Genomic DNA, 144,179 nt, shown 5'->3' on the forward strand with positions numbered 1-144,179 from the left:
AGGTATTATCCCTCCCTAAACCATTATATAACATATATTTATAATCTATAATACATAAAGCTATAAATACACTATATATACACATATATCTTTCCCAGATATTGAATATCTTTCATGTATTATTGACTATTTCCCCACCCATCTTGTATATGTAGAGCAATGCTTTAAAAATATAAAAAAATTAACTTTTATTTTTCTAAAAAATAAAATTTCCTATTTACTATCAGACTAGCAATATATATATATTTTTTAAGATACAGAGTTTCACTCTGTCACCCAGGCTGGAGTGCAGTGGCACAATCATAGCTCACTGCAGCCTCAACCTCCTAAGATCAAGCAATCCTCCTGCCTCAGCCTCCTGAGTAGCTGGGACTATGGTGTATACCACCACACCCAGATAATTTTTGTATTTTTTTGTAGAGACAGGGTCTTGTTATGTTGTTCAGACTTATCTTCAACTGGTCTCAAGTGATCCTCCCACCTCGGCTTCACAAAGCACTGAGATCACAGGTGTAAGCCAGCATGCCCAACCTGATCCTTAATTTTAAAAGCTTTTTGTGGATGTGTACTTCGCACTGAGCTTGCACTGATGATGAACGACAACCAAAGGGGTTGGCTCCTATATAGAGCAAGGAAATGCCTCCTATATAGAGCAAGGAAACTGTAAATAAAGCATCTCCCTTTCCACCTCTTTGCCATTTACTTGATGTAATTAAGAAAGATGGCATTAGATGCTTGTATACTATCTGGAGTAAGGCAGCCAGACACTGAATATTAGGAGGAAAGTTATTTCAAGGAGTAAGGAGATTCACTTGAAACCATGTTTGGCTACGGAAGTGAGAGTACGAAGAGAGGGGATGAACAGTTCTAATTCTGACTCTGTTTTCAAATAACTGGAACCAGGGCCCACTGTACACTGTGTGGATGAAATAGTGCAATATGAAAACACTGGGCCTTTTTTTCAAGAATTACTAACATTTCCAAGACTGTGGCAGCAGAGCATTAAACCAAGTGTCGGGCCCTGGTAAGCCTAGGAACCTGCATAACGAAACAGGTCACATACTGTGTCCAAAGACCTGGATTCACAATTTATTTGTGAATTCAGGAACTGATTTGCTAAGTTAGCTTGTCTCCATGGTCCCATCCAGAATTTAGAATTCCACATCATGACAGTATAACATCTTATGTTTCTTATATGGAAAAGGTTATAACCTTCACTTGCTGTAACAGAATTTGATGATGTTTTTCTCTAAAAGTGAATTACTCACCAAAATATCTTCCAGTATTTATAGCATCCTTGCCTTAAAGAAAAAAAAACAATAATCTCATAAATGAAATTTTTGATTTCTATCACATATTTCTAAAGAAACACGAAGTAATCTTGTCTGTTAGAATTTGCATAAGTCCTTCTAGAAGGAAAAAAAATGCAGCTATTGCATATTTTGAATCTTAAAATTTAAAGTTTAGAAGCAGATGTTATAGTTCTTTGGTTGTATTTAAGCCTTCATTAAAGGATACAAATTATGACATCAAGCCACTTTGAGTTTTTTATGTTTTTGTAATATGATAATTAAATTAAAGGGTTTTCTCTCCAGGAAAGTATTGATTTTAGCACAATTCTCTCTCTCTTGAAATATTAGAATCTGAATTCCTTTAAAGGGGGATGTGTTACATTATGACAGAAATATACAGGAGCATGAAATACCAAGAGAAAGAATGATTATAAGAAATGAATAAAGGGGAAAGAGGAATGGAGAAAGGAAGGGGAAAAGGTAAGTTACTGTGATGCTATTCTAAGGAGTGTTTATATTTTATATTAAAGAATATTCAAAAGTAAAATTATGAGACTGCAATGATGATTCAGAAGAAATAGTGGGGAAAGAATCTATAAGACCTTTGAGAGGAGCTCTGGGCAATCATGAAGTTTGGGATCAGGCTTGCAGACATTTCCTAAGACTCAGTCTTCAGGTCGGCAATTCACTGCAGCAGACTGACAGCAGTGAGAAATGGGATTTCTGTACTGTCCACCGCAGGTTGTGATGTATTACAGATACTGCTGGTTATCCACCCTATACCTAGACTTCCATTTTACCCTAGTAATGGAGCTCTAATTTTATTCTGTGGAAGCTGTGTGTAAAAATAAATACTAAATTATCCAGTATCCCTTAAAGGTAGGTGTGCTATGTGACTGGCCATTGAATTTGTGGTGAAATCTGGCCACTGAATTATAAACAAAACTATTCATTATAGTTAGCATGTAATTCCTAATTGCTTAGTTCAGTAGGTCCATTTCCTATAAGTTCTCTTTGGAGCAATTCACTTTATTTTTTTATGTATCCTGAAACTCTGTCCTTCCTTAGCTTTCAAAATAAAATTCTGATTTTTTTCCTCTAATGTTTTAGCCACTCTTTTCAAATATCTATTACCACAAGTTTGGTTAAGATCACAGTAATCTCTAATGGGGACTACAGCAATAAATTCTAAATTATTTCCATCTCAGCCTTTGGTTCAAATATAGCTCTTCGGTTTATTATGCACTGAACATTTTCATATTTTTCTCTAATGGCATAGAACTAGTACAGTTTGCAGCTGAGAATATGACACAGAGAATTAGAGAAAAATTATTATTCCTGTGACTGTATTATTCCCAGAATGATCTAAGCAGGTAGACTTCAAGAACAGTGGCACATGTTACAATAAATAAACGTAGCTATAAAGTGCCACAGGAGGATGCAGGGAAGAGTGATTCTTGGAGATAATAGGAAAATTCATCAACGACTGGATGATATTAAGGTGGGTCTTAAATGAGTAGGAGTTTGAAAGGCAGGAAGGAAGAACTCATCAATACAAGGAAAAACATGAGCACAATTACAGAAAAATGAAAGTGCAACTGTGTTTGGCGAATGCTAAGTCAGTCTACGTGACTGGACTTTAGAGGAGGTGAAGAGAAAAGTATGGAAGGTCATTCAGACCAGTAGTCTTCAAACTAGCCTGGGGCTACAGAAGAAAATTTCCAGAAAGTACTCTGGTATGGGTAGTGTTTTTGGTTATCAGTTTCTAGATACTAAATTCCTAAATCTACTCTTTTCTAAAACTGTCCACTTGAGAATATTCCTCCTTTCTAGAAGTCATACCTAATTTTCTTTCTTTCCGTTTTACAGTAGATGCTCTCTCACTTTAAAAAAGAGAGGCATAGCTCTTACACATCTGGAATTTTACTATGGCTAATTGCCTAAGAGTGCAAATCCACTAGTCGCTAAACAAGGAGAAAATTAAAATGTTTCTCATATATATATATATGGGTGTGTGTGTGTGTGTGTGCTGTGTAATTACAAATGCTGCATTCTTGTCAATGTTCCAATGTTCAGAATAATTTTGGGTGAGGTAGGGTTTATTTAATTTTCATTTAGTGACCTCAATCTCATCTGCCTCTGGAAGATCATCAAAGAATGCTTTGCTCCAGTGACTGTGTCTCATGAGAGCAAAGCAATGAGTCTACTAAGAAATGCAGAAAGTTGTGATGCTTTATTTTATGCAAATGACAAGCTAGTAGCAAGGGTGAACTATCTATTTACCTATCTGTGCACCCATCCTCCCAGCTATCACCTATCTGTCCATGTAATGATCTTAAAATTCAGAAGGGAGATGATTCTCATGAAAATATGAATTTGTATGTTTATTTAAACTGAAATATAATGACTGACTTCACAATGAGGGCTGGCTTGATCAATTAGGTTATATGGCTGACATTTTCTAAAAATTTCATTAGCTAAGTCTGTAACTCCAAAGTTTTGACAAAAAAACTTACAATACGTAAGAATAAAGCACTTTATCAAAAATTGTTGTCATAGCAAAGGTTTATTAAAATTAGCAATATTTAAATTTCCCTAACCTTTTCTATTAAACAAGGTGCCTCTAAAGTGAAAGAGTAAAAGATGAGTCATTGTCATTCAATAAGTTTTGGTAAAATCTGTGCTATTTTCCAGAAACTAAAAAGAGAAGAAAAACTCTGTGTGACAGTCACTTAGACAGCAGCTAAGTCTGTAGCTTAGCTCTTCTTCCAGGAGAGACCCTGTCATGAGAAGTGTAGTTAGCAGGCAGCCGCTGACTGCCACATCTTCAGATCCACTGCGATTTCCATGCAAACATCCTACTTTCCCCCAGACTGCTCTCAGCCAGTGACAGCCTGGCAGAGGTACCAGAGCTGGGGGTCACTTCTGCCAGGCCAGGATCCATAACAGATAAGTTTTGCCCTGGGAATCTCTTTGGCCTAAGACTTTTTGAGAATTGTGCTGTATTCTGAGGCCCTCTGAACCCACTTTCTTCTCCTTTCACCTCTCCCCTCATAGATCCAGACCTGCATGGCAGTCTGAAGCCTTTCTCTGGCCCTCTCTTCTTTATCTCTTATACCCATAGTTTCTATCAATCTTTGACATTTCTAATTTTGTCTTGGGGTCTGCCTCCCAATCTGAGACACTCTAATACCAGGGCATCAAATCCTTTTCTGATTATTTACTTTCAACAAAACTGAGAGAGAATCTAAGCAAAAGATCCTTTGCTAAATAGTAATTTTAAAAACTGGTAATACATCCAGGAGTAGGTTAAATAGAGTAAAAGTAATCTCATTCCCCTAGTTTGGAATTAGCTTAGAAACTCAGGCCTAGGCCAACTGTGTGACAAAATAGTCACAGGGATTTGTTCAGGATAGGCATAAATTTCAATTTGGAGAAATGAGACACAAGGAGAATGTTGGGTATTCTGGAAAAGAGTTTTCCTATTCTTAAAAAAGTAACCATTGGAAAAGATAACTTCCTGCTTCCTTTCTATACCAGGTATGTGGATACAAAATTAAAAGCTACCAAGTCACTTTCATACTGTAAGGAAAGGAAGCCAATAAGCAACATGCTCACAGACCAGGGAACTGCACAGAAACAGGGGTGGAGCAATCAGATCAAGCTGATCTTAAAGCCCACTCTACTCAGTGACTTCCTAGTTAAATGAGGATACATTTTCTCTCCATTTAAACCTGCTAGAGTCAGTTCCCTATCACAGCCAAATGCATCCCACTTATTTGAGAGTGTTAGCCTTCCATGCCTCCACTTACATTGGAACCTGCCTGGAATCCACCTTGCCCCAGCTCCCTCCCATGTGCAGTGGATCCTGTCCTTTATGTCTCAGCTGCTTTCCTGGAATGGGCATGCAGTTGTTTATGTGGACGTTGCGCTTTGCCTCTGCCTCAGCCTCCCAATTCTTATATTTTCTCTGTGGAAAGGGACCAATTTGGACATCAATACCAGCCTGAATCAAAGTCTACCTGGTCGTTTATTGGATTTTCTGCTTGTTTACCCAGCTACATTTCTGTCTCTAGCCCCTAAAACTACCCTGTCAGTTAACGCTTTTGCGTCTCCGTGGATCGTTAAGATTTCAGAGACTATGGGCATATAAAGACAGACATATAAAATAATTAACTTTTAAGCTTATTCTGCTAATTTTCACTAATACATGCAAGTGTGCAAACATATTTGCATATACATTTTTGCACACATGCACATGTATATGGACATAGAGACATATCTATATATAGAGAAAAATGCCTTTCTATACATTTATGTCTGAATATCACATTTGAAAGTTCTTATTATGATATATCCAGTGTATCAAGGGTGAACTAATCTAAAGAACTAATCCGAATAAAGAGCTAATGCAGGTGTCTCCTAGGCCCCTACTGTCTCATGAGACGTTTTCATTTCTGAAACTTGGGGACAATCTGTCTGGGGACATTTCTAGAACACGAGTCAGTGGGGTGATTGGAGGCCTATGCCAGCAGCTATTTAGCAATTATTATCAAAGTATTTAAATGATTTGCTTTTCCTACTGGCATATGTCTCTGGATAGCATCAAATAGTTTAATAACAAGTACGGCTGTACTAGTACAAACCTCCCTGAATATGAACACTACTTATGACAATTTGAAGCCTGGTATCTTGAATTTCTATTAGTTCTACTGACGTTCTTATTTATGCTTTAGGTTTCCTAATTCTTCTGCTGTTCCTAGCTTCGTATGTTCTCCAATATCCCCACCTTTGTCACTCACTATAAAGGAGGTAATAAAAACCATATTGACTGAGTCCCTTAGAAGTTCACGCTATCCCCAACCAAGTTCTGGTAATCGCTCACAATTCCTAAAAAAAAAAACAAAAAAAATAAACCAACAACAACAAATTCCGATAAGTTTCAACAACTCATCTTGGAACTTCTTCTTTCTTGCTCACTACAGCCCAGACACCCTGGTTTTCTTTCACTTCCTCCTATGCATTAAGCTTTTTCCCATCTCTGGGCCCTTGCATGCATTGTTTCACTCAGCCACAATCTACTCCCCTTTGCCTGATTTGTTCTTATTTTCTGGGTCTTAAGTCGTGCTTCACTGTCTACTCAATTTAAAATAGATGCTCCATATTATTCCCTCTCTTACATCACAGCACTTCACACAATATGCAATTATGCATTGTTATGGGTTGAATTGTGTCTCCTTTCCAAAAAAAATATGTTGAAGTCCTAACCCTCAATACCTCAGAATGTGACCTTATTTCACTATGGGGTCTTTATAGAGGCAATCAAGTTAAAATGATGTCATTAAGGTGGGCCCTAATCCAGTAAGACGTGTCCTTGTGCCAAAGGGAAATTTGGACACAGGGACACAGAGGGAAGACAATGTGAGGACACACAGGGAGAAGATGTCCATGCAATTGGAGTGATGCCTCTACAAGCCGAGGAATGCTGAGGATTGCTCGCAAACACCAGAAGCTAGAAGAGGCAAAGAAGGATTCACCCCTAGAACCATCAGGGAGAGCACAGTCCTGCAGACACATTGATTTCCCACTTTTAGCCTTGAGAACTGTGAGACAAGTGTCTATTGTTGTAAGCCACCCAGTTCTTGATACTTTTATAAGGCATCCCTAGGAAATAATACATGCATTAATCGAGATTTATTTATTATTTATTGTATGATATCTGTCTCATTAGACTTTTAGCTTTATGAGAGTAGGGTATGTTTACTTACCATAATTATCTACAGCAACACAGAGGATGGTGTCTGGCACCTATTAGTAGTGGAGTATTTGTGAAATTAGTGAATTACTGAATAAGTGGATGCATGGATAATATTTTAATGCAAGGTCCTTCAAAAGAATTTAGAATCTCAGATTGTTCAAACAAACCACTTAAAAGCAACACTACTTTAATCTTAAAATCAGTAGTCATAATGCTTCAAGTAGGAAAAGAAAATTTCTGATGCCTAATTATCAAACACTTCATTTAACCAGCTCTGATTCGTTATTAAATTGCATGTTGTGGGATGATTCCCCTTAAAATGGGAAAGCATTGTTCTTCTGATCTTACCAAAAGATTACCCTGTCATGTTTTAAGATAAAAAGCACAAACAATCTCTTCAATCTTCACGATTTACATTAAGAGAAATATAAACAGGAATTGCAGAAGTACAAATTTTCCCTTTTGAACGTATGTAATTATAGCCTTAAAGAATTACACAAGCAAAAGTGACAGCAAACACATTTAAATAGCTGTCCCATTTTAAGGGATCTCATTGCACAATAACCTTATGAACAGGCACATAAATACATAATCAAACCTAGGTGAACTGTAACACATGAAGACTGGGAGATAAGTAACAGCAGCCATGCAGTTGGCTTCCTGCTCCATTGATTTTTATTCCCGTCTTTCCACTGATCACTATATACATTCACACACCACACATGTATACAAACACGCCACATAACACATGTATATCATGTATATAAATATGAGCTTAAATATGTATCTATATCTATTTCTATTGACACATATGCATGACATTCTGAACATATCTTACTATGACATGCCTTGGTAAATATGACTATTGTTTGCTTTATCTCAGGATTCACCTATGAAGGGATTTGGAGTTTCAAAGATTTAATAGGTAACAAGGGGAAGCTGAGGCAGAACTTAACTTTTTTAATTCAAAGTAAGTAGTCAAAGTCAGCTGTTTCTAATTTATTCTTACACTTTCCAGCAATGTAGATCTGGCAGATTAATTCCCCCTTTCCACAGATGGGAAATTGGGGCCTAGAATAGTTAACTCACAAGCTCAGAATTTTAAATGCTAAAATGACTGTTTTTTTTTTTTACAGTATGTTCAGAATTTAATTCTAGTTCTAACAACTCATGTGTTTCAATGGAATCTTAATTCAGTATTTCCACATAAGAATACTTCTTACATATTAAACTCCTTATTCAATCAATTCTAACGTAAAGGTTGATTTTTTAATACAGATGAATGCACTAACAACTCTAATTTCACAGTCTTGTGCTGTTTTTTAGCTAACACAATTATGATTGACTTCCTATGTAATTATATGTGCTGGACTAATGGTTTATTCACACTTGTAATCTTGAATAGATATTCTTTGAAGAGCTATTTTTACGAGTCCTAGCTTGTTGAAGAATTTTAGGCGTAAGAAGTGTTAATTATATAAATATATAGAACTAATATAATTTTAGATAGACAAAAATGTATGTTCATTTAAAATTATCGTGTGGACATGTATTACTCTATCTTCCCCAGTACTCTTCTTTATTCTGGATAAAGCAGCCCCTTCCTTTAGATGGTGAACACATAAGGTGGTTGAATGAAAACTGCCATCTCCCTTTGGTCATAACTTCTCTGCCTGCTGTAATTTGTGTAAAAAAGTAGGAACTGACCTTGGCTATGATAATAATAGCACACTGGCTCCTAGCCACAAAGACTGACCTCAGACCTGGGGGTGGGGATAAGAAGGGGTTTGGCTGTATCCCAAGCCAGTTCTTCTCTCAAGAGTTTTAACTGAATTGAAGGTGGAAGGGAATAGCTGTCTCCTTCCTAGTAGCAAAGCTGGGCACTTGAGAGCCAGGAGCTACTAGCAGACATTAATCTAGCCCAGGATTTCTCAGCCTCAGCAATGACATTTGGGGTTAAAAATTTATTTGTAGTGGGAAGCTCTACTGTGCATTCTTACCTCTATCCACTAGATATCAGTAGCACCCTCCTCCCCAAGTGTGACAACAAAAAATAGCTCTAGGCTCTGCTAATTGTCACTTGGGGATCACATTGCGCCAGCTGAGAACCACAGAATTAGCTTCACGTAAAGGCAGCAATAGAAGAAAGTGAGGCCAACCATTCAAGAGAAGTAGGGAATAGACAGAAAGAAAAAGATATCTGTTTAGGACCAGTCATGCCCAAATATATCCTTTTCTTTTTGATTATGTAAACTAGTCAATTCCATATATATATATATATATTTTTTTTTTAAAGTAGTTTGATTTGTTCTTTTGTCAAGTGCAATAATAAGAATCCTGAAACAAAGCATGGTCTCTTAACAAGTAATGCAGGGACAACTGGATACCTACATGCAAAAGAAAAAAATTGGGCTTTTTCTTCGCACCATATACAAACTTTAAATCAAAATGGACTAAAGCCCTAAAACTCTCAGAAGAAAACAGGAATTAATCTTCATAACCTCATACTTGGCAATGAATATGACACCAAAAGCATGAGCAACATAAGAAAAAATAGATACTTTGGACTTCATCAAAATGAAAAACTTCTGTGCTTTAAATGGCATAATCAAGAAAATGAAATTCATAATTCGAGAGATTTGTACATTAAATACATAAAGAACTCTTACAACTCAATAATAAAAGCACACAAAACCTGAATTTAAAAGTGGGAAAAATATGTGAATAGACACTTGTCCAAAGATATGTATATAAATGGCCATTAAGCACATGAAAAGATGCATCAGGGAAATACAAATAAAAAACAATGAGATGCCACTTCATACCCACTAGGGCAGTTATAATAAAAAAAATGAGATAGTAACAAGTATTGGTGAGGACGTGGAGAAATTAGGACCTTTATCCACTGCTGGAGGGAATGTAAAATGGTGCAGCCACTTTGGAAAACAATCTGGCAGCTCCTCAAATGGCTAAACAGAGTTATAATATAACCCAGCAATCCCGCTTTCAGGTATAGGCCAGAGAAAAATGAAAACATATGTCCCCCCATAATCCTGTATATCAATATTCATAGCAGCATTATTCATAATAGCCAAAGTTGGAAACAACCTAAATGTCCACCAGTGAAAGGATAAACATAGTAGATGAACAAAATGTGGTATAACCACATAATGGAGCATTTTTAGCCATAAAAATAACGAAGTATTGACAAATACTACAACATTGATGAACCTAAGTGAAGGAAGCCAGTCACAAAAGATCACATATGATTATATTAATATGAAATATCCAGAATAGGCAAATCTATAGAGACAGAAAGAAGATTCCTTAGGCCTTGGGAGATGGGGGTTGAGGACTAAGACAGTGACAGTTAAAAGGGATGGGGATTCTTTTTGCAGTGATGAAAAAGTGAAAGCAAAGTAAATAATTATAAACAAGAAAATGGCTGCATAAATTGCTGTAGATTCATTTCATGATATACTGTGCAGTCATGTAAAGAGTAGAGCTATTTTTGACTTTGAAGGCTTTCCAGAAGATATTGTTAAGTGAGGAAAGAGGCAAAATACCATGTATAGTATGATGTCATTTTTAGATCAAAGATAAAAGCTATGTGTGTATAAGTATGTACAGTATATTATGAGAATGGAAAAGTGTAAGGAAGGGTACATGCTAGTTAACATGGGTTACCTGTGCGGCTCTGCATGGTATGTATTTGGGATAGCAGTCACATGGATGGAAAAGGAGGAGAGGGATGAGGAAAGGCATACAGTGCACTAAAGAGGGGGGGAAAAGGTATTGCACTTAAAAACAAAGCACATTTCATTTATCCCATTGAATCATTTAATGATCTGATTAACTATCATTTCTCTGCCAGGTTTTCTAAGTTTACTGTATCATTTAACAACCTGTGGGTTAGAGATTATTATCTCCATTACCTCCAGATGGGGAAACTGAAGTTCAGAAGGCTTAAAGAGCTTGCAAAACAATATTGTTGGGGCAATTTTGATATACAGGAAGGACTCCCACCTAAAATTTGTTTTGGATGTCAAGACTCATGATGCCACAAACACACCAAGAGGATATGACAAGGTTTATCGTTTACATCATGAGGCTTTCTGGGGAGAGCAAGGCTGGCCTCTTGGACTGATTCAAAAATGGTTTGAGACATTTGGAAAAGCAGACCAGCTAAGGTTTTTATGGTGGTTAGCAGGTAGATTCCCATCTGTCGGGAGGGGCTTGCACGGTTTGAACTTTATTCCAGTCAGTGCCAAAGGAGGGAGCACTTGGGCTCTCCAAGCAGCTTGCCCAGAAGACGTGGGGCAGAAGAGGAAGACAGAGGCGTGGGACTTATAAGCTGTCAGCAGCCAAAGGTCAAAAAATGGAGGAAGATTTTTTTATTACAAATGGTTTAAAAATCATATTTGCCAATATTTAAGAAAAGTGTTTCATTTTATATTTATAGCTGTGTGTGTATAAGTGAATCTCGTGTCTTAGTTAAAACAATTTAAATGTCTAGTTTTGTGACACTTAATTGATAATACCCAAAATATGAAGTCATATGTGTAAGACAGCAAGCATGACCAAACTCCTCAAATTTCACAGTCCTGAGAAATATCTACTTCTGAAAATCAGCAAAAATTAAATAATCAACACATTTAGCTTTTTTATATGGTTAAAAAATTAATAGAAAAAATCTGTATGATCAGTATTACTAGAATGTAAGCTCTGAAAGTATCTTTTTCATCACTACAGAACATAAGCACCTACAACTGTGCCTTGCATGGAGTAGACAATAAATGAATGGGAAAATAAACTTGATAAACACTGTATATCTTAACAAATAAAAGCTAGGTATGAATTGTAAAGAATATGCACAAATTTTACAAAGCCCAAATATATCTACTAGTGGGAATATAATTATATAAGGATTTCTAACTAATAACTCAAATAACAATTTAAATCTTGGAAACTTTTTAATTGTGGAAAACAATTACTTAACTTTTAACAAATTAATTTTTGAAGTTATCAATTTTAATAATGTCAATTTTTAGATATTACTTTGAGTTCCTAATATTAAACTGAATAGTATTTCAGAGGAAATGATAATGAAATAAAAATGAATACGCAGTATACTTGTTAACACATGCTGAACTCATTTTAGAATGTTTAAGAGGCTTGAGCTACTAGGAGGAAAAGAATACACTGCAGCCAACCACTTCATACTAAACTTTTTATTAAAACAGTCCTTATAACATATTTAAAATGGCATGTTCCACAGTCAAATATTTAAGAAAAAAAATCTATATGCAATTATTGGCACACAAATTTAAGAACATAATTAAAACCAAGCCAGATCTCTCTCTGTATTTATATATCTATATACATATAGATATATACCCATACAGATAGATATATCTTCAAATTCATGTCAGTGACCTGGAATACCTGAGATTTCAAGTTGTTGGTTTTCCAGATGGGTACAAAACATTTTTCATCCACTTTATAAGGACACGGCAGATCCAGAAAGAATAACTTTGGTTAATAAATGCTGTCTCCCAAAGATCAAACAGAAGTCCTCAATGGGATTAAGGTTTATCTTCAGAGGCTTCTTCCAAGTGAAGGTTGGTCTGTGATGTAAGGAATGATTCCCACGTAGCAAGGCACTGAATAATGGAAACACACCATGAGGCGATCAACAATAGTTTACTTTCAGTGTTAAAGGATTAATAAATTCTAACACATCTGTTCCTACTGCAATCTGCTCTATTCTTCTCTCCCATCAGCTTGTCAGAATCCTCGTCATTTTCTACATATTTTAATTCTTAATGAGGGATGCTACTGCTAAGTAAGGGGAAAACATATTAAAGGTTAAAAAGATTAGCAAGGATTAGTTTGCTGAAATAATCTACTATTACCCCATATTAAGAGAAAAATAAGAGCTCCACGTTATAGAGGAAAAGATGGACCCAGCTGGAGCTGAGGAGGAGTGATGATACAAACATACTTCAGTTCGATTTGAATCCCATTACGTCAATTGTGAGTTTGAGAAAGTTGATTAACCTTTATTAGAGTTTCTTCAGCTATAAATTAGGTTAATGATAGTACTTACCACTAGCACAACTGTGAGAATTAAATGTATATAATCTGTATAAGTCTCTATGCAGAATGCCTAGCATAAAGTGAATGCTCCAAAAGTTAGCAACTGTTATGATGGTCTGTTGGGACTGGGTGGAAAGACTTAGTTATTAATGTGCCACAGGAAATGAAACAGGATTGTAAGGGTCTGAAGGCGTTGGGAACACATAAACATAAATGTGGCCTATTTGATTTTGCCTGGGGATGATCCTCCTAATAGACTAGTCTCAAGCATCTGTATGAAGTTTATCTACAGCATAATTTTAATAGTCTGTACACATTTAGGATTCTTGTAAATCATAACTACTCTAATGTATATTCAGCCTGAGCTATAACGAATTTGGAAAGAAATTATGTTTTTTTTTCTTCAAATGTGGATAGACTGCCATAGACATGTATGTTTCTACATAAACACTCCAAAGCTGGACTGATTAACACTGGTCCACCTGGCTCAACTACCTCCATGTCACTTCTTCTGCCTCTAATCCTTTCACAGCTTTAAAGTGTCCATATCGGACAACCAGCACTAATAACAGACTGGAGATTTCTCAAACACTGTAAAAACTCAAACGTTTAAAGCTCTCAAATTATAAGTGTGTTGCATTTCAAAAAGTATGTATGTATATACTTATGTGTGTGTGTGTGTGTGCATGCACAAACAAACATTTTTTTCAAACTGAAGATTTAGAATATGGGAAATACTATGTCAAATCTGATTTTCATAAAGATTACATACTGTGATTTAATTCTGAGATAGGTTCTAATAACTTAGGAAGCTAATAATAAAGCTAAAAGATTCGTATAATAACATGAGAACAGTAAAACACTGAAAGACCTAATTGTCAAATAAAAAGATACTGGGTAAAATTTACCCAATAAATTACTGGGTTAAATAGTGGGTATTTATTTTGTCATATATTTTGAAGGCCAGGCTTGGGGTAATGTAGGCCTCATTAGAATAATCAAGTTTATCAAGACTTTAAGGGATACTTTTTGCTTTAAATAGCTTTTATAAGGTACTGAAAGCCAAGTACAATCCAAGAAGCACAGTCACTGTAATGAATTGATTCTGGGATTTGCTTTTATCCTCCAGTAAGTTACTAACTTTATGATATTGTAGCTCCTCAGATATATAATAATAATAGCCTCTCTCATAGGGATGGAGAAATAACAAAACAAAATAGGAAGAGGAGGGGAGGGGAGTAGAGGAGTCAGGGTCAGGCAGTTACTACAGGAGCCAACTAGTAAGAATGGCCTCCTCTTAGATGGTACAGGAGAAGAATTTAGATATCTTTAAGTGTATCCAAATGTCTATATTCATGAAAAGGCATAAAAGATGAATACTTCACATTTAGTATATTTTTCAAATTTTGGACTGTAATTTGTAATTGTCCAAACTATGCATGATTTGGGGGGCATGGAGGGTAGACATACAAAAATCTCTTCACTCAACAAATATTTTGGAGTTCTTACTATATACCAGGCACTGTGATGATGCTAGCACACAGCCCACAGACTAATAGAAATTATGATTTAGCATGAAACCTAAGTAAGCAAATATAATCAAGTATAGGGTCTGTGATGTTACAGGATATGATAGGAGTAACAGTAATAGGATCTAAGTCAGATTGGAGTGTCCTAATGTTTCCTAGTGGAAGTAATCACTGAATGCAGACTAAAAGATGAGCAAAAGGTAGATCCCATAAATCTCTGCATGTTTGTGAAAGGTCAATGTGAGGAAGTATAGTGTAGTTATCAAGAACTCAGGCTCAGGACTTCTGTTGCTGACCCAGATGGTGTAACAGGGACTGGAAAGGCTCTTTTGCCTCAATCAATCAATCAATCAATCAATCAATCAGGTAGATACTATATATATAAAGCAATGGTTTTCAACACCCTGGAAATCAGGCAACAAAGGATAGTGGTCCCTGGGGTGGGGCGGGGGAAGAGTAAGCTCCATGATTACCCCAGTGTTATGGACTGAAGCTCTAATTCTAGTACCTCAGAAAGTGACTATATTTGCAGATAAGGCCTTTAAAGAGGTAATTAAGGTAAAATAAGGTCATGTGGGTGAGCCCTAATCCAATATGACTGGTGTCCTTATAAGAAGAGGAAATCTGGCCACAGAGAGGAAACCAGAAATGTGAGCAAGGAGGAAAAATCATCTGAGGACACAGCAGGAAGGTGGGGATCTGCAAGCCAAGGAGAGGGACCTTAGAAGAAAGCAGCCTGCTGACACCTTGATCTTAGACTTCTAGCCTCTAGAATTGTGAGGAAACAAATTTCTGTTGTTTAAGCCACCTAGTCTTTGGAATTTTGTTATGGCATCTGTATTGGGCTGTTCTTGCATTGCTATAAAGAAATACCTGAGACTGGGTAATTTATAAAGAAAAGAGGTTTAATTGCCTCACAGTTCTGCAGGCTGTATAGGAAGCTGGTGCCAGCATCTTCTCAGATTCTGGGGAGGCCTCAGGAAGTTTACAATCATGGCGGAAGGTGAGGTGGGAGCAGGCATGCTGCATGGCGTATGCAGGAGTGGTGGAGGTGGTGCTACACACTTCTAAACAACCAGATCTCCTGTGAACTCAGAGCAAGGGCTCACTTATCACCAAGGGGATGGTCCAAGACATACATAAGGGATCCACCACTATGATCCAAATACCTTCCACCAGCCCCAACTCCAACACTGTGGATGACATTTCAACATGAGACTTGGGTGGGGACGAATATCTAAACTATATTAGCATCCCTCTAATATGCCAGCTTATTGCCTTAACAGAATTTTGAGGCCATGGTGAAGGGAGACATTACCTGGCTGACTCACTGAGTTAAAAGGATAGAGCTAAGAGTTAGAGAAAATGCAGCTAGAGTTCATAGACCAGAGTATCAGAGAAGAGAGTGGTGCATGGAAAGCTCTGGAGATATGCAGAGGGTGCCCCACACCAAGCAGAGTACTGACTGGCACATGCATGTGAGAAGATTACCAGAGACAGGGGAAAAAGCCATTGGGAAGGATTAAACAGTATCCAGCATTCTCATAGGGCCTACAATAGTACAGAATCCCATCAGGCAGACTGGAAAATCACTTAATTCATTATCTGCAAAATTTATCACCAGCAGAACACACTACAAGAAATATTTCAAAAAAAAAAAAAAAAAAAAAAGCTCATCTGGCGGAAAAAAAGAGACCAGATAGAAATATGGATCTATAAACAAATGACATAGTAACTATATGAGTACATATGATACATACTTTTCCTATTATTTAAATGTATTTAAAATCTAATGAATTAAAAATAGCAAAATCTTACAGGGCTTATAATACATGTATAGGTAAAATGTATGACAAAAACAGCATAAAAGCCAGATGAAAGGGAATGAAAAAACACATTTGTAGGTTCTTATATATGGAGTATAATACTACCTGAAGGTAGACTATGATAAATTTAAGACACATACAGTAACCTAAAAATAACCACTAAAATAATAAAAGTTATACCTAATACAAAAGAGTTATATCTAATACACCACAAAGAGATGTAAAATGAAATCATGTAAAATTGTCTATCAATTCAAAAGAAGGCAAAAGAAGAAAACAGGAACAATGTACAGACAGGACAAATAAAACACAGCAAGATAAAAGGCTCAAATATATCAATAATCCTACTCAAATATCTACATGCTAAACACACCATTAAAAGATGCAGATTGCCAACTGAATAAAAAAACAAGACCTACCTATACTTTGTTTAAATTTCTTATAAATATTTTAAATATAAGGACAAATATAGTTAAAATTAAAAGGATTAAAAAATATATATATGGGCAGGCACGGTGGCTCATGCCTGTAATCCCAGCAGTTTGGGTGGTCGAGGTGGGAGGATCGCTTGAGCCCAGGAGTTTGAGATAAGCCTGGGCAACACAGTGAGAACCTGGGTTTATTTTTTTACTTAAAAAAAATATATATATCTTTTATTGTAACATACGTCAAAAGAAAAGCTAGCATGGCTACATTAGTATTAGAAATGTAGATCTCAGAGCAAAGATCATTATCAGAGATAAAGAATATCATTTCATAATGATAAAAGGGCCAATTCATCTAGAGGACATAATTTAAAATGTTTACACACATAAAAGAGTTTCATAAAAACTGACAGAAATACAAGGAGAAAGACAAATCTACAATTATAATTGATTTTGATACCCCTCTCAAGAACTGACAGAATGTGTGGACAGAAAATCAGCACTCATATATAAGATCTGAACCACACTATCAATCAAGTTTGCCTAACTGAGATCTACAGGACAAAAGCAGAATACATATTTTCTTTCACATGCCCATAAAACATTTACCAATATAGATCACATTCTGGGCCATACAATAAGTCTTGATAAATTTTAAAAGATTCAAGTCATATAAAGTATGTTCTCTGAACATAATGGAATTAAATTATAAATCAGTAACAGAAAGATATCTTTAAAATCACCAAATATTTGAAATCTAAACAGGACAATTATAAAAAGCCTCCAGTGTCAAAGGACAAATCAATGGAGAAATCAGAAAGAGTTTTGAACTGAATGAATATGAAAACACAACACATCAAAAATTTTGGTATGCCATTAAAGTAGAACATAGAGATTTTTTAGCACTAAATGCCTACACATGAAAAGAGGAAAGATTTCAAATCAATGCCTTTAGTCTTTACCTTGAAAACCAAAAAAAGAACAATTAAATGCAGAAGAAAAAAAACCAAAAAACAGAAAAGAGCAAAGTGGGACTCAATGAAAGAAAAAACAAAAACAATAAAGAAAAATAAATGAAACTGATGTTAGATCCTTGAGAAAATTAATAAAATTATTAAACTTTTAGCCATGTTATCACAAAAAAAGAGATGACATAAATTGCCAAGGGTCAGGAATGAGAGAGTTAATGTTAGTTCGGATTCCACTAAAGGAAAAAAGAAAATTATGAAGATCTTTATGCCTATACATTTGACAGTGTAGATGAAATGGACCAATTCCTTGAAAGACATAAACTACCAAAATTCACCACAGAAGAAACCAATAACCCAAATGAATTTGAATTTGTAGTTAAATATCTTCATACACATACACAAATTTGTAGGCCCAGAGTTCTTCACTAGAGAATTATAGCAAACATTTAAGGAAGAAATCATACTAATTCCATATAATCTCTTCCAGAAAATTGAAGACATGGGGATGCTGTCCAAAATACCAGAGCCAAAGATATTCCAAGAAAAGAAAACTACAGACCATTATTCCTCCTAAACATAGATGCAAAACTTCTAAATAAAATTTTGGTAAATCAAAGGCAGTAATTTCTATAAAGAATTATGCATCATAACCAAATGGAGTTTATCCCACGAATGCAAGATTGGATTAACATTCAAGTATTTATCAAATGATGATATTAAATGCAATATTATCTCAATAGACAAAAAATTTATCAAATTCCAATGTCCATTGCTTATTAAAAAAAATTTCTCAGCAAATTAGGAATAAAGGAGAAGTTCCACAACCCGAGGAACATCTACAAAAAGCTACAATTAACATCATATGCAGATATTCAGTAAATATTAGCTGTTATTAGTATTTTATTGATTTTTCAATACCAAGAAAAAAAAGAAATTAAAACTCAGTTTCATAAACCACTCACAAATCTCCTTCACCAAATGTCAAGTATAAAAAAGAAGGAAATACAAAAATGCCAAAGTATATCTTTAAAAAATCTACCCACAATGTTTATAAAACAGAAAACTATTAACTGGGTTGAAAGGGCTGACAGGAACAGCACCACACTTTACATTTAGAGAAAAGCCCTCAGCTTCCTTTGCAAACCATCTTTCTACTAGAGCGCTCTGGTTTGCTCTCTGCAAACCCATACACAATCTTGTATCTGGTACCCCTACAGGGCAGCCCCAAAGCAATTACTACTTTCAGAAGATATTATATATTTTTAATAACTGCAAAACTATCATTTAAATAAACTTCTGAACATTCTCCAGGTAAAATTCAAAATGAAATTCTAAGCAGTCTGCTCTATTTAGAATTCCTGTCAAATAAGTGATTCAAATTGCACCAAAGATGGCATTAGTCCTCAAGTGAACAAACTCCTATCATTTTCATATTCTGTATTAACGATGCTAGTTTAATAAAGATCTAAGATATTCAGTAGTTGTCCATGCTAATTAGTGATGTGAATTAACATTTTCCTTTCTAAATTAAGTACTAAAAGGGACAGTAAAACATGGTAAGACAGACAAATTAGCTACTTCACGATTTCCTTATCTTCCATACCAGAGGCAGAAAAAGTATGTGTTTTGAAATACAGAACATTATAGAACAACTGACATAGGATAGCAACAGAAATAACATTAACAACTGCCATATACTGATATGAATACTCGGTCAGGCATTATAATGATTGCTTTATGTATCACCTTCTTTAAGCCTCACAATGATTACTGTGAATCCTATTTTACAGGTGAGAAAGCTGAGGCTCAAATGGTCTAAGTGTGTTTATATGATAAATCTCATAAATTGTATGCCAGTATTTATCCATTAACAAATGGATAGTCAATGTCCCGAACCATCACCAGGGTACATTTAATAAGTCACTGGGCCAAGAGAATGAGATGCCTTTCTTTCACATAGTAGAAGGATGATTTTGGAAGGAGAAGTAGGTAAGAAACCCTGACTGCAGGGGCATCAGGCTGATCACATTAGGAAAGAGTATTTACAAAAGGTGAGGGTATGGAAATTAATTCCCTTTATATATCTTGGAAATTCTGCATATATTTCTAGGAACAGATCTATACTTTGAAGAAGACTGAATTAATACATGCCAGGAATATGGTAAGTGCTCAGTAAATGCAGATGACTCTATAGAGAAGGAATATATTGAACAACTGATGCTAAGATGCTGGCCATCAGAAAACTGCACTCTTCTATTTGAACACTAACCAACTGATATCTTGGTTTCTATTGCTCTCCAAACATGTAAATATTAAGTTTTGCCCTAAGAGCCCGATCCCCATTCATGTTGCTGACCAATATGGTTTTTTTCTAGGCCTGTAAAGCTGAGAATCTGACCTTGAACTATGCAGCTCCTGATGCTACCAGATCACTTTGGGATTCTTGATAGCCGATTTTTAATTAAATAAATGTAATTGCCTGTTTCCACCAATGTTTAATATTCACCTGTGTTACCTGATATCCTGCACATATATCAAATTAATGTACACAAATCTTTATAAACAACAAAAAGATGATCTCTAAGGCTCCTTAAATTTCTTTGCTCTTGAGTATGAAACCTAAGGAAAAACTCAAGAAATATATTGTTTATACCATATAGTTAGGTAATTTATTACAGTGAGTATTTACTGTCCTCAGGATCATAATTGGAGGATATAAAGAATCATTAATACAGCCAAAAAAAATCTCAAAACCTAGTGTGAGACTTGCTTATAAGTTAGTATTTTTAAAACATGTTTCTATTTGTTATTTGGCTTTGCATTGTCATCAATTTTTTTCCATTTTTAAATCATTACAGTGAGTGAAAAAAGTTGGTATCTGTCAAAATCAGAATAGTAATAAAAAATATCCAGCATCACTGCTGGCCTGACATTTAATAGTTCTGGTTAGCTCATTCTAGCTGTGGATTCTCATACTATCATGGGAGAACCAAGAACAACAGGAGTTCCACTTCCATTTGAATAAGATGTCATCATTTTCCATACATACTGTTTTATTTCATGCAATAATCTTCTGATGAAATCAGGTAATTTCATTTTACAGTTAAGAAAACTGACTCTCATAGTGCAGTGCTGTGTTTTTTCCAGTGCTCTACATGAAACCATGGTGAACAGCTCCTTCTCACTGCAGAAAAAATAAGTTGATAAATACACTATACATGCAATTAGCCAGGATGTGGGTTGACCAGAAAAAAAGCTTATCACAAATCCTTGTTAATTGAGAATCCAGTACACATTTCCCCCAGGTGGCTGCAGTTGTAGCCAAAGTCAAGTGCAATTTCTCTTTGAGGAGAGAACTCAGAGAAAGAGAGCCACCACAGGAAGGTGAGCCAGAGGTGGGGAAAATAGACCCAACAGGTAAACAAAGCCTTTTTGTTTCTACACACAGGCTGAAAACCTTCTTAAATGCAGTACACACAGATGGAATACGTAGAAAATTAAGTTTTAATTCCAAAACTGACTTTCAGTTTTGAAAATAAATCTCTTGCTACTTCAGTAAAGGTGGTGACATTTTGCATTAGAAGAGGTAAATGTCTCTTCGGCTCTCATAAGTGGGTAGTAATCCCACAAGCAGATGTGATCAAGTTTTCTAAAGAGTAAATGGTGACAATAATGGTATTTCTACAGATACGATACAGCTTTCAATGGAAGCTTCCACATTTGAGAATCACTATTTTCTCAAGCTTGTGGGATATGAAGATGTTCTGTCCTACAGTTTGACTTCAGGCAAATTTCTTTATTGCTCTCGGCCTGTTTACCTATTCATAGTAAGGGGTTTGAACTAAGTGTGTCCATTAAGCTTCATCCCAGAACTAAAACTGAAGATTTCCAGAGGCTAACTGTGGCTGACAAGAAGTTGGCAAATGAAATCATATGTAATGTATAAATAGCCTCGCTCTGCTTTGCTTGACCCAGTGTGGAATACAGCAAACATAAAATTTTACTTCTCCTCCTAGCATTTGGTATTTATAAGATAACTGTCATTATAATTTCCAAAGATAAGATTCATAAATATATGAGAAATATTTTCAGTACCACTACAGCTGCTAGTACTACTAGTAGCCAACATTTACTGAATCCTTGTTAGACACTGAGTTAACTGCTTTTCTTTCATTCATTCATTCATTCATTCATTCATTCATTCGTTTAGCAGCTTTAAAACCTATTTTCTATGGTGGTAATTTTGGGCTCAAGTAAAATTAGTGGCTTAAGGCATATGCTGGTTAAGACTCCTGGAAATACCTGATGAGCATAAAATCTTACAAACTATTTTTAGTGACTCACTGGGAATGTTAAACTTTGCTTCTAAGACTTTTCTTTCATCTTTACATATTCCTTTCCATAAATACATATATGTATATGCATGTACATTTATATTTTAACACCCAAACAAATCTATGGCATTTTCATCACTTCATCAATGAGGATACTGAGGCTCACTAAAATAAAAGAAGTCCTCAAGGTCACTCAGTTAAAAGTCAGAAGTCATGCCTGTCCAAAGCCCTTAGCCACCATGTGAAGCCTACATAACAAGTTGATATCTCCATAAGAAATGACACCACACTGTTGATAGAAACAGCTAATAGAAAATTTACTTTCATTCAAATTATTATATAAGTCAAAATAAAATATAATTATGTATTTCTGTGGTAATAAAGTAAAATAACTAGACATTTACCTAATAATAATAATGATACTTATTATTATAGAATATGTAAAAGCCACACCTTCCCATATATTTATTTTAAAACTGGAAATTCCCATATTAAGCCATATAAAGCTGTTGTGCTTCTACTTTTCACCTCTAATCAAAAAGCAACTTTTAGAGAGAGTACCATGATAATTACATCTTTCTCAGTAAGCTACCAATTGGAAATATGACTGAGTTTCTTCTAAGTATTTTAATGTTGTCTCAAATGATCCTGGACACAGATGATATCACCTACATTTGAGAAAACGTTGAAGCCCAAATTCGCAATCATTTCTATACTAGGCCAATAGCATCACGAAATTATTTATCATCTATAAAAATTATTAGGTTATGCCTAAAATGAGGGCAATAGGGTGTGTAACATTTTAGTAAACTTTTTAAATCTCCTAAACCTAAAATTGAAACAGTAATTAAAACTTTCAGGAGCTACATATTTTCAAATTCTGAAATGTAATCAATCTGGAAATTAGAGTTGATATTGCCAGAGAAAAACAACTTCTATTATTTTGCAATAGCTCAAAATTATTCATTATATTTCATTTTTGGAAAAGTCTAAATTCAGCTTCTGAGAATCATCTGCCAACTTATAATTTTAGAAATACCAATAACTTAAAAGTAACAGGATTTGAATATTATTTTTCTAAAAATTACTTTTACATATCTCTCAAGAATGTAAGTGATAAGTGTACACTTGTAATTATTGCAAATATTTAAATGACTGCAACACAGATAGTTAATGCAAAAGGACTCATTAGCTACAAACGCCATCTTGTGGTCCATTTTTTTATTATTCTGTAGCATTATTCTGTAGATGTCTAACTCAAGATTGATAAAGACAGATGGAGCCCTAGATAAAATTTATTCCATTTCTCTCATTTTTATACATGGGGAAATTGGGGCTCTGAAAGGACTAATATATTGGAAATCTTTATAGGAGAAATTAACATAAGAGCCAAAATTTAAATTCATATCCTTACAAACTCATACTTTTTCTATACCACATCATTGTTGTTTACTTACAGCTAAGCCAATTACATGAAGTTTATCCAGTTTAATGCTAGACACTTCAGACATCAAGCTTATCTGTTTTCGTGTTAGCATACGCTGAAAGTACAACAAACTGTACAGATAAGCACATTTACCTTTGGATTATCAGAAAATTATTAAGGTGCAACTATGATGTTTAAGCACATTATTTTATAGCATGTTATATATATGTTCCAGTTTTATTCTCCTAAAGACTTGTAAGGGCTGTATGTGAATGGTATGTGGGGTGGGGGAAGGGAGGAATACCTCTATTTGGCAGTTTAGCAAACTGGGTATATAGAGAAGACATGATTAGGACTTTATAATTAGCTAATGCAGGCATCATGGTACCCAACTTTAATTTTTTCCATTAGAAGATCCACCTTTCTTATTTCTGATAAAATGCAGTGTGTGTGTGTATGTATGTGTGTGTTTAAATCATTTCTTCCTTTTCTATACAGAAACTATTATACTGGCCCATAGTATGTAGTCTGTCATTTACAAAGCACAATAAGCAGAATGTCCTTGATTCAGAAACTAGACATTTTTAGAAATTATTTCATTATTATGTGTAATCTCCTTCTATGCAAATCCCTGATTAACTACATAAAAACTTATGTAGCCCAAAGGATGGGAAGAAGCACAGACTATGCCATGATATAACTGTCTATTTCATACCTAAGCTCACTTTATTTGCATAGATAATTGAGAACAAATTACATTACAGAATATAGGGGACTGATGAGAATAGTTTTCAATTGAAGTTTTTAAGACTGCAGAAACCCGGCTGGGTGCAGTGGCTCACACCTATAATACCAGCACTCTGGGAGGCCAAGGCAGGCAGATCACTTGAGGTCACGAGTTTGAGACCAGCCTGGCCAACATGGTGAAGCCTCGTCTCCACTAAAAATATAAAAAATTAGCCAGGCATGGTGGCAGGTGCCTGTAATCCCAGCTACTTGGGTACTTAGGAGGCTGAGGCAGGAGAATCGCTTGAACCTGGGAGGCAGAGGTTGCAGTGAGCTGAGACTGGAACACTGCACTCCAGCCTGGGCGACACAGCAAGACTCCATCTCAAAAAAAAAAAAAAAAAGTAAAAACCTGTAAAACAAAAATATTTAAGACTTACATGACACATAATAAAAGGTTCAAAACTAGATGGAAACATGAGCTATAGCTATGGATTTTGAAAATTTAATTCAGAGCAGAAACCACACTTAATCAAACAACAAAATAAGTACATAATACTTAAGAATTCTAAAAATGACAACTAGTTGATTCTAAAGTTTCCTTAGAAATAAATAAAAATAAAATCCTGCTGCATTTAAACTTAATTCTACCATTGACTGTGTTTTATATGCTTTATATGATGCTTCAATATTAAATCGACTATAAACTTTTAAATGAGAAAGGACACTATATTACGTGTAAGAGATCAACAGACTTGTAAAAACCAGAAGGAACTTCAGGCAATGCTTCTTAAACTATCTGTGGTGAAGAATAATTGTTTTGTTTTTTCTTCTTTCAGTCATCTAAGGACCATTAAATGGTCTTACTGGACATGACTAGTCTGTAATTCATGCCACATGCAAATCACCACAAAAGCTGGACAATATTTGAATTGTTCCATAGAATTCAACAAGTCAAACCTCCTAATCACCTACTTGGTTGTCTTGGCAATGTCTAATTGCTATAGAAGATTCCAACTGATTACTTTCAACTTCTAAATTGAATCTGTAATAACTTATGGAATGAATATCAGTCCACACTTAAAGTAGCATTAGAGATCAACATTGTTACCCAAGATTTCCCAAACTATGTTCTGTAGAACACTCATTCTGCAAGAAGAAACACTGATCTAGTCAAGAAAATTATTATGTCTTCAGATTCACAACCATACAAGCACATAAAGTACTCTGAGAACTTCTTTAGTAAATAAACCTGCTTAACTACTTAATAATTACTTTTTTCTTAAGTCAGAAGTGTCTTCTAATACAACAGGACCTTAATATCACTCTCATAAAACTTAACTTTTGAAGAAAATTAAGTTTTTTTCAAAATTAATTAAGAGGTCACCAAAACAAATACCCAGAAAATTAAATAAATTGACCTCTAAAAAGCATATTATCATTCTCCATGCTAAAGATTATCTTATTCAAACTAACTTTGGCTTGAATATAAAGATTCCTGCAGAAAGAAACTAGTTAGATTTTAGATTTACCTCCCGGAATGTGAAAGCAGGACCTTATCAATAACATAGAAGATAATATTTACCTTCTTATTCGCTATGGTAGGGGAATATTCATCTATACATCAGTGAAAAGTTGCATCAAATTATGCAAACATAAGTTCAAAGGCAGTTGGCTATAACAGAGCAGTGTTTTAAGCCATGTTGAATTAAAATCTACTCTGTCAAGACCTCATGGTTACCTAAGCTCGTTCAAGTGGTGTTAAAATGAACACTCTAATGAGCATTAGAAATCTTATATCTCTATCATGTGTTTTCTCTCTGTTTTCTAGAGAACATTTCAGACAATTACTCCATAAATGGCTTCTGTGAGCAAACAAATTCGGTATGTGAGAGGATAAAGAAAGGTGAGTAGGTTTCTTTCCTAAGAATTTCTTAGAAACTTAAAACAGGCTAAGATGCATTGCCAACCTTCTCCAACAAAATGAAACAGTATAACCTAAATGGGAGTAATCTGGCTATCAAGTTGCCATCCTCTATCAGTGGAATTAAAGGATTGTAGGATCATGTATACCACAAATATACAATAATTCGAGACCCAAAGAACTATGCCCAGGGACTTCCTCTGATATTTATAATAGTCAATTTTTAAAAAGTTATTTGTGAAATGTCTTAAATGTAGATTTCCCTGAGTTCAGCTTACAATTCTTGCTTCTTCACTTATCCAAATTTCCTGGTAATAATGTGTCAAACTGAGAAGGCAGTTTCTCGGAGTCTATGGTGGCTTGCCTCCAAAGATGTTCTAGAATCACAGAAGGCTATTCCATTTCTGTATCTTTTGCTCTGATCATTTCTATGTGCCTTCAGATTCTATTTGAAAAAAGAACTGATTGCTCAACAAAAAAGTGATATATTTGGTTAAAAGGACAAGGTTAATCATTAAATAATCAATAACAATGTTGGTCTCTTGAAACACAAGAAGAAAACTCTATTCAATGTGTTGCCATTTAATGGCATTAAAAAGATGAAAAGTTGTTGTTTTCCTTTTGATGATCATCCCTAAATAAATTAGATGATCCACAGAAAAGTAGCAATGATGTAACCTGAATTTCTTAATGCATTCAGGCTTCCAGTGAGTACTTCCCAATGAATAAGACGGTAGGATAATGCAGGTACAAGGATGTAACGAATTGGAAAAGTTAACTGGTATAAAAATGGCTAGACTGAGTAAACTTCTAAGCTTCTTATCCTCTCAAGCTGGTGTGCTTGCTTTGCCAGAAATATAGTCTACATGTAAGTGGAATCTATTCAATTTTAGGGTGTATAATGTAGTTCTGAGATATTCTGCACATAGTTCCAAAGACATAGACTGCTCTTTTCTGAAGGCCTATTTTAGCACCATCAGGGCGTCTGTCTCCTGAGGTCTAGGGTTTAGGTCAGGCTTCAGTAACTATTAGGAGGCATGACTGTAAAAAGAAATGCACCTTGTTATGGATTCAAAATTCCCTGTCCTGGATAACTCTGGATTATTCCAGCTGTAGTCAACTTCTTTGTTTCATAATAAGGAAAGAGAATTTAACTTTAAAGAATGTGCCTCTTGACAGAGATTCAGCCTAGGAGCCTTTTTTATGGCCAACATAAAAAAATGATTCAATACAGACCATCTATTACACCTCTGTTCCAACAATTTAAAAGAAAACTCAAACACTACCTGCCATTTCTTAGGCTCAAAACTATGCTGAACAACTCTATCTGGGTAACTCTCCTACCATATCCATCCTTCTCTCTCTAAGACAGGCTATTGACAAAGGGTTGAGCAAGTATTAGGTGACTGTGCATGGTGTGTATCAGAAATTACAGAGGAGGTTACTTTGGAAACATTGTTCCAGTATTGTTGAAAACCTTCTCTGGGGGTAATTTTAGGATTCACCTAGGAAAGTAACATGGCCTGCATTTCTTCTGGGTAAGTAAAGGTCTGTCAATCTTCCTTCTATGAGTAAATTTAGAATTAAGAGCTTCAACTGGGGCTTTGTAAGTACTGCTTTCAGGTTGGTAAAGGGTGGGCTTTTGCACCACTCACTGAAAAACAGAAGACACCCAGCCATCTCTTTTTTGCAGCAATGGATAGTTTTTGTTTTATTACCTCTTCAAATGTATTGGATTTTAGTTAACTTTTATTTGTATTTGCCTAATCCTTTCATCTTATACTTTCATTCTCCTTCATGGAGAAAACAGCAGTGAAATAGAAATGAGTTAGTTATGTTTTTTTAGTTTCCATTACACAGTTTCCACTAGGAATTCATTTTTATTAATATTTTTGGTAACATATTAATTCCTAATTTTCTTGCTTCCAAAGATGCTCCTCATACCTACTCTCATTTGACTCTGGTGCTGTTTGGAAGCTCTTCACATTTTTTCCCCCAAAACTCTCTTCTTCCTGACATATGCTTTCACTGACATTGCCTGTTTTTTTCTGTATTCCTTCTTGACTGTATCCTCCTCTATCATCTTTGTTTCCATGATCCATGGTCCACAGGTATAATTGTGTCAGATTCTTCACCTGCTTCATTCTTTTCACTTTTTAGAATTGTCCACTCCTCTCAAGTCATATTCTCATTTAGAGTGTATGATTTTGAGAAAGTATAACTAACTTTTCTCTAATTTTTTAAGCTACTTTACTAAATTCTAGGAAATATGACTGAGAATGGCCAAGTTTTCCTTCCTTTGCTTTCACCTCCCAGATTCTGGAAATAGTACTGTCTCCTGATGGAACTGTCATGTTAAGATAACAGTTCTTTACTAATCAGAATTAAGTCTAGGGAGACTATTCCCCTCATTGCTCCTTTCAACTCACAGATGAGCACAAATCAATACTTTTTCTGATTTTCAGCTTTGAATAGAATGAAATTTCTGACAGGAATCTAAATGCCATCCATCCAAATCTTGCTTAGGTAGCAGTTTTAACATCATTATCAATATAGTTTAATCTCTTAAGGTCAGAATACTTGGAAATTGTCCTAATTTGGACCAGGATGTTTTCAAGTAAATACTTACAAAATCTACAAAATGTTCCGAAGTATGTAGTGTAGTATTAAGTTTAAAACAAACAACCATGTCACTAGAACTTATTTCACCATTTTCCCAACACAACAAGAAATAAATCCCTAAATAAGTAAAACTACACTTGAAGAACCTTCTGGACACTCAGTGCTTATTCATAGTTAGTTTTTAGAGGACTGCTGTGAGATCTATTTTTACAAAATTTCTGTAATTTTTAAATGAGCCACAAATAACTAGACTTGGATTTTAAGAAAACAGTAGTAGTACTGTTCATCTGGCTAGACAGATACCCTTGTAACGATTTTTTTTTTCTTTTCCTCAAAATCTTCCAGAAATTTTCCTTTGCTAGAATTGTTTTTCTTCTTGCTAGATGTCCATATAAATATATTTGTGTTATCTGCTAAGAATAGAACCTTTTATTCAGTCTATCCATTACAATCAAGCAAAAAAAACTAATTTAAATACTTCACCATTAGAAAAAAATAACTTTAGGGCTGTATTAATCAAATAAATGAATAAATATTTTTATATATTGTTTTTCCCTAATCAACTTTAGCCTCCTAACAGCAAGACTTCAGTGTGAATTTGGATCACCTCTCCCCATGCCACGCCACCCCCGTGTTTAGCACAGGGCTTTGATGATAACAGAATCTCACATAAATGAGTTTACATGAGGGAACTGACATTCCTAAATAAGACTGATAGAATAAGAAATGCAGTAATCATAGACCTGCTTATTTCTTGAAATTCTTACCAAGTTTTCAAAAAGCTAATGTTTATTTTTAATAACATTAAATTTATTTAAAAATAAATTTTTAAATAAATTATTTAAAAACATTAAATAATTACTATTATTTTTAATAGTAATGATAGAAGAAAAGAAAAAAACAAATGTTTAACTATTATTATCTAAGCTAATAAATATACATCAGTATGATGTGTCATAAGAAAATTATGACACTATGTGGAAACATATGTAAAATAAATGAAAAATATGGAACTCAAAATACTATTCATTTTAATCATTGTGACACAAAATAAGTAAACATATGTTTTTATGCTGTCACGTTCCAAAGACCCATGCAGAAAATCTAACAATAATCTTAAAATAGCAAATTATTTTCTATAATTATATTTAAATGAACCACTCCCTAGGAGAAAGGAGTATATGGGTATTCTTTATCCTCGTCATACATTTGTGTACTGAGCTTTTGTTGCTGTAATTGTTTTCGGTGAGCCTGTATTAATTTTATAACCAGAAAAATAAGATAATAAAACAAGCATTTCCATATATTTACTAATAATTTTAAAATAAACTATTCAAAGGAATGAACTATATTATAAAATAAGCTATGCAAAGGAATAAACTACATTCCTTTATCATATTCACTTAAAGACAAACTGCGTAATTTGGCAAAAATTAACATTAGTAGAAACTTGGGCCAGCAAGACTGCAGAGAGGAGAGCGCTATCTCCAAGAGTTACAGAGAAGGTCATGTGAGATGCCACATGTGAGATATAGAGCAGGGCCGGATCATAGCAGGTACTCAGAAATGGTAATTTAGCAGGCACACATTAAGAATCTGCTATGTGCCATAGACACCTTTGAACATAGCTCCCTTTACTAGCCCTACCCTTATAATTGGGAATATTTGTGAATTCCCTACCCTTTCTTACTATCCACCTTGTCCCTGATGTGTTAGAGACAAAGAAAACAAAGACATTAAATGACCAAAAGGACATCAGAGCTGTCTGTCACCTCCTTAATAACAAAGGTGATTTCACTGGACTGGGTAAATGGTTCCCCATTTTTTGTGCTCATACTGACAAAAGGTAATTGTTCTATTTTATATTAATAGTTGTTGCCAAGTCCAGAGCTATTCTAAAGCAGTTCCTAAATAGCTGCACTTTCCTGCCAGAATTTCCAAATAAGCCCTCAAAGTCTAATCGTAAGAGGACATTGGATAGCCAAGTGAATTCAATGATATTAAAATAAAGCTTTGAGAAGAATGTGCTCTTCCAGTTCATAAGATCAGCCAGGAATCACTTGCTCTCAAGCCTTCATCATTAGCATCATCAGCATTGACAGCAACAAAGCAGATATTCTTTTGCACCTTCAAGAAAAAAGTTAGGAAATATCCATGCCCTGTATCCAGGGCATGGATGTTTTACTGTTTTAGAATCCCTTCACGTTAGCAGGAAGTCATTTTCTTTCATTATTTGGGTATCAATATACTTTGAAATCATTCACCCTGCTCAAATGGATTTTTAATTTTATTGTTTTGTTATTCATTTGTTTAAAAAGACTCAACACATTTATCCTTAATTATTGGTCATACAGAACAAAATGGGAACAACATCATTTTACCTAGTAAAAGTTTCGTTTGAGACACCTGTTCTGGATTTAGAATCAACTCTCTCCCAATAAATTCATACATCTAAGTACAACATGACACTGATTATTACATGTTCTTAGATGTAATAGATGCCTCTAAATATAACATGACACAATTATTGCACAATATGATAATAACTGGAGTTGGATACAGACCCATACCATGTATTTATAATATAATTTCCCTCTGCCATTTTGATATTTAACTTTTAATTTCTAAACAATCTGTGACCAGAACTCAATACAGGTAAATCCAAAGGCAAATGTATATATACCCTGTTTCATCCATCACACTAGGAACAGACCGTTTTGGGAATACTGATGAAAAAAGAAGTATTTCCATTAGAATGTGATGAAATTAAACAGGAAATGAATGACCTCTGGAACATTTCACTTCCCTGTATATCTGAGATTTTCTGATGTTAATAGTTAGTGACAGATTGTTGCTGTTTAGGCCTTAATCTTTCTGCTAAGAATCCCTGATCATTTAAGGGCTCTGACTTCTTGATTTTGTTTTACTGGACTGATGTGCCAAATCTGTTAAAAGTTTTCCACTCAGGAAAAAATTCAACAAACAATTGGAGCTATAAGGATCTCTGGAAGTTATACAAAAGAGAAACAATGATCCCTCCAAATTTATACATTTAAGATGGAGGACACGATATAATTTTGTAACATTTAGAAATGTAGTACACTTGGGGAAAGAGTTAAAAACATCACACACTGATAGAAACTGCTGTGAAAAACAAAATTTGCAATATGGCACAGCGATGCTCATTTAGCTGTTTCTAAGAAAGGAACATTTTGTATAAACTGAATTCAATCAATGAGACTGAAAAAAATACATTTTTATGCGAGAAGTACGGTCAAAACCCAAACATTTTAGTTGAAACTGTGGAACTGTTATGAACACTTTTAAAAAAATCCAAATTTAGAAAAATTGGCAGATCTTAACATTTAAAGGAAAATAATATTAAGTGCATTTGTCATGTGATTTTTATACCCTAATATACTTAGGTTTTGTAATCATTTATAGAAAACTGCATGTTTTAATTTAAGGCATTTTCTTATAAATTATCTCAATTAAAATTTTGGTTTTATTGTTTTGTTATTCATCACAAGTTGACTTTCTTAACAATTGTGTAATGTAAGTGTAGACAAGTTCTACTATAAAGGAGAGGTAAGGTTAGTTCTGTGGATTTAAACAGTTAAATGGTAATAAAGCCTTATGTTGATAAATGTGCTTTATTAAAAAGAAATACTTTATATCATTCAAAATCTGAGATTTATGGGAAATTCATTTTAGATACTTGAATTTACTTACGGTTGTTACCAGAATAAAAAATTATGGAGAGATAGAAAATGATCTTTCCAGTTCTACCTAGTTAAAAAACAAAACAAAACAAAACAAAACCATGGATCTGTTCCATAATCTCTAGCCCACTAACATGAAACTCCTAGGTCAGTTCACATCTCTGCCTTTCCTGCCTCCTAACTAGTCTCATCATGTCCAGTGTTGCCTAACTCCGACCCATGTACAGTCAGAGCAATCTTTCCAAAAGGCAAGTCTGATCCAGTCAGTTTCCTCCTGAAAACTACTCAATGGCTCCCATTTCCCTTAAAGGTAAAAGACTAAATTTATAATGCACTCTTCAGCCTAATCTTTCAATTCAAAACTACCTTCACTCCTTCTTCCTCCAAAATAGAACCTCAGTTATCTGAACATGTTCTCTCTCCCTTCTACGCTTTTGTGCATGTGTTTTCTCTGCTCCAACTCCATTTCTCACACTCTTATCTGGCAACTCCTTATTCATCATTCAGGTCTCTGCATAAACATATCCTTATTTTTTCTAGATTAGGTTATATGCCCCTGCAATGTCTTTCTATACCGAACCTTATACCATTTTATCATGCTCTCTTTGTGATTGTTTCCTTCATTGGCTGTAACTACATGAGAAATGGATTGCGTTTGTCTTGCATACTGTGGTCTCTCCAGGGCCAGGCACAATGTCTGGTGATAGGAGGGGCTTAATTAACTCTTGGTGAATAAAAACATCAATATCAGTTAATCTTTCAAGATATATAATATTTCAGTTTAAAGTTCTTTTAAACTGATAAGCACTATATACTATAAATTACAGGGTTCCTCAACCCCTGGGCCACGGACTGGTACTGGTCATTGGCCTGTTAGGAACCCAGCCGCACAGCAGGAGGTGAGTGGCGGGTGAGCATTACTGCCTGAGCTCTACTCCCTATCAGATCAGAGGCAGCATTAGATTCTCACAGGAGTGCGAACACTATTGTGAACTGCGCATGTAAGGGATCTAAGTTGCGTGCTCCTTATGACAATTTAACTAATGGCTGATGATCTGAGGTAGAGCAGTTTCATCCTGAAACTAACCCCGCCCCCCACCTAGGAAAACTTGTCTTCCATGAAACCTGTCCCTGGTACGAAAAAAGTTGGGGACCACTGCTGTAAGACATAATTTTGTTAATGTAATAATTTCATATATTCATTAATTCAGCCAGAGATGAGGTTAAAGATGTTATTTTAAAATATACTTTCTAGAAAAAGTATGCTTACAATAAAAAAAAACTTCTCTGAGAAAAGTCAGTTGTAAAAAAATTGAAATACAATCATCTGAAAAATAAAATGAACTTAAAAAAAGATGTTGTTACTCTTTTGCTGATGGAATGGTGTGCTCCTTTGTTGATGGTTTCAGAATAGCTACAGAAGACAGGGATAGCAAGGACATAGAGAACAGGCCCTGAAATGATTTTCTGCTCATTCAAGTCTCTGCTCCTTTCCTTCCTTTGCAAACTCTTCATAAACGGAGAAGGGAGAGGAAAGAGGAGTAGTTAGGACAATCATTAGAAAGCATTATCAAATGCTTTTGAAGAATCCAAATCCAAAACAACAAACTGAGGATAAACAAAACCAAATGGTAACTGACAACTTCATCGAAACCAAGCTACCAGAGAGGCATTAGAATGTGACACTTGTTCTTTAATATACTCTTTCAACATTGGACGGACCAAAAGTAAATGAGAATATAACTTTAAAATGAAGCAATATCAAATAACACTAATTACCTGTTCATAATAATGGATATTCTCCTCAGCCATATCTGTAAATGCTAACTTGATATCATTTTGCATATTTTGTTTCCATCTCTCCCAATCTGCTTTCAGGGCATTATTAGCGCATTCCACTTTATCTTCAAGTTTTCCAATCTCCTCTGGAAGCTGAATTAAGTCACAAAGAGAGATAAATTGATCTATGAATTCTTTCCATCAGGTGAATTCATCAAATTTAAGTTGAACAAAATACCAAAACAGCCTAAATATAACTCTTTTTTGTTTTTAATCACCAGTATTTACTCTGTGTACTAATTAAAGTAAAAAGAACAGGGGTTCAGTCAGGTTGAGTCAGGGTTGTAGAGTACAGTTCTACGGTTGGCCACCAATTAGCACCTGACCTTGGCTAAGTCTCTCAAATCCTGGGCTTCAGTTTCACTATTTATAAAACAAAGGCACCTGAACCAAAAATTAACTCCAAAGTCTTTTGTATTAAGACTCTCCTTACAACTACCATTTCTGGTGATAATATTTATATTAAAAGATATGGTGTCTTTCACTTCAGATTCCCCATTCTGGTCCTCATTTTTTAATGGTTTTTAGCTGAAGCCTCAACTAACTGAGAGGTTATAACATCCATACTCTGTAGTCCCACCTGGAGGCCCAGGGGATTAACCTGCAAACTCTACTCAGATAGCTAGTAACAGAGGCAAGTTTATAACTCAAGATGCCCAAATCCTAGACCATGAGCCACTGGACAGGCTTAGTGTAATATTTACCCTCTTCCCCACCTTATCAACTTTTGAGCATGTAATCCACTGATTTATTCTTTTATATTTGGCATATTCATATATATGTATTTTTATATTTATAGCTATTCATATATTCAGTATATATTTACTAAGTGTCTTGTCTGTAGCAGGCATTCGTCTAAGACCTGGAGATTCAGTAGTGAAGAAAATACACACAAATCCCTGTTTTTACCACAGCTTATACTGTACTGGGGAGAGACAAACTACAAGCAAGGTAAATAAAAAATGCGAACTGTCAGCTGGTAATAAATGCTAAAGACAAAAATGAAGCAGAATGGTAGACAGGGAATGTTAGGGTGCTGCAATTTTAGATAAGGTGGCCAGAGAAAGCCTAAATAAGTATGACTTGAATAAATATCTGAAGTAGATGTGAGAATGAACCATGGGACTCTCAGTGGAAACACATTCCCAGCAGAGGAAACACCAAGGGCAATGACCTGGAGGTAGAAGCATACCTAGGTGATTTAAGAACGGAAAGACCAGCATGGTTGCAACAAAAAGAGAAAAAAAAAAAGAGGGGGGAAAAGTCCTGGGAAATGAGGTTAGAGAAGCAGTGAGTGGCCAGATCATACTGAGCCATGTAGTCTACGGTAAGGTTCTTGGATTTTATGGAGATTCAAAGCCAGGAAGATTTGAGCAAAAATGACATCATCTCTCTTATGTTTTAAAAGGGGCCTTATATGTTACTACCATTTCATGACAAAGCATTTGTAAGAGGCCATCTTTTAAAAAGAATTCCCATTTCAAGATGCTAAAATGTAAAAATGTCTTAGAACCAATAAAATGTATTATTTCTGATGCTTGAATTAGCTCCTTTTTAAATATGAAATTTCACTTCTGTTCTTATTTCACAGCAGCCATGTGTGCTTTCATTTCTGAAATATCAGATATTTGGTATTACATAAATCTCGCATGACCAATGTAAGATGTATTTCAGTAGAAAGGCTGACTTTCATGTTTGTGTCTGTGTTTTATTTTTTCACTCTCTTGTTTAGTTTGTAGGGTCAAACTATATCAGTGAGAATACTGTATGGGAATCTGTAGTCTTCTGGGTATTTTGCTGAGTCTTAAAGAACATGTCTAATGGGATGGTACTGAATAACTAATAATGATAGGCTGTGGGTGTTTGGAAATAGGCACCCACAGCCATAATAAAATTGTCAAAAGGCCAAAGTCAAACAGGATCTGGGTCTGCTAGGAGACCTCAGGGACGTTAGAGAGCCTCCTCTGGATTGTTGGATGGAATCCTGCCATTTGCAGAGCCAGGTGGGGATTATTAACAGAATGCCTCCATCTAGGATCAAGGGGTACGTACATCAATTGTAACCACACTGTTAACTCTCCTCTGCTTAGGCTTTGCAGTTTAAATTGCCATGCAATGGCATGGAATGCCAACAGAGTGGTTCTACTGATATCGGCTTTCAGGAAACATAGTGTCTAAATCACATAGTCTATCTTCCTCTTCTACCTAATGGAGCTTATAATGGTGTCACTGCCATAAAGGATTTACTGCAGAGAGTTTTTTCATGTCAATCTGTAAATCCCCCTCATTAAAGCCTTTGAAGTGGTGGTCTGGTTAGTTGGTGGCTCTGCTCTAACCAACAGGTACTGTGTTCCTAGAGAAGAACTTAAGAACTCACTCTCAGAACTTTTCCCTCACTGTCACCTGCAGAAAGAAGGACTGTAGCCTTATCAGTACAGCATTGGGATTAAGAGGACTGACAGTAGGTTAGCCTGGTCTCAGTTTAAGTCCCACTTCTGTCTTTTACAAGTTATGTGACATTGGGTAAGACTATCTGTTGAAGCCCTAGTATTTTTATCTGTAAAATAAAGGTAAAATAATAACATGCATTTCATAGGGATTCTTATAAAAACTGCAGCATGAAACAATGACCATTAATTGACTTACACAGGGCCTGAAAATTTGCCTACTAAATGTTCTCACCACCATCATCACCATCATCATCAGTTGGTGAAAATGACATTAATTCACTGTCTTCTTCCAGTATTTTAGTCTCTGGTAATATGTCATTCTTCTACTAGTGTCTAGGTATTAAGTCAATTTCTAGTGCTATTTCCTCAATCTATTTTCACCAGTGCAGAAAATGACACATATGCCTTAATTATGTATGATCAATTCTTGTCATTTTTTGGTGACTATATCAGAGTTTTCTTCTTTCTTTGATGAGTTATTCATAAGTTTAGTTGGAAAAAAGGAAGGTAAAAAAATTAGGTATTTCCTCACAGTGAATCATCTTTCCATAATTTCAATTCTAAGAAACACTAACATAATAAGCACAAAACACCTAATTCGAATTAAGAATAATCTGCACTATATCTTTCCTAACAACTTACAAAAGCATAATATAATTAGATGTCCTTCCCCTTAGTTGACTTCAATTTTACGACGTTCTTTGGTACAAAGACTATGCATTCTGACTGTGCTGTCCATCCAAGTTCTAATAGAACAAATATACTCAACAAAAGTTAATCTGAGGGGGAGAATAGCCCACTGGCAGGCTAAAGTCCTTCTGGTATTTTATTGTTCCCTCCAACACCATATGTCGGGTTTCAATAACTCTAACCATAGGAAATTCAATCCATATACTGCAAAATAGCATGGAAAAGACTGGGCTAGATAGGATTTAAGGCTTGGTATTATTCTTCTTTTCACAAGTACTGACAGCAGTTTAGCCCTCTGTTATTGGAAAAATTGAAGAAGCAAGCAACCCTTGTTGCCAGCAAAATGTTGTAATGCCAAAATAAGTACTAATAAAAGACTGTAAGATGTGAAAAAACGCTTTATATTTAATGGTAAGACTAATGGGTAATTTCTAGCTTCAGTTATATTCAGCTAGAAATTAGCCACACAAAGTCATTAATTCTAAAAGCTCAAACAAAACAATATGTTTCTACGATGGTGACTACATATCTATAATAACAGTAACAGCAGTAATCATGACTATTTTTTGCATTCTGTCATTGGCTATATGCTTTCCATACATTATTCCACTTAATCTGCAAAAGCATGTTACAAATTTGGTATTATCATCTTCCTATTACAAGCTGGGAAACTAGAAGAAAGAAGAGGCAGAGATTATATAGCTATTTGTGGCATATTAGGGATTCAAACCAATGTCTGCCAGTCAAGACACATGCTCTATTCATACGGACTGAATAGCAACAGCCATTGATTGGACAAGCTTGTCTGTGGCTTTCAAGCTTAAACTGATATAGCTGTTATCTCAAGGATAATCTATTAGGTACAGATACACAAAAGTAAAGCAAAAAACCAAAGGTTATAATAAAAAGTAGAATGGGATACATACCATAATGGAAGGAAAAACGTAGAAGTGGTATTTACAGATACAGAATGGAAGACTGATTCTGATTGTGGGGTAGGGGACATTTTGACTTTTAATTCACTAGGCAGTGACTGGGACAATGAAACACCTATCTGAGGGTATGATATGAACACAACCACAGAAATAGTATGCTGCAGAGTGTGACAGAAGAATGGACAAGAGGCTGGTCTGGAGTTGGCAAGGAGAAGCATGGGAAATACAGCTGCAAATGCATATTAGAGACTGACCAGTAAATGCTGGAAATGATATTGAGCATGAAAAGGATTTTGCAAGAGATGATAATCCACTGAAGGTTTTGATCAGGGCAGAGCTGTACTTCAGACAGACTGAGTCAGAGGTATGTGGAAACTGTTAAGAGAGAAACAAAGGAGGAGAAGAAAGGAAACCAGTTCATCTGAAATGGGACTAAGGAATCAACCATAAAAGGCAATAGGGAGGATCTGGTTGGTTCTCACTCATTCACCCAGCAGCTTCCACTCAGCATCCATCTAGTCTGCGTTAGGAACAAAAATGGAGGGGGAAGAAATGGACCTTGCCCTCACAGACTCATGCTAATGGGGAGAAATAAATAAGTAATCAGGAAAAGGAAACTTGAAAGGCATTCATGCAAAGCAAACTGCAGACGTTAGTTCACAGAAGCATGTTTACCTTGGAGTTTCTGAAGAACTACAGATAGTTCTTTAAGGTTGATACCTAGAGTACGAGTAGGTGAAGAGCTAAGGAAAAGGACACAGAGGCAGGCAATGCCAGGTCCTAAAGGGATTTCTCCTGCAGGTTGTTCGTCTTTTCACAGAAAACAAGTGGAGGCGCTGAAGGAGTTTAAGAAAGAGGACTAGAGACTAGTGGTAAAGATCAGACTCCTGATGCCACAGAAACTGAAAAGCAGCAACTGAAATGCTAGGAGGCAGAGTTAGGAGGGTCTAGCCCTGATCTAGATGGTGGGCACTGAGAGAAAAGTCTGCATTGCTGATAAGGTTAACTGGAAGAACAAATACCATAGGGTGTGATAGGAGATGATGGCCTGAAGGCTAACAGTGGTAATACATTCACTGTGCCAAATAGTATTGCAAAGTGAGGGACACTGTTATATAAACATTCAAAACCACTCAGTTGCATACAGAGCAAAGAATTTTTGGAGGCTAGCAGGAATCAAGATTAAAGTTAAGCTTTGAAGCTTCCAATAACACTTTGCTACACTAATTTGGGTGGTTTGGGCAAGCTGGGAGGTAATATGGATACACCGATTGACATACCAATTGCACCGAAGCAGACCTGACATTTTAAATAAAAAGCTACAGGAATATGTCTAAGGAAATAAGTAAAACTGATGTGCAGCTCTGCTCTTTTGGGAGAGACCTCTCTCCATTATCAAGGTTTTTTATTTGATGTTTCAGTGATGCTTAAACTGATTTGGAATCTGTTCATCTGGAAACTGTTAAAACATTTTGTCCTCTAAAATGATAATCCTCCTCAAACACATAAATATATAAATCTGTTTTTATTTATTGACCCTGACATCTTTGATACCTCTTTGGATACAATCAATTATGGATGCTCTTGACTTACCTATGTGAAAGAAAACAAAAACTCCAATCTGAACCCCAATTCACTATGCTAAAGGAAAAAAATTAAGCTGAAAGCTGAGTCATGCAAGAAGCTGCCTTTCCTTTTGTTCCTAAGCAGATACCTATAGATAAAAAGATTAAATTTTCTCTACAGGTCGCTACTCTATGTTCACCTTATCTTATGTAAAGTGCCCACCACTGAGAGGGAGAGGAATACATAACTGACTACTCCCCTACCTGCTCCTTTTCTCTTGCAACAAGTGGATAACAGTACCCTCCCTATTTCCCCTCCAGCCCACTTTTCCCCTATAAATACTGAAGCCTTCAAAATCATCTTTGGAGAAAGTTACAGGCCATAGACTGTTTCTGTGATTCCATGTTTATTTCCTCCACGCATGTCCCTAACCTTGGCAAAATAAACTAAATGGATTAAGACACATCTCAGATACTTTTTGGGCTACACCTACCTCCCAATAAACCCACTGTTAGTTGAAAATATTGTAAGCCAAAAACGTATTTAATGCTGGCAACACGGCAGACGGTCTCCAAATTAAAATCATTCAACTTAGGATTGTTTGACTTTAGGATAGTGAGAAAGCCAACCACATTCAATAGAAACGGTAACCCCATCTTAAAGTTGAATAATCCTAAATGGAACCATCAGAATTCAGGGACCATCTGCATTTTGAAGTGCTAAGCTTTCAGGGCTATCTGAAAACTTATATTTAATTACATAAAAGCTTTAAGTTTGGTGTACCCATAGTAGAATCAAGTTAGTAAGAAACGCAAACAAATTCAGGAAACTTTGTAGAGTCATGTGCCACATAACAACATTTCAGTCAATGACAATCTGCATATATGACAGTGATTCCATAAGATAATCATATGCTATTTTTACTGTACTTTTTCTATGTCTAGATATACAAATATTTACCACTGTGTTTCAATGGACTAAAATAACATGCTATACAGGTTTTTAACTCAGGAACAACAGGCTACACCACAGAGCCTTGGTGTGCAGCAGAGTATGACATCTCAAGGCTGTGTAAGTATACTCTACAATAGTCACACAATGATGAGAAAGCCTAAAAACAAATTTTTTCAGAACATATCCCAATCATTTAATAACATATGACTGTATAGTAATTGAGTTATGGAAAGTTTGACATGAAAAATAGCTGAAAATTTTTCTTCTGAAGTCCAAAGACAAAGAGGGCAACATGAGGGAATTCTGAAGCAGCTCAAGCTCACCAAGACAACTACTTTGTGAGAATTACGAACTAAAACTATGAAGTTCATTCACTTAGTTAATAAATATTCTTCCTGTCTACTATGGGCCAGTCACATGGTAGATGTTATGAGAGATACAATCCAATAAGCACATAGTTCCTTGAGGCACTTGAAGCTAAATAAAACAGCATTCTTATACTTTTTAAAAAATTTTTATTCTTATAAAAAACAGTATTCTTATACTTCGGAGTTTTCTTTTGTTCGTTCTAAAAAAAAAAAAAAAGGCAGGAATACATTCTGAATTGTTTTTTAGTTAAAACTATTTTTCCTGAGAGGGGAATATGTTACACAGGTAAACGTGTGCATTGGTGGTTTGCTGTACCTATCAACCCATCACCCAGGTATTAAGCCTAGTATGCATTAGCTAGTTTTCCTGATGTTCTCTTTCCCCACCTCCCCCGCCCTGTGTCCACGTGTTCTCACTGTTCAGCTCCCATTTATAAGTGGGAACATGTGGTGTTTGGTTTTCTGTTCCTGTGTTAGTTTGCTGAGGATAATGGCTTCCAGCTCAATTTAATGGGAATAGCATTGAATCCATAAATTACTTTGGGTAGTATGGACATTTTCACAATACTGATTCTTTCTACCTATGAGTATGGAATGTTTTTTGCATTTGTTTGTGTCCTCTGATTTCCTTGAGCAATGGTTTGTCATTCTCCTTAAAGAGGTCCTTCACTTCTTTTGTTAGCTGTATTCCTAGGTATTTTATTCTTTTTGTGAAATTGTGAACGGGAATTCATTCATGATTTGTCTCTCTGCTTGTCTACTGTTGGTGAATAGGAATGCTTGTGATTTCCGCACATTTATTTGTATCCTGAGACTTTGCTGAAGTTGTTTATCAGCTTAAGAAGCTTTTCAGCTGAGACAATGAGGTTTTCTAGATATAGGCTCGTGTCATCTGGAAACAGACAGTTTGATTTCCTCTCTTCCTATCTGAATATTCTTTATTTCCTTCTCTTGCCTGACTGCCCCGGCCAGAACTTCCAATAGTAAGCTGAATAGGAGTGGTGACAGACAGCATCCTTGTCTTGTGCTGGTTTTCAAGGGGACTGTTTCCAGATTTTGCCCACTCAGTATGATATGGCTGTGGGTTTGTCATAAACGGCTCCTATTATTTTGAGTTATGTTCCATTCATATCTAGTTTATTGAGAGTTTTTAACATGAAGGGATGTTGAATTTTATTGAAGGCCTTTTCTGCATCTATTGAGATAATCATGTGGTTTTTGTCTTTGGTTCTGTTTACGTGATGGATTACATTTATTGATTTGCATATGTTGAACCAGCCTTGCATCCCAGGGATGAAGCCTACTTGATCATGCTGGATAAGCTTTTTGATGTGCTGCTGGATTTGGTTTGCCAGTACGTTACTGAGGATTTTCACACTGATGTTCATCAGGGATACTGGTCTGAAGTTTTCTTTTTTTATTGTATTTCTGCCAGGTTTTGGTATCAGGGTGATGTTAGCCTCATAAAATGAGTTAGGGAGGCATCCCTCCTTTTCAGTTTAGAATAGTTTCAGTAAAAATGGTAACAGCCTCTCTTTGTTCCCCTTGTAGAATTCAGCTGTAAATCTGTCTGATCCTGGGCTTTTTGGTTGGTAGGCTATTTATTACTCCCTCAATTTCAGAACTTATTATTGGTCTATTCAAGGACTCAACTTCTTCCTGGTTCAGTCTTTAAAGTGTCTAGGTATCCAGGAATTTATCAGTTTCTTCTAGATTTCTTAGTTTATTTGCATAGAGGTGTTTATAGTATTCTCTGATGGTTGTTTATGTTTCTGTGGGGTCAGTGATGATATCCCCTTCATCATTTTTTATTGTGTCTATTTGATTCTTCTCTCTTTTCTTCATTACTAATATTAATTTTTCAAAAAAAAAAAACAGCTCCTTGATTCACTGATTTTTCGAAGGGTTTTTTGTGTCTCTATCTCCTTTAGTTCCACTCTGATCTTGGCTATTTCTTGTTTTCTGCTACCTCTGGAGTTTGCTCTTTGTTCTCTGGTTCTTTTAGTTGAGATGTTAGGTTTTTGACTTGAGGTCTTTCTAGCTTTATGAAGTGGGCATTTAGTGCTATAAACTTCCCTCTTAACACTGCTTTAGCTATGTCCTAGAGATTCTGGTATGTTGTTTCTCTGTTCAAAGAACTTCTTGATTTCTGACTTAATTTCATTATTTATCCAGGAGTCATTCAGAAGCAGGTTGTTCAGTTTCCATATAGTTGTGTGGTTTTGAGTGAGCTTCTTAGTCTTGAGTTCTAATTTGATTGTGCTGTGGTCTGACAGACTGTTATGATTTCAGTTCTTTTGTATTTGTTGAGGAATGTTTTACTTCCAATTATGTGATCGATTTTAGAGTAAGTGCCATGTGGCACTGAGAAGAATGCATATTCTGTCGTTTTGGGGTGGGGGATTCTGCATACATCTATCAGATCCACTTGATCCCTAGCTGAGTTTAAGTACTGAATATCTTTGTTAATTTTCAGTATTGATGATCTGTGTAATATTGAAAGTGGTATGTTAAAGTATCCTACTATTATTATGTGGGAATCTAAGCCTTTTTGTAGGTCCCTAAGATCTTGTTTTATGAGTCTGGATGCTCCTGTATTGGGTGCATATGTATCTAGATTAGTTAGCTCTTCTTGCTGAATTGAACCCTTTACCATTATGTAATACCCTTCTTTGTCTTTTTTGATCTTTGTTGGTTTAAAGTCTGTTTGTCAGAAACTAGGATTGCAACCCCTGCTTGTTCCTGCTTTCCACTTGCTTGGTAGATTTTCCTCCATACCTTTATTTTAAGCCTATGTGTGTCTCTGCCTGTGAGATGGGTCTCTTGAATACAACACACTAATGGATCTTGACTCTTTATCCAGCTTGACATTCTGTGTCTTTTAATTGGAGCATTTAGCCCATTTACATTTAAGGTCAATGTTGCTATGTGTGAATTTGATGCTGTAATCATGATGCTAGCTGGTTATTTTATGGACTTTAGTGCTTCCTTCAGTAGCTCTTGCAAGGCAGGCCTGGTGGTGATGAATTCCCTCAGCATTTGCTTGTCTGAAAAGGGTTTTATTTCTCCTTCACTTATGAAGCTTAGTTTGGCCAGCTATGAGATTCTGGGTTGGAAATTATTTTCTTTAAGAATGTTGAATATTGGCCACCAAACACTTCTGGCTTGCAGGGTTTCTGCTAAGAGGTCCATTGTTATTCTGATGGGCTTCCTTTGTAGGTGACCTGGCCTTTCTCTCTGGCTGCTCTTAACATTTTTTCCTTCATTTTGACCTTGGAGAATCTGAAGATTATGTGTCTTGGGATTGATCTTCTCATGGAATATCTTACTGGGATTCTCTGGATTTCCTGAATTTGAATGTTGGCCAGTCCTGCTAGGTTAGAGAAGTTCTCCTGGATGATATTCTGAAGTTTCTTTTCCAACATGATTCCATTCTCCCCATCTTTTCCAGGTACCACAAACAGTCATAGGTTTAGTCTTTTTATATAATCTCATAGTTCTCAGAGGTTTTGTTCATTCTTTTTCATTCTTTTTGCTCTAATATTGTCTGCCTGTCTTATTTCAGCAAGATAGTCTTCAATCTCTGGAATTCTTTCCTCTGCTTGGTCTATTCGGTTATTGATACTATGGTTGCATTGTGAAATTCTCATGTGGCACTTTTCAGCTACATCAGGTCATTTATGTTCCTCTCTAAACTGGTTACTCTGTTTAACAGCTCCTGTAATGCCTGTAATGTTTCATCATGGTTCTTAGCTTCTTTGTAATGGGTTAGAACATGCTCCTTTAGCTCAGCTGAGTTCATTATTACCCACCTTCTGAAACTTCTACTTCCGTCAGTTCATCCGTCTCAGCCTCAGCCCAGTTCTGTGCCCTTGCTGGAGAGGTGCTGTGATCATTTGGAGGAGAAGAGGCACACTGGCTTTTTTAGTTTTCAGCGGGTTTTTTTTGGTTGATTCTTTCTCATCTTCCTGAGTTTATCTACCTTTAATCTTTGAGGTTGCTGAGCTTTGGAAGGGTTTTTGTGGGGACACTTATTGATGCTGTTGTTGCTGCTGTTTGTTTTTCTTTTAACAGTCAGGCCTCTCTTCTACAGGGCTGCTGTGGTTTGCAAAATAAATTTGGTAGAAAAGTAAACAATCATTTTTTAAAAACTTTATTTATTTGAGACAGAGTCTCGCTGTGTCACCTAGGCTGGAGTACAGTGGCGCAATCTCAGCTTGCTGCACGCTCCACCTCCCGGGTTCACACCATTCTCCTGCCTTGGCTTGCCAAGTAGCTGGGACTACAGGTGCCCGCCACCATGCCCAGCTAATTTTTTGTATTTTTAGTAGAGACGGGGTTTCACCGTGTTAGCCAGGATGGTCTTGATCTTCTGACCTCATGATCCACCCGCCTCAGCCTCCCAAAGTGCTGGGATTACAGGCATGAGCCACTGCACCCGGCCAAAAAAACTTTATTTTTAAGTGCCTATTATGTGCCAGGCATTGGCCTAGACACAGGACCAAGGGCACAGGATGAATATGAGAGGGAAGGTCCTGCCTCTGGGAGCTTACACTCTAGCAGGGACTTAAGATTCACATTGCACTGGGCATTCCCTGGCATTCTACCTTAACAGTTGCCTTAGAGTTTCTCAATGAGTTTTCTTTTTAAAATAAAATAAGTACCCTCCAAACTAAATCTTCAGAAATCCAGACAATCTAGATCCAAAAAAATCCCCTTAAAAAGGAAATATATCTCCATATTCAATGGATATTCCTTACTGGACTAAATATTCACTTGATGAAATTAAGGTACATACTAATATAGATAAGTAAATAATCAGACATAATCAAGCTCAGTTGAATGACATCTTTATTTCCAGGACATTTTTACATGTCCAGTGCTCTGCTACATGTGGGGAGAAAGACATGTACCTGTTACAAAGAGGATGCAACACCTGCCTCAACGATAAGTTTCCTGTCTCCTAATAACAAATGCTTCTGGCTTTAGGTCAAGACTCAGATTATACTGGCCACTCAGGCAGCTCCACTTTGAAGAAATAACATTTCATCTTTCTCAGTTGCCTTAGGGTATTAACAATTTGGTGTTACCTGCTTCTCTTGCTCCTTTCTTACTAAACTTTAAAAATTTACAATCACACACATTTATCAGTCAGTGATCTAAAGTCTGGGCTCTGAAGTCCTGTGGGTTCGAGTCCTAACTGTGTGAATGCAGACAAGGTCATTTCCTTCAGAGGGTGCAGTTTCCCCCTCTGTAAAATGCGGCACCCTGGTGTGATTATGAGAAGATTTTTCTTAAGGTATCAGAATTGTCCTAAATGAATCTGCCCTCTCACTTATCCTGTGTTAAGGAATTGAGGACCTGTAAGAAAAGAAAACCACAGGAGAAACAAAGAGCTATGTTATTAATAACTCAGTAAGCTCCTCAATAGCCCTGACAAAGCCTGAGAGTGTTGGTGGGTGAACTGAACAATGAAATGTTTCAGGCCAAAAAGTCTTCTATTATAGTAAGACCCTTCTCCAAATCAGATAGTTGAAGCCAAAAAGCCCAGAAATTACCTCTATTTTAGAAACTTAGGTTGCCACGCTACCTCAATAAATTATTCCTCTCAAATCCAAGAAATTTTAGTGTCTTGCAAATTATGGAATGTAAATACCCTAAGACAAAAATATGCAAATGGATGTTTTCCCCCTGAATCTGAAAGCACTTTAGAATATACTTCCTGGTAACTAAAAAAAGCTGTCTAGCAATCTAAGAAGAATAAAAGCCAAGACCATCCCTTTCGACTTCCAAACATCTTTTTAGGCCTTTAGTTTTTTATTAGAGATCAGTTTTTTTAAAGTATATTAACTCAGCCAACAACTATTTCTTCAGCACTTACTTCATGCCAAGTACCATACCAGGCACAGTGCCCCCTTGTGAAATGTTTTTCTTCCTTTCTCATTCGTTTTTGGAACACTTCTTTCATAGAGGCAAATCTTTGCCTAATATCACAAAGTCCTTCCAATCCGGATATAGTCTCACAATGAGACCACTAAGGAATGCTTTAACATGTTTTTCTCAAATTGGGATTCCTATATCTACATCAACACTCAGCAATGGCCTAAGGATCGCCAAAGTCATGAATAAACATGGAATATTTTCATAGATATTTTACAGAGATTAAACCATTTTTAAATTAACAAATATAAATATATCATGGAGTAGTGATATTCACACAAGATTTAAAACAGGAGAGCTTAAAGAAATTTTGAGTTTGCATTGCCCATGAGGGGGTACCTCTCAGACTTACTGGAGCATATATTCCAACTTTTCTATACCATAGAAAGTAAACTCTTTTGGTAAAAATGTTTGAACCATACACCATATTAAAATATGTGTTAAAAGAAACTCTGCTTGACTGCTAAACTATACATTTAATAAATAATTAATATACTTTAGCATGATGATTCTAGAGGAGTTAATTTTCATAATCACTAACAGTTTTATCAAAGTATCAATTATAAAAATTATGGATTGAGAAATCAGCTTCCCTACAGTCTGTTTCTCTAGGAATAGCTGCCAGAATGGCAGAAAATATCCAGTCAAAACCTTTTTTAAATCACTGCAATTTATTATTGCTAAAAAGCAATCTAGGGAGAAATTTCAGTTCTCTCTCTAAGAAAGAGCCACCCATGTTGACTATTTAATTAATAATCTTCCATCACTTATCCCTGATTTTGTAATCTAGAACTAGAGCAAATAAGCATCCTTTATCCTTATCCCGTGATTGTCTCTATACATACAATAGTAAGGTCATATGTTAGCACAATTAAAATTTAGAGTCTTTCCAATATTATTACTAAGCCCCTAAAGTCTAAACATCTTATGAGGTCTGCTCCTAATACATTATGAAAAGAGTTTTTTCTTCATTAACAAATAATAGCATTCTCATACAAATTAATCTAGTATGTAAAAATTTATGAGGCTAGCATAACTTTGATACAAAAAGCAGCATTTCTGGCAGAAGCAACTATAATTACAAATCATTCTTATTCAGAAATGTGGATACAAAAGTCCTAAAAAAGAAAGTGAGCAAGCCAAACCCAGCAATGGCCAGAGTGGCTTTACCCAGGGCCCCAAGAATGGTTAACATGAGAAAATCTCTAGTGTAAGTTGCCACAAGAAAATAATAAGAAATGTACAATTATCTGAGTAGACACAGAAAATCATTCTGAAAGTTTGACATTAATTTATGAATCAACTCTCATCAAATAGGAGTAAGAACTGCCCCAGCCTGATTAAAAATATATAGGATAAAAAACTATAGCAAACATTATTACTTATGACAAAAATCTTAGAAGCATTTACTTTACAATCAGGAAAAATACAAGAATGTTTTATCACTAAGAACATTACAATTTTTTTTGCCAGCTAACAATGAAGAAGGAAATATGAAGTCTAATTATTGAATAAATAAGACAAAACTGCCAATATTCACCCGTAATAGAATTTTCTTTCTTTTTTTTTTGAGTCAAAGTCTTGCTGCATCGCCCAGGCTGGAGTGCAGTCGTGCGATCTCAGTTCAGCGCAACCTCTGCCTCCTGGGATCAATCAAGCAATTCTCCTGCCCCAGCCTCCCGAGCAGCTGGGACTACGGGCATGCACCACTGCACCCAGCTACTTTTTTTTTGTATTTTTAGTAGGGATGGGGTTTTGCCATGTTGGCCAGGCTGCTATTGAACTCCTGACCTCAGGTGATCCGCCCACCTCAGCCTCCCAAAACGGGTGTGAGCCACTGCGCCCGACCTAGAATTTTCTATGTAGAAAACCCGTCTATAAATTATTAAAATTAAAAATAACTTAAATCATTAAATATAGAATAGGTATGCAAAAGTGAATTACTTTTCTCTAATTCTGGCCAAAAAAAGGCCATAAAATGTTTTAAAATACAAAATTTATGATAAATACAAGCCAAAAAAATAAGGTACTTAGTAATAAATTTAACAAAAAGTATACACAGCCTTTTTGGGGAAAAAAAACGTTTAAAACTTTATTGAGAGATACTGAAGGAGTTTCAAAGAGTGAAGTATCTAAAAAAAATCATCTATTTTAAGTCTTTGCTGGTTTTCTTTCATCTCAGCTTAAATAATAGTTCCCAGATAATGCTTCCCAAAACATTTATGTACAAAGCAGGGTTGTTGTTCTTTTTGTTTTTTGTCTTTGTTTTTTGCTATTTCCTATCTCAGTCCATTCATTTCCTTAGCATTCATTCGATCTTGCAATTATTTTATTTATTTGTCTTGTACTTTTCTGTTGGGATGTAAGGTCTACCATGAGGGGCCTGGGGTCTATTCACCTTTTCACTGTTATCCCCAGTGTTTACACTAGGTGGGAATCTGGTAAATATGTGTAGATTGAATGGGTGATTTTAGGAAAGTGAAAGGTTAGTAATTAATCCAGGCTTATTTCTCCTACTGGCTTTATGAGTATTATTTCTTTACATAGATGTGTATCTACGTAAAGATATATCACCAACATTTTTGAGCAAAATAATAAAATTTGAGGATGATAGTTATTCTTAAAAATATCGTTTTCCTTTTTAAATGGAAGCTATATCACCAACATTTTTGAGCAAAATAATAAAATTTGAGGATGATATTCTTACTTAAAAATATCATCATTGTTTTCCTTTTTAAATAGCTTATCTATTATTTCCTTTTATGGAAAAAAAAATCAACCATTCAATCTATTTATTCAAATGCTAAAAATTTCTCTTCATAATCAGAAAAGCTGGGAAATTATCATTTTGAAAAGTTCTTGAAAATAATATATCTAAATAAAAGGATTAAGATTGCCACTCCATCAGAAGACAATAGAAAATTCTGAAATTCATTTCTAATCTGACAGCTACCTCTTCTTAACAAGTATTAATTAAATTGCAGGGGAAAGATAAGAGGGCTCTTAACAATAAAACTGTATTATTTTCTGATTCGTGAGAGAGGTGAGATGTGTCTAAAGAAATTAGATGCTTGATTATACAATGCTGCTTAAGCATACATGTGATTACTAAGTAGTACCTTTTCTACATACTTTACAATACATACTTTTCTTAAAAAGTGGAAACCTCTCTCTCTGAAACCCACTGCAGATTTTGTTATCCAAACATAACTTGTTCAGTAGAACACAATGCATTTTCTAAAAATGACAAATTGAGTCATAAAACACCCACAAATGTAGTTAACGCATCACGTTTCAAGCCAGCACCTTCAACACCATTAACATCCCTCAAATCATGATTATAATTTTTTGTGACATTGCAGGAAACAGAAAACCAATTATTTAAAGGGCCACATTTTAGGACAGGTAGAGATCTCCTCAGAACCTTCTATACAACAAAAGCCACTAAATATACATCAGAATATAAAAGATTCACTTCTTTCTAGGTGCTTCCATCAGTCATTAATATATTTCTATTAAAAAGAAATGATGCGGCTCCTTAAAAATAAAACAAAAAAATTCACAGTCCTTTACCTCTTCAGATGTAATTCCCTGTACTTTTCTGCAAAATATAACCTAAGCCTAGAAAAGCAGTATGTTCAATTACCATTAGGCTTTCCAAAGTTAAAAATTATTTCAAAGCCAAAAATCAAAATTTATTTATTTCACAGAAATTCACAGGCCAATTTTCTGTTATTAAATATTTTTATTTTACTCACTACTTAACTAAACAATATCTCATATATTATCTCATTTAGTTCTCAATATACCCTGTAAGGTAAATATTATTTTTCGCAGTTTACTTACAAGAAAAAATAAGGCTTATTGAAGTATAGAAGTGACTTATTTTGAAACTTTGATCTAGAACCTAGGTTCTCTATAGCTTGTGATGCAAACCTTAACATACTACAAAACTCCAAAATTGGGTAGATGAGGTTTAAGGCATATACAAGACAGCTCACAATACTACATAAAGGAACTTCCATTTATATTTAACTGCTATGCATTGTCTTTAATGTCTACTTACATGCACAGTTTATAACACAAGTGAAACATGAGTATAGTACAGATTAAGTATCCCTTATCCAAAATACTTAGGATCAGAACTGTTTCAGATTTTGGAATATCTGCACTACACCTACTGGTTCAGCATTCCTAATCTGAAAATCCAAAATCCATAATGCTCCGAAGAGCATTCCTGTGAGCGTCATGTCAGTACTCAAAAAGTACCAGATTTTGGAGCATTTTGGGTTTTGGAGAAATGCGTTGGGAACACTCAACTTGAGGTGCAAGTAAATAATCTGTAAATTAAAAATGAACATCTATTGGGAGGTGTGCTTAAAAAATATTTATTTGATGGAGTATGTGATCAAAAGAGTCTGATGACTACCATATTATTTTTGCTCTAGTACTGTGTACACTGTAGTTTTAATCAGGTGAATTCCCCTGATGTTTCTTTCAGACATTCATCTCTTTTCTGTCTGAATCCCTACCAAAGCTAAAACTTCCATGAGAAATGATCTTCCTTCTTTGATTCGATCAACCAAACTACCATATATAAAAAACAGCTCCTAATGCTGCAACATACTGTAAAACAAATCCAGCCAAATAGAACATTCTGTGATGATAGAAATATTCCATTCTGGACCGTCCAAAATGGTACCAGTAGCCACATGTGACCACTGAAATTCAGCTAATGTGACTGAGAAACTGAATTTTTAGTTGTGTTTAATTTTAATTAATTCAAATGTGAGAGTAAATAGCACATGTGGCCAGTGGGTACCATAATGTATAGCATGGCTCTAGAAAGTTGTGATCATGTAACTGGAATAGTGTCATATGTATAGCTCAAGTATAAAAAATAGGGGTTCACTCAAAAAAGTATCCTTTAATAAGGATAAAATTGCTTTCATGTGTTTTCCTAGAAATACTCTAATATTACTGAATATTTTCTCAATCACTTCATTTTGAAAAATGAGGTAATATTTTATAAGAAATATTAGCCTGAGGCAAATTCAATTAATGGTAGTTTTAGATATACATAGTAGTCTACTAACAGAGTTATTTTTTAAAGAAAGGAGACAAAGATTAACAACAGTTATTTCTAGGAAATCTCTCATGATTCAGGTATTTGATTATTATTATAAATATTTTATAGTTTACTTTTAAAAGCTCTGTAAATAGACAAGCAAGAGGAACAAAGAGTGGGGGTAGACAAGTCCTGCCATTTATCAAACATATTACAAAACCTCCATTATTGACACAGTATGGTCTTGGAGCATTAACAGACCAAGAAAACATACAGAAAGTCTTATCATCGTTGCATATGAAAACGAATTAACTATATTTCGAAGGCAGCATCAAATCACTAGGGAAAACATGATTATTCAATAGATAACGGGTACGACTGGGACAGTTATTAAAATATATACAGTTGAATAATATATATAATATACATAGTTGAAATATATATAATATATAGTTGATATATACCATTAAAAATATATATTATATATAGTTGACTCAAAAACCTCATATTTATAAGAATCAATTTCAAATGGCTCAAAGATTCTATTGTAAAAAAGGAAACTCAAAAATTAATGGAAGAAACCACGAGGCATTTTTTTTCTGTCACCTGAAGTAGAACACTCTCTAACTCATCCTTAAAGGTAAAATCTTTAAGAAAAAGATAGATAAACCTGACTTCATAAAAACTAGAAACTTCTGCTAGTAAAAATCAGTACAAAAAAATTACAATATAAATAAAAAATAAAGACTAATTTCCCGAATAAGAAGTTCCTATAAATCAGAAAGACAGAGATCAAGAATTAATAGAGAAAATATAATGAACAAAGACCAGACACTGACAGATAAAAGCAATACAAATTTTACTTAAATATATAAAGCAATGCTTAACACCACTCATCAGATGAGAAATGCCAAATTAAACCTACAAGGGGATACCATTTTTCACTTTTGAGGTGGCAACAATTCAACGGTTTGATATCTCCCCTTAACAAGACTGGGGGTGGAGGGTACAGGAATAAGCCAGCTGGTGAGAATGTAAATAGCTTTTCTGTGGACAGCAGCTGGGTGGTAACAAGAACAGCAGCAGCAGAAGAGCTAATTCTTTTATCCCTTCCTACGGGCCACGCAATATTCTAAGCATCCTACATGGGTTAACACATTTAGCACTATGAGCTAGGTACTATTATTATCTCTAATCCACGAAGTAATAAACTGAGGCATGGAGAAGTTAGCTAATTTGCTCAAGATCACTCATCTAGTAAAGGGCTATCAAAATTAAATACCCTCCGATTTAGCAATTTCACTTCTAAGTATTCTAAAGATCTACTGGTATACTTACAAATAACGTGTACAAAATTCTTCAGTAAAGCATTATTTATAGTCACAAAATATCAGAAATAAATATTTACCAGCAGGGGTCAGGTTAAATAAATTCTGCACAGCCATACAACGGGATATCATGTAGCCGTAAAACACCAATAAATGGAATGATCTCCAAGATATCTTATTACATTAAAAAAGCAAAGTGCAGAAATCTTTAGAGTGTATTACCACACGAATTAAAGTCAGAATGTATACTGGTATTTATTGCATATGCATAAAGAAAGTGGAAGGCTACAGAAGTAACTAACAATAGGATGTGCTTACACTAATAACATGGGTAGTGGGACTTGGGAGAATAGGATATTGGGATGGGCACACTTTTCACTGGGTGTGTTTTCTAAATTTATGAATTTTGAGCCATGTGAACATATTATCTTTTCAAATAAATCATAATTTGGGGTTATTTTTATAAGCAATGCACTAATTAGTTATGTTAGCGATCAAGACTATATATCTTATGGGATGAATGAAATGTTGAAGTACCTAATGTTATATAAATTAGTGGTTGTTGGGAAGTAATATTTGTAGGGACACATTACATCTGGATTCAGAAAATAAGGCATAAAAATGGAGACTCTGAATTCCTTTTTCCTGATGTGTGTATATATTTCCTCTTCCAATAAAAGTGTTAGATGATAAAAGAAGTATTGAAAATGCATGTGAAAGTGGAAAAGGTGTTATTTCTATATTAATGTATTATTTAATATATACTAAAAACCACACATTCATGTGTGATCTTGACCTAAAGTTAATTTAAATATTGTAACTAAAAATTTGACATTGGACAAAAACTATGTTTTTTGGTGAGGGACCTTCTTCAGGAAGTGTGTTAGGGAAGCCTTACATTTGCACTTCTATGTGCAATAAGTAATTCGCACATCTGGCACTTCTCTCGCCATCTGACCTATGTGCATGCCCCTTTCATTTCCTCATTTATGGAGTGCCCATTATATGTCTTGCATTTTCCTGGTACAAGGGTCTGCAACAGCTCTTTAAATGCATTAAGGTTTATTTTGAATGCATTTCACGGGTATCTGTCTTTTTTCTTACTAAGTTTACATTAAAAGCTTCCAAATAAGAAGGTCTCAGAAGCAACAGAATCTGCCTCCTGGGAAGGACACTATCTTTGTAATTTTGTGTATTTTGAAAATGCCTCTTACCCTCTCCCTACCCACACTGCTTATGAGAACCACTGACATACATTAAGGAAAGAAACTGTACCTCCTTATCTCATTTCATACCCTCTTTGTGACTGAGAGATAAACAAGGCAGGTCAATTTAACCTAAAATAAACACTATTAAGACTGCCAGTTCACTGTAATAAAATATTTCAAGTCACCAATGATGTTCTGGCAAAGAGAATTTATCACGTGCAAATTCTGATTGGTATTAATTATTTGAAGCATGTTGTTAAGTATTTTCTGAGGATTGTTCTGGGATTAGATATAGCGGTTTCTGCAACAGGTAAAGCAGTACTAGGCTATTTACAAGTATTGTCTTGGAATATAGTTTTCAAGTCCTGGAATATATTTAATAGCACAATTTCTGAAGTTCTGCTTCAAAAATTCCTGCATGTGCAATGTTGTTCAAGTAATTCTATTTCTCTGTTCCTCAACTGGGACATTTACAAAACATATAAAACTTATAAAATGAGGAAAATAATAGTACCTACACCCCATTGTATTGTGAGACTGAAGTGAAACAATACACATAGAACATTTAGGACTCTGCCTGGCACATCGTGTGTGCTCAAGAAATGTTAGCTATTATTATTATTATCATCAATTAGTTTTAGTATGACTTGTTGATCTACTTAACACATAATTCTATATAATAATTCCTTGAAAGAAAAAAAGACTTTCAACTCTCTGAGATAATTATAACTCTATGTATTTCAAAGCATTTCCTAGTGGCAATTTACAATTTATTATGAAATCCAAGTATTTTTTTAAAGAAGATAAAAGAAGAAAACACCAAACTTTTATTCCTTTTTGCTTTGATTTTAGTAGTAGATAATTGTTACTTGCCTTAAAATTTTCTCATCTCCCTATGTATTTCAAAGCATTTCCAAGTTGCAATTTATAATTTATTATGAAATCTAAGTATATTTTTTAAAGAAGATAAAAGAAGAAAACACCAAACTTTTATTCCTTTTTGCTTTGATTTTAGTAGTAGATAATTGTTACTTGCCTTAAAATTTTCTCATCTCCCTATGTATTTCAAAGCATTTCCAAGTTGCAATTTATAATTTATTATGAAATCTAAGTATATTTTTTAAGGAAGATAAAAGAAGAAAACACCAAACTTTTATTCCTTTTTGCTTTGATTTTAGTAGCAGATAATTGTTACTTGCCTTAAAATTTTCTCATCTCCATGGACTTCAGACCCACCCATTGGGAAAAAAAAATTGTATTTATGATACATCAGGGAGTACAGAGTTAGGTTACAACTCTGGCTCTTCTATTTAACTAGCTGTATAACTGTGAGCAAATCACTTAACTTTCTTATCAAAATCTCCACTACTACCTTCTTTTTTTATGCCATCATCACCCCCTACTCATGGTATTGGATTCAACACAGCTTTGTTTTCCCATGCAGGAAACATAATGAGCATTTGAGAGCAACTGTAAACTCTTCCTTTCTCTTTTCCCTTCATGAACAACTCAGCTCTAAAGGTTAATCACTGCAGGTAGAACAAGACTAATGTCCACACTGGTGGAGAAAAGGAAGCAAAGTCATGGTGGCCTAGCACAGACTGTCAAAGCAGCGAGATGAGGAGGTAATTCCTGCAAACAGTGGCCTAGAGTAGGGAGTAACTGCCCAAGTAGGATGAAGAGGGCACCATATGGGGATAGGAGGCAAACCTACCATGGGGAAACAGAAGTGTGGTAAAGAGGAGGTATGGCCCTTGCAGGGTGTGAAAGCCCAAGTGGAGTGGAAAGTGCCACCAACTTAGGAAAGATGACTTGGGCTATACAGGATTGGTTATATACAGGGGGATTAATCAAATAAGTAGATATAAAAAAGATGAGAGCCTGTCTCTCGCTGTCAGAAAGGGAACTACAAACACGGAAAATAAAAGATATCAAGAATGAATCCCTATAACTAGATTAAAATTGGAGGCACTGGTGTAAATTCATTGTTTTTATATATATGTAAATACAGAAATACATCATAGATATAAAAACGTGTGTGTATGTGTGTGAATATGATTAAACAGACATACTCCCTAGCTCTGCTCATACAGAAGGTCTTGGATAGTGATACCTCGATAGCAATGAACACATCTAATGCCAAGATATTGTATTCTAAACATAACTTTTTCTACCAAAAGGAACCAGGGCTCATTAGAGAAATAACTGATTCCAGGGCTGAGCCAGGTAAAGCATACGAGAGTCAGAACGTTTTGTTGTATCAGAAGCAAAGAGGTGATCAAAATGATGTGAACATATCAAAAGGGCATAGAAGCCAGCTTGAAGATGGTCCCACTCATCAAATTTGGGTAACTCGTGCATCAAAACAAGTAATGATAATAAAACCCACGTCTTAAAATAAAAACAAATTCATACATGAATAAATTGAAAGTTAAAGTACGATAAGGCATGGGATCATCAGTCTCAAAGACGCTCCCCACAAAACACTTACTAATTACATTGGAAAAAGAGTGATTTTTATAGTGGAGAAGCTGGACGGACATTGCCTTAATCAGTGATCAAAGGGCGCAGAATCATTAATGGGACAAATAAACATCATATACTACCTAAAAGGAATCAATGAAAGGATCATAGTAACACTTAAGTGACATTCCCGTCAAAGACTGATAATATAAATCTAAGCTTAAGGAAATATGAAACAAGTTAAAATAGGAGGCATTCTACAAAATAATCTTCAAATGTAGAATGGCCATGAAAGTTAAGGGAAGATGAAAGACTGTTCCAGACTGAAGGAGACATCTAACTAAATACTGTCAAAAAAACATTAGAGAACTGGTGAAACTTGAATGGGTCTGAGCATTTGATAATATAAATATATCAATAATTTATTGATATTGATGGTTGTACTATAGTTATATAGGAAAATATTCTTGTTTGTAAGAAACACACTATTCAAAGGTTATTAGATTTACAACTTATTCTCCAATGGTTCAAAAGAAATGCAGGTCTTTGAAGCGTACTTGCAAATTTTCTGTAAGTTTGTCCCTTTGAAATAAATTTAAAAACATGTAACATATCAAATCACAACTCTTCCCCACTTGAAACCCTTCAGGGGCTCTCCATTGCAAACAGAAGAAAACTCAAGGCCTACACATTCTTCGTCCGCTCGCTTTCAGTCCTCATGCCATAGTGCTGCGCCTCTGTCCTTCATATTCTAGCTACTTGCAACCTAACAAACTTCCTGGAACATGTGAATTCATTCTCATTTCAGAGGATCATGGCTTTTCCTCCTTCTTCCAACAATGGTGCTCCAGAATTTGGATCAATGGCCCCTTATGATGATTCAGCTCTCTTCTCAAGGTCATCTCCTCAGAAAGGCCTTCTCTGATTACTCTAGATACTTCCCCTCCTGGTATTCTTTATCATATTACCCTGTTTTATTCTCTTTATAGCACTAATCACAGTCTAAAATTATCATATTAATTTTTTTACTTATTTTCAGCATCCTTCCACTAGAGAATAAGCTCCTAGGGAGACGGGCTTTTTCAGTCTTCTTAAGGAGCTAAGAACTATTTGCTGATTGACTCTCTAGGACTCAATTTTCCCATCCACAAAAATGGGAACAAATTACTACCTATCTCACAGGATTAGACATTGGCTGATATATGTGAATGCTTAGCATAGTGCCTGGCATACAACATGTACTAAACAGGTATTAAATATGCTTATAAAATGAAAACACTAGTTTGGGTCTAGAAATTCTCTGAAAGTTGAATGGCCATGTGATTGGGGCATTGACACGCCTCTAAATTGACTACTGACTAAGATTCACCAGAGAGAAAAGGCTTACTCTCCAAAGTCTACTAATTATACAACTATACCTCATTTTATTGTACTGTGCTTTTCTGTGCTTTGCAGATATTCCATTTTTTTTTCCTAACAAATTGAAGCTTTGTGACAACCCTGCACTGAGTAAGCCTACCAGCATCATTTTTCCAACATGTGCTTACTTCACGTGTCTGTGTCACATTTTGGTAATTCTTACAACACTTCAAACTTTTTCATTATTATCATATCTGTGATGGTGATCTGTGATAAGCAGTCTTTGATGTTACCACTGTAATTTGGAAGGGGGGCGGGAATTGTGTCCATATAAAGTAGTGAATCTAATCCATAAATGTGTATGTTCTGACTGTATCACTGACCATTCTCCTGTCTCTGTTCCTCTCCTTCGTATTCCCTGAGACAATAATATTGAAATATGACCAATTAATAACCCTACAATGGCTTTTACGTGTTCAAGTGAAAGAAAGAATTGAGCATCTCTTACTTTAAATCAAAAGCTACAAATGATTAAACTTAGTGAGGAAGGCATTTCAAAAGCTGAGACTGGCTGCAAGCTAGGCCTCTTGCACAGAACAGTTAGACAAGTTCTGAATGCAAAGAAAAAGTTCTTGGAAGAAATAAAAATGCTATTCCAATAAACACATGAATTATAAGAAAGCAAAAAAAAAAAGCCTTATTGCTGATATGGAGAAAGTTTTAGTGGTCTGAATAGAAGCTCAAACCAGCCATAACATTCCCTTAAGCCAACGCCTAATCCAAAGCAATGCCCTAACTCTTCAATTTTATGAAGGCTGGGAGAAGTGAGGAAGCTGGAGAGGAAATGTTTGAAGCTAGCAGAGATTGGTTCACTAGGTTTAAGGAAAGAAGCTGTCTTCGTGAGATAAAAATGCCAGATGAAGCAACAAATGCTGATGTACAAGTTATAACAAGTTATCCAGAAGATCTAACTATGATCATTGATAAGGATGGCTACACTACAAACAACAGATTTTCAACATAGACAAGTTTTTTTTTTTTTTTTCCTGAGACAGAGTTTCTCTCTTGTTGCCCAGGCTGGAGTGCAATGGCACGATCTCGGCTCACTACAACCTCTGCCTCCTAGGTTAAGCAATTCTCCTGCCTTAGCCTCCCGGGTAGCTGGCATTACAGGCATGTGCCACTATGTCTGGCTAATTTTGTATTTTTAGTAGAGACAGGGTTCTCCATTTCGAACTCCCAACCTCAGGTGATGTGCCCGCCTCAGCCTCCCAAAGTGCTGGGATTACAGGTGTGAGCCACTGTGCCCAGCTGACAAAAGTTTTATATTGGAGGAAGATGCTATCTAAGACTTTCATAGCTAGAGAGGAAAAGTCAATGCCTAGCTTCAAAGGACAGCCTGACTCTCTTGTTAGGAGCTAATGTAGTTGGTGATTTTAAGTTGAAGCCAATGTCCATTTACCATTCTGATAATCCTAGTGCCCTAAAGAATTACTCTAAATCTACTCTGCCTGTGCTCTATACCTGAAATAACAAAGCCTGGATGACAGAGTTATCTGTTTATAGTATGGTTTACTGAATATTTTAAGCCCACTCTTGAGATCTACTGCTCAGGAAAAAAGATTCCTTTCAAAATATTACTGTTTATTGACAATGTACTTGGTCACTGAAAAACTCTGACGGAAATGTACAAGGGAATTAATACTGCCTTCATGCCAGCTAATGTAACTTCCATAGTCCATGAGTCAATGAGTCATTTAGACTTTTGAGTCTTATTATTTAAGAAATACATTTTGTAAGGCTGTAGCTGCCATAGATTGTGATTCCCTTGACGGAACTGAGTAAACTGAAAATCTTCTGGAAAGAATACACCATTCTAGATTCCATGAAAAATATATGGGATTCATGGGAACAGACCAAAATATTAACATTTATAGGAATTTGGAAGAAGTTGATTCTAACTCTTATAGATGACTTTGAGCAAAGGGTTCAAGACTTCAGTGGAGGAAGTAACTGCAGGTGTGGCAGAAATAGTAGAGAATTATAATTAGAAGTAGAGCCTGAAGAGATAACTGAATTGCTATAATCTCATGATAGAATTTGAACAGATGAGAAGTTGCTTCTTATGGATGAGCAAAGAAAGTGATTTCTTGAGGCGGGATCTACTCCTGGTGAAGATGCTGTGAGTATTCTTAAAATGACAACAAAGAACTCAGAATATTATGAAAACTTAGTTGATACAGCAGTGGCAAGTTTTGAAAGGATTGGCTCCAATTTCAAAAGCAGTTCTGTGGGTAAAATGCTATCAAACGACACTGCATGCTACGGGGAATTCACTGGTGAAAGGAAAATCAATCTCTGCAGCAAACTTCCTTGTTCTCATATTTTAAGAAATTGCCATAGCTACCCCAATCTTCACCAACCACCACGTGATCAGTCAGCAGCCATCAACATAAAGGAAAGACACTCTACCAGCAAAAAGATTACAGCTCTCTGAAGGCTCATATGATCATTAGCATTTTTAACAATGACATCTTTTTTAACTAAATTATGTACATTTTTTACACATAATGCTATTGCATATTTAATAGACTACAGTATAGTGCAAACATAACTTTTATATCCACTGGGAAGCCAAAAATTTCTTGTGACTTGCTTTATTGTGGCAGTCTGAAACTGAACACAGTATATCCAAGGTATGCCTGTAATAAATCAAAATGCATTTAATTTAATATATCAAATGTACTAGAGGAAAACTACTGGTTCTCTATTTGGTGGGAATACAATTTTTGATTTTTAGTACTAAACTATTTATACTTCAGGCCAGTCCTGTAATCCCAGCACTTTGGGAGGTCAAGGCAGGCGGATCACTTGAGGTCAGGAGTTCGAGATCCAGCCCGGCCAACATGGCGAAACCCTGTCTCTACTAAAAATACAAAAATTAGCTGGGCGTGGTGGCATGTACCTGTAATCCCCACTACTTGGGAGGCTGAGGCAGGAGAATCACTTGAACCCGGGAGACAGAGGTTGCAGTGAGCCAAGATCGCGCCATTGCCCTCCACCCTGGGTGACAGAGCTAGATTCTGTCTCAAAATAATAACTATTTATACTTTAAATAATGTTTTATAACACCATGATGAATTATCTAACATTTTACATATTCATACTATAACTTACCAAAATTTTTACTAACACAAGTCCTAGATTTATAAACGTTAATTCATCTTCAAAAAAAATTCTTTAAGCATAATTTCTGCATGTTAATGGATAAAGAATAATTAATGTCTGATTAAGGTCACAAGTTAAACAAAAGTGAATCAAAGCCTTCTCCTGGCTTCTAATTCCTAGTGTGTTACTGCTCTAAGCATTATGAAATATTTATTAAGTGCCCAGGCAGGGCCAGGAGTGAAAGAGATATGTAAGACAGATCCTTAGGACATATTTCTTATTAACAAAAAGTCTAAATTAAAAAGAAATTGAATCTGGTTTGAGTTTCTATGTACGAAAGCTATTTAAACTTTCTATCTACGGCAGGCAAACCCCATAAAACACACCACAAATCCAAAGGACACCGTAAGCAGAATTTCTTAAAACCCTGAGAAGAAATGACTGGAATTTTAAACTACCCCTTTTACTTGTCCATCTGTTACTTTTTCGGTTGCAGTTAAGGCAACAGAAAAAAAAAATCTTCCTAGAGAAAGACACAGAGCTTAGTCTTTCTTTAGAAATTATCTGCAACATTGTTACACTGCCTCTCTTTTTCCACAGTCTTTGTCTTCTTCCTTCTTCTCCCCTTTCACCCTCACCCACCACAAACATACACAGGCCTTATTCATCAAGACTGTACATTTTTATGTTCTACTTTCAAATTAGCAAACCTTAATATGTAGTTACTTCTCTAAGCAAATTTCATTGGTAAAATTTTGAAAATAGTACGGTATTTTTCACCTCACCCTCTAATATCTCTTGACAAGTTTTCTGGGTAATGGTTACATGAGTCATTCTGTGTTCAGGTTTGTGTTCATAACAGACATGCTGCGGTTTATGAATTTCAAAAGAAATGACTAAAAACACACTTGGGCAGGGTGGGTCACAATATGTTGTAAGAAATGTGTGGTCTTTAAAATGATTTGGAATACTTTACCTCTAGTTCTTATTAATTTGTTTCTAATTTATTCCTTATTAGATTCCATATTCCATATAAGAGAGCTTCCACAATTGTACTCTACAAGTTTAAAGACAGAAAGTAAAGACATTAGTGCAATGAGAACATGAGAGTAAGGAAAAAAACAAGGTAAAGCCAAGCGTGAGTTTGACACAAAAAAGACACACTTGCTAGACAGAAGTGGATCAGAATTGGGAATCTCAATAGTCTAGTAACTACTGTAAAAAGTGAGATAAATGGGATAAGATCAGGTATAAAACCCAAGATGTGTATAAGCTGAAAATACACTAGCTACTCAGGAGAAATGAAACCATATTGCTGGTGCTGAGATGTAAATGAAAGCTTTCTCATGAGGTCTCATAAAAGAAAAATATAAAATAGTGCTGTTGATGTTTATCATAAATAGATTTATAGTTCTCCTTAAAATGTCCTTCTGATGCATCAATGGTACAACATCGAGTGAGTTGAGTTAAAATAATTCCGTAGGAGTCCAAAGCACAACCTCTGAATAGTCTGCATAAATTCAGATACAATTTAAAGTATCTATGCAACTGCCTAGAGCGACCAGGTAGGGCAAATGGGAGTGGTCACTACACAGCTAAAGCTAATTGCTGCCTTGCTTTTTCTTTTTTCTTATTTTAACACTGTGGAGGTCTCAGAAGCAGGACTGCAGTTAACACTTTCCAAACTTTGATCTAGAAGAATGAAACTAATATATACTTCAAAGAAAGTTCCTTTAACATTGTTTATAGAAATATTTACAATCTAATCCTGGTTAGGCACTGGGCTAAGGTTTCAATATGCTCATTTAACAACACTCTACGGAAGGCATTACCCACATCTCTCACAGTTGAGTAAACTAAAGTATGGAGAATGTTAAGGAACTTGGCCCAGAACTACGAAGGCAGTAAATGGCCTCTGCCACAAAATGATGTGCTTTAAATTACACACAACTCTGCAACTGGGATTAAGACCTTATATTAAATACTTTACAGAGACTGCTCTGTTGGGAATTGGCCAGGGGCACAAAAATAAATGACAGAGAGAAAAATCCAATATGGTAAAATTCCAACCAGAGATCTCAGGCTCAACAGACTCCTATTCATAAGGTAGATATGGTGATTTTTGGAATTTAATCAAATATTCATTATTATCCTTTACAAGTTTATATAAATAGGAGAACACAGTTTTGCTTTTGTACCTACCACTCAAGCCAATGAAGCCTTGAATGAGACAGGGCTGCCCGAGAAGACAGAAAGGGAGAGGAATTCTAGGCACTCCCTGGTACTTTCTTCTGGGAGGAGCTGGCTGCTGAGGGCCTTCTTGATTACAGCATCACTCATGCACCATTCCAAATTCCCCGCCAGCTGTGTGTGTGCAAATCCACTACCCTGCTGCACTGTCTGTGACCAGCATTTATTAGTGTTTTACCCAGAATCCATCCTCTACTCTCCACATTACGTTCTGCAAAGGCCCCAGTTTTTTCAGGTACCTGTAACTGGGTGTATATTGTAGCTGATAAGTAAATTCTGATGGCCACATTCCCACTCCATGTGACTGGTTTGATCCTGACTTTTCACAATTCTGACCAATAAGGTTTGAGGAAATGTCAGCCAGGTGCCTTTTAGGATAAACTGATAAAAGGAAATATGCAAGAAAAAAAGCCTCTTTTCATCCCACTGGACACTGTCATGTTCTTTACTGCTGTGTATGTGTGTATATGTATACATGTGTGGATGGATATGTATCTGTGCGTGAGAGACAGACACATAGCTGTAAACAGACAAAAAGAAGCAGAGTAGAAAATAGATTATATTAGGAAATGAGGCATATAGAAAGGAATAATTTGTAAAAAGTTCAGGAGAGAAGTGAGCCAGAAAATATTTAAGAAAAGGAAGAAGCAACCTTCACCTCTGATCACAAGCAAGGCTCGCTATGTCAAAATTATTTCTTTAAAGCTTCCTAGAATTAGAGAGAAGGCAGTCTTGCTCTGTGCACCATTTATACACTACCAAGATCATCTGAAAATTAATAACCTCTATTTAAGGATGAGAGTAAAACACCAGCCAAAAATAGCATGTCATACTGAATAAGGACCAGCTTGAATAATCTGGTATCTGTTTGTATCTACTGAATGTGGCTGTGCAAAATTCCAGACTATGATGATCTTATGAAAATGCATTTCTTTGCTCACATAGATATACTGCTAAACAGCTATGGCATTATATCTAGATCCAACTTTCCAATTCTATGCACATATTGCTAAATGTCAAATGTATTCATATTCATTTATATTTGAATGCTGCTTTGAGTGGAAAACTATAAATCATCCATTCAGAAATAAAAATAAAATAGATATGCAGTATTATTTAGCACCACAGATGAACCTTATTTATTTTACAGTTAAGCAGTGAAGTGAATAAGCATTTCCAAACAGAAGCTCTGACTCTGAAAACTTATAACAAAATGGCAAAACCCACAAGTTTCTCCAAATATCTGAGTTTCCTCATAATCTCAGTTATTATTATACCTTTATCATCCCAGTCAAAAATTATGACTTTCATAGGATGGTATCTATTACATTAAATATCTTCTTTACTGGTACACATAATGCAACTCAATTACTCTTGAAATATTTTAATTATCATATATCAAATTGTTTTTTGAAATGCTTCATAAATGGAGAAATGGTTTAAAAAGTTGGATGACCCTAATCAGATCTGTTTAGTTAATCTTACTGGTGCAATGATCTATCACCAGACAAAGCTACATCAAATTCTTTTCCTTCTCCTCATCAGCCAAAACTTCTGATTCTTCCATTATCATTCATCTCTTAATGTTGAAATATGCCAAGGCTCTGACAGGATAAAGTAAAGGCTCATACTTTAATGACCTTGACAAATCTTATAGCTTTAAATACCATCTATTTGCTAATAATTTCCAAATACATATCTTCAGCTGAACCTATGAATTTTTACATGTAACTCCCTACTCAATAGCTCCATTAGGTGACTAATAGGCAAATCAAACTTTACCTTTCCAAATCTGAGAAAATTATCTTCCCCATTAAACCTGTTGTTTCCAAAGTCTCCTCATCTCAATTAATGCCAACTACTACCTTCCAGTTGCTCTGTCTAAAACCTCAGAATCATCCTTGCCTCTCCTTATTGGCTCACGATCCACAGCCCATCAAACAGCAAACAGCTCTTCCTGTGAAATATACTCAGCTTCTGACCCCTTAACATCACTTCTGCTCTGGTCCAAGCTATTATGTCTCACTGGAAATACTTTAAGAGCTACTCTCCAGCTCTGGCTTTCCTCCATCCCATGCACATACCACATGCACATCATCTTGTGCTTTCTCTAAGCACAATAATCATCTTGTAACTTAAATATGATTATGTTACTCCTCTGTTCAACTATTTTCCTATCTCACTGAGACCAAAACCTTATAAAGCTCTATATGGTCTAACCCCTGGTTAGACCTGACTTCATTTCCCACAACTATTCTACTTGCTCACTTCATTTCTGCAACACTGGTCTTCTTGCTTCTTCTGGAATGTACAAGCATACTTTCATTGTGCATGTACTGTCCCCTCTGCCTGAAAGGCTCTTCCCCCAGGTACACATATTACTAAAACATTACCTCCTTGGTGAATATTTTACTGACCCCTAATCCTAAATTGCACTGCTCCTCAACACTCTGTCTCCTCCACGCTTATCACTATATGATAATATATTATAAATTTTAATTATTTACTCTTTTTTTAACCCACTAAAACATAAGCCTCATGAGGACCTGGTTTCTTTCCCCAGTGCTGGGAACAGTGACGTTCATATGGTAAATAGTCAATTAACTTTGCTGAAACGTTTTTGTTGAATACCTCTACCTTAAATATCATCTTATCATTATGTAAAGCTGCACACCTCCAAATTTCTTCTTCACTTTTTATCCTGTAGCTCAGTGTAGAGAGCCACGATCTGCCCTGCTGCAAGTTAGAAATGTTAGTTATTAACAACTTGAAACATTGGCTGCCCTTCATTCTTTAAGTGATGTGGATTCTACCCTCTGCCTACGTCTTTCTCATATTAACTCTACTCTGCAACTCCACTGCCACCTCTTCAGTTCAGGTTCCCACTGGATCCATACTGAGCAAAGGATAAAGTACATATTTCTCAACCTGACAGATAAGGCCTCCTTCCCACCTGACTATGGTCCATCTTTAAGTCACATCCCCTCTTCCTTACTGTACCCTCCCCTCCACAAACCAATCTGGTTTAATCAATTTAGCATGCTTTTTGAGCTTCTAAAGCTTTTCATAATACCCATTCTATCTGAAATATTCCTTGTGCTTTGCAATGAATAATTCCATAGTCATTTTATAGGACCAATCTCAAACATTACCTCTATACTGTTATCAAAATGACAACAGCTAAAAGCTACTGAGTGCTTACCACGATCCAAGCAATTTATTTGCATTACATAATTTAATCCTTAAACAAGCCTATTAGAAAGGTACTAATAATTTCCTCAACTTATACATGATAAAATGAGGCTGAAAGAAGTTAGAAAACTTGTCCTGGGTCACAAAATTCATAAACAGGTAAGCTAGGATTTGATCTTTGATTTATCAAGTTCCAAAGCTTAGATGACAAAACTCTACACGAACAGCTGAACTGACCTTCAAATGAATATTCCGAATGTCTTTACTGACTTAGGTAATTTTGAAACCATTAATTTTATTGCTGTGAGATAAGAACTACAAACCACAAACTCTAAGAAGGAGCCACTTTGCAACTAACCATGTAATGTATCAGGGACTCACTGTCAGATATTATTTTAGTTTGCAGAAAAACACATACCTTTTGTGGGTATATCTGTGTGATAAGAAAAAGTAACTGTAATGCCATTATTGTTCAAATGCAGGATTATAGGCAAGGTAAAAAGACCAGAGCCCTTGTATTTGCATGCCACAAAACCCACACAAAGGTCACCTGACATAGTCAAATGTCCTCTGGAATGTTACGTAACTGCTGTCTTTCTATCCAATAACTATAACTCCTCTAATCTTTGCTTTTCTTACTAGAGCTTCATTTCACTGACCTTTTCATTATCAGTTGCTTTGCTGGGTTTGCACGTAGCATCCCACCCAAAGGTGACTTCGATGGAGTCTCTGAAGCCTGCCCCAATGTCTCCATAGAAATGGCCCCTGGGTTGTCTCCAAAATGGCCCTGTCTGAGTTGCCATGGTAAACAACCAGGCAGACAGCTATATTCAGTTCTCTGCCAGGGTCGCCATGGTGACTGCAAAGGATGGCTCCTTAGAAGGACCTCACAAGGGCACGTTGCCATGGTGACCCTATCCTGCATATTTCTAAGCAACTTCCTTTCAGTCTTTCTGTGACCAATCAAGGCTGGTTCATTTTTAGAGTAACTCTGGTAGATTTCTCCCAAAGATACCATCATAAGGCACAGGGATTTTAAAAGTGAGAAGGCCTATAAACAAATTAATTATTTGAAAATATAAACAGTTCCATTCACAAATCATTAACTCAGTCTCCATAAACTTTAGGAAAAATTTGTTTTGATGATAAACAAAAAAATACCTGCAATGTCTCTGTTAAATGTGTCTGTTTTGAAACTTAATCAACCAAAAGTATCTTACAGAATATAATGCAGATAATTAAAGTTTCAAATTTTTCCAGTCTTACAATGTAGCAGCTACATGGGTATTAAACACTTTAGAGTAGACATGACACACACACCCAAGTGAAATCATAAATATATACTGATTAAGTTATAACAAAATATCAAAAAAATTTTTATACAGCAGAAGACAAAATATTTGCAAGCCCAGTGGAAAAATAATGTGGTTTTTTTTTAACTGAGTTGGGAAATCCCAGCCATATTTGGACCCTGGCTATTTTTTTCCTTGTGCTTTTGTGTTTGGAACAATCCCGATTAATCTTCTTTTCGTTTTAAAACATGAATACAGGCCATTCTTAACATATGCTTGGTTTTTCAGCCATGCTATTATTCTCCTGAAACTTTAAAATATTCTACTGTTTCTAGTATTTCATCAAGAGCAAAATTTTGTCTAACCACTAACTTCGATATCCTTAGTTACTTAACACCTAAAAACAAATTCTAAAATTCAAAAGATGCGATTACAATTTCTATACACATGTGCAGCCTTTCACAGTCAATTCTAATTGACTCTTAACTCTCTCTATATATAGTTAAGAACTATATGTATATACGTATATGTGTATATATACACATATGTGCACATATGTGTATATATACACATATGTGCATATATGTGTATATATACACATATGTGCATATATGTTTCTTAACTATATATATTGAGAGTGTTAGGAGTCAATTGTTTCTTATTAAATAGAAAAGGTTAATCTGGGGTTCTCGCTAAATAATAAAGATGAGTTTTCCCTTGAGCACTAGTTCCTCTAGTTCTACATTTTCTGTTATTCTCTCTCACAGATTCCTTTCTCCTATTCTGTCTACAGCAGCCCACCACACCCCACTCACATTCCACTGGAGAGAACAGAATTTCAGTTAATATACATAGTCAAAAAACGTGAGAATAATTCATAGTATAATAATTCTAAGTTGCATAGAGCCATGCAAGTTAGACTTCGTAGACACAAGGACTCTTTGTATTTGTACTCATCTTTTCTGGTTTTCACAATATTAATTAAATAATGAAATAATTGCACAGTCTGATTTTGTAGAGACTTCATGCTTCAAGCCTTCACTATGCTTGCACAAATCAGAGTAGTCACTGTGGCTTCCACTCATTCCTTCACTACATATTTATTGAGTGACTACCATGTGCCAGGCAGTGCACAAGGGCCTGGGAACACTCCAGTGAACAAATAAAAAAAATCTGCCCTTAAGGAGTTTCAATTATGGAGAGGGAAAGAGAGAGAAAAATATACAAAGAAAACTAATTAGGAAGTCATATGTTAGGAAGTGATTAAAGTTAGGGAGAAAATTAAAGCAGGGAGGGGGGATGCAGAATCCTTGGCCAGGTCAGGGCTGAGGAGGCTGCAATACTACAGATTTACAGGGAAGTTTCAAGGACTCCCCCACTCACCTGATGTAAGTGCACTCAATACTGTATTCAATAACAACTTAAATCCTTAAATTTAAAGCAAAATTTAAAAAATATTTCATAATGCACTCAGTAGAAGTTCGTTAGATTAAAAGTCCACTTTTCCCACTTCTATACCTGCTTTCTGATAGGCAGGCACTGTCTGAGGCAGGCAAGAGACATCATCACCTCCAATCCTATTCTGCATTTCAAGACCTATATATAAACTTAGGCAAATTACTCTACCTTTCAAGTGTCTTCTCACTTTTAAAATGAGAATAATTATTCCAACCTGATAGTATTACTCTGAAAATGCAAAGATACTAAAATATAAATATAAAAATACCATGGGTAAAATAATCTATATCTAGAATTTGCTTTAGAATACTTCAGTAAAAATTTAAAAATGAGGAGAGACAATAAAAAAAGTTGAGCCAAACGGTGAGAATTAATGAAGCCCAGTTACAAGTATATGAGAGCTCATTGTATTATTAGATCTCATTTTGTTTGAAAATTTCCATAATAAAATATCTTAAGGGAAAGATTAAACTTGCAAACACAAAGATATTCCCTTTCATAAAGATTTTAACAACACTTAGAAAAAGTATACAGGAACATTAATGTATATAAATATCTCAAAAAACTATAAAAAAGTAGATTTACTTACAGAGTACTTACTAGCCTGGAATAATGCTAGCATTGCCTTTCATACTTTCTTCCAACACATTATCTCCTTTTTACAAAATTATACTTTCTTAATAGTATGAGACATAAGTCAGAAAGGCAGAAAACCATCATTGTTAAGCTTGTAGACTCACATGGTATCCAATGTATAACAGATTTTAGGAAGAAATTTTACTATAATTTGTTGAATGCTTAGAAACAATCATATAAGAAACAATCATGTAAGGACAATCATGTAAGGACAATCATGTAAGGACATTGCTAATAAAAATTTTAGACAATGAATTCTATATGATTGTATCAAGAAACTTAAAAACTTACCAGATCAGTATCTGCCTTTTTATAGGTCAAAGCTTCAACTTTGGAATCCAGTTCTGCTTGTATTTGGTCTCTTCTTTTCATAACACCCTTTACATTAAAACACACAGATAAAATAGGCTGTACTTAGTTTTAATAATCTTTCCTATAGCAAAAATATATATTTCAGAATATAAATAGCATCTCTTCCCCAAGCCATCAGTCATTTGGGGATATAATACATTTAAAAAGTTGTGTTGTTTTTTTTTTGTTACTCTCTAAAAACTAAATTGAAAGCAAGTATTTAAGAGGGTTTTTTTCCTATAAATGTTTTATTAGTTTTCCTAATGCACATTTTACCCATTTAAGCATTGTACATATGTACTACATTTGGTGGAATACGCATGTACAATTCTTCAAAAATAGTAAAGAGCAAAACAAACAAAAAATAGTAGAAGCACTGGAGAAATACGCTATGGCATAAACTAGTTACGGGTGGGATGTCACATGGACCATATCTACACTCTGTGGCAACCTTCTTACCTGACTCCAAAGGATCAGATAATCAAACAGGAAATTATGGTAGGAAATCAGAAAATTGAAGTATGCATTCATATACTAAGCATTTTATTTTAGCTCAAAATATAAAATATTCATCAGTTAGCCAAGCTTTGGATGAGAGATCATAGCCTCCTCTTTGATAGGAGTTTCATCTTGTTTTCTTGATTTCATGTTTCAGAGTTTTTAAACTTAAAGCACCCATGTGAAGAAATTTGAGTGCAGAATTCAACTACATCTTTCATTTTTGCCGAACTTTTACAATGTCTTTAAGTGATTCACATTTCTTCCAAGACATGTAACTTAGACTTTATGGATACAAGGATTCTTTTTATTTGTACTCATCTTTTACTGGTTTTCACAATATTAAATAATGAAATTCTAATAAGAAGCACAAATGGCCTGAACAGGTTAAGGAAAAAAAGAAAACTAAGTTTGGACAAGCAAACAATTCAACCAGCTAGAGAAGTACAGGACATAAAAGAGAAAGGCCTTCTGGTGTTTTAAAGAAGGAGGAAAGAAACTAGACACAAATCAGTTACATGGAGGTCAAACAAGATGGTGCTACACTATTTAAATGATAACCAAAAAGCATTAAGGATTGAGAATCACTTAGTACAGTTTTGCACCTGGTGGAATGACTCTTAAGACATTCAAAGCAGGCCAGGCACAGTAGTTCACACCTATATCACATCTCAGCACTTTGGAAGAAAGAGGTGGGAGGACCACTTGAGCCCAGGAGTTCGAGGCTGTAGTGAGCTATGATTATGCCTCTACACTCCAGCCTGTGCAACAGAGTGAGACTATGTCTCTTTAAAAAAAAAAAAAAAAAAAAAATCAAAGGAAGCTAACATTTTTCCTAGTTGCAAAGAAGTCCATAGAAAATTCAACTAATATCTCATATTCCTTTATATTTACCTCAACGTTTAAATGCCATCAATGTCAAGAAAGCCCTTCCTTTCTTTGACCAAAATGACTCACTCTCTAATTCAGTCCTATTTATTTAAGGTTTGTTTCAAAAAAGATGAAGCACTGGTTTTCATATGCACAAATACATTTTAAGTAAAAGGTTGCTTCAGAGGACAACTGGTGAAAATTACATGAAATTAATCATTTTTATGGAAGGATTATTTTTCATTACTTTAGCTGAAATTGAAGAGAATGTTCCAATATCAAACAGAATAACAAATGCAATATAAGTACTACTTATTATACCCTAGGCATCTAAAAATCAATTCAATCAAACGAGGACCTATAAAATAATTCTAATTTTTCCATACCCTTAATAATGTAATACTTCAATTACATAATTTCCATCTTGATATAATATAGGAGAAAACACTAATTAATGGAACAGAACACACAAATCTGATCTTCTTGAAGATTGACACAAGGGGGTGACCCCAATAATGAAGTGAAACCAAAGGATGTAGCCAAGGAAATGGATAGAGAGAGGAAAGAGAATCACCAACAGTGAAACATCGAAGGCTTTTGGGAAGCAAGAAGCTTTGTTTACAGGAGGACTCCAATAAAGTTAAGTACAGCCGAAGCCTGAAATGTCTGTGCAATATTTAATGACTCTGTCAAAGGAAACCTAAACATGATCAACAAGAGAGAGGCAGATCTCATGCTGAAACACAAAGTGAGCTTTTCAGCCCAAAACAAGCAAAAGTTTTTAAAAAAGAAAAAAATTCAAAGAAATCCCTAGAAATCAAGGGTACATGTCCAAAGAAACCATGGTTCCAATTATAAAGAACGGAAAAAAGGAGCTGTATCTGAATGCAAGCTGACTCCTTTCCTCATCACCACCCTAAAACACTGAGGGTGCCAATTTGCCTGTTCAAAGTATTGTAGGCACAGAAAAATACTGGATGCAAAATATTAGCTTTGCAGATAGCATTGCTAAATTCCAAATATCTGGAAACCTTAACTTGAACTGAGGAAGTAAAATGCAAAACTTTGATATAAGAGGAATAAAAGCCTTTTCAAGTAGTGAAAGAAAAACATTTTAACTTGAAAGATTTCTTTTAAAAGCAACCAGAAGGCAGAACATCAAGATCCAACTCAAGTACTTTCTACATAATGGTACTAAATATATTGCTAAATCAAATGTACCTAGAAACAGGAGAGCAGTTCTTTCATGAAAAGAAATCCCCAAAGCACTAAAAAATTTTAAAGTAAAATTTCACAAGGTTTGGAAAAACGAATCATATTCCCTATGTAAATTTTGATTGAGGATGCTTCAAGTCTATGTATAATCTGATAAATTGTTGGTGTTGCTATTGAGTATTCCTGCTTTTTAACAACGGATTCTTTCCTTCATCTATTTAGGCACACAGTGAATAAATATTTATTGAACATCTACATGCAAAACAACCTGCTAGGACAAAAAGTGGTTTTAAAGAAAAGAAATACAGTTGCCTTTATAGAGCTTATAATCAGGTAAGGGACTGAGGTAAAATTAGAATTAGGTGTTCTTACCATTAACATTTCACTATAAAGCACGTACTCATGTACAACAGGAAGCAGGGCCTCTGAGAGTCCAGACATCCGCTTTTCAGTGGCCTTACAGCATCTGTCAACGCAGCTGGCAACATCCTTTAGAGTATCAACCAGATCCTCTTCTGACGCTGACCACAGAATATGAATTGGGCCATATTCTTTCATTTCATCAAAATATTCTAAAAAAAAAAAAGACTTAATAAGCTCTTCAATAAACAAAAGTTTTCAAAATACCTGTATCCTAGAGAGTAAGAAAGGGCCTTATTTCTCTCACAGTGCACATGTTCTTACACAAGAACATAAGAAAACGGATATCATCCTTCATTAAATCAACCAGCCATCACAGTTTGCCCCAGTTCAGTCTTTGAATGACTACTGCCCAAGTGTAATCAATAATAACATACCTTTTCAGTGTCAAAAATGTCTTGGCTTGAAAAATAAATTATATGACCATCATATCTATTTAGACTTCTGCCTACCACACAACTATATCTGAGTGCCTCATAGGCAACATGCCCTGAAAAAAACTTAGCATCTTCTTTCTCCCCTTCTTCTGACTATATATTCTACTTAGTGGTAATTACTATCCATAAATCTAAGTAAAAAATTGGGAGGTTATCCTAGAATCATACTTACACAGAGCCAGTAAATCACCAATTCCAAAACTTCGAGATCTTAAACTATCCATCTACCTATGTACTTATCTTCACTTCCACCACCATCAGCATCTCTAATCTGTACTGCTTCAAGGGTCTCCTAACTATTCTCCCTCTATTTTTATCACAGTATAGAAACATTGACTCTTTGTAGCTAAATTAGAATCAGTTAAATTAAATTAGTTAAATTAGTCCTCACCGTCTGCTTCTCCAGGTCCAATGTGAAATTCTCTGCCAAAGATTTTAACTCAAGCCAAATTGCTTGTTCATTCATGAATAACCCATGATTTCTCTTTACAAAAACATTTGCACATGTCCCTCTGCCTTGTCCTCCATTTCTATCACCTGACAAACTACTTCTAATCCTTTAAATTCCAGTTCAAATAAATCTCCTCTGATTCTGTTCCAAAGGATTCATAGATGCTTTGGCCCTCAATGAGCTTACCATAATTTTATACTTCTATTAAAGCATTATCCCACTGTATTATAAATGTCTTATAACTCAAATGCTCTTGGCCACATACTCCTTAAAACAGGGACTGAGTCTTATTATTTTTCTATCTCAAACCCTTATATGTAATGAGTTCAATAAATATTTTCATATCAATGAAAGAATGCATACATGAGTAACCAAAGACCATTCAGTGTTTGATACGCTATGTATTCAAAAATTTTTGGATTTCATTTTAAAATGTGACTGTCTTTACAATTTTACATTCTTACTTTCACACTTAATTTTCAATGATGTATAGCTTTTTGTGGTGGAAAATTTATAAGCAGTGACCGTTTTTTGTTCACTATCCATATAAATACAATTAAATTATCTATATTTAACCATCTTACAACTCACTAGGATTTGCTGATATCTGTCATATTTCTCTAAACTACTAAAACTTTAAAAGTCTGTATTAAATAAAAAGTTTAAAAATATGAAATTTAAAAACAATGGAGATACTAGTTGTTACGTAATGAACATTTAATCACCTTTGTAGTCCTTCCAAACTCCACCTTCCTGATCTTAGGCCTGTCTTTATGTTAAATAATGACCATACTGAACTAATTTCTAGAAAAGAAAATTTTCCACTTTCTTTTCTCAATTGAGTCAATTGAGAAATCTCAAATTTCTCATTTTCTCAATATATGTCAATGTCAGTCATTAAACCTGAACAATATTTATGTTTATATGCAAAGCTGCCCTAAAATTCTAAACTGTGCTTACATACCACTCAAATCAATCTGTATGCAAACATTTAGTTAGCTGCACTGTAATTTATCTGTTAATATACATATTTCCCAACTAGACTGTGAGCTTAACAGGTACCATCTTAATTACTCTTGATACTCATTGATAGTTTATAAAGCTCTTAACTACCAATAGTTTCCAGACATCTCTTTGAATTGCCATACCACCTAACTATGCATCCAGAATCTACTTAATAGAACTGGAATCACAGAACCTAGTTAAAATAATTCACTTATTCAGGTTAAAAAAAAAAAGACAAATAATAAATGTAAGGGCAAACCAAGGAGGTTTAAAATAAATTATTATACTACATTCAGTCACTACAGTAATCTCATCAGGGGTCAATGCATGAAAAAAAGGTAGAAAAGGGGCAAAGTACATGCAGTTATAATTTTTTTCTATATCTCTTTTTAAAACCAATCAATTCTTAATAAAGCACATTTTCCTACACCATTCCAAATCTTATGTTCATTCGTGGTTTTTTTTCAATCACTGAACAAATTTTAATTAAGTACTTATTATGTTTAAACACTGCCCGGATACTAGAAATAAAATATTTCCCAGCTTATCCTGACCGGCAGTACAGTTAAGTAGAGGTCAATTAACAAATAAGCCATCAACTTAGGAACTTTTGTTTGTCTTTATGTAGTTCCTCATCTCTAATAACAAATTATATTAGGAAATTATTTGCTGACTCAGTTATCTATTTTTTAATGTAAGTAAATGCGATTAGAAAATTAGGGGAAAAAATCATCACGTGATTAGAATTAGAAAAAAATTCACCAACAATTCTGATGTATAAACTAAAAAAAAAAAAAGAAAATAGGAAAAGAGGCAGCTTTTCCAATATGAAATCTCTCTGCCATACTTCGACAGGTTTAATACAGAGTATCTGTTCCCTCCAGAAAAAAATAATTACCAGAAAATATGAAAACCCTACTTCCTGAAACATCACTTCTTTGATTCTGAGCTCTGTTCCATGTTGAATACAAACAACCACATCCACAGTCTTTAACTCGGGCTTACTTTACCACTATTATCTATGAATGGGAAGTAGAGCAGCTAGTGATTGATAAAAGTGAAAATGGAGACTGGCCATAACTACCTTCGAAATCATTTAGGAATCAGAAATGTCCATAAGATGGCTAGGAATAAGCCACACTTTGAAGCTGACATTCTAACTGAATGTTGCTATATTACACCAACAAATGTGAAGATTCATCAGAAACTGAACAACTTTGAAATCACATTTCAGTAATTCTACTTACCCCTTTCTTCCTTATAAATTCTCTGAGATATTTTATCTATCAAATTTATTTTCTGGCTAAATAGTTCAATAAAGTTATTCATTTCCATGAACTCCTCTGGGCGGTTTTTAACTCCTCTCATTGAGGACGCAACAGCTCTGACGGTTTGCCCCATCCTGCTTAGCAAGCCAGGACCTTGCTTCTTGTGAGAAGAGAGTTCCTAGAAACAAAAAACCAAGTATTTCTAGTGAAACAAGTCTCAATATTCCGAGACTCAATACAAAAATAAACCTAATTAGGAGAATAAAATTAAGATAAAATGGTTTCATAGGCATCAATCTTTTTTAATGTTAGCTTGAAGCAGATGAGCTTTATTAAGGTACAGTGTTTCCTCTAAGTGGCAGCCTCAATAATATTCCCTTTCACAGCACTCATGTAAAACAGGTATATAGTCTTTCCTCAGACCGTAAATCTTTAAAAGAACAGGGTTTAACAGACAGAATAGTGCTCAATGAGATACTAGAGGAGATAAGGATAATTTTGACATACCATCTATATTTTATAACAGGAATTTAATGGAAAATGATTGAGAGAAGATTTCTCAGGGCCTAAGTTATACTCCAAAAAATAAAATTGGAAAACTTCATTAATTCTTTAGATGTAATAGTAGCTAACATTTATTTAGAGCTTAATACATTCTGGGCACTATACTGACATTTTAATACACGTAATTCACCATAAACCTATGAGGTAGGTTTTATTATTTTCCTCATTTTACAGAAGAAAATAGAGGCACAGGAAAGTTAACTAACTTGCTCAAGATCCCAGAGCAGGCCGGGTGCAGTGGCTCACGTCCGTAATCCCAGTACTTTGGGAGGCCGAGGCCGGCGGATCACGAGGTCAGGAGATCGAGACTACCCTGGCTAACACGGTGAAACTCCGTCTCTACTAAAAATACAAAAAAATTAGCCTGGCGTGGTGGCAGGTGCCTGTAGTCCCAGCTACTTGGGAGGCTGAGGCAGGAGAATGGCATGAACCCAGGAGGCAGAGCTTGCAGTGAGCCGAGATCATGCCACTGCACTCCAGCCTGAGCCACAGAGCGAGACTCCGTCTCAAAAAAAAAAAAAAAATCCCAGAGCAATTAAGTGGTAGAGCAAGAACTGGAATCCTGGAAGTCTGATTCCAGAGGCTTCATTATTAAGCACCAACTTGCTCTGCCCACTTAAAGTCATTAGGATGGTTTGTAAATAAACACTACCTGAACATAGCACTTCAACCAAATGAAGTGGGTAAACTGTGACACCACCTTCACCAACTGGCTGTCTACAGAGAAAACTTTTTTTTTTTTTTTTTTTTTTTTTTTTTTGAGACGGAGTCTCGCTCTTTCGCCCGGGCCGGACTGCAGTGGCACAATCCTGGCTCACTGCAAGCTCTGCCTCCCGGGTTCATGCCATTCTCCTGCCTCAGCCTCCTGAGTAGCTGGGATTACAGGCGCCCGCCACCGCGCCCGGCTAATTTTTTGTATTTTTAGTAGAGACGGGGTTTCACCGTGTTAGCCAAGATGGTCTCGATCTCCTGACCTCGTGGTCCGCCCGCCTCAGTCTCCCAAAGTGCTGGGATTACAGGCGTGAGCCACCGCGCCCAGTTGAGAAAACTTGTAATAAGATACGAAACTAGTTATTTCATACTTAACCTAGGAGGGACGACTATAGACTTGCAAAATAGAAAACATCCTATAAAAGAATATACTACACAGAAACATATCCCTTGAGAAGTATGGCATAAGTTAAAAGAACAAATACAAACAAAAAAGGACAAGGGATTTTAATAATCATTGTGGCCCTTGTTGAAACACAAGCTTGGGATCAAATAAAATATGTGATCAAATAAAATACTGCTGACTACCTAATTTACAGATAAAAATATTATATATTATTTACCCAAATATTAAACAACACATTGTCTATCTTCCTTCAGGTTTTCATTCCTGAATATCTTGCAGAAAATAATACATACAAAGTAAACTTGTTTATTTCCAATTCTGTGTGATTTCTTTTGTGCCAATAATAACAGATGCCATCCTTGACCAGGCAACACATCCATTCAAGAGTGCTACAGCCTCATTTGATAGAGTAAACATTATCAGAGACAGCTCACGTCACAACTGGCAAGCTGTTACTGAAACTGTTGACTGTAGAGAATATTTCTAACAGCTTCTAAGGTTCTGAAGTCAGGCCACATATTCATTTCACATAAGTCACAAAGGGCTTCCATAGAGGACTATCTGTCAAGATTGAAATGAACCACTTTTTAGCTTCTACCACTGGCAACAACTGAGAGATATAAAACTCAACATTTGCCAGTAACTGTTTAATATTGACCCTTTGTCCTGTCTGGTATCTTTCTTGCAGAGTTATAGCTTTATAGAAAAAAAGAAAAAACAAGTAGAATGGATAAGGTTTCTGTATTAGAAATTAGACACTCCCCCACTTAGATAATTAAAAGAAAAGTAAGGAGATTATATTATCTATCTGTCCGTCCATCCATCCATCCATCCATCTCCATTCATCCATCTACCCATTTAATAAGGACTTTTATCCTAACTTAAAAAGCCCTGATCCATTATTACTCAAAATAAAGTAGACCCTTAAACAACACAGGTGTGAGCTAAGCAGGTCCACACATGTGGACTTTTTTCAATAAATATACTGGAAAAATTTTTGGAGATTTGCGACAATTAAAAAAAACTCACAAACCACATAGTCCAGAAATGTAGAAAAAACTGAGAGAAAGGTATGTCATGAATCCACAAAATATATGTGGATACTAGTCTATCATTTACTACCCTAAAATGTGTACAAATCTATTATAAAAAGTTAAAATTTATCAAAACGTATGCACATATTTTGACTCACATGCCACCATATGCAATTGAGAGAAATGTAACCAAACATAAAGATGCAGTATTAAATCAAAACTGCTTAAAATTAACTACACTACACACTGTACTATTGCACTATTTTTGTAACCCTCCTGTTGCTATTTGTGGTGAGCTCAAGTGTTGTGAATATCTGCTTAAAACGCCATGTGATGCTGATCATCTCCATGTGAGTAGTTCATCTCTCCATTAAATTGGGTGTAGCAGTAAAAAGTGATCTCTTGTGGTTCCCATGTATTTTCTTTATTGTGTTTAGTGCAATACTATAAACCTGAAATAATACCATGGGACCCATATGAAGTGCCACTAGTGATGCTGGAAATGTTCCCAAGAAGCAGAGAAAAGTCATGTCATTACAAAAAAAGTTGAATTGCTTGCTAAGTACCATAGACTGAGGTCTGCCACTGTCATTGCCCTCCATTTCAGACTGACAATTCATCTTGTAAACAGACAACATAAACTTGGTATCAATAAATACAGTAGAATACTGTTAGTATATTTTGTCTTCCTTAGGATTTTCTTAAATAACATTTTCTTTTCTCTAGGTTACTTTATTGCAAAAAATACAGTATATAATACACAAAAGGTATACATATGTGTTAACCAACTGTTTATGTTACAGTTAAGGCTTCCAATCAACAGGAGGCTACTAGTAGTTAAGTTTCTGAGAAATTAAAAGTTACACATGGATTTTCAATTCCATAAGGGGTCGGCTTCCCTAACCACCATGTTGTTCAAGGGTCAACTATAGTGTCAATGAAAGAAATATATTTATACCTGTTCAGTATTTGCTATTTATGCAAGAAGCACCCTGACATAAAAACATTAGAGAGAGAGAGAGAGAGAGAGTGTGTGTGTGTGTGTGTGTGTGTGTGTGTATATATATATATATATATATATGGAGAAGATACAAGATTTCTGTAATATTTATATGTAGATTTGACACAGGGTTATATCTGAAGGATAACTCTCCAGTGTTTCTGAAAAATTCCATCTCAATTCAAGTACACCACTGCGTGATTTGTAACGGTAAACAAGAGGAACAATACAATCTACTATAGATACAGACACCCAAAGATTATATGAGTATAAATAAAAATCATTTACCCAAGCTTGTGCAGTGAGAAAAATTTTGAAGTCTTCATTAAATGTTAAAGTTGGATGATCAGCAATTCGGTTCAAAAATTTATGTAAAGCCTTCCTGCGTGTCTCAATGAAGTCATCGTTAAAGCGTTCCACCATTCCTTTTACTATAAACTTTTCTGGCAATGGCTAAGGCAAAAAAAATTAAAAAGGTATTCAAGTATTATTAGCCATAGGTTTATAAGCAATTCTACGCTTTCCCTTTTTGGAAGACTAGTTGAACATCTGATCATTTCTTATAAAAATAATTTTTAAAAATTCACAATGTTAGAACCAAAAATGAGAAATCATAACACATTATGAAGTTTTTTTTAAAAAAAATGTACATTGATTGAAACATTTAGAAATCAATATTATTCCTAAGATAAATGAATTACAGTGAACTTAAGGTCTGAAATTAGGTTTTAGGCATTCAAAAAGACTCACTAGAAAACTGGTAGCTATTCTATGAAAAAAAAAATTTTGCAAACTTACTGGAATAATCAGAGTGGGGTGTGCTTCTTCCAGTTTTCCCTTCAACCAAAGGAAATCTTGATATCGTCTCCTAACTTCAAATTCACTGGAGTCAAATTCCCCACGAGATGTCTGAAGAAAGTAAGAGAAAATAACAGCACATGCAATATAAGATAGAAGATATTTGCCTAATGTTATTTTAGACATTGTGAAATAAATGGGTCTCTAAGAAAAATTAACACATCCTAATTATTCAGTGTTTGTCAGCCTGTAATTTTTTTCTTTTTTGTCATCTATTCATGTAGCAGATGAAATAAAGCAAACTTTCTGGTATTTCCAGAAAGAAAGCAAATATCATACTTAAATTTAAAATCCAAACTGAAAAATCTGTCTTACAACAACCATCTGCCTTCCACAAGATTTTAACTACTATTATCTTTGGCATGACTTTCTTGCTAACAAGCAAGTGTGTTCTGAATTTAGGTTTCAAATATATTTCTTTTCTCAAGATGATTAGAATTCAGAATTTGAGGAAAGTCCTATTTTTGCAATTTGGAAAATAACCTGAACGTAACTGAGAAAAATGTTTTCTTGGAATTTGCTCAAATGAATTGCTGTGCTAGGATTTGCTTTTAGTATATGAAAATTCTAACATTTTAGAGTGATTTTACCACTGTTTAAAAAGAAGTAATTAATAGACATTTGATGTGAAAAGAAAATCTTCCTGTCATTTCTCAAAGAATTTTATTTTGGGTTATATGCCTAAACTCCTAAAAATTAAGCAAATACATTAAAATATCTGTTCTCAACAAACCAAAAATCCATGCCAACACATATGACAAGAAGAACATGGGTACAATATCAACCTCATTTCTATTGCCTGGGTCCCAAGCCAAAGATAAAAATATGAGTTATCTAATGTACACTCACCTCTCACGGGAAAACAGTCACTCACACCAATACCTTATTTGATTTTTGCGTATTAAAAATTACATGCAGTAATATTTAGGTTGAAATTTTCCTGCAGAAGTAAACATGGAATAACACATTGCATATATATTTCACACTCACCAGAAATATCAATCACCCACACAGATGTACATAATTGTAAATTAAACAGTCCAAGTCATAAGATGCAATCTTCATTGTCATAAAATAAGGTCCATGAAAGCTATACTTTCCAAAGTTTATTCTCTTAAAATGAATGTTCAGAATATCATACAATGTATCTTTGTACAACATTCCCTTTATAATGGGAAAAAGTGGGAGCGAATGAAATGCAGAAATCTAAGAAACTACATGTTCACAAAACACTACAAAATCTTAACTATTATGCAACATGGCATATGATATGGAAATGGTAAAAACAGGAAAACTAAATCAAATACCAGCACAGTTTAATAATATAGACTGGTCAGTGTATGTCCATATGCAAATAGATGCATGCACACATACATATGCACCCAAAACATGGTTTAGAGTAACTCATTAAAAAATATTACTGAGCATCTCCTTGTACCGGGTACATACGTACAGGTCCACTACCAATTTCTAAGAATATAAATTGCCATAACGAACAATGAAGCACTCAAAAGAAAAAAAACAGCAGTTAAAATAAGATTGAGCTGTATATGTCCTTAAGAATATCCAACATTTTAAGTAAGCATAAAACAATCTAGTATAAATTCCAGTAAGAAGATATAAAATCAAGTCAAATAATTGGTTCAGTCTATCCTCATCACTCTGTCACTGACTCAAAAGAATTCTCTAATGTAGTGCAACAGAAGAAGAAAACAGAGGATAAGTGCAAGCAACGAGAAGAATATGTTATTTCTTCCTACTGTAAGATTTCATTCTTCTCTTGAAAGGTTGTAAGAGACACATATGTAGGAATATGATAAGGAAAACAGTCATTAACAGCAGGGTTTGGAACAAGACTAATTTCCCTACAGCAAGGATTAGAATCATTGTCCCTTCTAAAGTGGACAAATTTGATCATTGTAAGATGTCGCAGTGGCTCACGCCTGTAATCCCAGCATTTTGGGAGGCCGAGGCAGGCAGATCACGAGGTCAGGAGTTCGAGACAAGCCTGACCAACATGGTGAAACCCCGTCTTTACTAAAAATACAAAAATTAGCCAGACGTAGTGGCACGCACCTGTAATCTCAGCTACTCAGGAGGCTGAGGCAGGAGAATCGCTTGAACCTAGGAGGCAGAGGTTGCAGTGAGCTAAGATCACGCCACTGTACTCTCCCCTGGGTGACAGAGCGAGACTCTGTCTCGAAAAAAGAAAAAAAGAAAAACAATGCACAAAAGCTTCCAAACAAAAGCTTCCAAACTGTAGAAATAACTGGGTTTGATAACATATATCCAACTTAGAAATATCATGTATTTCATAAAGTGCATTTGGAGTACAAATAATGCTTCTAACATAGAATACAGTTTTCTGTGGAAGCAACATTGAAAATGCTGGCCAATTTTTCATGTTTGACCATAAAAGCTTGGGTACTTGAAGTTTAGTACTAATGAACTTGTGTGATCTCTACCCCCAAATGCATTTATTCCAAAAATACCAACCTTCAGTCAAGTGTGAACAGTTATTCTAAACTCATTATTTAGAAAACTTTTTTTGAGGGAAAATGAAACCTAATAGTGAGTTCAGCCAATCAAGAATATAGCTTAACTCCTAACTATACAATGACAGGCATTTATAGGTTTGTTTTCACAAAGAGGAAGTGGAAAGAAAGTACCTTGTTAAATCTCTTCATTCTTACTCTTATACGTACTAAGAGAACATACATCTTTAGATCTCCAAAAGAGAAAATACTTCTCTATAACAGTCACTTAAAATATGCTAACCTAGACAACAAAGGGTAATTTCCCATAAAAAGAACAGATGCCACAAATGTGGTCTTCCCGATACAATCATTTACAGTTGGATCATTCTTAAGTATTCCTAAATAAGTGACTGTCCATGTACGTATGTGTATATTCATTTACCCTTACAATCCTTAGTACCCATGAATATAAATATTTACAAAACTAAGATTTTCCCAGGAAAGCCATCTTTCAACCTCCAAATTAGATGGTGTATCCCATGCTCATAATATCCAATATTTTTCCTTCAAAATATTTATAACTATAAAGAAATAACTTAGTATATGATATGGTTTGGCTGTGTCCCCATCCAAATCTCATCTTGAATTGTAATAATCCCCATGTGTCAAGGGCGGGGCCAGATGAAGATAATTGAATCATAGGGGCAGTTCCCCCATACTGTTTTCATGGTAGTGAATAAGGCTCATGATATCTGATGGTTTTATAAATGGGGGTTTCCCTGCACAAGCTCTCTCTTGCCTGCTTCCATGTAAGATGTGTCTTGCTTCCCCCTTGCTTTCCGCCATGATTGTGAGCCCCCTACTCCAGCCATGTGGAACTGTGAGTCAATTAAATGTCCCTCCTTTATAAATTACCCAGTACCGGGTATGTCTTTATTACCAACATGAGAACAAACTAACACAGTATAAAATTAATTATTTAATATCATCATATGCAAACACCCCTTCTTCAGAGTGAAAACACCAGGAAAGCAGAAAGTTCCTTTTGTCAGACCTATCTTGATCACTGATATATTCTTAATATATAAGCACAATACTTGGGACAAAAGGGGTACTCAATAAAACTTGTGGAATAAGTAAGTAAATGATAATAAGAAAAGACTATTTGATAACATGATCTACCTGTACTATTTATATATTTGTATCTGTAATATATATTTCTGTATGTATAGATATGGTCTATATACTATGAAATAGTAAAAGTAATTAGAACAATGGAAGTCATTTATAATAGTTAAACTGAAAGTTTACCACATCCATACCTAAATGCACAAAAATATAATAGAAAAAATGTATACTATGAAAGTAAACTGTTTGGATTTAAATCTCAGCTCAGCTAATTACAATGTTGTGTAACCTTTAACAAGCTACTAAGTTTCAGTGTCCTCATGCATGAAATGGGGGTAAATCATAATATCTATGTTTGAGGATTACTGTGAGCCTAAATGAGTTAACATGTAGAAACTGGTTAGAATATTACCTGGCACAAAGCAGTCCCACAGTAAATGTTTGCTAGTTTATACATTTTCATATTATTATTACTACTACTATTACTACTTCTATAAGACCAGTCCATTTAAAGTATGTGTAAATAGGAAAACTCAGAAGAACAGTATGTCTATGATCAGAATGAAACTCACAAGGTGGCTTTAGAAAGAGTGTCTTTCTGAGAGACGCAAATGATGGAAAAATAATTCAGTTTCACAAATTATTTGCTAGAATGGATAATGACAATAGATAATTATGACAGTAGTAATAGAAGAAATTTGGCTCTACTCTAGCAGTATGCCTGTATTAACATATTCAATCTTCATAAAGACCTTATGAGGTTAGTACTGTTATCCTATTTACAAACAAGAAAACTAATGTAGACAGGTTAATTAAATTGTCCAAGTCACATAGCAAGGAAGGAGAGAAATCAAGATTCAACTCCATGTTGTCTTGCTCTACCACATCTTGATATAGCTAAGATAATTCCTTCACTCATTCATCAACAAAATAAATAGTTTACTTATTATGTCCTAAGATTTGTGTTTGGAATTATGGATAACTTAAAACATAGTTACCTTCCTTGAGAAACTCACAAACTCACTGAGAATAAATACAAATAAACATCTATTCACATACAGGTAGATGGCAATTACTGAACACTTATCGTGTGTTAGGCACTTTACTAAGTGGGGTGTGCATTGATTACTTATTCTACTGCAACCCTACAGAAGTGAGTTCTATTATCTCAGTTTCATTGATTTAAAAAAACAGCTTAGTTGGATTAAATATATGCTTTTGATATTTTGCTGTATTGACTCTTATGTTTTACATTCCTTAAGAGTTCAATAGAACAGTATGAGAAAACAGAGGAAGAATAACTATTTCAGCCAGGGGACAGTAACAACTAGAGAAGCTTTCACAGGCATCTAACATTTTGAGTTGTATATTGAAAACTAAGCATGACTTCTTCTGTCTAAGAAGGGGATGGACACAGCAAACAGAAGGAAAACTATATGCAGTTTTGAGAGCAAGAGATCCCCTAAATATTCAGAAAACAGAAGCAGCTCTACATGAGTGGAGAGCAAGGTACTGAATGTGAGGTGTAACAAATAAGTCTTATATGGTAAGTGGGCACCAGACTGAGAAGCCTCTTTATATGTCATACAAGAAAGTCTGCACTTTGCTCTGCCTGAAATAAGGGACCAAGAAAGGATTTTAAGAATTCAAGTGAAGAAATAAGATATATATATATCTCTTCAGGAAACATAACTAATAGCAGTGTGGCAGTTTCACTGGAAGAAGTGATTATAGGAACATAGTTCAGAACTTTTTCAGCTAAAAAAAGAGATGTACTTTTTACATTTATGAAATATAAAAGTCTAGGGTGACACTTCATAAACAAAATATTATAAAGAGAATTATTTTTAAATGCTATTAAATAAAGGACTTAAAATACAGATTATACTAGGTGGTTGCTTAATTGTGTCTGAGGTAAACTGTCTTTGTAGCACTTTGCCCTACGATTAAAGAGATCTGTGTTCTAGATCTACTTTCCTCTTGAATTATTGCACACATAACAGTATCTCATACATGAGACAAAGTGGCCACCTGCCCCACTTTGAAAAACAAATTGTACCATATTTTATAATCTTCCAAAGAAATCTGAATACATAATATTGCGAACTGTTTAAGCATTTTCTTTTTTTATTAACAACTTGAGGCCCATCTTTTCCAAAGGTATTTCTTAATACTTTTTTAAACTAAAAACCTAGATATTCTTATTCTAAGAAGTATAGCTGCTATAAAATGAGTGACTATTTCTCAAGTCAAGTTGAATTTCACTGACTTAATACAGAACAAGTGAAGGGCAGATAAGAAGCAATGTGTTAGCCAAAAGGTTTGAAAAAGTAAAAGTCAATTCAGCTAAGATCCTGGAATGTTCAGAATTATAATGAACAAGAGGTACTTACTTCCAAAGCTTCAAAAAAAGCAGCTATATTCTAGAAAATATTCATCCAATGTTTACCTTAGTAATAATCCTATATGTAATGAAAGTTTCTATTGTAGTAACATGACTTTCAGGTTCATCAACTGTGATGAAGAGATCCTTTAAATCTGGTTCATCCTCAAACTTGATTTGGTTTATCATTGATAAAGGGGATGTTGGCATCATAGGGCTGAAGGAGTTCATGTCCATCAATGAGGCATCCTAAGAAATAAAACATTCAAAAATTAGTATCAATAGAAAAATTAAACTCTTCTATTTCTAGATGTTATCAATATTAATGAAATATATCAAGAACAAAAGGGATTATTGGACTTTTAGTTAAATGTGGTATACTGAACATGTATTTTTATCTGTTTCCTCTTGAAAATCCCACCCAAAAGATGACAGTAAAGAAAGAAAGAAACAAATGAAAAGTATAAACCCTCAAGGATTGCTATGGTTTGAATGTTTCTGTTCCCTCCAAATGTCATGTTGAAACTTAATCCCCAATGCAATAGTATTAAGAGGTGGAGCCTTTAAAGGTGAGTAAGTCATAAGGGTAGAGCCCTCATGAATGGTACTAACCACCTTGTAAGAGGGCTGTAGGGAACGACCTAGTGCCTCTCCTGCCCTTTCACCATCTGCCATGTGGGGACACAACAAAAAGACACATACCGTCTTGGAAGCTGAGAGCATCCCTTGCCAGATGCCAAAACTGCCAGCATATTGATCTTGAACTTCCCAGCCTCCAGAACTGTGAGAAATCAATTTCTATTATTTATAAATTACCCAGTCTCAGATATTTTGTCACAGTAGTACTAACGGACTCAGGCAAGAATAAGAAGAAAAAAACTATAGTAAACGAAATGTGCCAACTGCTTTTTGGAAACTGGAGATCTGATCGTCAAGTGGTAACTAAAATAGCAGTGCAGAGAAAACTGAAAAGTAATCTAGAAGAGAACAGTAAACTAGGAAGAAGCAAGGATATTTATGACGTAGAATGCCAGAAAGGTTCAAGAATTGGAGGCACCAAGAACCTGTGGACATAAAGGTTGTGGCAGAGCAGAAACCAGATGATTGGTTATTAAGAAGATCTAATAAAACAAGAGTTAGAACCTCAGATTCCCTCACCTACCCTAGGCAATCAGGTAACTTTCCCACCCCAATTTGGTAGAACAGGGGAAGTCTACTTTCTGAAAGGTCTGAACTCGAGGGCATCCAGTAGGATAGGGAAGAAGTCCTATGAAAATACAGATATCAGATGAAAGTCCTGCATACCAGACCAAAAGACATGCAAACCTGTTCATCTGGTCCCAAGAACGTTGGCAGGAAGGTGCAACCACCACCCCATCATAGTCCATTCAGGCTGTTATTAAAGAAAACTACAATAAACTAGGTAGCTTACAAACAACAGAAATTTATTTCTCACAGTTCTAAACTAGGAAGTCCAAGATCAAGATGTCAGCAGATTCAGCGTCTGGTGAGGGCCCACTTTACAGAACAGCTTCCTTTCACTATAATCTCACATGGTAAAAGGGGGGAGGGTCTCTCTGGGGTCCTTTATAAGGGCACCAATCCTAATCATGAGAGCTCCACGCTCATGACCTAATCACCTCCCAAAGGCTCCACCTCCTACTATCATCAGCTTGGCAGTAGCATTTCTATGTATGAATTCTGGGTGGAAACAAATATTCATACCACAGCACCCACCATAGTTGGAAGTTTCCTCTCTTAGCTGATCTTGGAGAAAAACTGACAGTTGTAGTCCCCTAATGAATTAGCCAGGTCTCTGCATAACCACCCTACATCAAAGCCCCTACCATGCATGCAGAATGTCTACTCTGCTTTTTATTATTTGGTGTAGGATCTACCAAACATCCAAACGTGAGGAAAGGCTCTGACGTGAAATAAAGTCACAAACAAACCAAAACAGAAGATTAGAGGAAGCAGATAGAACAGAGCATAAACACTTTTTAAAAAACCATGAAATCACCAGAAAGATAAGAGAAAATATTAAATCCATGAATGAAAGCATGCTCTTTTTAAAAAGAAAATTCAGAGAACAGCAACAACACCAACCAAAAAAGAGACTCATGATAATTAAAATATGATGGCAATATAAAAACGCAACAGAAAGTCTGAAAATCAGATCTCAAGAACTGTCCTACTATGCGAACCAAAAGAACAAGAGATGGAAAATGAGAAGATTTTTTAAAATGAAAGGATACAGGCAGGCCGTGCCTGAATAAAAGGAATTCCAGAAAATGAGAAAGAAAAATATCCTTGACATAAAGTTGATAGGGCCTGTGAGGTCTCCCCAAAATGAACAGGACACTTGTTGGGTAGGTAGTACTCCTACAAGCATCCATCACCATTACATTTCATAATACTAGAGATTTTTAAATTCCTGAAAGATTTAAGAAACAATATAAGTAAAATAAAGGAGGAATCTCGGGAATCAGAATGGCATCAGAGTTCTTAAATGGTGATGCTGGAAACTACATGATAATAAACTAATGTCTTCAAAATTTTGAGAGAAAAGTACTTTCAACCTAGAATTATACATATCCAGGCAATTGTCATTCAAATATACAGGTAGAATAAAGCCATTTCAGACATAGAAGATTTCAAAAACTTACTTCCCATGTACCTATTCTTTGGAAGCTTCTTTACTTCTCCAAAATAAGAGAATATGCCAAGAAAGAAAAAACAGAATCTAAAAACAAGAGATACAACAGAAGATCAAAGTAAAGGGAATTCCCTGGAAAATAATGTTCTACGTTGACAGTTTTGCAGCAGACCTAGAGAACAGCCCATATACACTGGACCAGGAAAATAAATATCCAGGGTATCAAGGAGATGACAAGGAGAAAGAATAAAGGAAGCGAGGGACGAAGGAAAAGGGAATGGTGGAAAACAGAATAAGAAAGGGGAGTAAGCAAAGGAGGAAAGGAAAAAGAGAAGGTGAGAGAGAAAAACAAGGAAGAAAGGGAATTAAAAAAAGGAAGTGAAAGAAGGACAAAAAAAGGAAGAAAAGAAAACTGATAGAATAATGACATAAATGTGATAGGAAGCATGCCTATGTTAGATCTGTAGATAAATTATAATTGGTATAAGAAAATTAAGGAGAGAGAAAGCAAAAGAGAGAAAAGGAGGGATGAGAAAACTTTTACTTGAGAGTAAGCTAGAAACATGTTGCCCCATTATTCCTAAATAGGTCTGTGTGTATTTTCAGAAAACAAGAATATTCTCCTACCTAACCATAGTACCGATACAGGTATTTGAATCGGGAAATTAGCACTGACGCAATACAACAGTCTAATCCACAGACCCTTTTGAATTTCTCTGTCCCAAAAATATCCTAAAAAGAAAATGTTCTTCCCCTCTAGTACAGAACTAAATCCAGGTTCATCTGTTACATTTAACTGTTATATCTCTGGTCCCCTTCAATCTGGAACCATTTCTCACCTTTCACTTTCTATTATGGTATAGACCTATTCGAAGCTACTTTATAGGCAATGTTTCCTTTCTCTCAAATATATACATACGTTTTTCTCTTTCCCATCATCTTAATTTATCACCATTTTAAGGTACACAGAGGTTTAAGAAAAAAATTATTTTTATTCACAGCCAAGCCATATAGTAAATTATGATTACATTTTCATTCTTCTACTGCTTTAAAAAATATCTTATAGTGATAAGGTCTTGCTATGTTGCCCTGGCTGGTCTCAAACTCCTGGCTTCAAACAATCCTCCTGCCTTGGCCTGTGACAAGGTTTGGTTGTGTCCCCACCCAAATCTTATCTTGAATTGTAACTCCCACGATTCCCATGTGTCATGGGAGGAAACTGGTGGGAGATAATTGAATCATGGGGGCGGGTCTTTCCCGTGCTGTTCTCCTGATAGTGAGTAAGTCTCATGAGATCTGATGGTTTCAAAAATGGGAGTTTCCCTTCACAAGTTCTTTTGGCCTGCTGCCATCCATGTAAGATGTGACTTACTCCTCCTTGCTTTTCACCATGATTGTGATGCTTCCCCAGCCACGTGGAATTGTAAGTCATTAAACCCTTTTCCTATACAAATTGCCCCAGTCTCAGGTATGTCTTTATCAGCAGCATGAAAATGGACTAACACAGTAAATTGGTACTAAGAGTGGGGCACTGCTGAAAAGATACCTGAAAATGTGGAAGCAACTTTGGAATTGGACAACAGGTAGAGGCTGGAACAGTTTGGAGGGCTCAGATGAAGACAGGAAAATGTGGGAGAGTTTGGAACTTCCTAGAGACTTGTTCAATGACTTTGACTAAAATGCTGATAATGACATGGACAATGAAACCCAGGCTGAGGTGATCACAGATGGAGATGAGGAACTTGTTGGGAACTGGAGCAAAGGTGACTCTTGCTATGTTTTAGCAAAGAGACTGGTGGCATTTTGCCCCTGCCCTAGAGATTTGTGGAACTTTAAACTTGAGAGAGATGATTTAGGGTATCTAGTGGATGAAATTTCTGAGCAGCAAAGCATTCAAGAGGTGACTTGGGTGCTGTTTAAGGCGTTTAGTTTTACAAGGGAAGCGGAGCATAAAAGTCCAGAACATTTGCAGCCTGATAATGTGATAGAAAAGAAAATCCCATTTTCTGAGGAGAAATTCAAGCCAGCTGCAGAAATTTGCATAAGTAACAAGGAACTGAATGTTAATCCCGAAGACAGCGGGGAAAATCTCTCCAGGGCATGCCAGAAGTCTTCATGGCAGCCCCTCTCAGCATAGGCCCACAGGCCTAGGAGGAAAAAGTGGTTTTGTGGGCTGGGCTCAGGGTCCCCATACTGTGTGCCGCCTAGGGACTTGGTGTCCTGTGTCCCAGCCACTCCAGCTGCTTCAGCTATGGCTGAAAGGGGCCAACATAGAGCTCAGGTCATGGTTCCAGAGGGTGCAAGCCTCAAGCCTTGGCAGCTTCCACACAGTGTTGGGACAGACAATGCACCAAAGTCAAGAATTAGGGTTTAGGAACCTCCACCTAGATTTCAGAGGATGTATGGAAATGCCTGTATGTCCAGTCAGAAATTTGCTATAGGGATGGAGCTCTCATGGAGAACCTCTGCTAGGGCAGTACAAAAGGGAAATGTGGGGTTGGAGCCCCCACACAGAGTCCCTACTGGGGCACCACCTAGTGGAGCTGTGAGAAGAGGGCCATCATCCTCCAGGCCCCAGAATGGTAGATCCACTGACAGCTCGCACTGTGCCTCTGGAAAAGCCACAGACAGACACGCAATGCCAGCCCATGAAAGCAGACAGATGGGAGGCTATACCCTGCAAAGCCACAGGGTCAGAGCTGCCCAAGACCATGGGAACCCACCTCTTGCATCAGCGTGACCTGTATGTGAGACACGGAGTCAAAGGAGATCATTTTGGAGTTTTGACTACCCCACTGGATTTCAGACTTGCATGAGCCTGTAGCCCCTTTGTTTTGGCCAATTTCTCCCATTTGGAATGGGTATATTTACCCAATGTCTGTACCCCCATTGTATCTAGGAAGTGACTAACCTTTTGATATTAGAAGCTCATAGGTGGAACGGACTTGCCTTGTCTCACGTGAGACTTTGGACTGCAGACTTTTGAGTTAATGCTGAAATGAGATGAGACTTTGGGGACTGTTGGGAGGGCATGATTGTTTTTGATATGTGAGGACATGAGATTTGGGAGGCGCCAGGGGTGGAGTGATATGGTTTGGCTGTGTCCCCACTCAAATCTCATCTTGAATTGTAACTCCCACAATTCTCATGTGTTGTGGGATGAACCTGGTGGAAGGTAATTGAATCATGGAGGCAGGTCTTCACATGCTGTTCTCATGACAATGAATACGTTTCACGAGATTTGATGGTTTTAAAAATGGGAGTTTCCCTGCACAAGCTCTTTTGCCCTGCTGCCATCCATGTAAGATGAGACTTGCTCCTCCTTGCCTTCCACCATGATTGAGGATCCCCCAGCCATGCAGAATTGTAAGTCCATTAAACCCTTTTTCCTATATAAATTGCCCAGTCTCGGTTATATCTTTATCAGCAGTGTGAAAACACATTAATAGTGTGAAAACAGATTAATACATCCTGCCAGAATGCTGGAATTGCAGGTGTGAGCCACTGTGCCAGCCCAGTTTTTGTTTTCCTGAGTGTTCATTATTCATTTATTCATTCCCTCTCACTCCAAACTATATCAGTGTATATATGTATACTGCTATTTTTTATTTTTCAATGTTGATATCATCAATAGGTTTTCCACTAAGGAGACTGAAGAGTATAATATTTTGTTTAAATTAATTATATGACTATAGACTCAAATTAATTATATGACTACAGATTCACAGATTCCTATTTTATTCAGTGGATATAATTCATTAACATCATAATTTATTTTGATGTCTAAACAGTCCCAAGTTTGACAAGTGGGAGCCCCTTAAAGCTGCACCAGTATGTTTTTGCTATGTCTTCATTATTCTTTGAGCACTTTACTTTTTAGAACAAGATGTTCCAAGTTTATAATATTTTGTTATTTCCCTGCCCAAGCTCTGGAATGAGACATTTCTCCGAGGAGCTCTGGTTCCTTTTAGAGAAGACTGGTATTTACAAAACCAAGATATTAGTGCTAGGAAATAAATATATGAGACATACACATACATATATACACTGATATAGTTTGGATGTTTGCCCTCTCCAAATCTCATGTTGAAATGTGACCCCCAATGTTGGCAGTGAGGCCTAGTGGAAGGTGTCCGGATCATTAGGGTGAATCCCTCATGAATGGCTTGGAGCCATCCTCATGTTAATGAGTAAGTTCTCAGTCTATGAGTTCAGGCAATATCTGATTTATTAAAAGACCCTGGATCTTCCTCTTTCTCTTGCTCCCTCTCTGGCCACATGACATGCTGGCCGTCCTTCACCTTTCGCTACAATCGTAAGCTGCCTAAAGCCCTCACTACAGGTAGATGCCAGCACCATGCTTCCTGTACAGCATGCAGAACCATGAGCCAAAATGAACCTCTTTTCTTTATAAATGACCCAGCCTCAGGTATTTCTTTATAGCAATGCAAGAACAGACTAACACACACACACACACACACACACACACACACACACACACACACACACACACATGCACATACACACAGACTCATACAGCTCTAGATCTATGGCTAGATACAGATATAAAATACCAAGAGTTCACAAATTAGAATTATATACCTCTATTTCTTTTTTTTTTTTTTTTGAGACAGCGTCTAGCTCTGTCACCCAGGCTGGAGTGCAGTGGTGCGATCTGGGCTCACTGCAACCTCCACCTCCCGGGTTCAAGCAATTCTCCTGCGTCAGACTCCCGAGTAGCTGGGATTACAGGTGCCTGCCACCACGCCTGGCTAATTTTTGTATTTTTAGTAGAGACGGGGTTTCACCATCTTGGCCAGGCTGGTCTTGAACTCCTGACCTCGTGATCCACCCACCTCGGCCTACCAAAGTGCTGGCATTACAGGCATGAGTCACTGCCCCTGGCCTATATACCTCTATTTCTAATTTGACATGTCATGGCTTGTCTAGCCTTTCCCTTTTCCATATTTATAACTCTTTTCGTCAGCAGTGAGAAGCCTAGCTCCTATTATCCCAAATATGTTTACTTATTGGCTCAATTCCCCTGTATGTAACCAGTCTCCCAACCACACCGGCTTCCTACTCTGCTCTGACCACATAGGCCAAGGCAGCCTTATTCTCAACCCCAACCATGCAGGATGCCTCCTCAGCTTCAATTTCAATTGGCAACACTGGTCATCTGCTCAGTCACCTTCAATAGTTTTGTCTAAATAAAAGAAAGAAAAAGATGGGAAAGGAAGGGCTACATGTTATTCTTTATAAATAAAATTAATTGAAACATAAGGATAATTACAGTAAACTTTAAATTCAAATAATGGTTCTTTCACATGCAAAGATAAAACTAACACTCTCAATAGAATATTTGAGTTATCTCTGCAGTGGTAGTGAGAACTTGTTCTCCAACTCTATACTTTTTCTTTTAGATACATTTGTTCCCCTAAAGTAGTGATACAGATGTTGGAGTCAAAAGTTTTGTCTGTTGTTATGTGTAAGATTATAAAGTTAACTGATGTATTTGAATATTAAATCTGCAACAAAGCCCATTTTAGCTTAGCAACAAAGTTGGCCAGTACTGAGTAAAAAAAAAAATCATAAAGGAGGCCAAAAATGGCTTCTGGTCCTGTCTCTGCCATTGACTAAGCAGGCACTGAACCACTAATTCAGCCTTTCTATGTTAAATTACAAAGTTGGACCTGATGATTTCCAAAATATCTCAGATCCAAATGCATTAATATAGTACAATGTAATAAATTCTGATGTTTTAGGAAGAGATACTTTTTTGTGAAACTATGAATAGGAAAAAAAGATGAAATCATAATATGGACTTGTTTTCTCTTCAAACCAAATCAATAAAAATGCTTTTGAAGCATCGATAATACTCAGAGCACTGCTCTAAAGGCTCTACCCATAAAAAGTTTAGCTCTGTGAACCACAATGCAACATTTAGGTCATCCTTCAATGTAATAATAGAAGAGATATTATCACAGGATATGCTAACTGAAGAAAGAAGAATAACAATAGTCATAAAGATTACGAAGGTTCAGCCTATTATCACAAAAAGATTTGTGATCATTTAAGCATTAAACAAGGAGTAGAAGACAAATTTCAGTTGGATTAATCAGACACAGAAAATTTAGAAGCAATAAATGTCTTGCAAAAAAAAATTCAGTGAAATAAATCATTTTATATCTCTATGGGAGGATATAATGAATTCTATCCATATGATAGAATACAACATAGTGACTTAAAGATGATTTAGAAGAACATACAATAACTTGGAAAAAGTTTCACAGTATGTTATTCAGAAAAAAATGGCAAAATATAAAATTTGTGTAAAACCTGATTCCAATGTGTGTGTATGTGTATGACTGGGGGGATGGGCAGGGAGGGAGAGAGGGAATTTAGCAGCTATTAAAAAAAAAAGTTAACAGGAATTACTCCAGATGTTGGGATTGCTGTTGGGTTTAATATTTTTCTATGTGATTTTCTTTATTTTCCAAATATTCTAAAACATATGTTATATTTTGTAACCAGAAAAAACGTTAAAATTGTTAGAGTCAACATTGTACATGATGTGCTAAGAGACAGTAAGAACCGTAGTGATAAAACAGTTGCCTAGGGCTGTTTTGGCAGAATACCTCGGATTATATTTGATTTTTTTCTTAACAAGGTTGCATAGATAAATAATAAGTTATGGGATGCTAACACAATGAAATACTAAGCAGCCATTAAAACCAGAATTTAGAGCTTCCAAATAAATGTGTAATCAGCATGTACAAAAATCTCTCTCAAAAACCACTGCATATAAATAGCAACTTTGTAAGCTGACAAATTTTAATTTGGTGGGCAAACGTACTTTGTATTTTACTGACATTACGTACAAACGTGCTTTGGCATTCTTTTTGCTCATCCTCCCAACTCACCACAGCCTACTTCTTTTACCTACTACATAATTTAGCATTCTATTTCTTACGCTTGAAATGCATCCTTTTGTAGAGTGGGAAAAATCTGCATGAATTTACAAAAGGCTCACAATTCCAATGAGTACAGTGTGGTGTCATAAAAATATGCTTCGATATCTAGCAAAGGCAGAAAATTACAGGCTGAAATTTAGCAACATCCAAGATTTCAGTAGAAGGATTTAAATTACTATGAATCACTCAAAAGCATTCTTAAAACCTCAATAACACTGACTATCTAAAGTGTTTTATATTCACTTCAAAAAAAGGAAAGAAAATATACTGACAATACTTAAAAGACTTAACATTTGGACATGAATAACTGAGGAAAATAAGTGTTTGGGAAGATCCAAAGAAGCAATTAACCAAAAAGAACTCCATTTAACCTTTTGCGGTTGATGCGTTTCAGGAGAAATGGATCAATAAAATTTGTTCTTTCCAAACAAAGGTCTCACCTCCACAATAAGGGATGTGTGTCTCTCTGTCTCTATTTGGATATAAGACCATTATCTTAGGGTCATTTAAATAGTGAAAATATATCTTTTTATTTTTTCCTTCAACAGATTACAGCATAATAAAAATTATCTGTGTGACAAACCTCTACTTCTTAAATAACGTTTACTCTTGTAGCCAGAACGGTGAAAATGCACACACACAAGAAAATCCTGGGATGGTTTCAGGCTGAGATTTGAGTGTGTTTCATAGAGAAGAAAGCCTGTGTTGCAAGAATTCATGGTCTTTTATCCTTACTCCAAAACAATACATCCACTGTCAGAAAAATCACTTAACTTAACTGAAATAAATGGATTAGATTGGTGTTAGCATGATAATAGAATTTATTGCAAAAATCACAAATTAAGTGTAAGTTTTTCTGTTGTTACTCGGGGCTTATTATAAGCATTTGTTATGGGTCAAATTGTTCCCTCACCCAAATTTATATGCTGAAGCCCAAATCCCCAGTACCATGGAGTGTGACCTTATTTGGACATGGGGTCCCTACAGATCTGATGAAGTTAAAATGAGGTCATTAGGATAGGCCCTAATCCAATTATGACTGCTATCTTTCTATAAGAAGGGTAAATGTGGACACAGAAACATGGACGGAGGGAAGAGGATGTGTGGAGACACTGGGAGAACACGGATCTATAAGCCACGTTGGGAAGTCTGGAACAGATCCCTCTCTCACGGCCCTCAGAAGGAACCAACTCTGCTGACTTCTTGATATCAGACTTCTGGCCTCCAGAACTGTGAGTCAATACATTTCTGTTATTTGAGACACTGTCTGTGGTACTTTGTTAGAGCAGCCCTGGCAAACTCGCACAGCATTTCTGCACTTAAAATGGTACACAATAAAAATCTGAGGATGGAGGCAAAGCTAAAAGGAAGAAATCATGATTAAAATATTTCAACTTTGCTCCATTCTTTTTAACAGGTTAGTAGTCAACTCCAGGAATTTCTGGGAATGTTTTTTTCCACCCTCCTTTAATGCAATTAGATGATTCCAACATTCTACCACTGAAATAAATAAAACAGATAGCTGAAATTTAAAATAAATGATGGTTTGTCAATATTTGAGTGCTCAGGTGATAAACACCAATAGAAACAGCTTAAAGGTGAGATATGACCTCTTTAAGAGGTGTCCTTCCTTAATGTCCCTCGCTGAATGCTACTCAGGAATGTCTCATAAATATAACGTGAATTACTCTGATAATACTAAATCACACCCACCATCTGTGCACAAACAGCTATTTTCTTTTTTACAAGTCACAGGGAAAAAAATCCATGTGAGAAGTGTAATAAATCAGAATACTGGCATGAAAAGGCCATGCAAATAAAATTGCTGATGCACAAGAAACACGCACACCCAAGAGACATCTGGTAAAAAAAAGCAACTTAAGGTGGAAGGAGTTTGAGAAACCATGTTGTTAAGAAGGACACTCATCTTGATAGGCCTAAATTTAGACTTGCCAGCTGTGTTTTGGTTTACAAATCCTTCCAATCTGCCTGCTTATAATAATAATAAAAATGAGAAAGGCTTTCTGTGGAACACTGTTGAAAATGTGACTGGGGGAAAAGTCAGCCTCTGTCATATTCTATAAAGGGGCATACAACACTCTAATCTTGTTTGACATGATTTCCATCACTACATAGTATATACACCCTTGCATACATATATCACAATTTATTTATCCATTCTTCTGTCTCTAGTTTTTCTACTTTCTAATGGTGCTGGCTTGAATATGCTTGTACTTCCTCAAGTTTTATATACCACAGAGCTATAGACTGACCTTAGAAATTTTTCACATAATTTTATTTAACATAATTTTCCCTTCTGGCAGAAAAAAAAGAGTGGTATAATAAAAGAAAAAGTCTCTGTACATAGGCAGTGCTAAAGTTAATCCAAGTTTACACATGTACCAGCTCAGTGAACTTGGTCAAGTAACTTTTCTGAGGTTCAGTTTTCTTTTCCTTGCAACTTCTTAGAGAGGTCATAGCTCACCTTAGATCACAGAGGACTAAGAGGACAAAAAGAGATAATAAATGTGTGGTACACAATGTCTGCTTCAAGGGTTTATATGAATTATCTTATGTAAACCTTACCACACTCCTGCAGAGCATATTTTTCCCCTTGTTAGAAAGACAGAAATACTATTGGTAAGTGCTCTTTCCCCTCTTATTTTCAGATTAAATTACTTGTTCAAACAGTAACTGCTATTAAGTGAAAGAATCAGGATTTGAGCTAATGGCCAATAAGCTCAAGTATGACAGGGGTCAAAATCTTACATCAAAATATGACAGGGGTCCCTGGGACTCATAACTGAATTCAGCTTTTTTCAGTTTCCCATGAAGTTAAATAGAAATCTAAAGCAAAAATAAATAAATGTACGTGGTCAGTATACAGCTCTGTAGCATACAGAACCTGAGGAAGTACAAGTGTATTCAAGGAAGCATTGTTGGAAATTAGAATACTAGAAACAGAAAAATGAATAAATAGTGAAATATGCATATAAGGGTGTGCATACTACAGAGCTATGAAAATAAACTACAACTTCATACAGCAATATGGCCAATTCTCATAAATTATTAGGAGAAAAAAAGCAAATTATAGGAGAATTTGCACAGGATGGTATCATTTTTGGAAGTCCTAAAACATTCAAGGCCCCAAAATCAGTAAATCTTTAAAATATATTACTTCAAGATACCTATATAAACTTCCATAAAAACCAAACAAATGACAAACATAAAATTCAGATTATTAGTTTCTTTTTCATAGGAGAAGGATAATCTATGGAGGGGAACACAGGGATGTCAAAATTTTTGAATGTTTTATTTCTTAAGCTGAGGAGTGGGACATGGATACAAATTTTATCATTCTATTACCAAGAATCTGCAAAAATTTTCTGTAAAGGGCCAGATGGTAAATATTTCGGGCTTTATATGCCATCTGGTTTCTGTCACAACTTCTCATCTTGGCCACTGTAGTGTAAAAGCTGCCACAGACAATACATAAATAATTAGGTATGACTGTGTCCCAATAAAACTTTATTTATAAAAGGTCAACCAGATTTGGCCCACAGCTGTTGCTTGTTCCTACTTTACACTATAGATATTATATAGACAGCTATATAATATAGACAGATGTTTTATAAACATGTATAGTGTTTCATATGTATGAAAAAATTACATAATAAAAATCATTTTGAAAGTTTTCAAAAGGTATGTTTGAGTAGGTTAAGTATATAGTGTCTTTCCACAGTTTTGTTCTGATTTTTGTTTTTTTTTTTTAGAGACAGGGTCTTGCTCTTTTGTCCAAGCTAGAGTGCAGTGGCGCAGTCACATTTGAGGTTACTGTAACCTCAAATTTCTGGGCTCAAGAGATCCTCCTTCTTCAGCCTTCCAATTACCTAGGACTATAGGCAGAAGCCACCATACCTGACTATTTCTTTAAATTTTTTTTTGTAGAGACAGGTCTCACCATGTTGTCCAGGCTTGTCTCAAACTCCTGGCGTCAAGTAGTGCTCCTACCTCAGCCTCCCAAAGTGCTGGGATTATAGGAGTCGGCCACCACACCCAGCCTCTTTTCAGTTTTCTAATGAAACTTAGAAATAAAAATAAAGTCCTCTTGACAAGTGGTAGGTAGGCAGAGGTAAGTTCCAGATTTGTAGCATTTCCCTTTCTGCTAGGGACATTTTTTACACTCAGACAGATACCCTCACAAATCAATGTTTTTAATCACCACAATAAAGACAACTCCATATATAAGCAAGAACAAGTCAACAACAACTAAAATACTAAGACTGAAAGGTAGGCAAGGCTCCCTCCCCAACTAAGCGCATCCTCCAGCACACTGGTGCAGTTCGCATGTGTGCCTCAGCGATATGTCATATCATTGCATGTCAAAAATATTTTAAAGCCATGAAAGCTAAATCTACAAACGATAAAACGTCAACTGAAATTGCCTTAAAACAAGTTTGGGGTAATGGATACGCACTTAAAACACAGTATCAGCCAACTACCCAACTGTGTTTCAATGATGACTAGCTGGAAGCAAAGCAAGCCAGGGAAAATAATTTCTCTAACCAGAACTTATGAAGAGGTTTAATATATGTTCTACAGACAGATAACGCTGCAGACCCAACTCAGGAATGTAATCAGAAGTGGTTTTAAGGAGCACAACCAGCTGACTGTGCCCTTAACAGGCATGGCTAAAATGGATCCTGTCTTATCGTAAACTACAACTATTCCCCTAAACCAAAGTGTTGTCTTTATAGATATTCTCCAGAGAAAGGGCCTAGATATCTAACTCCACCAACAAATTGACAGAGCATTTCTCAAGAGACAATATATGCTTATACATATATCGGGAAAACCAGTCGGTGATTAAAACAGATTCACCAAACATTCTAATCTCCCAGGAATTCTAAATTGCCTGGCAGATATTACATGAAAGGACTCACTCAAAGAGGGAATTATGCACATACTGTATCACTTAAGAAACAATACTGTTGAAAGTGATGCCAAAATTCTGGTAATTTAAAAACATGTGCTCTAATTATTTCGAATTAAAAGTACCCTACCCTCCTATGTTTTATCTCCATGGAGCCTTTATATCCACAGAAAACTTTTCCAAACTTTCCATACTTAACTAAGTAGATGTACATATAGCCCTATCTAGATTATCAATTTATTGCCACAATATTTTCCCTTAAATAAGTATAGGTTCCTCAAAGATAAAAACCGGTATATTTTTGTGATCCTCTGAAGATCTCACTACAAATTCAAAGTGGCTGCTTACACAAGTCAAAAACAAAATATTAATCTTATATACCATAATAGCAAATACTGAGAGTTTTCTAAGTGCCAGAGACTATGTGCCTTAGCAACACATACATGCATTATTTCATTTAATCCTCTCCACAATCTGATGGACGTATAATTATCATTGTCCATATTTTACAGTTGAATAAATTTGTGGTATAGGGATGATAATCATTCTCCCCAAATCACTTATCTCTTAATTGATAGCAAGACTCAACCACCCTCACCATCCATGTGCACACGAAAAGCGCTCAGTATAGTATTTTGATTTCATTTAACAAATGTTCACTGCAGGTCACCCAGGTGTCAGGCACTGGGCTGGGGATACGATAGTGGCCAAGACTGTAGAGTTCCTGCTCTCATGAAGCTTATACTTTAGTTGAGAGGGAAGGGGAGGGTACATATAATGAGCAAATAAATATATAGATAAGTAAGATAATTTCAGATAAGAAGAATAAGTGTTAGGAAAAAATGGAGCAGGTTGCTGAATAAAGGGGCTGCAGGGAGCAGGAAGAATGCTTTCCATAGAGCTGTCAGGGAAAGCTTCTTTGAGGAGGTAACGTGAGAAGGAGTCAGCTATACAAAACACTTGGAGAGCAGGATTCCAGTCGGACCAACCAATGAGGCCCAAGGCAGGAAGAATATTTGAGGAACAGAAAGAAGACATATGGCTGGAACATAGACTATGATGAAGGAATGACCAGCAAAGCTCATTTTCACATTTGCTGTATCAGAATTCAAGTATTCATACATTTTATCTAACAGTCTTTTAAAAAGGGAGGAGCACTCTGTGATAAATGAATGTTACACCTGAAAATCCCAAAGTAAAACACTTGTTGCACAGCTAGAGATTGTTAAGCATCTGTATGGTCTTATTCAGACTCTTCATGAGCATTAGCCAATTGGAGGTGATTAATCATATCAAATGCAGCTCCATTTATCTTGATTACACTTGAATAATTTCTTACTTAGTAGAAAATTTTACCTCTTGTATTTAATACTCTATTCTAAAAATTTGGTTTTATTCATTCAGAAAGGTCCAAGATGCCAATTGCCTATAACTTTGCCACAAAACCATTGTTACAAGTGGTCTGATTGTTCCTAATGATCCCTCTTCTTTCTTCCTGTGAGTGGATTACATCTCCTGGCCAGCTGCCAGGTGATTTTCAGTGCCTCCCAATTGGTTTGACCAGTTACTTGCTTTGGACAATGGCAGTATCTGGGTAGAAGATCTGGGAGCCATTGTCTATTTCCACCAGTGCTCATATTATTTTCCCTCTGTCACAGGAGTGGCATGTCCCAGTTAGGGGTTACTGCTTCAGTCTTGATCCCAAAATGAAGAAGATATGTGGAACAGAGAGCAGAATCACAGTTTAGCCACAGGTGACAGATAAACGAGCAAGAAAGAAAACTTAATTGTAAGCAAGCCACTGAAATCTCGAGGTTGTACTGCAGCATAACCTAGTGAAAGCTGATGAAGATAGCATTCAGTGTTCAATTAGATTACAAAATACACATGCACATTTTTCTCAGAACAAATTAGGGATTCATTTTTTCTAATTTTCAAGATTCATATAACAAGAATTTGTCATTTGTTTCTGGTTACACATAAGGCTTTAATTTTCATTCTAAACAGACTTTTTTTCTTAATATTTCAATTTAAATGATTCAGCTTGTTTATCTTAAAACAAAAACTTATCTAAAAATAAAACTATGATATAAAATCATTTTTGTAACAGAAATAAACCTAAAAATATGACAAATGAAAGAATCTCAAAATTGTGATAAAGCATATATGATATGATTCTATTTATTTGAAATTACCTAAAAAGGCAAATTTATATAAACAGAAAATTTAGATGAGTGGTTTTTGTCTATGACAGAGAGAAAACAAGAGATTAACTGTAAGCAGGCATAATGGATCATATTGGGGAGATGAAAATGTTCTAAAACTGGTTTATAGTGATAGTTGTACAATCTGGTTAATTATCTTAAAAAAATCATTCACCCAAAATGGGTGAATTTTATGGTATGTAAATTATACTCAATAAAATTGAATTTAAAAAGAAAAAAAGAGCATGTCATATAAAAGCATTTCTCAAAGTCAAAAATAATAAAATTTTTCCATTTCAATGTTAAAACTGTTGGTTTAACCCTATGTTTTAACACAAGAAGATTTTTATGTCAGTATTTGCTAATAATTTTAATTCTTTTTTTATTAATACTAGAGGTAACACACTATTATCCAGCTTGATTGATATATGCAATCTGAAGTTAATCAAATATTCTGTTTAAAATGAGCAAAATCTTTTAAGCATATAACTCTTTACCTGTTTATTGAGAAAACTGTATATACTTAAGGTGACTCCAATGAAAATGTTTAACTTTTAGTCTCATATCTTGTTTGGAAAGTGTGGGACACAAATAAATAAACATGAATAAAATAAATTTTGAACACTGTAACCACATAGCTATTGAATCTGTGTTTCTTTTTGATCACACTAGCTACTTGTAAAACTACAGCAGGCTATGAGGACCCTCAAGGATACAAACATAAAACTTTATCTTTAAAACTCACGGAAATAAAGTATTCTTTTTAGAGTACACTAAGTTTAAATCTGGAGCCTTTTAACATCATTTTCTCAAAATATTTGTAATAACTTTCCTCATTGCTCCTGACCAATAAATAAACAAATAAATAAAACTCACTGTCTCTACATAAAAGAGCTGTAGCTCTCTTTCCTACAGGTCCTCATAATTTTTTTTCTTTGTTTATACAACATCCAATCCCCTTTCCAAATACAGGCATGTGTCATTTAACGATGGGGACAGGTTCTGAGAAATGCATCCTTAGGAAATTTTGTCATTGTGTGAACATCATAGAGTTCACTTACACAAACCTAGATGGTATACCCTACTTCACACATAGGCTAGATGGTATAGCCTACTGATCCTAGGCTACAAACCTGTACATGTTACTGTTCTGAAAACTGTAGGCAGCTGTAACACATGATTAGAAAAGGTACAGTAAAACACAGTATTACAATCTTAGGCAGTCCATCATTGACCAAAACGTTCTTACACAGCACATGACTATATACGATTGGCTATAGTTTCTGCTAGCGCCTGTCCCTTTCTGCAGCTGCATTTCCAGCCTTTACATCTACTCTGTGAGCAATCTAATATTCAAGATTGCACTTCTTTCCTGCCAGAGTTGGCTTCCACTACTTGTAATCAAGCTCCCTGAGGCAGGTGCTATTATAGTATTAACAGCTTAATATGGTTTTTTTTCAAGTAAAAGAACGTTTCTAAATTATTATTTTGGATTGTTTATGCTTTGTGTTTATTTCTTCTAATATAATCTAAATGGGAGATTTTGTTCAGGATTGAGGCTCAACACAGCTCTCTGTATCATCAAACAATAACATTACTCACCATTAATTAAGACTAATTTAATTCTATGTAGTTTAGTATCCTGACAGGAAAGACCAGTATGATACAAACTGAATTCACTAAAAACAGATCACCAGCAAATTGCTGTAATAACTGTCTCTATAAATATGAAAAAAGTCAGAGGCTATGTCATTCATTTATGTATTTATTCTGTAAATAGAGTTCCTACTCTCCTACCTTCGAGGAGCTTAATCTATTGAAAATAGACAAGCAATCAAGATTTTGGAAAAGAGAAATAATATCTATTTATAAGGCAGAATGTATTAAGCATTAGATGATTCAAAACACTAGTATGGAGAGCACAGACTGGAAAAAATTAATTCCAGCTGAGGATTGAAGAAGGTTCTTAGGGATGATGAGTAACAGAAAAGGTTTTGTTTCACTGCCCTAACAATAACTACACAAAAGTAGAAAAATACACAGTAAGTTCACATAGTGGCAAGTGGACCAACCTAGATCAGTGCTTCTCAAATTGTACGGTGGAAACAAATTACCACAAATCCTGTTTAAATCAGATTCCAATTCACTGGGTCTGAGACTGCATTTGTAACCAGCTCCCAGGTGATGTAACAGTCATGGAACTGAATAGTGAGGCTCTCCAGGAAAGAGAGTGGTGGTGAAGGAGAAGGCTGACAGCCTAAACATCAACAGCTGTGAATGGCAAATGGTGACAATATGATCAGAGCTGTGTGCTCTGGAAACACTGATTTGCTGGGAACAGATAGAATGGGGGCAGAATATTAGGAGAATGAAGACCTTATGAGGCTATTTTAATAGTTCTCAGAGGTAACTACCCAACCACTCCAAACATAGGAGAGGAAACTGAAAGGAGGCACTAATTCCAGAGATATCAAAAAGGTAAAAATGATGGGGACATTCAGATATATGAACAGACATGGAGAGTGCATGAGAGGGATGATTAGAAGGTAAACACTGAGGATTTTATTCTGGACACCTAAGGAATTATTACATCACTAGGAGAAAATTAAATGGAAAAGACAACGGGTTGGGGAAGAGAAATTAAGAATTGGAGAATGGCAGAACACAGTCCAGTTGGAAATAAACTGAAGGGATGAATAGGCCCATCTAATTAAGACTTTCCACTGCTCTTACAGTTAAATTTAGTAAGTTAAAATTCCATTGGAACAGCCTTAGTAAAAAAGGACAGTTCAACTGTCACACCCTCCTCTCCTCTGGGACAGTTAGTCATCCAGCTTGTACCAGAACATTTTTAGTGACAGAATTCACGATCCTGTTGGGTAATCCCTTTCATTTTGGAAACTTTAATTAGAAATCTATTTTCTGAATTAACCTGAAACTTTCTCTATTTTTTGACCCAGTGGTCCTAGTTTTGCCCTTCAAAACTGTAAACATTTAATCCACCTAGATCATAGTAAGTCTTCATAAGGAGTTATTAAAAGAATTAACCCATCTCTTCCAAGCTAAATCACTTTTTGTTCTTCACCAGACTTTCTTCACAGGCCATGGTTAACAGAACATATCATCAGTGAAATCCCTCAGTGGATTCTCTTTCATGGATAGCAAATACGTGTGACAAAACTGTTGCTACTTCCTGTGCCAAAGGAAGACAGTGTTAATGGATCTAAGCCCTCTTTCTAAGCTCAGACCACATTTCAGCTCCATCTTAACACAGTATTCCAAAGAATCCATAACAAGGCACTGGCATCTGAAGATGAGGCCATATTCCTCTGCCATTTTTTGACATCAACTGTTAACTCTCCTTTTAAAATGCTGAGAGTGGAATGGATCTTCTGAAGTGGCATGGAGAGTTCAAATTTACATTAAAATTAATACCCTATATGACCTTGAAAATATGGTGTTTAAATTCAATATCATGTCATTTGTGTATACTGGTTTTTCAGTCACTGAAAACCACTAGGAATGTTTGCACATAAAATGGTCCTATACAAGGTCTCCCCAAACTTATTCTGAAGTTTCCTTGTTTTGGTTTTATTGTTGATCATATATGCTACCTCAAAAAGAGAAACTTAGAGCTTTTCCCCTTCTTTCTATTTCACCTACCTAGACTTCCTCCCCAAGGAGAAATATAAAAGAATACTTAACCTATAAGAGAGCTATAATGGCACAGAGTGAAATTTTTTGCAAGAGAAATATAAGTAGTCCTGGATCAGCCCTATTTTGTTTTATTGTTGTTTTTTTTTTTTTTTCCTAATCATCAAAACGGTAAGGCCCACTAAGACAAGATCAGGATGTAGGCCTTAGGGAAAGGGGAACATACATATTAGGGCATGTAATCGTCATTAGTATTTATCCTCATTTTACAGATGAAAAATCTGACGCATTGACATTAAGTTACTTGCCTTAGGCAATAATACTAGTAAGCAGTGCAGCCAGGATTTCAAATGCAGGCAATGTAGTTAGAGTCCCTACTCCCGGACCAGGTGTGGTGGCTCACACCTGCAATCCCAGCACTTTGGGAGGCCGAGGTGGGCAGATCACCTGAGGTCAGGAATTCGAGACCAGCCCGGACAACATGGCAAAACCCCATCTCTACTAAAAATACAAAAAAAAAAAAAAAATACTGGGTGTGGCAGTGTGCACCTGTAGTCCCAGCTACTGGGGAGGCTGAGGTAGGAGGATAGCCTGAGCCTTGGGAGGTGGAGGTTGCAGTGAGCCAAAATCACGCCACTGCACTCTAGCCTGGGTGACAGAGTGAGACCTTGTCTCAAATAAAAAGAAAAGAGAGTCTCTACTCCTAACTGCTAAGCTTATATCTTAAAGGTATTTTTACTTACAATGACTAATGGAGCTTTCTTCAGAACTTCATATTTATCCCAATTAAATTCCATAGTCTACTTCTGAATACAATGTTCTAACTTATCAAAAGATTTGGAAGGCTGATTATGATATACAGACTATTAGCTATTGTTATAGTTACTACTGCTGTGTAACAAACCATCTGAAAACATAGTCGTATAAAACGATTTTATTGTTTTAGATTTTATTATGCTCACTGGTTTACACAGGAATTCAGGAAGCACACAGCAGCAATGGCTTGTCTCTCCTCCATTATACATGAGGGCTCAACTGAAAAGACTTGATGGCTGAGGGCACATGAATGCTGGAGGCTGGAATCATACAGACATTTTCACATGAAAGCCTGCCACTTAATGCTGGATAGTGCCAGGGACTTCGGCTAGGGCTGCTGACCAAGCATTTACATGTGGTTTCAATGTAACATGGGTTTCCTAACATGGAGGTTTTAGGTTGCATTTCTTACATGGCGCTCCAAAAAGCACAGTGTCCCACTGGACAACACGAAACCTACATTCCCTTTCATGATCTAGCCTGGGAAGTTGCACAGCATCACTTCCACCATATCCTATAGATCAAGGCAGTCATAATCCCACCCAAGTTCAAGGAAAGCAGCACTTATTCCATCTCTCCGTAGGAGAGTGGCAGGTCACATCATAGAAGAGCATATACAATGAGAGATACTGACACAGTCACCTTTATTGAAAGTAACTCTCCACATTGTTGTACTATGTCCTATGACCCCACCCATCTATTTTCTGTGCCCTAGGAGGCTGGCACCTATAGATGACATCACCTTAGCAAGATCACTCAAAGAGGAGTGCAAGCAGGAGATCCAAAGGCAGGAGGAGAGGAATTCAGGGAACTTACCCCTTATTTCCTCCTGCTTTGGCACGTTTCCGGCAGTAGCTACCTCTCTCTGTAAATGCAGTTCCTGAAGAAGTGTCCCCATCTCCACAGCTCCAGGTCTGACTGGTTTCCAGCAATGCTATTTCCATTTCTTGTCCCCTTAAAGCTAGGGATGCTAATAGCTTTTTCCCACTACAACTCTCTAAATGCCTCAGTATTCCTTGTTTGTTCACTAACTCTGCCAATAATTCCATAAATAGTCCCCGCATTCAACTCTCATTTAAATCATTGGAGAGAATTCTGATTTTTATCAGAGTGATGACTGATATAGGCACACAACAGAAACCAAATAGACTGTGCAGAGAATATATGTGAGAAATTAGTAAGCAGGACTTCCTAATCTTTTTCTAATTATTTGATAGAATAGATGAATAGTATAATTATGCCACTCCATCACTATTCTGAATTTCCAAATTGACAAAGCAAAATATATATATATACATATAAAGATATGTATAAATGTGTATGTTAGATGTCTCAACTTTATTCTTTCAGAAATAAACTTTTCAGCTGGGCACGGTGGCTCACGCCTGTAATCCCTGCACTTTGGGAGGCCGAGACGGGTGGATCACTTGAGGTCAGGAGTTTGAGACCAGCCTGGCCAACATGATGAAACCCTGTCTCTACTAAAAATACAAAAAATTAGCCAGGCATGGTGGCGCATGCCTGTAATCCCAGCTACTCAGGAGGCTGAGGCAGGAGAATTGCTTGAACCCGGGAGGCAGAGGCTGCAGTGAGCCAAGATTGGGCCACTGCACTCCAACCTAGATAATAAGAGCAAAACTCCATCTCAAAAAATAAACAAATAAATAAATAACCTTTTCTGAAGAAATGAGTGATTTTTTTCAAAAGCCTTGCTCAATCATGTCATTATAACTCTGATTTACCATAAACACAATCTTGTCTTTCATTATTCTTATAAAACTTGTAGCTTCTATTGATCATGTTTTTTTCAAAGTGTGTATAAACAACATACTAAATAATTCATTTCATGGCTTTTTTGGAGATTGAAATGAAACCTACTGTTCGCTACCTTCCAGAACTTCCATTTTGCCCATTATTTTTAAAAACAATATTTACCTATCTCTAGTTTCAGGGAACCATTATTGCATTTCATGATTTCTCAAAGATGACTAGTGGTGATGAGGATGATTACACCTGTAAGTTCCCTGATTATCCTAGATGATATATATCTCACTTTATGATCCCGAATATCTTTAAAGAGGCCAATTAGAGCTATCATTTACTGAGTACCAGATAAGCATCTCAGTGCTTCATTGTGGCCTAATCACATACACTGTATCCACAGCTGTTTCTTTTATACAGTATTCAATAAAAATAAAGGCAATTTATTTTAATTTATTGTTTTTCCCCCAAAGAGGAGGATTTTTTCCTTTAAACGTGAAGAAACTGGCCCTTTTTCTCCAGTTAAATTTTTTGGAAGCCTCATCTCATTGTGACCTAGTTCTAAAATAATTCTTAGGCTCTTATTACCATTTGTGTATCTTTTTTATTTTTTTATTTTACTGTTTTTGTAAGATTGGTTCTGTTCTCTTCCTTCTAACATCTATCCCCGTTCTTTTAAATCAATGTCCTCTGCATTCTCTTGAGGTCTGGCATCATTTTCTTCTCACTGGATTATATGAAAATTCAGAACAACTTTGTTTTACTTTCCATCCCTCTTGATTTATATTGCCATTTAGAGTTTGTCACATCTTCCCACCTGGAGTATAAGATTGTAATAGCAAGAACTAAATCTTGTATTTCTTTTTTTTAAAGCATACTTAACACAAAATGTATATTTGCCATGTACTTGTAATACGTTGTGGAAAAAAAATAATAAGAAGTTGTTGTGTTTTTCTTTTGAGACAGAGTCTCACTCCGTCACTCAGGTGGGAATACAGCGGCGTGATCTCTCAGCCCACTGCAACCTCTGCATCCTGGGTTCAAGAGATTCTCCTGCCTCAGCTTCCCGGTTAGCTAGGATTAACGGCTCCCACCACCACACCCGGCAAATTTTTATATTTTTAGTAAAGATGGGGTTTCACTATGTTGGCCAGGCTGGTTGTGAACTCCTGACTTCAAGTGATCTGCTAGCCTCAGCCTCCCAAAGTGCTGGGGAAATTCATACTCTTTAAAAAGCTTCTGGAAGAGTATACCAGACACATATTCACAAATAATCTAAGAGAATAAGGGGACTATAAAGGTGAATGTAAATTAAATATGTAGTTTGCCAATCTCAAATTACTAAAAGGGAAGGACAGTTTGCTTCATAAGTAATTGTGAGATTCCATCCTAGGAGAGGCTGAACAGCAGTGGTGTTTGTTTTATAGAGGAGCAGGCAAGGAAGGTAGTGGAAAGGGAAGGCCACGTGGAGCAGGCTTTCTTAAATTTGCTTAACTACAGATAACGGTTGAGAAATTCAATTTACTGAAATGGATGAAAGTGGCTAATTTTAAACTTTTCCAACTACTCTTGTTGGATTTTCACTAATATTATATCTTTGCCTTAATCTATGTGGGCAGTTTCTACAGAGGTTGTTCTTAACTTTTTCTAAGCATCCAACATGCGCAGTTAACACTAACAAGCAGGGTGGACCCAGGTGTACGGGCTTTTAGAGTTTGGAAGGTCCCCTTTTAAAAGAATACAAAATTAGGTGGAAAAACAAATTATTCAGAATGAGAAAAGAAATCTCAATAAATGATTGGAGCCATGGAGATCTAGATTCCTTAGTCTGAGACAGCTTTAGGCAATTTACCAGAAATGCTTATTTAGAAATGCTTCTGGTTGGGACCTGTCATTTCCTTCCCACCTAGAACATCTGCAACTCCAGCAACCCCCAACACGCCCAGAGGTCTAAGCAAACGAATAGCGCTGAAGCTTCAATTTCATTAGCTTCACCTTGGATCTCCCTCTGACAAGAGGACCTCATTTAAACATTGATTCTTAAGAGTCAGCTAGAACACCTAGAATCTGGGGAAAGAGAAACCACTTGACAAGTTTAAAACAATCCGACTCACTGTGGCTCAAGCCTGTAATCCCAAACCCTTTGGGTGCTGGAGGTGGTAGAATCCCTTGAGGCCAGATGGGTCCAGCCCCGACAAAAAAAAAAAAAAAAAAAAAAAACAGAAAGAAACCCCGATGATTCTGATACACCATTGCTATTTCCAACATCCCATCCCAAAGTTTCACAATGCATACCCATAGACTAATATTCCTTATCCAAACAGCAACGTAAAGAAGGAAAGAAAGTAAATAACCAACTGGCCAACTGTCGTTGATCTGAACATGAAGTATGTGTGGAATATAAAAAGGCAGAGTTTACAACTAAACATAAAATAATTCCATTGTTTTACTACTTAACAGAAAAGTCAAGAGCACAAAACTGTGATAGTCGGTTTAAATATTCGGAATACAAACCTGGGCCTATCATTCCATTTAAACCGAAGTAGAAATAAGTTTTATATACTCCTCTTTGGAGTCAGAGTATGCATGTTCACTTCCTAACTTTGGTTTGCTCTCCCAGAGTAAATGCGGTGGTTAAGTAGGTCGTTTGCTTTACCTAATATCTCCAGGTAACGTTAAAATGAACAGGCTTCTTAGTAATAAATACCGCGTTGTGATCTGAACTCAGGTCTTCTCTCAGCAGCAACTTGAGAAACTGGAGTGACATTCAACCTCCCTGCAAGAAAGGTATTTTTCTTTTCTAAAACCCTTTAAGAAATTACAACCACCAGTCTACACGTACCAAAAGTCTACCACTAGCCCCCACAAGTCAATTTCCCTCCAACAGTAAAATAAGCAAATAAGAGCCTTTGGTCCTAAATTTCCCGGGGGCAAGGAAAAACGAAAGCACTGGCTGTGGGTTGGGTGGCAGTAGCTGGCCATCTGAAAAATCCTTAGCTCCTCAGCGGAGGAGCTTCCTGTTAGAAACAACCGTTTTCTCCTGTTCAGGGAGATTTCCTAGAACCTATTCCCATAGGACCCGAGACTCACCCAAGTCTCAAATCCACAAGCAACAACACTAAATTAAGAATAATTTCTCTAAACTTGGCTGCTCTCCCAGAGTTCAGGGCTGGCCTCGCCCGAAAAGCAGCTGGCGGGAGCGGTTTTGAGCCACCAGCCTCCCAGGTTCGGGAGCTGCCGCGAGGAAGATGTCTGTGTCAGAGAAGCAGAAAGGGAAAACAAATCACAACTTTGCAGACTCCACTAAGCCACAGCCTCGCCGAACGGAAGGTCAAAGTGCGGAGGAGGGAGCGGCTGCGGTTTGAGGCCCCGAGGCGACGCGGCCCCGGGTGCGGCCAGAGCTGGCAGGCGGGGTCCAGCAGCCCGGGGGACCTCACCCGTCCCCAGCTCAGAGCCACCGCCCCGGGAGGGCAAGCGCGCCAGAGGCAGCCGTCGGCGCAATGCTGGCAACTCCCGGAGTTGCCTTGGAAGTTTCCCGGGACTCGCCGCCGCCGCCCTCACCTTGCTGAACACCTCCAGGTCGTCCTCGTCCTCGTCCAGATCCAGCACCTCCGCCTGCAGCAGGGCGGAAGAGCCGCTGCTGCCCGGAAAGGGGGCGCCGCCCCCCGGGCTCTCCTCGTCGGCGCCCCCGGCCGGGAGGCCCGAGGAGGGCGCCTGCGATGCCCGGCGCTCGCCCTCCATCCCGAGAGTGCGCGCCCGGCCGGTCGCCACCGCCGCCGCCAGCCCGGCTCCCCCGAGCGTGCCCATTGGCTCCCACGTCTCCTGCACCTCCCCGGCCGGCCCCACTCCAGCCCCTCGCCCGCTGCGCAGACGCGGAACTGCCGGGACCAGCGCTGGCCCGGGCCGGGCGCATCCCCACCTGGCCTGGGGCGGGCTGGAGGGGCGGAACTGGGACTCTCGGACTCCGGCTACGTTGGAGAAAGGGTTGGCTGTACCCTGGAGAAGAGGAGAGACTCAAAGGTAGGAGGTGGGCGTCCTCGCATTGACCCAGTCGAGGGCCACCGAGTGACGGTTTCCGCAGTGGCGGGGTCTGGGAAGAAGCCACGAAGCGAACCGTCCACTTCGCGGGATCCACAGCGAGGCTGGAAGGCACCCGACCCAGCCTTGCCAAGAGAAAAAAAAAAACAGCAATAACAATACTGTATTTCCTGTATTTAGTGGTTGCCTTTCTTCTTGGTTGTGATTTTCGAGCTAATGTAAAAATAAAGACATGAAAACTTCCCGTTTTGTTAATTGATTTTTGACCCAGTGACTGGCCTGTGCGGTCATTTCACTGTCGAGCCAGGAAAGCTGAGCTTTACAAACTATTTTCAGCCACTTTCAAATGCATCTTTACTCCTGGACGTCTTCCTGAAGTTAATGAGCAGAAAGTTACCAAGACCCAAGGACAACTAGCAAGTCTGGAAAATTGCCACCGAGAAATAATCTTCAGTCCTTGCATTGCCAAGGCAAAGCTTTAATTATTTAACTGCTTATTATTCAAAAACAAAACTAAGTTCCAAAACTAATGGAAAATTTTGCCCACGTTGATATATTTTTTAATTTATCTTCAGGTTTTATTTACTTCCGTCAGCCCCACCTCTTTTCTGTAGGCCCATTTAAAAATTTTTAAATACATTAAGCTCTATGTAAGAATTCCTTATTTGGGGAAATAGAGAATATCTTTATTTCTGATTAGAGGCAAGGCCTTAATAATATATTATCTCCTAATCATTCAAATGTATTCCCATTGATTTCAGACGTGCACCCACCCTTCAGTCAGGTTGGTCACTGCCCCATGAGTATCCACATTTGTTCCTGTGCTTGATGATTTCTGTACTTTAAATGCCATCTCCTGCCCATCCTTCAGAAATTAAATATAGTCCCATCTCTTTCAGAAAGACTTTCTAAATGACAGTCTGTTCTCAATTTAGCATTTAATTTTATTCCATCTTGCAGATTGTATTTGTTTCATGTACAAGTTTTCCATTCCTTAGTAAATGATAACATTTTCAGGTTGGGGATCCTGATATGTATTAACCACAGTATCAGATGTACTCTCAAAATGCTCTCTGCTAATTTCTGTAAATAATATAAGTTATTAAAAGACTTTATTTTTTCCTTGATAAGCTTATTCTGACTAGTAAGGAAGATTCAAGGTTTTCTAATTGCAATCTGAACCAGGAAATTCTTAATAATGCTGTAACTCACAGAATTGCTAGAAACCATAGAGAATGGGCTCAGAAAATGGGCAGAATAAAGCAAGGCTGCACAGCTTGGATTATAGCCAAAAGCCAGGCCACAGAACCAGTGGTACAGACATTGCTGCTACCATTGCCTGATACTGGATGCCACACCATCTTCACCAGTGTCAATATTGTCATTAACACTGATGTTACTGGACTCCAGTTGCTTTCACTGGCAGCAGTACCACAGCTACCTCTGAGAACTTCCCTGCTATTACTGCCACAAAAATGTCTCCATCACCCTGTTTCTCTGTGTTGATTTTTCTAGTATTAAAACCCTGGAGAGTATGTGTGCTTGGCCAATCTGGCCAAGTTTCATGGAAATTCCTAAGGCAGAGAATTTTCTAAACATAGAAAGGCCATATTGATGCTTGTCAACCAAAAAGAAGAAAAATAGGAAGAGGGGTAGGATGAGGAAGAGGGGTAGGATGAGGAAGAGGAGTAGGGAAAACCTGACTATAATTTGCCCCTTTGGCTGTCCAATTAATATTACCTTTCTTCACATACTCCCCCTACCTCCATGCTTTGAGCACCTGAGCATGCAGTTCACAGCCCCTCAAAGGGAGATAATCCCAAACATACTCATTATTAGTACAACTCCAAAGCAGTATGTCTATTCCTCCTGTAGTCTCAGCTTCCTATTAAGTGGGACTATCACTGGGTTTTTTTGTTTGTTTGTTTGTTTTTGAGACAGAGTCTCACTTCCTCGCCCAGGCTAGAGTGCAGTGGCGCGATCTCTGCTCACTGCAACCTCCGCCTCCCGGGTTCAAGCGATTCTCCTGCCTCAGCCTCCTGAGTAGGTGGGACTACAGGCGTGCGCCACCACGCCCAGCTAATTTTTTGTATTTTTAGTAGAGACGGGGTTTCACCATGTTGGCCAGAATGGTCTCGATCTCTTGACTGCATGATCCACCCGCCTCGGCCTCCCAAAGTGCTGGGATTACAGGCTTAAGCCACCGTGCCCAGCCTATCACTAGGTTTTTTAACGGAAGAATTCTTATTTGGGTACTAAAGCCTTTAAACCAGCATAGTCCAAAACTTTGAGTGCAAGTATAATATTAAGAGCAGCCCTACCCATTCCTGTCCTGTTTAAGAGAAATAATATCATACATTAATTTATGGTTTCATGAATATACATCTTGTCAAAAAGCTTTCTCTCCCTTACACTTTCCAGATGGGATCTCTTCAGACCATAACTGGATCTTTAATATTCCATTCCACCATCTATGAAGTCTGCTGTTTCTAGTAATGGGTTTTGTGATGAGACAAGTTACCCCATGGGCATTGCCCAAAGGCTTTACTTCTTTTGCTAGAAAATGATTTAACTAGTTAGAAAAATATATAATGTGCAAAATCTACTGAGGAATAGACCAGTCAATAAGTTCATGGACGAGCGTGTTGAGGGAAATCTGATGAGCAGAAAAAGCAAAGCCAATTTGACTTTTCCACTAAAGACAAATCATGGCATCCTCCAGTGTGGCAGGGTAAGGGTCCTGCATAGTTGCTGTGGCAAGCTGAGTGCTGAGCAATGGAAGTAGCCAATTATCCTTTAGTGAGAGGAAATCCTTATTTTTGAGCCAATGCATAGCATAAATCCCTGCCACCATGGCCACTTGGTATGTGAAGCCATAGAACAAGCACTGGAGTTTCTAGAAAAGCAGTAAGATTAACATCCACAGGAGAATAAGCATTATTGTCAAACTTATTTCTGATGACATAAATTCATCAACTGAAAAGGCTTTTTTGGAGAGCATTGTTGTGGGCTACATACAAATATGCTTTTATTCTGGGGCCATTCCAAGAAACTCACCTACATACATTTTCTCAAACCTTCTTGACCCCGAGATCCTACCTTGTTTCTTCTAAGTCTCATCAAGTCAAACCTCTAGCCTTTGTCCTGGAAAGCGCATAGAATCCTCATTCTAACTCCCCTTTGAAGCATAGTGGGCACTGTTGTATACCAAGAGGAGGATTTCCCTTGTCCACTGCCCTTTTGCACTGCAATAACTACTAACTGATTCCCGCAAATGATAAAGATCCATCTGTAAACCAGATTTGGAGTTTTTACCCCTTAGTTAACTGTTCAGATAAAACTCCCCATGAGATCATAGGGGTAGACCTGCTGAGAGTAAAAGCCAAATGCTCATGCAATGTATGCTTACAGGACCACTTTCAAATATTACATTTCCACATGAGCATGGCTTGCTGAAGTAAGGCTGGATCAATTTTAGGATTTTTTTTCATTATAGCACCCATTTCATGAGGAGCTGCTTGGATCACATAGTCACCTGATGTCACATGCTTATGTATCTAGTTGATATTGTTTGGCTATTTGTCCCCTCCTAAAGTTATGTTGAAGTGTGATCCCAAATGTTGGAGGTGGGGCCTAATGGGAGATGTTTGGGTCATGGGAGGGGGATCTCTCATGAATGGCTTGGTGCCCTCCCTGTGGTAGTGAGTGAGTTCTTGCTCTATTAGTTCACACAAGAAATGATTGTTTAAAAAAAAGAGCATAGCATCTATCTCTCTCTCTCTCACTCTGACTCTTTCTGAATCTCTCTCTCTCGCTCACTCCCTCTCTTGTCCTAGGACATGCCTGTCTGTGCCCCCTTTGCCTTCTGCCATGAGTGTAAGCTTCCTGAGGCCTCAGCAGAAGCCAAGAAAATGCTGATGCCATGCTTGTACAGGCTTCAGAACTGTGAGCTAAATTAATCTCTCTTCTTTATAAATTACCCAGCCTCAGGTATTCCTTCATAGCAATACAAAACAGACTAACGCACTCATCTTCGCCAAAACCTGGTAACAAGCCAATGGCTGGTTTCTTAAATCTATCAGAGAGAGCACATTTTGCTCTAAAACATTAGTCTTTTTGATTTTCTTTCAGAACTTGTCACAGGCCCCACAGAGTATCCTTATTCTCTACAGGCTCATCAGTAATATTAACAGTGAAAGGTAGGCTGGGCGTGGTGGCTCACGCCTGTAATCCCAGCACTTTGGGAGGCTGACGCTGGCAGATCACGAGGTCAGGAGATCGAGACCATCCTGGCTAACACGGTGAAACCCTGTCTCAACTAAAAAAAAAAAAAAGAAAAAGAAAGAAAAAATTAGCCAGGCGTGGTGGCAGGCGCCTGTAGTCCCAGTTACTCGGGAGGCTGAGGCAGGAGAATGGTGTGAACCCGGGAGGCGGAGCTTGCAGTGAGCCGATATCACGCCACTGCACTCCAGCCTGGGCAACAGAGCGAGACTCTGTCTCAATAAAACAAAAAACAAAACAAAGCAAAAAAAACCAGTGAAAGGGAGTGAATGTCTACTTGAGTCAGACACTCTTATAAGTGCTTTATGCATGGTCACTCATTTAATCTTCACAAACACCTTAGGATGTAGATGCTGTTATTACCATCCCCATTTTACAGATGAGGAGACTGATGAACAGAGAAGTTTAGTAATTTACCCAAGGTAAGTAATAAGTGGGAAATAATTTACTCCTCACTGAAAAGAATGTTACATAATGTTGTCTTTAAAAATAGAAAAGAGGCCAAATACGGTGGCTCATGCCTGTAATCCTAGCACTTTGGGAGGTTGAAGCAGAAGGATAACTTGAGTAACTTGAGGCCAGGAATTCGAGACCAGCCTGGGCAACATAAGGAGACCGCATTGCTTCAAAAAAAAAAAAAAAAAAAACAAAACTTTTTTTTTTTTTTTAATTAGCTGTTGGTGGTGGTGCACGCCCATAGTCTCAGCTACTAGGGAGGCTGGGGTGTGAGAATCTTTTGAGCTCAGGAGTTTGAGGCTGCCCTGAACTATGATTGTGTTACTGCACTCCAGACCAGTGACAGAGTAAGACTCTAAAGAAAAATAAAATATAAAGGAGGATTTATAAGGATATTCAGGGATTCTCAGCTCTTGGAATTTAGCAGAACAGATAATTATAAAATTCTTCCACTACCAATCCTGAAGAACTGTAACAAGAATCTTTAAATTCATGGTTGAATTTGCAAAAAAGTAATTAACTTTAAGGAGACAAGAAACAAAGTAACCTTATGTCAGAGAATGAAATTTGTAAATATTTGGGCTGCTAGTCTGCCTGTCCCCAGGGTGGAATGTGTAGGATTGGTCTCAATAATCTAAAGGTTTGCGTTTGAACTATCATAGGAATAAGGGAAATATAAACTTATAAGAGATTCAGTCAATAACAATACTCTTTTGGATCAGCCTTGGCTCCACGTAGGAAAAATATCTGCCCGAAAATCTTACTCATGGTTTGGGAAGTCACAGTTCAAAATATTAAAAGTGTTCTTGAGTTAGTGATATAACTGGGGTCTCTGGCATAATCAAATTAAAAGATCTCTTTCTCAACTCACTCTCGACAGTTTCAACAGATAAAACTATACTGCAGATGAGATCATAATACATAATTTAAAGCATTTGAGGAAACTATCATGGATCAGAAGCATCATATAAAACTTTTAGGAGTAGAGCCTCAAAGAACTTTAAATAAACAATATACAAAATATAAATTATTAAATAAATAAAAGAATAACTACAACAGACTATAAAAAGAACCAAAAAGTCTAGAAATGAAAAGTATAGTCAGTGTGCTGATTGTTAATTCTTTGCCTCTCTGCTCCAAATGGACTCTCATTGCCTGCTCTGTGATAATGGAGATGAGCCTTATAGATATTTCTCCTTTGCCACCTGTCAAGATGTTAAACATTGTCAGTAGAGGATCTGGAGGGATACTGCAGAAGGAAAGGTTTTTCCTCTTCCTGTTTCTGGTGTGCTCTCTTACCAGTGTCCTGCAGAGAGCTCTTTTTCTCCACTGTTCAATGTGAGGTTCCTGTAGGGCAAAACTTTTTATGATATTTGACTCACTATCAAACTCACACAGCTGTGTTGGCATAGTCCCAGATATTGTGGGCCTGCCCCCAGCCCAGGTTGCTGCACCCCCTTCCCTCTTCTTAGTCCCAGGCATGGACACACACCAGGACACTGTAGTCCAGCCATTCCCTGACGTCTGTCAAGCACAGCAGCCCAGAGCTGACCCAGTGCACTACACTCCTGAAGAGGAGGACTTTGTGAGACTCCTGAGTCTGATAGTTTCCAACAGGCAGCAGCTTCTTCTGGCATCTAACAAGTTCTGAGGCTCAACACCTACCAGAGGGTAGATTTCCATTGAGTCCTACCATGAGGTACTTCATTGACTTCTCCAACATTCAGGAAGCTAAGGTGGAGCTAAGGTGTGACATCTGGATCTCACTCCTAGCAAGAAAGGGCTTGTCCGTGGGTACTTATCTCAGCACTATGGGTAGTGGTCACATTTTATATTATATTTGTGTACTTTTAGAATTATTTTGACTCTCATTAGCCAATTCTTCATCACTCCAATTCCCTGTTAATAATGCTTTATATAAAATTTTGCCTCCTCAAATGACTGTGTGATTTTTATTGCCTGACTGGACCTGGAACAATACAGAATTGCTACCAGGAATGGTCCCAGAAGATAGACCTGCAAAAATGGCATTTTGGGAATCTCCTTACAACCAGGTGATTGAGGAAGAAAACCTTGAGCCTGGCATAGAGATAGGTCTTCACAATATGCCAGCACCATCTGAAAAGAGCAGCTGCAGCACTGCAGCCCCACTCAAGGGTAAACCTGAAGGGCAGTGGTGAAGGAACATTGTCCCATTGACCAGAACTTCAAGTGTGACATTTGGTCATCTATATGTCTGGTGAGAGAGATGACTAGAAATACAGGTTCATGTAATGCATGGGTAGTTGCAGATAGTTTAGTTGGATTGTCAAGGACTTGGAAGGAACAGTTTTAGATGATTAGTCAAAAGGGAGCTTACAGAAGAAGTATGTGAGTTGACTTTTCAGAATGGCCACAGATTAAAATATTTGTGAATGTGCAATGCCCACCAGAGGGCCACTACTGCAGAGGTAGCTTTAAGTGGATAGAATTATGCACTCCAGGATGTCAGTCAACCTTTCTCCCTAGCCATTATATTCTTTGTTTAATGTGTCCACGAACTAAGTGGCTATAGTGGCAGGGATGGAGTCTATGCATGGACTCAATAACATGAACATCCCTTTACCAAGGCTGATCTGGCTAATGTAACCATTGAATACCTAATCTGCCAACAGCACAAACCAACACTGAGCCCTCAATATGGCACCATTCCTGGGATATAGGGGCCAAGCCAGCCAACTGGCAGCGGGTTGATTATGTTGGATCTCTGCCCTCATGAAGTAGGTAGAGATTCATCCTCACTGAAATGAACACAATCTGGATATAAATATACCTTCCCTGCCATTAGTGTTTCTTCCAGCACCACTATTTATGGATTCACAGAATGTCTTATTCACCACCATGGCATTCCGTAGAGCATCACATCTGATCAAGGAACTCACTTCATGGTGAAAGAAGTCATCGTGGGCTCATGCACATAAAATCAACTGTTCTTACTATATATTTCATAGGTTGGAAGTAGCTGGCTTGACTGAAAGGTGGATTGGCATACTGTAGACTCAGTTATGCTGCTATTTTGGAGACAACATCCTGAAATAATGGGGTTCTATCTTAGAGGATGCAATGTACACTTTGCATCAGAGTCCATTATATGGTGTGGTCTCTCCCATAGGTAGAACACATGGGACCAGGAATCAAGGAGTGGAAGTAGGAGTGACTCTTCTTGCTGTTACGCCTAATAATCCACTTGCAGAATTTTTGCTTTCCATCCTACCCCCTCTGGCCCAGAAGTAACTCATGTTTCTTTTGCTTGTGACTCATTGGCCAGAAATGATTGCGCAGCTCCACTCAACCTAAAGGGGGTCATGAAGTACAATCATACCCTGTGCTCAGTAGTCAGAGGTCAAAAATACTTGAATAGCACAAATGACAGTTACAACCTAAAAGCACTTAATTCTAGGTGATTAAAATGAGGTATAGCTAATCTGATGGAGAGGCTATAACCCTAAGCCTGTGATTAACACCCAATTATTCTGCAAATGGACAGATCTTTACATGAAACTCCTTACTGGCTTAGAGAACTCAGGCATGTATTTTAAATTATTAGCTTCAATTTTCCCATCAACAAAGTAGAGATAATTGAAATATATATTCAAAGGTTATGAGAATCAAAGAAACTAATATATGTGAAATCATTTGTGAACTAAAGACCTATATCAATTTTAATTGTGTTATTACTATTACTGTTAATGTTATTAATTTCAGTTGTAGCATATGGTTGCCAAATTTGACCCATAATTTCATTTGGACTCTCTAGCAATAATATTTGGGTTAGTTCTTGTAATGTAACATAATGCTTTGTAGCTTTGACTAGAATATGTGTTTTGTAAAAAGGTTTTCCTTACTATTATGGGAAACCGGCAATTTCAAGTCTTCTGTCATTTACTGTAACAAATAAATAAATGTGTTAGAATAATAAGGTAACATGATTTTAAACATCTTTAGACTAGCAAAACCCAAAGGATATGGAATATGCATGTAATTCCGTGACCTATTATGGCCTGCTTTTCTCTTAAACTGGATACAATAATCCTACTACCAAAGAAAGGAATCTAGGGATGATTTTCTTTAAAAACAAAAAGCAAATTTATTATTTAACAAAACTGAAAATACAGAGTAGGTCAAACTCTAAGCACAGTGAGATAATTGTTCAGTAAATATTACCTAATTAATTCTATAAATGAACTAATTTAAATATGGCTTAATATTGCCAAGCTTTTTTCTAAAGTGTTGATGTTTTTAACTTAAAATGAACATTTAGCTGTTTTTGAAAGCTTCTCAGATTCACTGTACTCAGCTTCCATGGACAGACTCACAGGACAGATCATTGCTATCACAGAATTTCATTTAAGTGGTACCAGTATAATGAAAATTTATCTGCTGTTCATTTCATTACTATAACAAGAGTTCCTTTGAATGTATTTCCTTTAACAAAACTTTAGAAAAAAATTGTTTTAATAAATCATATACATTTGTTGATGGCCTTAAGTGAAGGTGTTTTAGAGTATAGAGGAACCATATCTTAAAAGCTAGACTCTGACATTTATTCTCTTTTTCTTTTTTAAAAATAAGACTTATTTATATATAATTCACATAGCATACAATTCACTTAAAGCATACAAGTCAATGGTTTTGAGTATATCCACAGAGTTGTACAATCATCACCAAAATCAATTATAAAACATTTTCATCAACCCCAAAAAGAAGCTCTACACTCACTAGCAGTCACTCCTATTTGTCCCCAGTCCCAGCCCCTGGAACTGCAAGCCTACTTTTTATCTCTATACATTTGTCTATTCTTCACATTTCATATCAATGGAATCATATAATTGTTGTCTTTTGTGGCTGGTTTCTTTTATTTAGCATAATGTTTTCAAGGTTTATCCATGCTGTAGCACATATTAGTACTTCATCCTTTTTATCACGAAATAATATATCTTGTTGTATGGATATACCACATTTTATTTATATTTTCATCAGCTAATAGACATTTACGTTGTTTCCACTTTTTGGTTATTATTAATAATGTTGCTATGAATAATTCATGCAAGTTTTTGTATGGACAGCTATTTTCATTTCCCATGGGTACATTAGGAGTAGAATTGCTAGGTCATATTGATGACACCAACGACCCACCTGGAGCAGTTGCTGCAAAGACACTGGCTGCAGCTGGGAAGGCACTACTGGGGATGTGCACTCCACAGGCCAGCCGGAGCCAAGAACAGGCAGAAGCCCCGCCCCTTTCTGAGTTGGAGGGGTGGGAGCCCCACCTACCTAGGCAAGCTGGAAGTCCCTCTGCCCTGGCAGACTCAGAAATGCCTGCTCCCACTGCCCAGCCTCCCCCCCCCCCCCCCCCCCCAGTGCCATTCCAATTTTGGTACAAAGTTGAGGCCAAGCCTGGGCCCTGTCCTGACCCAGCTGGGTGTGCGTGCAATCAGGGAAGTGCTGGCATGCCAGGGCCGTGCTGCCTTGGCCCCCTCTCTGGACTTTGGGCGCCGATGAGCACTGGTGGGAGGCTGAAGGGGAGCTGAGGGTGGCTCAGTGTGGGCCTGCAGGCGCCCCTCAGCACGAACATCCTGGGTGCCAGGGACATTAGGTTGATGGCAGTGGGAGGCAGACAGGCTCCTGGGCAGAAAGGAGTGGGTCCCTGGTAATGCCCCACCTTCAGGCCTGGGACAGCCTGAAGCCCGAGGGCCAGGCTGCCAGTTCCATGGACCAACATGAGAACTCATGGTGCTTTTTCCCAGCCACACATGGCTGCCCACAGAGCAATCAGCATGTACTTCCTCCCACCCGAAGCCCACAAAAACCCCTGACTTAGCCAGACTCGGGAAGACGTCAGGATGAACTGCCTGCAGGGAGGAGCTACCCACTGTTAAGTTTCCTGTAGCTGAGAGCTGAGCAGACATTGAGATGACCTGCCTGTGGATAGGAGCTACCCACTCCAGGTATCTTCTCCACTGAGAGCTACACACTGGACAAGACAATCTGCCTGCCGATAGGAGCTATCCACTCTCGTTCGCCTCTCCACTGAGAGCTGCACTCGTCAGGATGACCTACCTGCGGAAAGAAGCTACCCACTTCCGGTCTCCTAAGAGCTATACTGTTGCTCAGTAAAGCACCTCATCACCTTACTGACCCTCCAGTTGTCCGTGTACCTCATTCTTCCTGGATGTGGGACAAGAACATAGGACCCACCAAACGGCAGGACTGAAAGAGTTGTAACACAAACAGGGCTGAAACTTGCCCCTTGCTTACCACATTGCAGGTGACAAGAAAGAGAGAAGAGAGGAGGAGAGAAGAGCTGCAGCCCTTTGGGGGCCCAGACCTAGGATCTCCCTGAGCCAGGTCTCTGACACTCTCTTTGAGGCTCTGCAGTTTCTGGCATCTCCAAGCTTCCGTGCACCACCATGTTCCCTGGTGCCAGCAGTGGAACCCACTTGCAGTACACCTGGTCCAGCCTCAGGATCACAGGGAGCTGACACCTGTGCCTGTACCTGGAGCTGCTTGCCCCACCACAGCCAGTGTGTCTGGGCCCCACATTTGCTCACTCATGCACCCCTCACCACTCCACACTTGGTTCATCCTTGACAGGCATGGGATTCGGGCCAATAGTGCAAACTGAGTGCAGCCTGCCAGGCCAAATGGGAAGAATGAGCCCAGTGATCCCCAGCAAAACTCTGGAAAAGGCCACCACTAGCCACCAAGGTTTCCAGCTGGCAAAGCAACACCCCAAGGATCCTGTCACAATGTCATAACTCTGTGTTTAACCTTTAGAGGAATTATCCAATTGATTTTTCAAGCAGCCATACCATTTTACGTTCGCACCAACAGTGTATGAGGATTCCAATTTCCTCACACTTTTGATATTACTTGGTATTTTCCTTTTGGTTATAGCCATTCTAGTGGATGTGAAGTGATATGTCATTGTGATTTTAATTTGCATTCTCTGATGTTTAATGATATTGAGCGTCTTTTCATATGACTATTGGCCGTTTGTTAATCTTCTCAGTAATGTATCTATTCATATCCTTTCTCCAATTTTTAAATTTGGCCATTTGTCTTTATTATAGTGATATAAGAGTTCCTTAGAATTACAGATGAAGTCTCTTATGACTTATATTTTATATACTTTCTCACATTTCTTATATATTCTCACATCCTATGAGTTGTCTTTTCACTTTCTTGTTGACATCCTTTAAAGTAAAAAAAGTTTTTAATTTTGATGATGTTCAATTTGTTTATTTTTACTCTTGTTCTTTTAGTGTCATGTGTAAGAAAGTTTTGCCTTAATTCTAGATCATTGCTATGGTCTGAGTGTTAGTGCCTCCCAAAGCTGATATGTGGAAATCCTGACTCCCAGGGTGATGAGATAATTATAGCAGAGTACTCAAGAATGGAATTAGTGTGTTTATAAAAGAGAAAAGAGAACCCAGAAAGCTAGTCTCTTCTGACATGTGATGTTGTAGTAAAAGGATAACCGTCCATGAACCTGTAAGACCCTCACCAGACACTGAGTTTGCCAGCACCTTAATCTTGGATTTTCCAGGCTCCAAAAGGAAATCATTAAATTTTCTGGAAACTTTAAAATAACTTTCTGTTTATTTGTAACTACCCCATTGTGGTATTTTGGTATAGCAGTTCAAATGGACTAAAACAGAAAATTGGTACTGAGAAGTGGGGGTGCTCCTGTAACAAATACCTAAAAATATGGAAGCAGCTTTGGAACTGGGTAATGGGTATAGGCTTGAAGCATTTTGAGGTACATTCTAGAAAAAGACTGTGTTGCAGTGAACAGAACATTAAAGAAAATTTTGATGAAGAAATAGAAAAGAAGAGGGGTGTAGAGAGAACCTCAGTCTTCTTAGAGAACATCTAAGTGGTCATGAACATAATGTTGATAGAAATATAGATAGCAGAGGCCATTCTGATGAGGTCTCAGACAGAGCAGAATATAATATTGGACAACTGGGAAAAGGCCATCCTTATTATAAAGTGACAAAGAACTTGGCTTAATTATGTTTATGTCCTAATCATGTGTGGAAGATAGAACTTTGAGCAATAAAATTGGATATTTGGCTGTGATAATTTCTAAGCAAAGCATTTAAGGAGCAGCATGGTTGGACTTTTTAATTGAGTGCTTATAGTAAAACGCAAGAATGGAGCTGACTTAATAATGAAATAGTTAATCAAAAAGGAAGCAAAATGTAAAAATTTGGAAAATTATCAGCCTATCCATACTGGAGAAAATGAGAAAGCTTTTTGGGAAAGAATACAAATGGTGTGACCAAACTTAATGAGTTTATTATGGATCAACCATCCCATCAAAAGCTACGTGATATTCTTGTAGACAATGGGGAGATTTGTCAATCATCTAAACAGAAGCCAGGATATACTATCCAAGACAATGGAAGAATGACCCTAAAGCCATTTTGGAGGCAATCAAGGCTGTCCCTCTTATTACAGTCCCAGAGTACAAGGGCATGGGAGGCAAAACTATTTCAAAGAAGGGGCCACCAGTGCTGGTGCCACCTCACATGGCAGACTTGTTCCCCACATTCTGTCACAGCACTCTGCAGCTGCCCCAGATGCATCTCCAGTAAGCCAGATGCAGTGTGCATTGTGCTTAGCAAAGCTGTGAGGGTGTAGCTACCTCTGTCTAGATCTTCAAGGCAGAGCACTGCTGTTGGGAAGAGCCACCATAGAGACTCCCCACTAGGACAACGCAGATCCATGGGAGTAGTGCCAACTCCACAATCCCATACAGACAGAGCCAAGAGCCTGTGATTACAGCTTGGGAGCACTGCAGACATCTAACTTCAACCAGTGAGAGCTGCTGTATGGGTAGCATCCAGCAAAGCCATGCAGTCAAGGCTGCCCACATTTGCAGGGTGAGATTTCTACACCAGTGGACCTAGAGGGCAGAGCATCAAAGAAGATTATTCTTGAGACTTAAGTTTTAATGTTGTTTGCTGTCTTGGAATTTGGACTTGTTTAAGACCAGTGACTTCCTTTTGGACTTCCCAGCCTCCAGAACTGTGAGAAATAAATTTCTGTTGTTTATAAGCCATCCAGTCTATGTTATTTTAGCAGTTTGAACAGAACAAAACACTCACGAAGATACAAGATACACCCCTATGTTTTCTCCTAAGAGTTTCATGGCTTTACCTCTGCATTTGGGTTGGTGATCCATTTCGGTTGATGAGTTTATATTTTCTATATGGTGTGAGGAAGGGGCCCAGCTTCATTCTTTTGCATGTAGATACTCAGTGGTCCCAGAACCACTTATTGAGGAGACGATTCTTTTGTCACTGAATTTTCTTAACATCTCTGTTGAAAATCAATTAACTGTAATTGTGAAGGCTTATTTCTGGACTTTCAATTTTGATCCATATGTTTATCCATTGATCCATATGTTTATTCTCCTGACAATATTACACTAATGCAGCTTTATAATAAATTTTGAAATTCAGAAGTGTCAGTCCTCCAACCATGTTATTTTTAAAGATTGTTTTGGCTATTCTGGGTCCTTTCTGCTTACATATTAAGCTTGGCAAATTCCTTAAAAAGACACCTGCAAATTTTGCTGGGATTTCATTGAATCTTTTGATCAATTTGTGGAGCAGTGCCATCTTAACAATTTTGAGTCTCCTATTCATGAAGGGATTTTTCCATTTATTTGATCTTCTTTAATTTCTTTTGACAATGTTTAGCCATTGTCGGCATATACATTTAGAATTTGCTTTGTTAAATTTATTCCTAGATATTTATTCTTTATAATGCTACTGAAATGGAATTGTATTATTAACTTGATTTTCAAGTTGTTCATTGTTATTGTATGGCATATAATTGAATTTTTAATATTGATCTTTTAAAAAACTTTTTATTTTTCATTTTTGTGGCTACATAGTCAATGCATGTATTTATGGGGTACAGGAGATATTTTGATGGCATGTAATGTGTAATAATCACATCAGGGTAATGAGGTATCCATCGCCTCAAGTACTTATTCTTCATGTTACAAACAATCCAACTATACTCTTTTAGTTATTTTAAGATGCACAATTAAATTATTATTGCCTTTAGTTACTCTGTTGTGCTATCAAATACTAGATCTTATTCATTCTTTCTAACTTATTTTATGCCCATTAATCATCCCCACTTCCATAACCCCCCTCCCCAGTACACTTCCTAGCCTTAGCAACCATCATTCTACACTATCAGTATTAGTTCAATTGCTGTAATTTTTTTTTTTTGAGATGGAGTCTCGCTCTGTTGCCCAGGCTGGAGTGCAGTGGTGTTATCTCGGCTCACTGCAAGCTCTGCCTCCCAGGTTCACACCATTCTCCTGCCTCAGCCACCTGAGTAGCTGGGACTACAGGCATCCACCACCACACCTGGCTAATTTTTTGTATTTTTTCAGTACAGACGAGGTTTCAACTGTTAGCCAGAATGGTCCCGATTTCCTGACCTCATGATCCACCCACTTTGGCCTCCCAAAGTGCTGGGATTACAGGCATGAGCCACTGGGCCTGGCCCAGTTGTTTTAACTTTTAACTCCCACAAATAAGTGAAGAACATGGGAAGTTTGTCTTTCTGTGCCTGGCTTATTTCACTTAAAATAATGTTCTCCAGTTCTATCCATGTTGTTGCAAATGACAGGATCTCATTCTCTATTATGTCAGAATAGTACTCCATTGGGTATCAATACATTTTACTTTTCCATCCATTGATGGACACTTAGGTTGTTTCCAAATCTTGGCTATTGTGAATGGTGCTGCAATGAACATGACAGTGCAGATATCTCTTCGATATCTTAATTTCTTTTATTTTTGGTATATACCTAGAAATGGGATAGCTGGATTATATCGTAGCTTTTAGTTTTTCTTCAAGGACCTTCAAACTGTTCTCCATAGTGGTTGTACTAATTTACGTTCCCACCAATAGTGTACCAGAGTTCCCTTTTCTCCACATCCTTTCCAGCATTTGTTATTGCTTGTTTTTTGGATAAAAGCCATTTTAACTGGGGTGAGATATCTCATTGTAGTTTTGATTTGTATTTCTCTGATGATCAATGATTTGAGCATTTTGCATATATCCATTTGCCATTTGTATATCTTCTTTTGAGAAATGTCTATTCAGATTTTTTACCCATTTTGAATTGGATTATTATTTTCTTATAGAGTTGTTTGAGCTCTGTATATATTCTGGTTATTAATCCCTTGTCAGATGGGTAGTTTGCCAATATTTTCTCCTATTCTGTGGGCTGTCTCTTCACTTTGTTTATTGTTTCCCTTCCTGGGCAGAAGCTTTTTAACTTGATGTGATCTCATTTGTCATTTTTGCTTTGGTCGCCTGTGCTTGTGGGATAATATTAATCATTTATCCTATAACCTTGCTTAACTTGGTTATTACTTCTCATAGTTTTTAAATGGATTCTTTAGGATTTCAATAAATAAAACCAAGTAATCTATAAATAGAGATAGCTTCACATCTTGTTTTCCAATATAGGTTACTTTAATTTTATTTTCTAGTTGTATTTGTCAGAGTTTTCTAGAGAAACAAAAATAATACGGGATATCTGTCTGTCTGTCTGTCTGTCCATCTATCTATCTATCTATCTATCTATCTATCTATCTATCTATCTAATCTGCCAACCTATATTTATAAATAAAGAGGTATATTATAAGGCATTGGCTTATGTGATTATGGAGAGAGACAGGTCCTAAGATCTACAGTTGGCAAGATGGAGACACAGGGGAGTCACTTGCAAAATTGCAGTCTGAGTTTGAAGGCATGAGAACCAGGACTGCTGATGGTATAGTCCATTCCAAAGGCCAGCAGCCTCCAAACCCAGAAAGAGGCTGATGTTTCAGTCTTGAATCCAACAGCAGTGAAAAAGCAATGTTCCATCTTGTAGGCAGTTACGCAAGAAGAGTTCCCTCTTACTCAGACTTTTTGTTTGATTTGGTCCTTCAACTGATTGGATGAGACCCACCCACATTAAGGAGGGAAATCTGCTTTATTTGGTCTACAAATTTAAATGTTAATCCATTTGGTCTACTCATCTCAGTCTACCTTATTCAGTCGACTAATTTAAATGTTAATCTTTTTAAACAATCTCACAGACACACCCAGAATAATATTTGATCAAATAACTCGGCACCCCATGGCCCCAGTCAAGTGGATACATGAAACTAACCATCATAAACTACTCTTTGTCAACCGCACCTGTGATATTGTGATATAATAAGAAGTTAATAGTTGCTTTTTATCCCTGATTCCTGGGTAGTTCTCCTAAACCCCTTGTAATTTCTAAAGTGATTTTCCTGGTTGCCAGGAGAATCAAATATGTGATAAGGAGGTTGAAATTTTCAGCCCTACCCTCTAACCTCTAAGGAGAGGAGAGAAGCTGCAAGTTGACTTAATCACAAATGGCCAATGATTTAATAAATCATGCCTATGTAATGAATTTCTTATAAAATCCCAAAGGCTGGGGTTCAGAGAGCTTCCTGGTTGGTGAACATGTGGAGGTGCTTGGAGAGTGGTGTTCCTACAAACAGTGTGGAAGCTCCACTCTCTGCCCCCATACCTCACCCTAATTCTTTCTTCTACCTGTTTCTGAATTTTATCCTTTTATAATAAACTGGTAACCTAGTAAGTAGACTTTTCCCCCAAATTCTGTATTTCTAGCAAATTATTAAAACTGAAAATGGGGTATGGGAGCCCTTGTTCTATAGCCAAGTTGTAGAGATGTTGTGGGTAACCTGAGGAGACACTACTTGCAATTGGCATCTGAGATGATAGGAAGTAGTATAGTGGAACTGAGCCCTTAATCTGGGGATATGATGCTAACTACAAGTAGATAGCTGCAGAATTGCATTTAATCAGATGACATCCAGTTGGTGTTTGTTGGATAATTAAATTGATTTGTTGTGGAAAATAAAACCACACACACACACACAGAGACACACATACACACACACATCCCATGTCAGAAGTGAAGTATTGAGAGTGTTGGGAATGTACAGAAGAAAACCAGAGTTTTTCCTTTTCAGCACTCATACGCATCACCTCGCTTTAAGCATACTTAATCTCCAAATAAAGACAATAACAAGGTCATAATTCCATCTAACATGATACCACTGTCCTGCATATGACTGTACATTCACTAACCCCTTTTCCAGAGGAGAAGGCAAAGTCTTTGAGTGATAATTACTCTTCTTTATATCTTGTAATTTTACTATGATGTAAAATTAACAATATCTGAATACTATGATATAAACTCAGTGTATCTTATATTACATGATAAAGGAATAAGAAAGGAAAGAAAGCAAAGACATTTGTTTTATACTCATGAAAATTATGTCCTCATTTTTATAATTGGTCTTGTGGTTGTAGCTGAAATTTATAACTACCTTTTTCCATATACATTCTGCATTCCCTTTGCCTTTCAGCAAGCACCTCAACTGGTCATGGCTCTTTCCCTGGTGGGATGACCCAAACCTTCATTCCTGAAGGGTCTGGACCATTAGTAATACTACGTCATTTGGATCGTTGTAGTTTTCCATTGACTTTAATCATAGGGCATGGTTATAAGATATGCCCTAATGAATCTCCTAAATTCTGGACACACTCTTTCTTACCTCCCTTGTGGAGTAGTAGTCCAATTTCTTCTTGGTAGTTAGGATCAGTCACCCCAGCCAGTAAGGTAACTCCCTTCTTTGCCTGTTGGTTTAGAGGTATGAGGAGCCCCAAGTGGCTGGGCAGCAGTCTTCACATCCACTTTCATTGGTCTATGTCTGTTTTTAGGCCAGTACCATGCTGTTTTGGTGACTATAGCATTGTAGTATAATTTGAATTCAGGCAATGTGATTCCTCCAGTTTTGTTCTTTTTGCTCTGGATGGCTTTGGCTATTTGGGTCTTTTGTTGTTCTATATAAATTTTAGGGTTGTTTTTCTATTTCTGTGAAGAAGGTCATTCACATTTTGATAGGGATTACATTGAATCTATAAAGTGCTTTGGATAATACGGGCTTTTTAACAATATTGAGTCTTCCAATCCATGAACATGGAATATTTTTTTTGGTGCCCTCTTCAATTTCCTTCATCAGTGTTTCATTCTTTTCATTTTGGAGATCTTTCATTTCATTGGTTAAGTGAATTCATAGGTATTTAATTTTTTGTGTGGCTATTATAAATGGATTTACTTTTTTATTTCTTTTTAACATTGTTCAACATTGGCATATAGAACTGCTATTGACTTATGTTGATTTTGTATCCTGGAACTTTACTGAATTTGTTTATCAGTTATAATAGTTTTCTTACAGAGTCTAGGTTTTTCCAAATATAAGATCATATCATCAGCAAACAAGGATAATTTGATTTCTTTCTTTCTAATTTGGATGCCCTTCATATATTTTTCTTGTCTGATTGCTCTAGCTAGGACTTTTAGTACTATGTTAAATAACAGTGGTGACAGTGAGTATCTTGTTGTGTTCCAGGTCTTAGAGAAAAGGCTTTCAGTTTTTTCTCATTCGGTATGATACCAGCTGTGAGTCTGTCATAAATGGCTTTTATTATGTTGTGTTCCTTTTATACCCAGTTTTTTGAGGGCTTTTTTCTTAATCGTGAAGGGATGTCTTGAATTTTACCAAATGCTTTTTCAACATCAATTGAAATGACATATGGTTTTTACCATGCATTCTGTTGATATAATGTGTCATGTTGATTGATTTGCATATGTTGAACCATTCTTACATCCAAGGGATAAATCCCACTTGGTCATGATGAATGATATTTCTAAAGTATTGTTGAATTTGGTTTGTTAGTATTTTGTTGAGGATTATTGCATCAGTATTCATCAGTGATATTGGCCTGTAGTTTTCTTTTTTTGTGTCTTTTTCCGGTTTTTGTATCAGGGTAACACTGGCTTGTAGAATGAGTTTGAAAGTGGTCCCTACTCCTCTATTTTCTGGAATAGTTTGAGTAGAATTGGAAAATTAGTTCTTCTTCAAATGTCTGGTAGAATTCAGAAGTTCAGCCATTGGGTCTCAGGCTTTTCTTTACTGGAAGACTTTTTACTAAGTCTTCAATCTCATTATTTATTATTGGTCTGTTCAGGTTTTGGAAATCCTGATTCAATCTTGGTAGGTTGTATTTATCTAGGAATTTGTTAATTTCTTCTTGATTTTCCAATTCATTGGCATTTAGTTGCTCATAGTTTCCACTAATAATCCTTTGAATTTTTGCAGTATCAGTTGTAATGTTTCCTTTTTCATTTCTGACTTTATTTGGATTTTCTCTCTTTTTTTCTCAGTGTGGCTAAAGATTTGTCAATTTTGTTAAACTTTTCAAAAAACAAACTTTTTATTTTTATTTTATATTTTATTGATCTTTTTTTAAATTTAAATTTCATTTATTTCTGCTTTGATCTTCGTTATTTCTTTTCTTTTACTAATTTGGGGTTTGGTTTGCTCTTGCTTTTCTAGTTCTTTAAGATGTATTGTGAGATTGTTTATTTGAAGTTATTTTTCTTTTTTGATGTAGGCACTTATAACTATAAACTTCTTTCTGAGTATTGTTTTTGCTGTAGCACATAGGTTTTGGTATGTTGTGTTTTCATTATCATTTGTTTCATGAAATTTTTCAATTTTCCTTTTAATTTCTTCATTGACCCACTGGTCATTCAGGAGCATACTGTTTAACTTCCATGTATTTGTATAGTTACCAAATTTTCTCTTGTTATTAATTTCTAGTTTTATTTCATTGTGGTCAGAAAAGATGCCTGATATTATTTCATTTTTTCCTCAATGTTTTAAGACTTATTTGTGAACTACCATTGAGAATAATTCATGTGCTGAGAAAAAGAATGTATATTCTGCAGTTCTTGGATGAAATGTTCTGTAAATATCTACTAGATCCATTTGGTCTATAGTGCAGATTAAGTCTGATGTTTCTTATTGATTTTCTGTCTGGAAGATCTGTCCAATGCTGAAAGTGGAGTGTTGAAGTCTCTAGCTATTATTGTATGAGGGCCTATCTGTCTCTTTAGCTGTAATAATATTTCCTTTATATATCAAGGTACTCCAGTGTTGGGTGCATATATATTTAAAATTGTTATTTCCTCTTGCTGAATTGACCCCTTATCCTTATATAATGACTTTCTTTGTCTCTTCTTATAGTTTTTGCCTGGAAATCTTTTTTTTTTTTTTTCTGATATAAGCATAGCAACTCCTGTTCTTTTTTTGGTTTCCAATGGCGTGGAATATCTTTTTCTATCCCTTTATTTTCAGTGTATATGTGTCTTTCTAGATGAAGTGTGTTTCTTGTAGGCAACAGATCAATGGGTTTTGTTTTTTCATCCATTCAGCCAGTCTATGTCTTTCTACTGGAGAGTATAGTCTATTTATATTCAACGTTATTATTGATGAGTTAAGACTTACTCCTGTCATTTTGTTATTTGTTCTCTGTTGTTTTATAATTTTTTCCTTTTTCTTTCTTTCCTGTCTTCCTCTAATAAAGGTAATTTTTATTTGGTGATATGATTTAGTTTCTTACTTTTTATTTTTTGTGTATCCATTGTATGTTTTTTTGGTTTGAGGTTACCATGAGGCTTACAAATACTATATAAAATACCCATCCTTTTAACCTGATAACAACTTAACACTATTTGCATAAACAAGCAAAAACAAAACTAAAAAAAACCTCTATGCCTTAACTTTATTTCCTTACTTTTTAAATTGTTGTTTCTATTTACATCCTATTGTACTGACTTTGTCTTGAAATGTTGTAGTTATTATTTTTGAATGGTTCACTTTTTAGTCTTTCCACTTAGGATAAGAATAGTTTACACACCACAGTTACACTGTTAGACTATACTGTGTTCTTCTGCAAACTTACTGTTACCAGTGAGTTTTCTACCTTCAGGTGATTATTTATTACTCATTAATTTCCTTTTCTTTCTGATTGAAGTGCTCCCTTTAGCATTTCTTGTAGAACAGGTCTGCTATTGATGAAATCCCTCTACTCTTGCTTGGCTGGGAAAGTCTTTATTTCTCCTTTATGTTTGAAGCATAATTTCACTGGGCATACTTTTCTAAAGTAAAAGTTTTCTTCCTTCAACACTTTGAATATGTCATGCCACTCTCCGGTTCTGTAAGGTTTCCACTGAAAAATCTGCTGCCAGGCATACTGGAGCTCCATTGTATGTTATTTGTTTCTTTTCTCTTGCTGCTTCTAGAATCCTTTCTTTATCTTTGACCTTTGGGAGTTTGATTATTAAATTCCTTCAGGTCATTTTCTTTCAGTTAAATCTGCTTGGTGTTCTATAACCTTTTGTACTTAGATATTTATATCTTTCTCTAGATTTGGAAAGTTCTATTATTAACCCTTTCAATAAATTTTCTAGCCCTATCTCTTTCCCTTTCTTCTCTTTAAGGTGAATAACTCTTAGATTTGCCCTTTTGAGACTATTTTCTAGATCCTATAGGCATGTTTCATTTTTTTTAATTCTTTTTTTCTTTTGTTTCCTCTGACTGGGTCTTTTCAATTAGCCTGTCTTCAGGCTCACTAATTCTTTCTTCTGCTTGATCAGTTCTGCTATAAAAGGACTCTGATGCATTCTTCAGTACGTCAATTTCATTTTTTAGCTCTAGAATTTCTGATTAATTCTTTTAGTTTAATCTCTTGTTAATTTCATCTGATAGAATTATGAATTCCTTCTCTGTGTTATCTTGAATTTATTTGAGTTTCCTCAACACAGTTATTTTGAATTCTTTGACTGGAAGGTCATATATCTCTGTTTCTCCAGGATTGGTCCCTGATGGCTTATTTAGTTTATTTGGTGATATCATATTTTCCTGGATGGTGTTGATGCTAGTAGATGTTCTTCAGTGACTGGGCACTGAAGGGTTAGGTATTTATTGTACTCTTCACTGTCTGGGATTATTTGTAGCCATCATTATTGAGAAGGCTTTTCAGATATTTGAAGGAACTTTGGTGTTGTAATCTAAGCTGTTTCTTCTTTAGGGGCACCCCAGTAGCACTGTGGTTCTTACAGACTCATAGAAGTGCTGCCTTGAAGGTCTTGGACAAAATCCATGAGAATTCTCTAGTTTACCAAATAAAGACTATTGTTCCCTTCCCTTACTTTCTCCCAAACAGAAAGAATCTCTCTCTGAGCCACCTAAGGCTGGGGGTGGAATGACACAAACACCCCTGTGACCACCACCACTATGACTGCATCGGGACAGACTTGAAGCCAGCACAGTGCTGGGCCTCGCCCAAGGCATGCTGTAATCAGTCCCTGGCTACTGCCTATGTTGATCCAAGGCCCTGGGGCTATAAAATCAGAAGGTGACAAATCTAGCCAGACCTGTGTCTTTCAATTCAGGGTGGCAAGGTCCCCCAAGACCCAGGTGGGTCCAGAAGTGTTGTCCAGGAGTCAAACTAGAGTCAAAACCTGGTATTCTGGTATGGTATTATACCAGTTGTATTGTATTGTGGCTTAGGTGGCACTCAAACCACACAACACAGTCCTTTTCAGTCTTCTTTACCCTTTCCAAAGGCAGAAGAGCCTCACTCCGTAGCTGCCCCCTCCACCCCAGGCCATAAAGAGTATTGCCGGACTACTACTGATTTTCCCTTAAGGCCCAAGATATCTTAAGTCAGCCTGTCATGAATGCTGCCTGGCCTGAGACTCACCCTTCAGGACAGTGGGCTCCCCTATGGCCCAGGGCGGGTCCAGAAATGCCATCCAAGAGTCAAGTTCTGGAATCAGAGATCCCAAGAGCCCACTTGGTGCTCTACCCCACTGTGATCAAGCTAGTATCTGAAGCCAGCAAGTCTCAGAGGTTTACCCAAGACTCTTAATGTGGTACCTGGGTATTGCTGCTGGTTTTTCAGGGCCTAAGAGCTCTTCAGTTAGCAGATGATGAACACTGCCAGCACTTGTTCCTTTCCTTCAAGACAGCAGGCTCTCTTCTGGTCCAGGGTGTGTCTGGGAGCTAGGGCTTGGAACAGGGGCCTCTTGACTCTGTTCAGCGGCCTACTCTGCCATGGCTGGGCTGGTATCCAAGAAGTAGGACAAAGTTCTCCCCACTCTCCCTTCTCCTCTCCTCAAGTGGAAGGAAGTGGTCTCTTTTGAAGCTTCAAGCTGTACAGTTTGGGGCTAGGGGAGGGGTGATGCCAGCACTCTCTTGGCTTCCCCAGCTGGTATCTCAGTATGTTGTGTGCTGCACCCCAAACACCCCTACAGTACGCTGTTTCTGGGCCTAACTCAGCTTGAGGACTCGCCTGTGAGTGCAGTCCTTATGGCCTAGACTGCCTTTCAAGTTTACTTGCAGACACAGAGTGCTATAGCCCATCATGGTGAGGTTTGAGGGAACTCAATTTCAGACCACTATGATCATCAATTCTCCTCTGACTAGGGCTGGTTTAAACGCTCCCTCTGTGGGTTAGCATCAGCTGAATTTGATCCAGTTTTCCTTCCTGCTCTAACAGGACAGCACTGAGTTCAATGTCTCACAATTGCTGTGCTCTCCCTCCCCCAGCACCCAGAGATGCTCACCACACCACACCACTGCTGCCAGGGGTGGGAGAGGGTAGGCATCAGCAATTCAAGGCTGGTTTTTTTTTTTTTTTTTTTTAATCTCTTCAGTGCTTCTTTCAGCAATGTGAAGTTAAAACCAGGTACTGTGAGTGATTTTTGGTTTGTACAAAGAATTTTTTTTCTGAGTATATAGTTGTTAACTTGGTGTCCTTGTGGCAGAGGTTGATCAGTGGAGCTTTCTATTCTGCCATCTTGCTCTGCCTTCCAAGTTCTTTTTTAAAATCATGGTTTGCCTTTACAGAGAGGGAGGGGGATATGAGAGGCCAAAGGCAACTTTAGCTTTTATTCGTAAGATGCATCAAAAAACTATCTCTAAAATTATTATAAAAGGAGAATACATTCATGTTTTCCTGGTTTATAAGAATTTAAAATTTTTAAAGTTTCTTCTGTTAAATACACCAATTCAAGCATTGTGTTTCTTAAGTACGATACTAAATTGTTCTAGCTTACTCTTTCAACCATTGTCTCTATAAACATTCTAGTATCTCTTGAGGCCCTTTACTTCTCCCTAATACTTCTCTGTGCAGCTTAGATTTCCCAGTTCTTCATTTCAAGTATTCTAATACTCAAACCCCTTCTTCCTCTTTTCTTCTTTTGCTTGTGCCTCTAATGCCTCCAATCTTACAACTATCCTTTCCCAGTATTCACACCTGAGTAGCTGAGTGCTCGTGGAAGAGAGAATCACTGAACATGACAAGTCATTACCAGCATAACTTTATAGTCACCCACTTCGACTGGATCCTCACTGATGCTCAGTTATTCTACTGTATTTCTTTGTTCAACTCTTGTTATTACTCCCTGCAATGACTATTTCAAATGTCTTCTGAAACTTGCTTGCCCAGCCTCCCTTCTTACTCTCAGCAGGTGACTTTATCTTCTACTTTATAAAGAAAATAGAAGCTCCAGTTTTCAAACATAAAGACCCAGTAACGTCTGCCTACATGCAATCCTCCTTTCTTCTTTTTTTAATGGAATCCTTGTCCCACTTTTGAAAACCTGGACTTTGTCAATTCTGCATATGACATCTGGAAATTTCGAGCCCATTTTTGGACTGCAAGAAGATTTATCCTGAAAACAAAACCAGCACGATGAATGTAGCAGACCAGAAATGGGAAAATATCTGCATTTTTGATAACAGTATTAAGTATTTTATCAAGTATATTTGGAAGTGACCTTATCAGACATGTCACAGTTTTGTATGAAGAATGAAATGATAAATATCTTTGTTATTTAAGTTATTTGAATTATCCCTTTTTCTTGGTATTTACATAGCAAAGAACTCCACATTCTGAAAAATAAATACTAAATTCAAAGAGATTTGAAAGTGGCTACATGAGAGATTCACTCCCAATATACTCCTACTCAGATGTGTAGCCCTTTGGGAAGCTAGCTTATTGTGACAGGTGACATGAGGTGCTCCTATTAAACCCTCACATTATACAGGACATGGACTCTTTTGTCTACTTCGATGAGGCTGAAAACTCTAAAATTCTATATTTCTGGGTTGCCAAATACCTTCAAAACAAAAGCACATTTCATATATTTTTGAATACTTAATTCAACTTTTTTCTGATACAGAGGTTGATCTGAAATACCTAATCTATTACTGGAAATAGATGCTATTATAGCTTTTAAAATTATAATAAGCTTTACTGGGCTGTAGATTACATTCAATATATTTCACCAACTTTATTATCACCAATATTATTTGAAATGGAGTCTTGCTCTGTCATCCAGGCTGGAGTGCAGTGTCATGATCTCGGCTCACTGCAACCTCCACCTCCCATGCAAAAGCATTCCTCCCACCTCAGCTTCCAGAGTAGCTAAGATTACAGGTGTGCACCACCGTGCCTGGCTAATTTTTTTTGAATTTTAATAGAGATGGAGTTTCACCATGTTGGTCAGGCTGGTCTTGAACTCCTGACCTCAGGTAATCGCCTGCCTTGTCCTCCCAAAGTGCTGGGATTACAGGCATGAGCCACCACACCTGGCCATATTTCATTAACTTTAAATGTATAATTTGATGAGTTTTAACAATTTTATACAATTATGTAACCACGACCAAAATTATGAAATAGAATATTTCCATCAGTCAAAAAGTTTATTGGTAGTGTTTGTCATATAAAAGATCTGAATTCACTAAGTTTAAATTAAAAACATAATACATTTTTCATATGTACATATTCTTTTTGTTTACTATATTTATATATAAAATCTATAAATAAATATTTCCTTTTACCCTCTTCTATATTACGTAAAAATTGTAGTATATTTTTGATTATATAAGCAAGGAAAGGAAAAGGACTTGTGTAAAGCAGAGCATTTTGAGACAACTGATAAAGTTAAGTCGCTTAAATGAAGGCATGAGCAGATGGTTGTGTTAACTTAAAAAGAAGGTGCATTTTGAGAGAGGAAGAGGACCAACATTATTGCAAGCTGACTATGGTAGGCACTTACGTATATCATCCCATTTTGTACTCACAAATAACTCATAACATTGATTATTTATAAAGTCACTATACCAATTAGTGTATAGGAGCTCAAAAGAAATATGTAAATTATCCCAGCTCACAGGGTTAGTAAGCAGTAAAACTGAGGTATGAATACAGATTTACTTACAAAGTGCTTTCTTTCTATTTCACATGATCATCCTGTGCATTGGAAGTAAAATAGACAATAAGTTCTTCAAAGATAGAAACTCTGCCCAAGGCACCATTGGGTTTGTATGTGTGCTTGTATGTGTGTGTGTGTGTGTGTGTGTGTGTGTGTATGTGTTAAGTGGGGGGCATCCATGTGAGGTCTGATAGGATTTCTTGCAGGAGGTAACATCTAAGCTGAAACTTACGGGGAAAATACGGACAATCTCTGTGAGGTAAGTGAGGGGTAAAGGTGTGAAGTGAGTTCTAGGAAGAAGGAATTAGATGTGTAAAGGCACAGAAAGAAAGAGAAGCATTCTTCAGGAATTTAGCAGGGAGGGAATGGTGGGAGAAGAATTTAGAAAGGCAGATAGCACGTTGGTCATTTAACAACAGATAGCCCGCCTAGAAGTATGTCTTGGATAGGATGGATCTGTTAGAATTGCATGTGGGTGCATATTGACTATAGTGGTTGCATAACGTCTGGAGTAACTTTAACAAGTAAGGAGTTATTATTACTGTTGTTGTTGTTATTTTAGACAACGAGAAGTCAGGCATTCCAAATATTAGGTAGCTGGTCAAGGTTAGATGATTCTTCTAGCTACACGCTTGGCCATCCTTACTTAACATGTGACTTCTGTTCTTCAGGTTTTATGATGACTGCTTTACCTTTATATACTGAATCTGCATTTTAGTTAGGAAGAAGTAGGAAAGGCAAATAGCAAAATGTAAATATCATCAATCTGTCCTTTCTTTTCAAAATCAGGGAAAGACATAGTGTTTTTGGAAGCATGAATGAGTAGTCACCCACTTATATCTTATTAACTGCATCTGTGTCATAAGGTCATCCCTAGCTGCAGAGGAGATTGGAAAATTCAGTTGTTTATTTGGTTTTCTTTTCTTTTTTTTTTTTTTAATTAGGCAGTCTGGATTTGCTAGTAAGATCTTGAATAAACATCCAATAATGTTCACAGTACCTAACATATGAACTCTTTAATAAATAATTGTTAAAAAGTTCTTCAGAGAATACCACCTAAATGTTACTTTCAGGAAAATATGGAAAAGGTGAAATCCATAATAGGAAAGCAGACCTTCTTCAAGGTCACTTTTGGGTGTTTAGGGTGTCCTCAGTATAAACCATGAGGTATCAATAGCAAACTCACCCCAAGATAATTTGTGTCACCGGATAGTAAGAAATAATACTCCATGACAAGCAATTCAACCAGAAATTATTTTGCCAAAACTTATTTTGCCAAAACAAGTAGAAAGATGGATTGTCTACTTTAATTAAGTTTCGAATTCCTGATAGGAAGTGTCTGATACGTTATGTGTCACAACTTGCAGGTAGTATAGGGGATCTATACTGGCAACTAGAGTGATAGGCAATAGGGATAGGCACAACTCATTCATTAATTAATTAAGCTTTTTCCAGGTGGATGCCTTTTGGTACGCTGGATCATGCCTGGGGCAATAGTGTACTATTTTCTACAGTTACTCTCCCCTCTTTCCTGTGGTCATATTTTTTGACTACCCCTTTTAATTTTTCTTAAAAAAAAGTTTGGTCCATTTCATTAGTAAGCATGACCTCTATTGCAGTGTTATTCAACCTTCTTATTCCACAAGTTCCTATCTCTGTTTCCTTCATGACAGATTCTATTCAATTGGATTTTGTGGACTCTGTGCTCCTGATTATTCTCTTACCTCTCTGGGTGCTCCTCTTTACTCTTTGTAAGGCTTTTCTTCCTCAACCTGTCCTTAAATGCCAATGCTATTCAGAATTTTGTCTTTTACCTCCTTCTCTCTGCACAAACTCTCCCTCAGTTATATCATCCACTCAAAGAGTTTCAATGGTTTCTGTAAGTCAACAACTGTTAAATGTATACTTTTATTTTTTGCTCTTTTAAGCTTCAGATTAACACACCTAACTCTCTGCAGGTCACCTCCCCTTTCAGAATCATTGATCTTAACATTTTCTAAGTTAAATTCAGAGATACTTGCAGATCTGTGGTCATGTGGATCCAACAGTTCCTATGCAACAGTCTCTTCACCTTATTGCTGTAGTCCCTTCCCCCGCTTTCTGCAATGATCCTTTTGAATAAAGTTTCTCTTTACTAAATCAGAATTTATCTTTTATTTGATAATTAATGGTTCCTTGCCTTCAAGGAAGTGCTGACCACCCCTTGGATCCCACTGTCTTCATCCAAGTATCCATGCTGGCTCTGGAA

General features: G+C 36.6%; 1 protein-coding gene across 5 annotated transcripts; it reads right to left on the reverse strand.

Moving 5' to 3' along the window:
• Positions 1 to 12,266: 12,266 nt before the first annotated feature.
• Positions 12,267 to 114,699, reverse strand: SNX7 (sorting nexin 7). 5 transcript variants are annotated; one of them, XM_031004850.3, is made up of 10 exons: positions 113,983 to 114,167; positions 113,549 to 113,668; positions 87,961 to 88,143; positions 81,847 to 81,957; positions 81,337 to 81,501; positions 77,313 to 77,511; positions 74,125 to 74,324; positions 71,110 to 71,196; positions 34,434 to 34,586; positions 12,267 to 12,713 (listed from the first exon to the last, which is right to left on the reverse strand). In XM_031004850.3, the coding sequence occupies exons 3-10, from the start codon at positions 88,129 to 88,131 to the stop codon at positions 12,636 to 12,638; spliced, it is 1,164 nt and encodes a 387-aa protein (XP_030860710.2). In that variant the 5' UTR covers positions 88,132 to 88,143; positions 113,549 to 113,668; positions 113,983 to 114,167; the 3' UTR covers positions 12,267 to 12,635. The 5 variants fall into 5 exon arrangements, with proteins under 5 accessions (XP_030860710.2, XP_018889853.3, XP_055230398.2 ...); XM_019034308.4 differs by lacking the exons at positions 113,549 to 113,668; positions 113,983 to 114,167 and adding an exon at positions 114,454 to 114,693; XM_055374423.2 differs by lacking the exons at positions 113,549 to 113,668; positions 113,983 to 114,167 and adding an exon at positions 113,407 to 113,513.
• Between the last annotated feature and the right edge of the window lie 29,480 nt (positions 114,700 to 144,179).

Source organism: Gorilla gorilla, chromosome 1 (genome assembly GCF_029281585.2).
Source record: "Gorilla gorilla gorilla isolate KB3781 chromosome 1, NHGRI_mGorGor1-v2.1_pri, whole genome shotgun sequence".
In the NCBI taxonomy this organism is placed as follows: Eukaryota; Metazoa; Chordata; class Mammalia; order Primates; family Hominidae; genus Gorilla; species Gorilla gorilla.

What these genes read in the sequence shown, in the direction of transcription:
- SNX7 (XM_019034308.4), bottom strand. Translation starts at nt 114,633, where the DNA reads ATGGAGGGCGAGCGCCGGGCATCGCAGGCGCCCTCCTCGGGCCTCCCG. An exon ending in ACCTGGAGGTGTTCAGCAAG is followed by an intron (nt 88,144 to 114,453) that starts GTGAGGGCGGCG and finishes TTTATTTCTTAG; the next exon opens with GATGCCTCATTGATGGACAT. An exon ending in ATATCCATTATTATGAACAG is followed by an intron (nt 12,714 to 34,433) that starts GTAATTAGTGTT and finishes TCCATTATTCAG; the next exon opens with TGCCTTGCTACGTGGGAATC.